The 144,179-nt window shown below is 41.1% G+C and overlaps 1 protein-coding gene across 3 annotated transcripts; it reads right to left on the bottom strand.

The window, feature by feature from the left end:
- Positions 1-1,079: 1,079 nt before the first annotated feature.
- On the bottom strand, positions 1,080-109,277 carry LOC126187400 (alpha-tubulin N-acetyltransferase 1-like). 3 transcript variants are annotated; one of them, XM_049928459.1, is made up of 9 exons: positions 109,124-109,277; positions 108,760-109,028; positions 108,282-108,431; positions 78,416-78,587; positions 70,849-70,996; positions 56,406-56,469; positions 48,680-48,770; positions 35,675-35,712; positions 1,080-4,316 (listed from the first exon to the last, which is right to left on the bottom strand). In XM_049928459.1, exons 2-9 carry the CDS (start codon positions 108,861-108,863, stop codon positions 4,190-4,192), a joined length of 894 nt encoding a protein of 297 aa, XP_049784416.1. In that variant the 5' UTR covers positions 108,864-109,028; positions 109,124-109,277; the 3' UTR covers positions 1,080-4,189. The 3 variants fall into 3 exon arrangements, with proteins under 3 accessions (XP_049784416.1, XP_049784415.1, XP_049784417.1); XM_049928458.1 differs by having other exon boundaries at positions 108,760-109,265; XM_049928460.1 differs by lacking the exon at positions 1,080-4,316 and adding an exon at positions 34,686-35,118 and having other exon boundaries at positions 108,760-109,262.
- Positions 109,278-144,179: the final 34,902 nt, after the last annotated feature.

A 144,179-nucleotide genomic window follows, 5' to 3' on the forward strand; every position in this document is an offset into this window, starting at 1 on the left:
CCAACTTAGTGGTGAAGGTAAGTGTGGAGGGGATAAAATTGTACACGGAGACTAAGATTTCAATACAGTAAGCAGATTCAGGAGGATGTAAGCAGTAGCTATTCGGAAATGAGGCTTGCACAGGATAGAGTACCATGGACAGCTACATCAAATCAGTCTTTTGGCTGAAGACAGTGACTACAAACATAATGGAACACAATTAATTGATTACAGTCTTATTTATGTGGCTGTCAGCTGCTCATCACCCCAGCTACACAGTGAGTGGTCACCTTTACTCCTGACATTATTTCAATTTCCATATTGAGTATTTATGTAACATCAGTGAACAATACTAGCATGAATTCTTTGCAGAAGAATGGAAAAACTGGAGGACCTCAGGGTAGATCATATTGAGTATTAACATCAACGAACAATACTGGCATGAATTCTTCGCAGAAGAATGGAAAACTGGTGGACTTCAGGGTAGATCAGACAAGTTTAAAACAGACAGTAACAAAACATCAAACATGTTGGGGGTAGGTCATGGACTTTTTTCTTACTCTCACTGTTTACAACAAAGTAGATGCCTTACAGAATACTGTACCCTCCCTTTCACACTAAAATAGTAATTAGAGACTTTATTGTAATCTCCCCCCCCCCCCCCAAGCACACAAACAAATTATACGAATAAAATTTAATTTTTTGCAGTCTACTTACATTTTGTGATCCTTGGGCTTCTAGCAAAGTATCTGTCATAAAATCCTAAACATTGTATACAGGTTTCTTCCACTGCAAATCAGTTACATTATATGTAAATGTGAAACCAAAAATTTTATTCAAATAGTACATTAATAAAGGTATATTCACAAATCTATGGGTCTTTATGGTAGGTAAAACAACACTGTAATTTAAAAGGTTAAGTTTCTGGGAAAAAACAACAAAATTGATAAACAGATGTGATATGACATTTTCTTTGTCTTTCAGACAGCAAAATGAGTCACATTTGTTTCTCTTTTTAAGTCTGCATGGCTTTAGAAGTAATTTTCAGACTGATACAATATCACTAGCCTTCAGTCATAACTTCGTGGTCATTTTGCCCAATATAACTTTTTTTTTTTGTATTTTTTTTCCGGCTCCCCCTCCCCTCATCCTTATGGCTCATTTTCCAATTTCTTCTCTTTTATTTACATTATATCATTTACTCCTACATAGTTCTATTTATTTTTGAAAGTGCTCCTATTAGAGAGTTAAAATTAAGCATGTCATGTAATTTAGGTCTGTCTGTTATACAAACAACTGAAGAGTGGAAATGGAAAACATTCAAGTACCAGATCTGACATTTGCATCCAAAAAAATCTAGATGGTATTTGATACCACAGGGTTCAGCTGCTCACTGCATCATCAAACACAAAGAAAAGAAACAAGATAAACCAGAAGATAAATACTTTACTAGGAATGTTCTAAGTGCCATACCATGGAACTGACTGACTTTTTTGTTCAAAGCTAATGTTAAGAACAAAAAATGTAATATAAATGTGAACAGCCATCTGAGAAGATGAAACTGTCAGTTTGAAACTGGTAATTGCACTATTTGGGTAAATAAATGTCATTATTAACAGTGGCTGGTTGTTTTCTTCCTTGCAAGAGTCAACTTGTATTTTGTACACAGCCTTGGTCTCTGTCTTTAACAAAATAGCAGGAGTGCATTCATACTGAGCCATTATATTGTATTTGTAATAATACAAGTACAGAATCCGGTTTCTAATTAGCAGAACTGTAGTCAACAAAAACTATTTCTTACATTATTTAAATTTTGGAACTCCAGACAGAAGCACAGCTTGATGTAAAGACCACGTACCAACTACTAAGCATGTCTGAAAGACTTTCTCCATGGTTTGGCACCTGGATCAATTATAAGAACATTCAATAGAGTACCAAGAACACAACTGCACTGAAAACTCATTTTTCTGAAGAAAGAAAGAGGGGAAAAAAAGAAAAAAAAAAAGAAAAAAAAAAAGCATTTCAACTTTTCAATTAACAATTTTACTGCCCAAACCTATTTTGGAACATTTGTGCTATTATCAATCGTTACTTTTATTCAAGCACATATGTGCTAAAACATTTTTAGCAATAAAATATACCAGTCATCTGGATCAAAATTCCCGTAATTTACAAATATTGTCACTGCTAAAGAGTTTTAGAACCATAATGATGATTACTAAGGATTTCATTTTACTTATCTCTCCACAATAACGATTTTAAAATATTTTACTAAAAAAAACACAGATGAAACACAAATGTGAATTTGACTTACACAAACAATATGAGAGAGCTGCAAATCAGTGACACAGCACAGTATAAAAATGGAAGTATAAAAACAATATCAAGCAATATTTCATCATAACAATAAAAAACAATATAGTCCGCATCTGACTTCTCAAGTTTTTCGGTGCGACTGATTAACAGTGTGCTTCCAAGAGTTCAGCTGAGTTGCTTACACTTGATGCACAATATTTTGATGACAGGGCTGGACACTGAAATATTGTGCATAAATGTAAACAACTCTGCAGAACACTACAAGTCACATAATTACTGTCTAAGTCAACCCTAATTTTAATTCAGATGTTTTTTTTTCCTTATTCCAACTGTAGTCATGGCTATTATGAAATTTCATCAAAATATAACACAATGATTATCAACATAACATGAAAAAAAACAAAAAAACTCCCTTTTATGAATATATCTGTCTACTCAAAACTACTGTTTTAGGTAACTGTACTGCATTGTCTGCTTAGTCCATATTTTCTAGGAAAGACAGTCTGTGAAGAAACATATTTCTGAAAATTAAGAACAAAAGTATAAATATTTTTACAGTACACTTTTCTCTTTACATTAAACGTACAATTTTCAGTCTCACAGTAATATTTTCATTTAACATGAATCGAAATTGTAAAACTAATAAATACTACAGTAACTGTCAGCAAACTAATGTAAATATACTTGCCAAATTAAAACTGTTAATTTCAACAACTGCATATATCTTGACTGATGTGCCAGCTTAATTGAAGTTAACTGCTTTATATTTCTATGGTTAACAACAATTAATATACACTTAAATGAATCTGGAACAATTCCAAATACAACCTTTTCATGAAAATAAAAAATGGTTTTCTAGCATAACAGAAATAAAAATAAAAATTACAGAATAAGGCACTTTTCATCTCATTCCATTTAACCACTCTGTATGATGACAGAATTTAAATTTTACTGAACTGTGTGTTATATGTAGGTAAAGTAAATTGCTCCATAGATCTGGTATTGTTAATTTTATTTGACATTAGCTGTGCAGTTCAAGTATTGTTAACCTGATGCTTAAAGTTTACTAATGCTTAATTATACTATTCCTCTTTTCTCAAGTCAACTAACAATGACCAAATAAATAGCACTTTCCAAACAGGAATGTTAAATGACAAGAAAGATACTACTAATGATTAGCATTTTACTTTTTACTACTTGACAAATCAAGTAGAACAGTGCAAAGATGTTCAAGCACCCAACTACTATATAAGCAACAAATACAATAATTATAAATTTTCATTTAACATTGTTCTGAATGAGATTCAGATTTTACTGAAAACAATTATAAAATATATTCATTTAACAAAACTGCTTCAAATCCATAGTGCAATGAACATGTTTACTTTCATTTGAGACGCTTACATTCCCATTCTATACTTTATACATGGTTTTATTTACAATATTATTAAAGCCATCTCTAATACTGCAAAACAAAGCATTATTATGAATGTGCCCACTAAGAGGATGTTCCTGTTTAGCTGCCCACAGTCACAGGTAGATTAATTTTCACAAGCAATGGGCATTTAGTGTGCCATAATATTGGTATGCTTACAGAATGAATTTTGTAATACAATTAATATGGTCTCTGTAGAAATGAATGTTCTGTATATATTAATGAAAACTAAATAAGTACCAATAATGTTTTTATGTGTGTGTTTTAAAAATAGTGTGAACGCTTTTTCCATCTCAAAAGTTTAAAAAATAATTTTTTGTTTGTTTTGTTTTGATTTGCTGCCTCTGCATATAATGAACATTGCAGAATACACTACTGTCACTGTACTCTAAAGCTGACAGAGAGAAACAACAGAAAGGAATTAATGTGCTGTTTGGTGCAGTAAATATATGGTGTAGTCTACCACAGCTGCGAATGATGCTGCTCATTGTGTGGTGGAGCCATCTGGAGATCAGGTGCAGATCCTGAGAGACAAGCCATCTCACCACAATGAAGATTAGCTGGATCAATTCCATCACTTGCCACTCTGCAATGAAATATGTTCACATGCAAGCAATGAAGATCATACAGTGGCTCACCTTTGATGCAATCAAAACATTATGTCTCCCTATAATTGTGATAACAGTGATTTATAGACTACTTTTTAACAGGAATTACTTCTGATAGTTAGCCCACAAAGGCCAAAATCTTAGATGAAATATGAAAGTTATTAGAAGAAAATTCTTTGAGAAAGATATTGCATTTGGAAGTACTTAAGATTTCTGTGTTTTAAATCTACACACTGATGTTTACAGAACTGTCTACAAGTAAGAGTGTTTCAATGGAAAAACAGTACACGTGGACAAACTGACAAGTTTTGTAAAAAAGGGGTAGGTTCCATTTCTTCCAACAAAAACACACAAATTCTTTTCAGTTCTCTAGCCCAAACATTTCAGCACATTTGTAGCTCAATAATGGGTTCTTATTTTTTACACTATATGTCTGGAACTATAAAGTGTTTCAACCATAACAGTGAAGACTGAAATTTTGGCCTTATAATTTTTTGTAGCTTTTGTAATTTTTGCTTTTTTCAGTTATTAATGTGTTTGGTTTTTTCAACATTTGTTCATTCATTTTTGCACAAATAGCATAAAATTTATGAAAATCACTTCATTATTTCCTGTTGCTTTGTAGAACATAACTTTTTTTTTAGGTTTAGGTCCCTTTTCCACAGCCACAGTTATAAAAGTAATATAGATTATGCACAATCTTTTGTGACCGTAATAAAAGTCTTACTTTGACCACAGACGTTTGGTTTTACTTCAAAGCACCTTCAGTGATCAGATGTTGCCCCCTCCCCAATATTCTTCTACACATAGGTATTTGGTTTTTAGTGCGCTGCAGTTCACTGACATGGAATAAATTTTTGTTTTCACGCTGTGTAGGTCGACTTGTACTTTGTTTTGATGTTATGAAGTGTGATGATATCAGGTTGACAGTATAGGACTACTGTTCCTCTAGTGTAGGAGTGCTAGTGAGTCACCCTGAGGTGATAAAATAGAGAGATGTACACAGTGGAGCCCACTCTGAAGCAGCTTCCGGTCACCATTGGTAAGCTACTGTTTACACTAAGGTTGGCATGAAAGTCAGCAGCCATCTTAGTAGCAAGAGGTTCTGATATCATTACTTTGTAGGTAGATGTGTTCAGTAAAGATGTGAACAGAACCCAATGCATTTCTCGATAATGCACGATAGGATAGCAACTGCAGTTTCAGTGTGCTATTTTCCAACAATGCTGCAACTGAAACGTGCTTTAGTTTGCATGGTCACGGTGACAGGCAGTTTCACAGGTAAGGCCCGATTTATCTGTGAAGTTACTGGAAGAAGTAGCCAAACAGCAAGTTCCTTCTGGCTTAATCACACTCTGTCTTCTCTCTTAATTTCATTATGCACTGTAACAGTTTCCTTCAAGGCTTCACAAGACTGGACCTCCTCACGCATTTATTATATCACAGGTGCTACAAAGCAAAAGTGTGGTGTCCAAGTTAGACTTTTATTAAAATCATTAAATATGGTCTATTACCTGCCTTATTTTTGTGGAACTTTTTCTGATACTACTTTACAATGGAAGCATTTAATTTTGTCTATTTTGAGAGCTACTACTCATTCCAATGTTTAATCCTCATCTACCTAAAAACATAAGTAATGTCCCAGTTGTCCTGGACTAATTTCACATTAACAACAGTATTTTAGAATTTGATGTTCTTCGAGGTTTAAGAATATGTCTGCACATGTTCTTTCACATATGAAACAATGTGTGAAGGACATGTGAAAAATATTACAGGGCTCTTTAAGTTGTAATATTTGTTGCTAATGTGAGCATCCTACTTATAGTCCTTTTAATCTAAAAGCTTATGCAATTCTAAATGAGTAAGTAACCAAATGGTCACCAGTAAATGCTATTAATAAGTCACTAGCTGAAACTCCATGTCTAGAGTTTCTTACTGTTGAAGTGGTTCAGACATAAGCTATAAAGCCTCACCCATAGCTTTATCACACTGTTTTGTGTTGTATAGGAGAAGTCCTCACCTGACACTTTTTACAGAAAGTTTACCACAGTCTCTATGATTTTACTTTTTGGAAATAGGTTTTTTTCATGCTCAACGAGACCATTCAGTCGAACCTCTTTTCTGTTTTTCCCTTCCAACATCATCTGGCAACTGGGCACGGTACCACAAGAAGCTATTCACTTGTAGAGAACTGCCATTCTTTCCAACAGGTCGTGCAGAAACAAGACAAATTCACATTATGCAAGATGATAACTGTAGGAAGGGTTCTCAAAAACTTTGAAGCCTGCTGCAGTTGTTTAGTACAAACTATTTGGCAATGCATTAGATTTTATTAATCACTAAAGAACAAAGTGACATGTCTCAATCTTGAATAGACAATTGTAAGGGTGTCTGCATCTTGAACTACACATTTTTCCACATACCAGTTTAAGGTGAGCGCTTTTTAAGAACTGAGAACCAGATGTTTTGATATTTCTTTTATGATTTGTTGTGATTTTCATCCCATGATAGGCACACAATAAGCTTCAGCCATACTGTTCTTGTTTAACAATTGGGGCGATACGAATGTCAGAGTGAAAATTGTAATCTGTTATACACTATCCATTTAGTGGATTGATCTTTTTTTAAAAAATCATCTTTAGCATTATGTGACATGGTGCATTATCTGCATATCATTAAGTGAAGAGTAGACAGACATATGATTCTTCTGTCTCATGGTATGATACACATACTATTCTTTCTGTATTAGGTTCTATATTACAGCAACACTTCTTCATGGAATGATCAACTTACCTTCCATGAAATTCTTTGCTGCATCTGAATACGGTAAACTGTAGTGAACAGCGTTTGAGACGCTTCCTTAAATCAGTAATCTACTGTCAGACTTCAAGAAAAACCAAATATCAGATGGCACAACAGGCAACTTTACATTTACATCTACATCAATACTCTGCAAGCCATCTGACAATGTGGTGGAAAGTTTTTTTAGGTACCACTAACTGATTCCCCATTGCCTGTTCCATCTGCAAATGGCGCTTGGGAAGAATGAATGTCAGTAAGCCTCTCTATTAGCTCTAATTTCTTGAATTTTCTCATTGTGGTCATTTCACAAGACATATATGGGAGGCAGCAGATTGTTGTCCGATTTTTCCCAGAAAGTACTCTCTCAAGATTTCAACAGTAAACCATCCTAGCAAAAACTCAAAATGATTTAGAAAAAAAAGCACAAAGAAAAAAAGCATGGCCACAACAAGTTTTAAACACTACTTTTCCTAAGTAGAAGTCTAATTCCTTATCCAGTACTCACAAGTTGTCCTGTGTCTGATGGCTACTATGAAGAAGTTGGGGTAGTGCTGACAGATGGTGTGGCTTAGTATTTTTCATTCTGAGTTATTACTGAATGTGAAGTGCACTTACTTTTATTTCCGGTTAGTAAAAGCATAGGATATAACACATGAGAACTGTCTGCAGAGCAAGCGGATAGGGCTGTGTTTACCTGAGAGCCTTGGAAGAGAGATGGATATTGTTACAAGGATTGCACATCAACATACATCAAACATTTAAGAGTACAAAAGCTGTATGAAACAACTTTAGAAATTATATTACTGTTGGCTGATGGGTATAATATGGATGGTGATATTTACAGAACCACAAGGTAACTGGAAATTTATATCCAACGTTGTGACTTGCTCAGCATGTGTCTTGGCCACAAGATCACAACATACAGCTGTCCACAACATATCCCTAACCAAACGTAGAGTTCAAAATTTATTATAGAAAGGGATGTTTTTTGCACAGCACCAGATCATCAGAAGAGTGTACCAAGAATGTGTGCATCAATATGTGATAGATTTGTTTATCTACCTGACCATCAAAGGAAAAGTTATGCCTAAGGAAGGTGGTTGGTTGGTTGGTTGGTTTAGAGGCGGGAGAAGGGACCAAACTACGAGGTCTCGGTCCCTTGTTCCTAATAATACAATGCCACAAGTGTGATAATAAAACGGACGAAACATATAACACAAAACAGAAAGAAAGGAAAAGCCAAAAGAACAAAGGGAAGGCAACTAACACTAAAAGGAACAAAAGGGGACAAGAAAACAACATAGAGATGCTAGAAACAGAAGAGAGTACAACATGAAAGCAGATTACAGAGGCTGGCCAACCACTAGAATAAAAAGGGAAAGCTAGCCAATCTGCAATACATTAAAACTTACACCCTAAAAGCACTAGGGTTGAGGACACAGAGGAGCAAAGGACATGCGCTAAAACCTACATAGAAGTATAAAATCCACTCTCACGGATAAAACGTAAAACTAAAGCTGCTGCAGAAGCATTGCTGCCCAATACCGAAGGCAGGGTGCTGGGTAAGTTAAAAGTATGCCACAGAGTGGCTACAAGTTGGCAGTCCAGCAAGAGGTGGACAACTGTCACTTGGGAGCCACAGCGACACTGAGGTCGGTCCTCGCGACGGAGTAGGTAACCATGCGTTAGTCATGTAGGGCCAATGCGGAGCCGGCAGAGGACAACTGATTCCCAGCGAGAGGCCTGCTTGGAAAACTTCCACACATTCATCATCTCCTTAATGACACGCAGTTTGTTGTACATGCTGTTATGCCATTCCGTCTCCCAAGCCGGAGAACCCTGTGGTGTAAGACAGAACACAAGTCAGCGTCGGAGATGCCTATCTCCAGAAGTGATTTCCGCATCGCCTGTTCGGCCAGCCTGTCGGCAAGTTTGTTGCCGGGGATTCCGACGTGTCCTGGGGTCTACACAAACACCACAGAACGGCGGGACTGTTCCAGGGCATAGATGGACTCCTGAATGGACACTAACAGAGGCTGCCGAGGGTAGCACTGGTCAATAGCTTGTAGGCTACTCAATGAGTCAGTACACAGGATAAATGACTCGCCAGGGCATGAGCGGATGTACTCAAGCACACAAGATATGGCCGCCAGCTCTGCAGTGGAAACACTGCAGCCAACTGGCAGGGAGTGCTGCTCAATATGTCCTCCATGAACTTATGCAAAGCCTATGTGACCATCAGCCATTGAGCCATTGGTTTAAACCACTTCAGAGCCCCGGAACACGTCAAGAATCGAGAGGAAGTGACAGTGGAGAGCGGCGAGGTTAACGGAGTCATTAGGGCCACGCAAAAGGTCCAGACAAAGCTGTGGCCGAGGCGTACACCATGGAGGCGTATGTGAACGAACTGCAAGTAGAGCTCCTGTCGCTAATTGAACCCCACAAATGCTGAAGGCACTGCCAAACCATAAACCACACTTCCATAGTCAATTCGGGATTGGACAAGGGCTCTGTAGAGCTGTAGCAGTGTAGAGCAATCTGCGCCCCAATTGGTGTTGCTCAGGCAATGGAGGGCATTGAGGTACTGCCAGCACTTCTGCTTAAGCTGATGAAAATGAGGGAGCCAAGTGAATCAAGCATCGAAAACCAGTCCTAGGAATTAATATGTCTCCACTACAATGTGTGGATCGTCATTAAGGTAAAGTGCGGGTTCAGGATGAACAGTATGATGTCAACAGAAGTGCATGACACACGACTTTGCGGCTGAAAACTGGAAGCTGTGGGCTACAGCCCATGGCTCCCTGGAGGCGCCACTCAGCAACAAGTCCTGGAGCAGCAGTACGAAATGCAGAAGTCATCTCCATACAGAGAAGGTGAGATGGAGGGCCCAACAGCTGCTGCTAGACCGTTAATGGCCACTAAAAATAGAGAGACACTCGATACAGAGCCCTGCGGGACTCCATTCTCCTGGATATGGATGGAACTATGGGAGTCACCAACTTGGACACGGAAAGTACGGAGTGACAGGAAGTTTTGGATAAAAATCGGCAGTGGTCCCCGGAAACCCCACTCATACAATGTGGCAAGGATATGATGTCGCCAAGTTGTGTCATATGCTTTACGTAAGTAAAAAAAGATGGCAATCAGGTGTTGCCGTCCGGAAAAGGCTGTTCCGATGGCAGACTCGATGGACACAAGATCACCAGTGGTAGAGCGACCCTGGCAGAAGCCGCCCTGACATGGAGCCAGCAAGTCACGTGACTCCAGGACGCAACCCAACTGCCGAGATACCATACATTCCAGCAGCTTACAAAGGACGTTGGTGAGGCTTATGGACCGATAGCTATCCACATTAAGCGGGTTTTTACTGGGTTTGAGCACTGGAATGATGGTGCTCTCCGCCACTGCGAAGGAAAGACGCCATCGCAACAGATCCGGTTGAAGATGACAAGAAGATGTCGCTTGTAGTCAGATGAGATATGTTTAATTATCTGGCTATGGATGCGATCAGGCCCAGGAGCTCTGTCAGGGCAGTGTGCAAGGGCACTGAGGAGCTCCCACTCTGTAAATGGGGCGTTATAGGATTCACTGCAGTGTGTAGTGAATGAGAGGACGTTCCCTTCCAGCCGCCGTTTAGAGTGTGCGAAAGGCTGGGGGTAATTCTCTGATGCAGAGGCTCGAGCAAAGTGCTCGGCAATCGCGTTTGTGTCGGTACGTAACTCGCCGCTTGTGGTAACACCGGGGGCAGCTGTTGGGGTCTGGTACCCGAAGAGACGTTTGATCTTTGCCCAGATGTGGGGCACCCAATGGTGGAGACGTATCTCTCCCAACACTCCTTCTTCCATTGTTTGATAAAATAGTGAACAAGGGCACGGAGCTGTTTCAAGGCTATGAGGTGCTCCAGGGAGCCGCTGTAGAGCTCGCCCGCCGAAGCTCCTTAATTGCTTCAGCAACTTCTGGTGACCACCAAGGGACTGCCTTATGGCTCGGGCACCCTAAAGAGCGAGCGATCTCGTTTTCTGCTACAGAAACAATTGTGCTAGTCACCTGCTCAATCATCACATCGACATTACCATGTGGGGGAGATTCAGCGGTGACAGCAGAGATGAAAGTTCCCCAGTCCACCTTGTTTAAAGCCCATTTGGGCAGGCGTCCATGCGCCTAACACTGGGCCAGTGACAGGAAGATGGGGAAGTGGTCACTACCACACAGGTTGTCATGTGCTCTCAAGTGGATAGATGGGAGAAGTCCTAGGCTGCAAATTGAGAAATCAATGGCTGAGTAACTACTATTAGCCACACTGAAATGTGTGGCAGCCCCAGTATTTAAGAGGCAGAGGTCCAATTGCGACAGTAAAGTTTCGACATCTCTGCCTCGGCAAGTTAGCATGGTACCACCCCATAAGGGGTTATGGGCATTAAAATCTCACAGAAGTAGGAAAGGTTTAGGGATTCATCAATCAGTGCAGCTAATACATTCAGGGGTACTGCACCATCTGGAGGAAGATACACATTGCAGACAGTTATTTACTGCATCGTCCTTATTCTGACAGCCACAGCTTCAAGAGGGGTTTGAAGGGGCACATGTTCACTACAGACCGAGTTTAGGACATAAGCACAAACTCCACCTGACACTCGATTATAGTTGCTACGGGTCCTGTAACATCCCTTGTAGCTGCGGAAGGCAGGGGTCTGCATTGCTGGGAACCAGGTTTCCTGGAGGGCAATGCAGATAGCAGGTGTAAAAAACCACCATAATTCCACTGGAGGATCATATTGTGAGACTGGAAAGGTATCAAATATTCAATGAGGCAGTTTACACCTGAGTCACCTGCTGCCACCAATTCATTGCCTGAGCAGTCTATATCCATTGTGTCTGAGGGTCTGGCGAGATCTAGGTCCTCAGCAGACAGCAAAATCTCCACCCCATCCTTGGCCACAGAGCTTGTAGGTAGTGGTGGTGTGGGTGCCACCACAATTTCCTTGGTCTTACGGGTTTTCTTTATGGATTTCTCTTGCTGCTCCTTGGGTTTCTCTGGCTGGGAGGACTTCACTGCTTCAGTCTCCGGGACTGAGGATGAGTGTGAAGCCCTACAACCAGCTGCTTTTGGGCTCTTCAGCCACTGGCGGGTGCCGCCTTTCCCACTAGAAGAAACCTGGGAAGGGAGTGACCCAAGGGTCCCCTTCCTAGTGAGGGAAGCCAAAGAAGACTTACGCTTCTCTGGCTTAAAAGTGGGGATGGACATCCCCGATGGTTGGGGGGGGTTGTTGCTCCCAAAGTAGGTGGTGCAGGAGCAACAGGGAGGGAAATGCCCCCCACCATTAAGGGGATAGGTGTAGTCTTCCGGCTCTGAGAGGTGACCTGGTTTGGCGGAGCTGATGGTGCCAGACCTGTTGTAGTGGCAGCATAAGACGATGTCATATGCACAGGATGCAAGTGTTCAAATTTTCTCTTAGCCTCAGTGTAGGTCAGTCTGTCCAGGGTCTTGTACTCCATGATTTTCCTTTCTTTCTGGAGAATCCTGCAGTCAGGCGAGAAAGGCGAATGGTGGTCTCCGCAGTTGACACAGATGGGAGGTGCGGCACAAGGAGTATTGGGATGTGATGGACGTCTGCAATCTCAGTATGTGACACTGGAAGTACAGTGGAAAGACATATGGCCGAACTTGAAGCACTTAAAGCACCACATCGGGGGAGGGATATACGGCTTTACATCACACTGGTAGACCGTCATCTTGACCTTCTTGGGCAATGTATCACCCTCCAAGATGAAGGCACCGGTGGCAACCCGATTATCCTTCGGATCCCGGTAGACACGCCGGATGAAATGTACACCTCGCCGCTCTAAATTGGCGTGCAGCTCATTGACGGACTGCAAAAGAAGGTCTCTGTGAAATATGATTCCCTGGACCATATTTAAGCTCTTATGAGGCGTGATGGTTACAGAAACAGCCCCCAGCTTTTCACAAGTGAGTAACTACCGTGACTGGGCAGAGGATGCTGCTTTTGATCAAGACTGACCCAGATCTCATTTTGGGCAAGCTCTCCACCTCCCCAAACTTGTCCTATAAATGCTCAACAAAAAACTGAGGCTTCATCGCCATGAAACATTTGCCATCAGCTCTCGAACACACAAGGTATCGGGGCAAATAAGATCAGCTGCCATCCTTAGCCCAATGTTCCTCCCATGGTGTGGCCAGGGAGGGGAACGATTTGGCGTTGTACATCTGTGCGTTGAATTGAGCTCTTGATTGCTTAGAGACTGCTGGAGTTTCGCCACCAGCAAGAGATGATGGACTATGCTTCATCACGTGTCATCCGCCCTGATGCCACCCTCTCCTACTAGGGGCCCTCCCCACGGGCGCCACCCAGCCGCAGCAAAGGCCACCTGGCGGGATAGCCATTGCCGGGAGAACAAATGCCCCAGGGGGATGGGCATCTACCCCTTGGCATATGTGGGGAGTTAACAGCGCAGGCATCAGCAGAGTGATCCCTATGTGGTCAGGGGGCTACGACCAACAGGGTACGTGGCAGCCCCACCACAACGGACTGGCTACCGTGCTGGATATCAGGTGCAAAGAAGTCCATGTGGTCATCATCGACGCAGAAATCGACACTGCATAGTGCATGGTGGAAAACACACCCACGAAGGTGTCCCCGCCCAAGAGATGGAGAATGGGCAGGACTGCAATGCGACGACGAGAAAGTGGGCTAAAGATCGCAATGCACGATGGACACAATGCAGGTGCCCTTCCCCAATTGGCTCGCTCTTCGGGAAAATTTTGAAGAATGGAGGTCAAACCCTACAGGGGGCCATCACATAAAGGCCGAAACGTGTGAAACTCCTTTTAGTCGCCTTGTACGACAGGCAGGAATACCTTGGGTGTATTCTAACCCCCAGACCCACAGGGAGGAAGGAAGGTGGTACTATCTGGCAAGGCATCTAAACACTGGGAACAGTAGTAAGCAAAGTCATCAGCAAGATCATCAGTGTGAGGGTTGTATGTGCATAAACAGATATCATCCATAAACACAACAAACCTTGTGGTAATATGATAAAGCTTAGGGGAAGCAATTAAATACTAACTGGAGTTTTTAATATAGAGTGACTAGATGTGGCCAATTAATGAAAGATGGAAATAGGAATTAGTAAGAATGAAGGTGTCAGATGAAGGATTTGTCATGAGCCTCAGGATTTAACTAGGCATTTGAGACCACGCTGGAGCTCTAGGATGGAACCACTGTTATGAGGTGGCTGATGCAAGTGACTCACAGTCAGCAGACACCTTCTGGCAGGTAGTCACTGTGGCCCTTCAGCATATTGAATGACCCTTTACCTACAGAAAAGGTGAGATAGATGGCAGTGATGGGATCAGTCTTCACTATATGTTAGTATCATCAAGACATGAGGGGAACAACAACAAAGTAACAGTTGAGGTAGAATATTCCTTGATCATTACTGGAATTTTAAATGAGAGTAAAGAACGATCACAATTTACATTCACACAGGCATTGGTTGAAGGGAAGTGGTCTTTAATTATGGTAAGGTGCTTTCATAAAGCTTTATCAATTTTTAATCTGTCATAATATTGCCTTCAGAAATGAAATCTTCATGAACTGCTTCAGTATTTGAAGAGAAACCAACTGGCATGGTATTTTTACTCAGATGATGAATGCTGATGTCAATCTACCCAGATGACGACATTGACGACATTCTGCATCATTCCTCAATTCTCAAGCTCGGAAGTAATCCTTTGCAATAAATCACAATTTTTACCAACTGAATCCTTTAATATTAACTTGTTCCTCTTCCTTGTCTTCAATTAATAATTTGCAGTCAAGGAACAAGTTGTCCTCTGTGGAAAGCCTTTCCTATTAGGAGTGACACAGTTATTGCTTTACCAATAAATTTAGTAGCTATTCATCTGTCATAGAAAACAGTCTCGATACGTTACCCAATACTGTAACATGTCTGAGTGAACGGAGCCCTAGAACATAGCTGAAATTTATGGAGACTGAATAATCTTCAATTATCAGAGTATCAGGAAATCAAGTTTTGACAAACACAATCATTACTATAAGCCACCCCATATGATAGTACATCTCTACTGCAATTTCACCTGCTGCATATTAACAATTTATCACTGCTTCTTTCTTCTGGATTTTAAGATTTGCCATGCTACCAACGCACTCTTTACAATATGGATATAATTCAAAACACAAAACTCAATAACGACATAAGCATTTAAGCATAGTCAAGAGGCTAAAACTGAAATCGCATTTGGTGCATTCATTCAAATAGGTGACCTGTGATCCATGAGCTTCAGTACTTAAAAATCACACCATATATGTCAAAACAAACTATGCCGTGCTCACTAAAAATGTAAGGCATGGCAGATATATCTAATTCTTATTGATATCATCATCATCATCATCATCTAAGACTGATTATGCCTTTCAGCGTTCAGTCTGGAGCATAGCCCCCCTTATACAGTTCCTCCATGATCCCCTATTCAGTGCTAACATTGGTGCCTCTTCTGATGTTAAACCTATTACTTCAAAATCATTCTTAACCAAATCCAGGTACTTCTCCTCGGTCTACCCTGACTCCTCCTACCCTCTACTGCTGAATCCATGAGTCTCTTGGGTAACCTTGCTTCTCCCATGCGTGTAACATGACCCCACCATCTAAGCCTGTTCGCCCTTTGATTTCCTCATTGTGGACACCCTCCTGCCATTGTTCCCATCTACTAGTACCTGCAATCATCCTAGCTACTTTCATATCCATAACCTCAACCTTGTTGATAAGGTAACCGAATCCACCCAGCTTTCGCTCCCATACAACAAAGTTGGTCGAAAGATTGAACGGTGCACAGATAACTTAGTCTTGGTACTGACTTCCTTCTTGCAGAAGAGAGTAGATCGTAGCTGAGCGTTCACTGCATTAGCTTTGCTACACCTCGCTTCCAGTTCTTTCACTATGTTGCCATCCTGTGAGAATATGCATTCTAAGTACTTGAAACCGTCCACCTGTTCTAACTTTGTTCCTCCTATTTGGCACTCAATCCGTTTATATTTCTTTCCCACTGACATTACTTTCATTTTGGAGATGCTAATCTTCATACCATAGTCCTTACATTTTTGATCTAGCTCTGAAATATTAATTTGCAAACTTTCAATCGAAACTGCCATCACAACTAAGTCATCCGCAAATGCAAGACTGCTTATTTTGTGTTCACATATCTTAATCTCACCCAGCCAGTCTATACAACTCTAACTGCTGCCTGACTATCCATGTAAAGACATTTAATTGCTTGCAAAAGTTTGCCTCCTATTCCATAATATTGTAGAACAGACAATAACTTCTCCTAGGAACCTGGTCATATGCCTTTTCTAGATCTATAAAGCATAGATACAATTCCCTGTTCCACTCGTAACACTTCTCCATTATTTGCCGTAAGCTAAAGATCTGGTCCTGACAACCTCTAAGAGGCCTAAACCCACACTGATTTTCATCCAATTGGTCCTCAACTAATACTCGCACTTTCCTTTCAACAATACCTGAGAAGATTTTACCCACAACGCTGATTAAAGAGATACCTCTGTAATTGTTACAATCTTTTCTGTTTCCATGTTTAAAGATTGGTGTGATTACTGCTTTTGTCCAGTCTGATGGAACCTGTCCCGACTCCCAGGCCATTTCAAATATCCTGTGTAGCCATTTAAGACCTGACATTCCACTGTATTTGATGAGTTCCAACTTAATTTCATCCACCCCAGCCGCTTTATTGCACTGCAATCTATTGACCATTTTTTCCACTTCCTCAAATGTGATCCTATTTCCATCATCATTCCTATCCCATTCTACCTCGAAATCTGAAACATTACTGATCGCATTTTCACCTACATTGAGCAACTCTTCAAAATATTCCCTTCATCTGCCCAAGGCATCCACAGGATTCACCAGCAGTTTTCCTGACCTGTCCAAAATACTTGTCATTTCCTTCTTACCTCCCTTTCGAAGACTGCTAATTACACTCCAGAATGGTTTTCCAGCAGCTTAACCCATAGTCTCCAACCTGTTTCCAAAGTCTTCCCATGATTTCTTCTTGGATGCTGCAATTATCTGTTTGGCTTTGTTTCTTTCTTCAACATAACTTTCTCTGTCTACCTGGGTTCTGGTATGTAGCCATTTTTGATACGCCTTCTTTTTCCTTTTACAGGCTGCCTTGACTGTATCATTCCACCAAGCTGTTTGCTTCATCCTACTTTTACACACTGCTGTTCCAAGACATTCTTTAGCCACTTCTAGTACTGTGTCCCTGTATCTTGTCCATCTTATTGATAGTAAGAACTATATCCAAAAACAATTATTTGTTGAGACATGGGTCATTATGTAGCTATCTATCTGATGACACAACAGGAGGTGTGCATTCACAGAAATTTCTTCCTCAAATTAAGGCATATGTTTGATACTAGTACACTTCTTTCAGCCAGTGCTGCCCTCTTTGCCTGTGCTAGTCTGCTTTTCATGTCCTCTTTGCTTTGCCCACCATGAGTTACTTTGCTGGCAGACTTCCTTCACTTCATTTATTTTGTGGTCACTAGTTCTTGTGTGAAGTTTATTGCTGATCTCATTTTTGCTAAACCTCATTACTTTTGTCTTTCTTTGGTTTACTCTCAATCCGTATTGTGTCACTGACTGTCCTGTTCTACTTCACTTTCACTAAGGATACCAATGTCATCAGTAAATATCACTGATATCCTTTCAGCTTTAATTTTAACTCCGTTCTTTGAACCTTTCCTTTGTATCTATCATTGCTTCTCTGATGTACAGATTGAACGGTGAATGTGAAAGATTGTATCACTACCCCACACCCTTGTAATCCAAGAACTTCATTCTTCATCTTCCATTCTTACTGCTGGCACTTACTTCCTGTACGTATTATCCACCTTTCCCTACAGCCTACTCCTATTTTGTTCAGAATTTTTAACATCTTGCACCATTTTACATGGTTGAATGCTTTTTCTATGTCAACAGCTCCAATGAACATGTCTTGATTTTTCTTTAGTCCTCTGACACTGTGTAATGATCATAGAGAATGCCAGACCATAACTACTTTCTCCCCTTACAGCCTTACATTTTATCAGCAACATTCACCATGCATGCTCTATGAAAGAATACATCAATGCCTATCTATCTATTCTATCGCTTGCACCTTGTCCCATGGTTACGCAGGATCGGCCATGGTTAATCGGATTTGGCATGTTAACGGTAAGGGGTGGCCGGATGCCCTTCCTGCAGCCACCCTGTAAACCCCCCCCCCCCCTCCCAGGATGCAATTAATGTACCCCAACTGTCTGTGTCTAGTGGAATCCATAAAATAGTGTGAACGTGTTCAGATGTCTGCGAGCTGTGGAACTGAGGTGGAACATGTGAACTAGCCCAGTATTCAACTAGCGGGATGTGGAAAACCGCCTAAAAATCACATCCAGGCTGGCCGGCACACCGGCGCACGACGTCAATCCGACGGGCGGATTTGATCCAGGGCCGGTGCGCCTACCCGAGACCAGGAAGCAGCGCGTTAGCGCTCTCAGTTACCCTGGTGGGTCAGAATACATCAATGCCTAACCATCCTTTAAACCACAAAAAGTGGCTCATCTGAAAAGGTTACTCACCAGCACCAGCAGTTCAGTCTTGGCACTGACATGTAATGCAATGACGGGCTGTTCCACTTTAGCACGTTGCTTAGACATCATCCTCAATTGCATGTAACATCTCTCTCTAAATCACAAACTTTATTATTTCAGAAACATTGTATCTCTTGAATGTAAACTCATTGTCATTCATTAAGGCAGCTATTATAAATCACTTATTTTACACTTTATAGCATCGCTTTACATGAATAAGGACAACTATTATTTTCCTTATCTACATATTCTTCTTCTATACCTAGTTCGACAGTGCATATGTCTCATGGTATGTACTGTAGTCTTGCATTTATGACATTCATGGTAATGTGCCTCAGAGTAATTATCCAATGTGTACCCTCATATATCCAGCTTATAGAACACTAGCAAATGTTCTACACTTGTTGGCCACAGCCTCCAATTTCAGGTGTACAATAATTCATAGACAGGCATTTTGTGGCTAAAATGAGGCATATCCACAGAGCCAGCCTAATTTTTTATTATCAAACTGATTAAGAAGTAGACAGATTGCAAGATCACCCAGTAATTGGCAGAATGACACATATGTGACATATGAGGCAGTCTTAAATCCCTTCACCCTCACACAAAATACTGGAAGAGCTAAAGATGATAGTGGAGTCTAGTAGTCTCTTGACAGAACAAAAAATGGCTGTGGTTGAAATGTGAATTATGCGCTATGTTATGGTTATGATACTAGACTGTTGCATGGGGGGTCGCGAGTTCAAAACCCACCTTAAATGTAAGATTTACCTGACACATTCCACATCATTACGAAGTGTCGTATTCATGATCTATGGAACAAATACTAATCTAATCTAATCTAATCTGCAGGAACCACTCACATTACAGGGTGTACAGATCTGCTCATAAAAGTACAGAGCACTTGTAATTGTGACTGTAGTAGAATGACTAACACCTCTCTGACACTTAGCATAAGAGCATAACCTCTAAAAACAAACAAGAAAACTGTGCTGCATCATTCATAGCATTGCCAACCTAGTAAAGGCACTTTATTTTGTAATGTCGACTCAAGGGCAGTAAGAAGTCAGTAGCTGAGGCATAACGCATTCATAGCTCATTGGTACAGCCAGCGGTGTAGCAGAAAACTGCCAGGCAACAAGGTTTGTCCATATCTGGCTTAGTGTGATAAGTAACAAACCACTTTGGGAAGCACATTGTACTGCTCAATACCATGACTATCATTTCATTTAGGGCAAGTAATCATCCAGATTTCAATTAACAGACTAATTAAAATGTCATAACAATGTCTGAACCAGTAATCTCTAACTTGTACATGATATAAAATGTAAATAACTATGAAACATCGATACATTCAATTTGAAGAATTTGATTCATTGGTAGGAATGTTGGAAATTATCATATTCTGTTATAACAAACTTGCAATGAAATAATGTAATACACTGTTCTTTTCATTTTTATTCAAAAACATCTGAAACAGAGTCTGGAACAAATCAAATCATAAACTGTTGTTATCCATCTGTATAAAAAGTGTATGCAACTGAAGTCACTAATTTTCAAAGTAATTAAGTCAATTTGAGGTATTATGCCAACCAAAACATGTCAACAAATCATCGAAAGATACTTTGTGTAAAAGAGAGTGCTGCTGTTAATACTATTAGAAATCTCTATCCAAATGTATATAGAAACATGGCAGGAGAGTCATGCTTAATTTCACCTAATGGAATTACAGAAAAAAATAAGTTTATCATTCATTTTACATAACTGATGTAAATTCCTTTAGTAATATTGTAATTTGGTTAAATCTGATATCTAAAACTGATTAGAGTATTTGGAACTATAATGTATGCAAGTCAGTACAACTGGATGTCATTATTTTTAACTGTAATATTGAAAATCTATAATAGCAATAACGAAAAAATTGTTAAAGCCAGCTAACTGGTGTTCTTTGTTGATCAGAGTTTCTGTGACAAATCACGTCACTCTGTGCTGTAAATACAGCAACAAAAAAGTGAAAAGGCGTACCTTTTTTGTAATTCACACAGCGCACTGAATGGAACTAAAATGAGAATCCAGTTCTCAGTAAGAATGCCAGGATAACAAGCAGATCCCAAGATAAGTATTCTGAGTTACACGCTACACCACCCATACAGACTGTTCATATTTTGAATTTTAAATGTCTTCAGTTTATGTAAACTTATTTTTATTTCAAGATGATGATGTTATGTCGCAGAAGTGATTTGGAATATTTAAGTGTTACCCTAAATGAAAAAGAGATATCAAAAGTAAAAATTTTTTGTACTACTACATTAATTTTTTAGTCTGTTCAAATTACAAAATTGATGGACTGAACCATTCACAGTTCTTTATAAGATATGTATGGATCTTAAAAGAGCACAGCAAGCTGTTTACCACTTAATATCAAGTCCAAAGGCCTTCAATTTCACTCGCTGACTGTAATATGCGAAAAGGGAGTCTATCAGGTGTGTATAATATATGTCTCATTTTCTGCCACCACCTACCAGGCAGCTAGAGTGACATTCCAAAGGTCATCACAGTGTATCGGTGTAGAGTGAGACCAGTTTTCTTACATGGTTCCTTTTGTCTCTGCATATCTATTTTCAATAAGGTTCAGGCCAATCGAGTAGAGAAATTTCATTCCGGTCTGCAAACCAGTCCTGCACCATCACTGACATGTGCATAGGAGACTGGTTCAACTGGAAAGAGATTATTCTCTCATAATATAATTGTTGCACTGAAGGGAGCATAATATTATTCATAACATGGGTATACTGAGCAGCATCACGTCGATCACATACCCTATGAATCATTTGAGGTCCACAGGACCACACCCACCCCCAACTGTGACAGATATATGCCCACTGTGAGATGACTTATGGATGCATTTGGAAACAAAATAGGAACACTGGGGCCTATGTACTCATACCAGACCATCATTTGCTGGTGAGAATACAGATTTGTCAGATAATATCATGTTCCATCAGTCACAGTTGACATTATTTTCAGCATATCGTAATCTGTAGTTGTTGATCACCATAGATCCACTTCTTGATGGTCACTTTTGTGTAGTCCAGCCTCTCAAAGACAGCACCAAGCCATATCAACCGATCTGGGAAATGCAGTGGTACATTTGAACCACACCATTTAAAAAAAGGATTTTGCTGTGACATGTTGACAAGATTATCATCCTGAACAGGTGTTGTTACAAGTCAAAGTTCAGTTCCCACATGCCTACTTGATTCTTCTGTATTTCAATAACATTTTATCTATCATCATGCAGTGCTCTCCGGAACCGTGTAATACTGATGAAACTGTGTGAATAATTCTCATGCATTATGACAAACAGAGATAGTAAATTTTCAGTTTTTGGCTCTAGGGAGGTCATTCTCCACCAGAAGTGACTCCCATTGTTTTATACCCAAAATTCCATTGCATTTTCTGTGGGAAATTAGCTGTGCATCATTGAAATGTGTTTCGAATAATACAATTGAGGATTTCACAGACAACACAAAGAAGAATGTCTCTCTTATGGTGCATGTGAGGATTCGTACACAAGACACTCTACATATAAAGCTTTCAAATTGTTTTATTCAACTACAGTAACCACTAAAGAACTTATTTCATCATGATCATTTCCTAGGGACTTTGTCCCACTTCAATGCGGAGTCGGCCTTGTTACTAAGGATTTGGCAATGTTAGTGTCGGAGGGTGGCCAGATACCCTTCCTGTCGCCACCCCATACCCGCCAGGATGGAATTAGTGTACCCCAACTGTCTGCGTCTAGTGTAAGTCATGAAACAGTGCGAACGTTTTCAAATGTCTGCGAGTTGTGTAGATGAGGCGGGACATGGAGACCAGCCCAGTATTCACCTAGTGGGATGTGGAAAACTGCCTAAAAACCACATCCAGGCTGGCCAGCACACCGGGCCTCGTCGTTAATCCACCGGGCAGATTCGATCCGAGGCCGGTGCACCTACCTGAGTCTAGATAGCAGCGCATTAGCACCCTCAGCTAACCTGGCGGGTCTACTAAAGAACTTATATCTATTCAGTTATCTATTATCTATTGATAATACTAGAATATTCTATTTGCAAAAAGATGATGTGCCATTTGTAAAAGATCTTGAAAACTGACAAGATCAATTTCCTGTAATCTTTGAAGTAATATTTCCTCATCTGTATATTCTCCACCTAAATGAAAAGATATGTCCTGTTGCATTTCATTCGTGTCAGTACTGTACCAAACTTTAACCTTGGCTGAGATTTCCGACAACCAATTTTTGTGCTGTCAAGTGTACACTGCACACAACTTCATGTGTGCTCTTAACTCAGCTAATGCAGAGGTGACTCTGCAAAGTTGTTGCCGGAGCATTTTACTTTACACATGAAGCACTCCTTGACTATGTGCCTTCAGTTCAGTTAATATATTGTTTTTTATAGTTATTTTTTACTTTTTTCCTCCCGACACTGCAAAATATTTCAATCGTGATACATGACACTAGTAAATTAGCAGCTACTGCCATGATCCATTGTGGCTTTTGTAGTAGAATAATCTTATGGATATAGAATCAAATATGGTTTCTGATCTATCCAAGTCCATCATATTACAGTGCAGCTAACTGTACAGTCCACTACCTTGTTTTTACTATTAAATTAATCATCTTTCACTCTAATCACTGCACTTTATAAAGAATTCTGCAGTGCAACATACACTCCTGGAAATGGAAAAAAGAACGCATTGACACCGATGTGTCAGACCCACCATACTTGCTCTGGACACTGCGAGAGGGCTGTACAAGCAATAATCACACGCACGGCACAGCGGACACACCAGGAACCGCGATGTTGGACGTCTAATGGCGCTAGCTGCGCAGCATTTGTGCACCGCTGCCGTCAGTGTCAGCCAGTTTGCCGTGGCATACGGAGCTCCATCGCAGTCTTTAACACTGGTAGCATGCCGCGACAGCGTGGACGTGAACCGTATGTGCAGTTGACGGACTTTGAGCGAGGGCGTATAGTGGGCATGCGGGAGGCCGGGTGGACGTACCGCTGAATTGCTCAACACGTGGGGCGTGAGGTCTCCACAGTACATCGATGTTGTCGCCAGTGGTCGGCGGAAGGTGCACGTGCCCGTCGACCTGGGACTGGACCGCAGCGACGCACGGATGCACGCCAAGACCGTAGGATCCTACGCAGTGCCGTAGGGGACCGCACCGCCACTTCCCAGCAAATTAGGGACACTGTTGCTCCTGGGGTATCGGCGAGGACCATTCGCAACCATCTCCATGAAGCTGGGCTATGGTCCCGCACACCGTTAGGCCGTCTTCCGCTCACGCCCCAACATCGTGCAGCCCGCCTCTAGTGGTGTCGCGACAGGCGTGAATGGAGGGACGAATGGAGACGTGTCGTCTTCAGCAATGAGAGTCGCTTCTGCCTTGGTGCCAATGATGGTCGTATGCGTGTTTGGCGCCGTGCAGGTGAGCGCCACAATCAAGACTGCATACGACCGAGGCACACAGGGCCAACACCCGGCATCATGGTGTGGGGAGCGATCTCCTACACTGGCCGTACACCACTGGTGATCGTCGAGGGGACACTGAATAGTGCACGGTACATCCAAACCGTCATCGAACCCATCGTTCTACCATTCCTAGACCGGCAAGGGAACTTGCTGTTCCAACAGGACAATGCACGTCCGCATGTATCCCGTGCCACCCAATGTGCTCTAGAAGGTGTAAGTCAACTACCCTGGCCAGCAAGATCTCCGGATCTGTCCCCCATTGAGCATGTTTGGGACTGGATGAAGCGTCGTTTCACGCGGTCTGCACGTCCAGCACGAATGCTGGTCCAACTGAGGCGCCAGGTGGAAATGGCATGGCAAGCCGTTCCACAGGACTACATCCAGCATCTCTATGATCGTCTCCATGGGAGAATAGCAGCCTGCATTGCTGCGAAAGGTGGATATACACTGTACTAGTGCCGACATTGTGCATGCTCTGTTGCCTGTGTCTATGTGCCTGTGGTTCTGTCAGTGTGATCATGTGATGTATCTGACCCCAGGAATGTGTCAATAAAGTTTCCCCTTCCTGGGACAATGAATTCACGGTGTTCTTATTTCAATTTCCAGGAGTGTATTTCATGCATTCATCTGCCAATAATGCCACAACTGCTACCATCACCCAAATATCACCACCAATCACACCCTGTCCCCTCCACACCCTTCCTCCCTTACCCATTTCCTCTCCTTTCCATTTCCACTAAAAGAAGAGCACGGATCAAGATTTTTTGATAACTGAGTTATTAGCCACAGAGCACAAGTTCAGACTGGTCAAGGATGAGATCAGAAAATCAGCCACAACTAGGTGCAAAAGAACCATGATATCAGTCGCCTTATATGATTAAAAGTGAACTTCTTTTTATATTTTGTGCTTTTCCTCATTACAGAGGCTTTTTATATTTTGTGCTTTTCCTGATTACAGAGGCTTATCTCCAACATAATAATTTACTCGGAAATTAAAATACAATGAATACATGTTCTTAAGCTATATTTTCAAAATATTACTTCAGGTGTCAGATGGTTTCCATTCATTTTAATTCTTCCCCCTTCCTCATATATCCTTTGGCTTATTTATTTTCAGCTTACACTCACTTGCTTCCTCGTTGCCTCCTACTTCAATATTTGTTGCAGACCCAATGTCCTCCACTGATTTGGTTTATTATTATTATTATATTATTATTATTAGGATAGATTGCTACCCAGCATGTAGAGGAGATGTCTAGTCAGAGAAGCACAATGACAAGACTGCTATACATTTCGTCTTTCAGCCAAAAGACCTCCTTCCACAGTAGAAAACATACGCATATTCACACAAGCACAAAGCGAGAGCCCCCTCCCCTCCACCACCTCCACCCTGCCCTGCCCTCCTATCACTGGCCACTTGTGAGAGTTGTGCTTGTGTAAATGTGTGTACGACTTCTACTCTGGAAGAAGACCTTTTGGCTGAAAGCTTAAAAGTATAGCAGTTGGCAGTCTTTTTGTGAATCTTGAAGTTTTCCCGGCATACTGAATATTCTATGAGATTCCGGGATTGCAGCCGGATCATGTTGACTTCTTGCCACAATATGTTGGTTCCACCATTTTCAGGTGTCCACCATTTGAAATCTCTAGTTCACCATGTCCCTCTAAAGCAAAAATTGGCAAGGAGATGCAAGCATATTAGTGGCCATCAGTGGAGCATTCTCTATCAAAGTCCACGCCCTCTGCAAATACTGTTCCATCTGTGGCATGCAGGCACATGCGTAAAGGTGAAACTACATGCCCACCCTATCAGAATGCATGCACCTGGAACTAAAAGCAAATGTCAGATGTCATCAGACGTGTCATTGTGAGTGAAATGTTTTCTCTCAGAAGAAATTACAGAGATCAACAGGTCCCGCGCCTTGTCCAGTTGGAAGTCACCATCAGACTTTATTAAGATCTTGTGCTAGGATATTTCCACAGATTCTTTAATTACTGAATCCCTAAAGGATCTTGTCGGGGTCAAGATTTCTGTGGCAGAATAATCAATAGAGTGTCCTGTGGAAATACAATACTCAGCTACAGCCAACTTACTGGACTGCAAAGGGAGAGTGTGGTGCTCTTGTTCAATGCACCTTGCATGTACTGTCTGACCTATGTATGCCACACTGGCAAGGAAATTGGTTAATTCCAGCTTTCCACAGCCCCAGATCATCCTTTACTGAACCGCGAAGAGCACTGATCTTCACTGGTTGCCAGAAGATTACTTTAACTTTTATGTTTCCTTGGAATCCTGGGTACTTTAGACGAAAGGTTGGCGAAATGTGGAAGGAATGTTCTGGACTCGAATAGCTCCTTATCTTCTTGACATTGTGAGTGGTCACGTTTCTTCCTCCTTAGTGCTGTATTAATCTGATACGGAGAGTAGCCATTGTAGTCTTCCAAAGGCTCATAAAAAGGAGATTCCATTACGGCCAATCCTCAGTAACATCAATGCCCCCACATATGATTTGGCTATACATCTTGCCTCTCTAATGAGACATTCTGTGGGGAAGTGTGCGCACCATGTCTGCAACTCTGCTGACTTTATCAGTAAACTGAAGTCACTTCAACTCAATGAAATTGACTTATTGGTGAGCTTCAAGGTCATCTCACTTTTCACTAAGGTTCCTCTTAATCCCTTTGTCACTCATCAGAGTGACAGAGTTCATGGCCAATATAACAGCACTTTTTCATAATGTCCTTTCCTCAATCTATTTTTTATTTAAAAATGAAGATTTGAACAAAAAGACAGTGTTGCCATAGATAGTCCTCTCTCCCCTGTGCCATCAAATTTTTTTATGGAAGGCTTCAAGGAAAGGGCACTTGACTCAGGAGAACATAAGCCGAGAGTCTTCTGGTGATATGTAAGTGACACATTTGTAGTGTGGCCTCACTGCGAAGAATAACTGCCATGTTTCTTGCAACATCTGTATTCAATCCACGAGGACATCCAATTTACGATGGAAATAGAGAAGGATGGTTGCTTACCTCTTTTGGACGTCTGTTGATAGGAACCGGATGTGTTGTTAGGGCATTCTGTCTACCATAATCCCACAATACGGTGCTCTGTCTGCAAGTGTCGAGTTGTCATCACCTTTCACAAACTACCGGCATCCTTAGAACATTGGTGTACCAGTCAGATGTTGTTTCTGATGGAGACAGCCTTACAAAGAGCTAGAACATCTACTGGTAGTGTTCAAAGATAATGGTTACTCTCAACATCAGATTAATACAGTGCTAAGGAGGAAGAAACATGACCACCCACAACATCAAGAAGATAAGGAGCTGGCAGGATCTTAAGGAAACACCAAGTTAGAGTAATCTTCCAGCCACTGGTGAAGATTAGTGCTCTTCACGGTTCAGTAAAGGATTATCTGGGACTGCAGAAGGCCGGAATTAACAAAATTTCTTGCCAGTGTGGCAAAGCTTACAGAGATCAGATGATACACACGGTGCACGAAAGCTGCATTGAACACCAGCACCACATCCGCCTTTTGCAGCCCGGTAAGTCAGCCATAGCTGATCATTGTATTACCACAGGACACTCTTTGGATTATTCCCTCACAAAAATCTTGGCCCCCAACAAGATCCTTTTGGGGTCCAATAATTAAACAATCTGTGGAAATACGTGTAGTATGAGATACTAGTAATCGTGATGGCTTTCAACTGGACAAGGCCGGGGACACATTTATCTCTGCAATTTCTTCTGAGAGACACCTGACATTTGCTTTTAGCACCATGTGCGCACATTACTACAGAGGACAGACATGTAGTTTCATCTTTATGCACACATCTATGTGCCACAGGTGAAACAGTATTTGCAAAGGGTGTGCACTTTGATAGATGATGCTCCTGTGATCCAGCCAATGCTCATTAGTCTCCGTGGCAATTTTTGCTACAAAGCCAACACTGTGAACTAGCAGTCTCCAGTGCTAGACACCTGAAGATCGCTGAATGGTTGTCAGCAGAAATATTGTGGCAAGAAATTAACATGATCCGGTTGAAATCCCAAAACCTCATTGTAGTCTGTTTGTTGTGCCTCTGTATGACTCAACATCTCCTCTACATGGTGGGTAGCAATATGTCCTGTTCACATTATTATTGTTGTTGTTGTTGTTGTTGTTTATTATCATCAACATGAGCATGGCTGGAGACAAAGTATAGTGGAGGGTATTGGTCATAAGTTTTCTGGAGGAAGGAGACTGGCATTTTTCTTAAGCAATCTCTGCAAACTGCAGAAAATCTAAATCAAGATGAATGCAACAGTACTTTAACCAGTACTTTCCTGAATATGACTTCTTGTTTATGACTGCACCATCTCAGTTGATTCACACACTAACAGACTTACACTTGTCCCATCAACATTTGCTTTATTTGCATCACATCTCATCCTAAATGCCTACTTCAATTATCATATCAAATTGTGTGAGCCATACTCTCCTTTAAAATTTAGGCACATATTTGTTTCTTTTCTGTTTCCCTCTCAGCCTGGAGTACACGATCTGTGATCTGGCTAATGTTACCACTGTTTCCAGCAAATATTAATTACTTACATAGCTTCTTTCATCATCATCATCATCATCATCATCATCATCTATTATTATTATTATTATTATTGACTTTTTTTTCTCAGACATAAGTCTGGTTAAAAATGGAACGTGACGCGGACCTCGGTCAAGCGTGACTTCCTTGTAACTGTATGGTATATGTTATATTGCATTTAGGAACTTTCGGGTAATTGAACATGTATCAATAATTACAGATTTTTGTAGTTGTATATATATGTTTGGATGTAGCTGTATTGCATTGATGTACTGGTGAATATTGTGAGGTATGACTCCTGTAGTTGATAGTATAATTGGGATAATGTCGACTTTATCCTGATGCCACATGTCCTTGACTTCCTCAGCCAGTTGGATGTATTTTTCAATTTTTTCTCCTGTTTTCTTCTGTATATTTGTTGTGTTGGGTATGGATATTTCAATTAGTTGTGTTAATTTCTTCTTTTTATTGGTGAGTATGATGTCAGGTTTGTTATGTGGTGTTGTTTTATCTGTTATGGTTCTGTTCCAGTATAATTTGTATTCATCATTCTCCAGTACATTTTGTGGTGTGTACTTGTATGTGGGAACGTGTTGTTTTATTAGTTTATGTTTTATGGCAAGTTGTTGATGTATTATTTTTGCTACATTGTCATGTCTTCTGGGGTATTCTGTATTTGCTAGTATTGTACATCCGCTTGTGATGTGATCTACTGTTTCTATTTGTTGTTTGCAAAGTCTGCATTTATCTGTTGTGGTATTGGGATCTTTAATAATATGCTTGCTGTAATATCTGGTGTTTATTGTTTGATCCTGTATTGCGATCATGAATCCTTCCGTCTCACTGTATATATTGCCGTTTCTTAGCCATGTGTTGGATGCGTCTTGATCTATGTGTGGCTGTGTTAGATGATACGGGTGCTTGCCGTGTAGTGTTTTCTTTTTCCAATTTACTTTCTTTGTATCTGTTGATGTTATGTGATCTAAAGGGTTGTAGAAGTGGTTATGAAATTGCAATGGTGTAGCTGATGTATTTATATGAGTGATTGCTTTGTGTATTTTGCTAGTTTCTGCTCGTTCTAGAAAGAATTTTCTTAAATTGTCTACCTGTCCATAATGTAGGTTTTTTATATCTATAAATCCCCTTCCACCTTCCTTTCTGCTTAATGTGAATCTTTCTGTTGCTGAATGTATGTGATGTATTCTATATTTGTGGCATTGTGATCGTGTAAGTGTATTGAGTGCTTCTAGGTCTGTGTCACTCCATTTCACTACTCCAAATGAGTAGGTCAATACTGGTATAGCATAAGTATTTATAGCTTTTGTCTTGTTTCTTGCTGTCAATTCTGTTTTCAGTATTTTTGTTAGTCTTTGTCTATATTTTTCTTTTAGTTCTTCTTTAATATTTGCATTATCTATTCCTATTTTTTGTCTGTATCCTAGGTATTTATAGGCATCTGTTTTTTCCATCGCTTCTATGCAGTCGCTGTGGTTATCCAATATGTAATCTTCTTGTTTAGTGTGTTTTCCCTTGACTATGCTATTTTTCTTACATTTGTCTGTTCCAAAAGCCATATTTATATCATTGCTGAATACTTCTGTTATCTTTAGTAATTGGTTGAGTTGTTGATTTGTTGCTGCCAGTAGTTTTAGATCATCCATGTATAGCAAATGTGTGATTTTGTGTGGGTATGTTCCAGTAATATTGTATCCATAATTTGTATTATTTAGCATGTTGGATAGTGGGTTCAGAGCAAGACAGAACCAGAAAGGACTTAATGAGTCTCCTTGGTATATTCCACGCTTAATCTGTATTGGCTGTGATGTGATGTTATCTGAATTTGTTTGGATATTAAGTGTGGTTTTCCAGTTTTTCATTACTGTGTTTAGAAACTGTATCAATTTAGGATCTACTTTGTATATTTCCAAAATCTGCAGTAACCATGAGTGGGGTACACTATCAAAGGCTTTTTGGTAATCAATGTATGCGTAGTGTAGGGACCTTTGTTTAGTTTTAGCTTGATATGTCACCTCTGTATCTATTATCAGTTGCTCTTTACATCCTCGTGCTCCTTTGCAGCAGCCTTTTTGTTCTTCATTTATAATTTTGTTCTGTGTTGTATGTGTCATTAATTTCTGTGTGATGACTGAAGTTAATATTTTGTATATTGTTGGTAGGCATGTTATGGGGCGATATTTAGCTGGGTTTGCTGTGTCTGCTTGATCTTTAGGTTTCAGATAGGTTATTCCATGTGCAAGTGTATCAGGGAATGTGTATGGGTCTGCAATGTAACTGTTAAATAATTTAGTTAGATGTGAATGTGTTGAGGTGAACTTCTTTAGCCAGTAATTTGCTATTTTATCATTTCCAGGGGCTTTCCAATTGTGTGTAGAATTAATTGCTCGGGTGACTTCATGTTGCAAAATCATCACTTCAGGCATTTGTGGTATCATCTTGTATGTGTCTGTTTCTGCTTGTATCCACCGTGCATGCCTGTTATGTTGTACCGGGTTTGACCATATGCTGCTCCAGAAGTGTTCCATGTCTGTTATGTTTGGTGGATTGTCTATTTTAATGTGTGCGTTATCCATTGTTTGGTAAAATCTCTTTTGGTTTGTGTTGAATGTTTGGTTTTGTTTCCTTCTATTTTCACTTTTTTTGTATCTTCTAAGTCGTTTGGCCAATGCTTGCAATTTCTGCTTTTTTTCATCTAATTGCTCTATTGCTTCTTGTTGTGAGATTTTACCTAACCTTTTTCGTTTTTTGTCTGATATTTCATTTCTTATAAATTGTGTTAGCTGTCCGATGTCTTTTCTCAGTTTTTCTATTCTGATCTGTAACCTGTGTTGCCATGCTGGTTTTGTGCGTTTCTTCTGTGTGTTGGTTTGTTCTGATCTCTGCCTAGTGTGTATATTTAGTGTAGTGAGTGCTCCTATATAAACCAGTAGTTGTAACTCTTCCATAGTTGTGTTTTCATTTATTTTGTTGTGTATGATTGTGTTGATAGTTTTTATTGTTGTTTCGACTTGTGGGTTATTTGGCGGTCTATGCAAGAATGGTCTAATGTCTGTATTTGTGTCTTTGTATTCTATATATGTCAGCTGAAATTTCTCTTCTATATCTAACACATGTGTCTCTTCGTGTTCTATTTGTGCTTGTTCTGGTGGCTGTCTTAAGATTTCGTTTTCCTCTGACTGTTTAATTGATGCGTGTTGGTCTTTGTTTGTTTGCTCTGGGATGTTTGAGTCCATTACTGTGTTTTCTTCCTCTTCTGATTGCACATTATTTTGTTCCAGTATTTGTTGTACTTGTTGTTTGATGTTTTCTAATTCTGACTGGGGTATCCTGTTATTTTTGATTATTACACGGATCTGATCAGCTAGTCGTTGTTCTGTTAAAAATTTTAATTCCGGGTATCTGGTAATAAATGTTGTGTATACTTGTGATCTGTATCCAGTTGTGTTGGTTCCTAGGTTTGTTGCTTGGTAATAACAGAACATGAGGTGTCGATTAACTTCATCTGACCATCTCATCCTCTGTCTTTGTTTTCCTTCTAGGGTGGTTGCAGGAAGTATATCCTGCAAAACACCTCTATTCGGATTTAAATCCTTTTCCAGTTGGCTAGCAGTGTCGTTACCATTGTGGGCGGGCATAGGGTTCAAGCGTCGTCCCCGACCATGACGGCACTTGTCCGAGGCTTCTTTAGTTCTGTCCTGAACCAAGTAATCACACTAAAAGGGGGGTTAGCCCTATTAGTGGTTTGTTCTTTTCGTCGCCTTTTACGACTGGCAGAACATACCGGAGGCCTATTCTTTTCCCGGGCCTCCACGGGGTTTATTATTATTATTATTATTATTATTATTTAAAATATATTTTTTGAACCCAACTGATCACAACTGCTAAAGGAGCCTCTTTGCGAAGTTGATGACACCAGCAATGAACACTGTGTTTGTTTTATTGTTATGGTCTATTTATTTTTAAAAAATGCATAACAGTACACTAAAAATGATACAATAAGCAAGCAAACATGCATCAATTCATCCTTCGCACCATGCATTTAAAATGCATTAATACAATCAAAACCTACTATACTGTCTTTTTCTGATTGTCATGCATTTACGCCCAGTTTTTATATAAACAAAAAAAGCTGATCAAGAATTAATATTGTTTTATTTTCATTGATATTTACTACTGAGCCCTAGTATTTACCTCATCACTTTTAAAGTAGTCTCATTTCACCTCAATGCACTTTTTTTTTGGCATTTCTGCTAGTTCTTGAGTATATGATTGAAGCCAGTCTTGGTAGAACCTCTGAGAAATGTCTAATCTTTAGCATTGTTCCCTACTTCTTAAATCAAATTCCCAAGAGGAGTATTATTGGTGATGAGAATAGAAAGGAAAGAGCTGGGAGCAGAGTGGCACTGTATGGTAGATGATAGATGAATGTGGCCAAACATCCAAATATAACACCCCCCTCTCGCCAAACTGATTTGTGAAGAAATACCGTGCACTATGATAGCTAAATTACACGAACCCAGAGAAAATAGAGCTGGTTTATCTGTAGTGTTATTCCTAAATGACGTGAACAAATATCTGTTAGCACTCCTGTACGGAGAGGGAACAGCATGTTGGTAAATCATTCCCTTATTCTTTCAAGATATCAATATGCAGCCATCAATCATTATCATTCAGCATTGGGAAATGTTGTGCTCAATGAGAAACTGATGAAGATGAGCATGCATAACTAGGAAGACAAAGTGTTTCTCTAATATGTAAGTGAATGAGTATAAAGCTAACCATTTATCATCATTGAAAAACATAGCTTTTGTACTGATGTTGATTTTTGTGACAGTGCAGATAAAAATACTGATGATTTGTGCTTTATAGAAAACAATTTTACTATCCAATAATGCTCTTATCACAGCAACTGAATTTTCCGTAATCAAAATGGAAGCAGCGTATATAATAAACAGCACATTAACCAAAATGTATGACACAAGTGGGCACCAGCTAATACAAGACCCAGTTCTTCGTCGATAAGGAATGTAACTATCGAGGAAGTTCAGGAGACGTGTCAACCTCAGTCTTGATCAACCTTTATAAATTCAATAACTTCTACACCATGCTGCATATGAATTCCTCTAATGTTTAGAAACTGTTCCATGTCCCAGCTATTAAAGCACTCTATTAGTTCTATATTTTCATGCCATTTAATTTTTTTTATTTGAGAAGATAATTTAATTTCACATGATACCTACAACAAAAACTGTCTTTCTAATAAAGTATAACTAGTTTTGACAATGAAAATTTATAGTGCAGTCAGAAACAGTACTTTAGTCTAGCTTTTACCTCAGAATGGCAATGAACATGCTTTAAATTGTCTTTTGTTTTTTCTTCACCATCGAAAAAAAATTGTTATTGCCAGCCACAATATTTTATAATTTAAGTATATCTTACACAATGCATTCTGAGCAATAATGTCGGCAAAGTATTCTCGGGGAGGGGGGCGAGTGATGGGACTGTAACTGATAGTAATAGGTGAGAACATTTAAAACATTTAAAGTTATCAAAATGATGAAGTACCACACATATAAGAAGCATCGTGTTTACAGGTTTTAAGTATACAATCTCGGGAGGGGTGGTGGTGAAGAGGACGACACATTTGGTAAACAGTTTTTTTTTCTTTTTTTTTTTTAATGTATGGGAGATAGCTTCACTAAATAAAAAACATGATCTGTAAAAACAGTTTGATTTTTTTTAGAAACCATTGTTTTACAACTTAAAACTTTCAACAGTTATTTCACAGTAGATAAAATAATAAATAAAAAGTTTTACACACAAAGAAATAAAAGACTGTTCTACTATATCAAGTTACTATAATTCCAACAACACATTAACAAAATGCGAGGACTGTGACAGTGTGCATATCAAATCTTAAGCTTTTGAAATAGACTGAACCTCGGTTTTGAGGATAATGAGAGAGAAAAATAAAAAGAAATATAAAAGAAGTGGCAAAAGGGCACATATGTCAACTATATCTCCATTTCAAGCGAGATTCAGAACATATAATATTATGCATGTCTCAGATCTTCCCTGTTCACCCTCACTGTGGAAAATTTGGAGAGCCTAAAAAGCATTCTTCTGTTTGTACATGGGAAAATCTTACCTAAAAAGAGAAAACAGGAAAAAAAAATTATTTCAGTGATCTAAAACTGGAAAGTGTTTACTAGTAAGCTGAAACTGGAAGACTTCTTCATTATGCACATTATCAAATCACATCCTACTCAAGCATTCTTTCTGTACTTCTCTTTTCCTCAGCACTAGAGTCAGTTACTCAGATGTTCTTTAATCGATTCAGCTATCATTGCAAATGTCTACCTGCTCCTTTTCTTCCTTATACTCCCTCACCCCCATTTTTCCCAAAAAAAGGGTCTAATATCAAAAGCTTCAGGTTTAATATTCTTGTTTTCATATTGTTACTTCCCTATCACAGTCCATGTATCAGCTTAGTGTTGGCCTCTTCACTATCTCAGTTTAATTTTCAGACACCAATCTTTATAGTTACTAACAAAAATTTATTGCAGAAAATGGATAGAAGGTACCTACAACTTGCTGAAATTGCTAATAAATTAATTTACTAACTATGTATCTTCCAATTGAATAAATCTGAAAGAACTTAAAAAATTCATATAGGTTAGAATAATGTATACTGAAGTACTTACCTCTTAAGTTCACCGCATGGAAAAACATTTTGGATGATCTGTCAAAAGCAACAAAACAAAACAATCAATAGGGTAATAATATTAGCAGACGCATTCTAGTGTACTACAGTGAAATAAAAACCACACTTTTTACAACATTACTGTTTTATTATTATTCACATGTCTTGCTTATTGCTAAACTATTTTAATATACTAATGTTAGATTATTCCCCACATGCCCTTTTCTTTGTATCATACAGGCTTTTAATCTGTCATACTTTGGAGTTGCAGAACAGACTTATTCACTGGGATTTGGAGTGGCACCATTCATATTCTGCTGACATAACAAGTGGACCTTACAGACTAGCCCTCATTGATTTTCTTCACACTTTCAAGATGTAAAGGTCAGTGCTTGGACATAAATTTTGTATAGCAGTATGACACACTAGCCAAAGAACAGTCTGACGAGGAAGGGGGAAGGGATTTGAAGACTTACAAGCGTTCTTAAAGTCCAAAAAACATTCTGGTATCGACATGAACATCTGTGGTTCCAGGTGTAGCACTCTTGTAATCTTCAAACCACTGGGTCAATTTTTGCTATTTCCAACTTTTTCTTTCTTTTTTTTCACTTTTACTAAAATTCTACATTTTTTTATTACAATGAAATGTTAATTAACAAATAATGAATCACAATTTGTTAATTTGTTAATTTGTTTACAATTGTAAATTTTAATTACTGATCACTTGAAAATATGACTACTCATGAATTAAAATTGGTAAAAAATGTGAACAGTCTTATTGTTAAATTAAATATTATATACTATGACTGCTATTATGTTTACATTTATTCATAATCACTGGAATTAAAAGTATTTTTCATAATCACTGGAATTAAAAGTATTTTAATTTCTATTTTATGTTTTGCATTATTGAATCAAATTTTAATTTAATATAGACACTTGTTTCATGTGATTATTGAATTTGTTTACTTTCCTTTACTTTAAAATAATGAATTTGTGATTTGTACTAGAAAAGTAGGAGTCAACAACTATTAATTTTCATTTCAATTCGACAGTAAATAACAAATTCAAACAAAAGTACAAAAATGCAACCAGCAAGAAATGAACCAGCAACTTTGTGATGATAAAACTAAAATACTATGCACACAACTACAGTCAGCTCTGATAAAAAGTTCAAATTTCTTTATATTTGGTGATACCTGGATCCCCAAATCTTCAAAGTCAATTTTTTCTGGTGTTTTTGAAAAGTGCCTCACACTGTTTTAGGAAAATGATGTCTCGTCACTGATCTTCAAATCCTACAGATATGAAAAAAATCAAAGGGGGCCAACCAATAAGGTTGCCCTTTAAGACAAGGTGTCAGGTCACAAATGCCCACTGCTGTCTGTGTAACTGTTTGAAGTGATTGTTCTGAGGACACAATTTTTCCCAAGTAGTGGTAAACATATAATAGACACACCTGTTTTGTAAACCTGCCCAACAAGGATGAAAATGTTTAACATGGAGCATGCAGATACAGAATCTCCAAATGAAAACAAACAAAGATAGAAGGTGGGAGCCAACTAATAAACGTGAACATGTGGTTGTACCTTCCATTCCTATGCCAAAAGATACACACACAGCATTTTCTTTCAGTCTCCTCCTTTTTACATTACAGTGAGAGTGTAAAATTCACTAGATGTTCTGTCTGTGTGAGGTTCATATGAATTTTGTCCCTGATTTCAATTTTGTTGACAAAAGTAATCAGTATAATACTTCAACATGTATAGTGAATATCAACATTTTAAATAAATTTGGGCCACTGTAAATGCCATCTTTTTTCCAGAGACAGGGAGCAAAAGCAACAAATACATCACAAAGACGACAACATTAGACACAAACTGAAGACCCCCCCACCCACTCGCGCGCGCACGCACATACACACAGACGTAGGTAATGGAAAATCACAGCTGTATTAATTTCACATTTCAAGATTTTTTGCTATTCTTCTTTACCTCTATAAGAATTAATACTGATACTGAAATCTCTTTGAATTAAGTGTTGTATGCTACGAGTCTATTCTCAATTTGTAAAGTTTATAACCTCATAATCTTCACACGCACTCAGGTTTCATACTGATTGTAATAGGGGGGCGACAGAAGGCAACTCTGGGTGGTGTGGGGAGAATATTGTCAAGGGATGATCTCATTTCAGGGCTTGACTTGAGAAAGTCATATCCCTGGCAGAGTAATTTGTTGATGTATTCGAGGCCAGGATAATACTGGGTGACAAGGGGGATGCTTCTGTGTGGTCTGGGGGTAGGAACATTGTTATTGGACAGGGAGGAATGTATTGCTCGGGAGATCTGTTTGTGAACAAGGTCTGCAGGATAGTTGCGGGAGAGGAAAGTACTGGTCAGGTTATTGGTGTAATTGTTGAGTGATTCGTCACTGGAGCAGATACGTTTGCCACGAATACCTAGGCTGTAGGGAAGGGAGTGTTTGATGTGGAATGGATGGCAGCTATCAAAGTGAAGGTACTGTTGTTTGTTTGTGGGTTTGATGTGGACAGAGGTGTGGATGTGCGCTTCAACAAGATGAAGGTCAACATCCAGGAAGGTGGCTTGGGTTTTGGAGAAGGACCAGGTGAAATTCAGATTCAAAAAGGAGTTGGGGTTATGTAGGAAATTAAGGAGTGTTTCTTCACCATGAGTCCAGACCACAAAAATGTCATCTATAAACCTATACCAGGCCATGGGAAGCAGCTGTTGGATCTTCAGGAAAGCCTCCTCCATGTGGCCCATGAAGAGGTTGGCATAGGACGGAGCCATCCTGGTTCCCATGGCTGTTCCCCTGATTTGTTTGTAGGTCTGGCCTTCAAAAGTGAAGTAATTATGGGTGAAGAAGAAGTTGGTAAGTGTGATAAGGAATGAGGTTTTTGGAAGATCTTTGGGTGGGCGTTGGGAGAAGTAGTGTTCAAGGGCAGAGAGACCATGGGTATGTGAGATGATTGTGTAAAGTGATGTAGCATCTATGGTGACAAAGGTTTCAGGTGGGAGGGGAGTGGGAATGGATTTGAGGCATTCTAGGAAGTGGTTTGTGTCTTTGATGTACGATGGGAGTCTGCAGGTGATAGGTTGGAGGTGTTGGTCTACCAGAACTGAGATACGTTCTGTTGGGGCCTTGAAGCCTGCCACAATTGGCCGGCCAGGATGGTTCTCTTTGTGGATTTTGGGCAATAGGTAGAAGGTAAGGGTACGGGGCTCAGGTGGAGTGAGTAGGTCTATGGAAGCCGTTGTGAGGCCTTGTGAGGGACCTTGGATTTTTAGGATTTTCTGCAGCTCAGTCTGGATGGAGGGAATGGGATCCTGGGTAACAGCTTTGTAGGTTGAGGTGTCTGAGAGTTGACGCAGTCCTTCTGCCACATACTCCACACGGTCAAGTACCACAGTTGTGGAGCCTTTATCCGCCGGGAGGATGACAATAGAGCGGTCTGTTTTCAGCTCCTTAATGGCACAGGATTCAGCTGGGGTGATGTTGGGGGTGGTTGGGATGTTCTTCAAGAAGGACTGGGAGGCAACACTGGATGTGAGGAATTCCTGAAATGTCTGCAAGGGATGGTTTTGGGGGAGGGGAGGAGGATCCCTTTGGGAAGGCGGTCGGAACTGTTCTAGACAGGGTTCAACACTGGGTTTAGTATTTTGGGGCTGCGTTTGGGTGGTGAAGTGATATTTCCAGTTGAGGTTCCGGGTGAATGAGAGGAGATCTTTAACCTGAGCAGTGTGGTTGAATTTAGGCGTGGGGCTAAAGGTTAAGTCTTTTGATAGAACAGATGTCTCTGGAGGAGAGAGGGGTCTGGATGAGAGGTTTAGAACTGAATTGGGACTGGTGATATGTGTCATTTGACTGTGGTTATACTTGAGATTATTATCATGTTTCACTTTGTAAGAGGAGTTATACAGCTCCAGGTATTGCCCTATCTTCAGTCAACTCTTTTCTGTTCCATGCAGCAATGGTAGAAACGGTTTATCGTCACTTGTTCCAGTGGCTACTCCAAACTACAAGGAATGACCACACATTCCTACAAGTTCATAATAAAAGGGAATGAAGCACAAACAAGTCCAGAACGTAGCGAAGACAGCAAAACAATAAAACTGTTCCAAATCAGTAACCACTCGAGACCGGAAAAAAACTAAGTCAAATTGGTTGTGCAGTGGCGTGATACGAACTGCTACAAAGAATGCCGTGACCCCAGGCCACAGGCTCAGCAGCAAATAGTCGCCACTGGGTGGTGCCCCATGACGTGCATATCTCAGTGGTGGCTCTGCTCACAATGGCGGCCCGCAGCTGCCACTCACAGGCTTAGTACCTCTGACATGTCCACATCTGTACTAGGAAGGGAATCTGCATCACTGTCTGATACACAGCTCATCCTCCCTTAATCAGCATGTAGCGCTGGAAATGGCCCGACCTATGCCAATTGCAACAAGGACGGGGAGAGGACAAAACCAGAACCTCCAGCAATGGCTCAAGTGAAACTTTCTCTATGGCCAGACAATAAGAGGGTTCCATCTGCATTTACGGGTTAAAAGTACATTTTTTCTTGGGTGAAAATACACTTTTTCTGTGTAAAGTGATAGTATACTTTCCCTCAGAACCGTAAAACTTATAAATTCCTTGAGTAGTTAAGATTTTCCACATGGGCGTATAACTTCCCAACACTTTAGAAAACAAACCCAGGAAGAGAAAGGAAAGGTGTTTTGAAAAAATCTTTGATGTGTAGCAACATGTACACTGCATATTTTCGTATTACGAAAGTATATATTCAAATTCAACCGAACACAGAACATTAGTTTCCAAAGCACTGAAATCGAGATTGCGATACACTTTTGTAAGCCAATCGTAGCTCCTGTCAGTGGACTTGCTAGCAGATCACAGCAGATATTCAGAGTTTAAGACACCTGATGTAGCCTGCCAATAGGAACATCACTCTTAGGTAGTGCGAATACACAAATACGAAAAGTTAAAGATTTAAATTAATATACTAGTGTAGCTACAAGAAAAGCTAAGCTTTCACGTATAATACTGGTCTTTTCTTGTGTGTGTTGCATTTTAAGACACACCACACAAATGTGTCAGTAAAATTTTAAGTAATGCCTAAGCATCTGCACTTCTTGCCACAAAGTGTTAAGCTCTAAACGAGAATCAAACGCTCTGTGATTTAAGAAATCACATCCATACACATAACATAATTCATTGTGAGTAAAATGAAATTTACTTTGAAAGTAATGCTTTTGAAAGCACCATTCACAATATTTACCTGTCACCTGCTAGAATTTGTTTCAGCAGTTAAGAGAGCGCCAGAAAATGGCGTTACTGTGCATGAGCAGCTACGATGACATAGGAAGCCCATATGTATATAGCATTAAGAGATTTTACATTCCGTCATAAATGAAACAGGACATCAGAGGATACTCCAAGAGCATCAGAATTTTGTTAACCATACTAAAACACATCATTCAGCTTAAAGTGCACATTCCTAGTCCGGATTCACAAAGAAGTAGGCCACAACCTGATATAAAGCTTTTCAGTGTGGTTTTCGGGATACAAATTTTCTTGGAGTACCAATACTGTATTGTCTTATGTTTAGTTCTTTACTATAGCATAATGCCAAACACGCCAGAAGATAAAAACATACACCTGAAATTCAGCAAACTGTCAATAGTGTTTCAAACAAATTGACTGCCTTTGCGAAAAGATTAATAAAAGCCAAATTTCTTTAGCAAACTGACAAAAATAACTTAATTGTTCTGCAAGGCAATTAATGCCCGACTGCCAAAAATGTGAAACTAATAACATATTTTACCCTTACATAATTATGTGAATGTATTTTAATTCCCTTGATATCAACTAGCCACAGAAATTCATTTTGTTTTCATTTGACTTAAGAGATGTAAGCAAAGAGGAAACAGCAAAATAACTAACTGCAAACATGGGTCAAGTGGAAACTACCCCTCTCCCCACTACAACTCAGACTGCTCTGCACATGATCGAATCTGGCACCTTCAGCGCGTTAGACAAATTTTTCCGAGTTGGATTTGGCTGCTTGTTGCTACTGTTGATCCAGGTAACAGCTGCACTTCAATTACCCAGAAGCGGGAGAAAAGGTACTATTCACACATGACTCAACTGCGCATGTGCACGAGTCCACTGGCAACTGCTCAAACAAACTTAATGTAAACCATTGGGACATCACACTCATTAAAAGCAGTTTTGTTGTTGTAAATGGCGAGTGGCATGGTTTTATGCCCTTGTTTATGTTTTATTGTTGCAGTAGTTTTCTGCAGTAGCAGGCAAAAGTGAAATTCTCTGTTAGAATATCAGTTCGTACCAGTCAAAATTACAATAATTTAACTGAAAACTAAAACAATGAAAACTTCCCAGAATTCTAATAATTTCCAGGTTTCTGCTGGATGAAAAAAAACTCCCGAGTTTTTCCTGGATTTCCCAGTTGTCCTGGGGCATGTACAACCTGATGATGTTGACATCCACACTATATGTGGCAAATCTGAAAGAACATTAACGAACGACAACCACATTGCTCCCTGGAAAGGGCCAGCAAAATCTATGTGTATTCTTTGGCAAAATCTACGTGTATTCTTTACCATGGATAGTCAGGCTGGAGCCACGAGCTGAAACACTGTGCTGGGTCTGACTGGTTACAGGCACAGCTGTAGCAGTTGCGGATGATATATCAGGGTGTATACGCAGACAAGAAAAAAAAATAATTCCTGGATTTTTCCCGGGTCTCCCGGTTAAAAACGCACTTTTTCCCCCACATGAAAATACACTTCTTCCAAGGTGAAAATACTCTTTTCCTGTGATAAGCACCAGTGTATTTTCCTGCGTAGCTGTAAAAATATCAGTCCTTTGAATGATAAAGGTTTTATACACCAGCACAGAACTTCGACACTTTAGAAAACGAAACTTCACAAGAGCAAAAAAAAACGCGCTTTGGAAAGATCTTTGATGTGCAGTAACATGTACACTGCATATTTTCATATTACAAAAGAATAAATTCAAATTCCATCAAACACGGCACATTAGTTTCTGAAGCACTGAATTAGAGATTACAGTGTGCGCTTGTTTTGTCAGCCAAACATAGCACATGTCACATGCTCTCGGTGGCCACTGACAGCAGATATTCAAAGCGTAAGACACATGATGTAGTCAGCCGATAAGTAGTGTGAATACACAAATAGGAAAAGTTAATGGTTTAAATTAACATATGTAGTGTAGCTACAAGAAAAGCTGAGATTTCATATATAATGTTGGCCTTTTTTGCATGTGTTCCACTTTAAGATAAATTACACATATGTGCCAGTACAATTTTAAACAATGGCATTAATGTCTAGTCTTCTGGGCTCAAAATTATTCTAAGTGACTAGTCCTCAAAGAGTTAAGTTTTAAATGAAAGTCAAGCACCCTGTGATTTAAGAAATTCATTACACCTACTCTCACTAACATAATTCACTTTGAGTAAAAGGAAATTTCCTTTGAAAGTAATGCTTTTCAAAGAACCATCCACAATATTTTCCTGCAACCTCCTAGACATGGGTTCATTTCAGCAGTTGCCAGAGAGGGCCAGAAAACAAGCATGACTGGGCGTCGGAAGCTACAATGACATAGGAAGCCCCTATGTTCATACACATATAGCATTAAGAGATGTTACATGATGTCATAAAAGAAATAAGACATCAGAGGATACTCCAAGAGCATAGGAATTTTGTAAACCATACTTAAACGCATAATTCGACTTAAAGGACACATTCATATGTGCATATCCACAACGAAGTAGTCCACGTTTTGGGATGCAAATTTTCTTGGAGCATCAGTACTGTAATGCCTCATGTTTGGTTCTTTATTATGGCATAATGCCATACATGCCAGAAGATGAAAATGTGCACTTGAAATCCAGTGAACAGTTGAAACTAGTCAATAGTGTGGAACGAAACACTTTGTTTCTTATAAATTGACTGCATCTGCAGAAAAGATTAATAAAAGCTACATATATTTATCAAACCACCAACAATAATTTCATTGTTGTGCAAGGCTATTACTGCTAGACTGCCAGAAACAGTGAAATAAAATAAAATCAGAAAACTGAAACTAATAACATATTTTAACATTCCATAATTATGTGAATGTATTTTAATTCATTTGTTAGCTCCCAGCCACAGAAATCCATTTTATTTTCATTTGAGAAGTGAACTGTAAACGAAGAGGAAACAGCAAACTCACTAAATGAAAACACAGGTCACTATCCTTCTTCCCACTACAAACCAGACTGCTCTGCGTATGCGCAAATCTGGTAGCTTGGGCGCACCAGAAAACATTTTCTGGGTAGCATGACTGCTTCTTGCTACTGCTGCAGTCACATTTCAAGTATCCAGGAGCGGGAGGTGGTACTCCTCATACGCAACTCAACTGCGCATGCACATGATCCCATTGACAACTGCTCAAAACGAACTTCATGTAAACAGTTGCGACGCCACGCTCATCAGAAGCAGTTTGCTGTTACGAAGTATTCCGTAGCCCTTGTCCTAAAGCCTCTGACACATCTTGCTTTTGGAAGGCGCTTGTGTGTGCACTGTGTTTTGTTGTTGTAAATGGCGCATTTCCTTTGGAACGTAAGTTTTATTCTCTTGTTGACATTTTATTGCTGCAGTATTATTCTGCAGTAGCGGGATACAGTAAAATTCTTTGTTAGACTATCAGTCAAAATTACAAAAATTTAACTCAAGACTGAAACAATGAAAAATTCCCGGAATTCTACGAACATCCTGGTTTTTTTCCGGTTTTCTGCCGAATAAAAAAATCCCCGGGTTTTTACCAGATTTCCCAGTTGTCCCTGAGCGTATACACCCTGTACATTCAGTTTTGGGATCTATGCTCTGCCAGTACACAACACCATGCTACTGCTTGCATTTGGCACATTCCCCAATGTGCAGTGTGGAAGAACTTCAATATGTGGGGGAAGAGAGTGGGAGGGACAATCATCCAACATTCTGTATCGTCTGAGGCTAACAAAATGACCCCTTCAGTAACACCGAGTCTGGGCCTGGGGAAAAAATAAGTGAGCCACTCTGGGTCCGCATCTTTATGCAAATGTTCAGGTCAGCCCCACTGCACTGCAGATAATGCCCTCCGAAGGAGCAGGTCCCATCTTGTCTGCTGCTACACCACCCACCATATTGGAAAACTCATGAAGGGTGTGCAGCTGGTTCATGTCCAAGGCAAAAACAGTGTTTCAAATCTGTAGAAATCGGCATGGTAGTTCTGTAGTGCATATAATAACTAAGAAACAATGCCCACTACTGCAGCTATTGCAACATGTTGTCCGGAAGTTTTGCATGGGGGTCCAACAAAGATAGCATGGGCCTGTGGCCCATCATCAGCTGAAACTTGGTACCACAGAGGTAGACATGGAACTTCCAGACAGCAAAAATGATGGCCCATGCCTCTTTTTCAATCTGTAAATAATCTTGCTGTGCTTAGTTCAACATCTCGTCTTAGACACAAATGCAATAGGCTGTCCCATGCCATCGGCAAATTTATGCAATAGGAAGACACCAACACCACAATCGGATGCATCTGTGGCTAATGTTAACCATTCGCCCAGCTGGAACATTTCCAAACAAGAAGCCAGCCTCAAGAGCAAAGCTGTACAAATTCCCATTCACAAGCCTCTGACCACGCAAATAGAGCACCCATTTTATGTAACTGGTTAAGTGGGTGGGAAATACAAGCAGCATTTGGAATGAACTTGGCATAATAATTGATTCCACCCAGAAAAAATTGCAATTTTTTATGATTCTGAGGCACCAGTAAATTAATAATAGTAATTACATGATCTTGTGTGGGTGTAAACTCATGTTTACTCGAACTTTGACCAAAATACTTGACCCTGGGCTGAAAAACAACTACACTTGATAAGATGACAACATAGACCTTTGGCTTACAGCTGATCAAACAACAGTTGTACGTAATGCGAGTGTTGTTCCCGCATGGCCTCCATACCTAACAAATCATCCAAATACATGACACAATTAAGGATGCCTTGAATGAACTGTCTCGATACCTCTGAAAAATTGTGGGAGCATTTGCAGCCCCAAACGGCAAACTTATTATATCTGTACATGCTGAATGGCATATTAATCAACAGAAACTGTTTTGTGATCTTATTAACAGGTAAATGAAAATATGCATCAGCGAGATCAACTTTTGAAAAACACTGACTTCCAGCCAATTTAGCTAACAATTCCTCTTGCCTAGGAATTGGGTACAAATCGACATGCTCAGGCATTAATGAGAGATTTAAAAGCACCACTGATCCAATGTAACCCATTACGCTTTTGTACAACACCATAGGTTTTAACCACTAATTACACAAGACTGGGGAGATTACACAAGTATTCTGCAATCTGTCTAGTTCTGCCTTAACTTGATTGCGCATGGTAAAGAGTATCTGATGGGCTCTACAGAACTTGGGCACTGCCAAATGCTTCAAAGAGATGTGCGCCTGAAAATTCATAGCACAACTTAAAGAAGGTTCAAACACCTGTTTGGAAGTTTTGCACAACACATTCAGTTCCATGAATGGAATCACCCTAGAAATTAGATTCCCCTGATACTGAATATGGAACCAGAAAAGTGCAAAAGCATCAAGACTAAAAATGTTAGTAATCGTCTAAGAATTAGCTACAAGCAAGGTTAGTTTCCAAGCTATCTTTTTGTACTTAGCTTGCACCATGATTTGATCCCACAGTGCCATCAAGTGGCCATTGCACATCACCACTTTGTGCCACAGTGGACGCAGTGCAGGGAGCCAATGTGCCAGTAAGTATCCCCATTAATTAAGAACATGGCAGCATCGGTGTTCAACTGGAATTCTGCCGTCACCTCCTTGATGTTCAATAGCAGCATGATACACTGCACCCTGTCTGATGATGTTCCTGGCAGTGGCAGGATGGTGTGCAGCAAGCTAGTGATGGAAGTTGACACCCACCAGCCAAAGCAGTCACTCGTGAGGTGTCCTGGCTTGCAGCAAGCAGAACGGGTAATGTAATGGTGCAGGCAGTGATGATGAAGGCCACACTCTGGACACGATTTGATGGCATGACTTGCATTGGGGTCCTCATATAATGAAGGGGAGGGAAATTCTTCAGGAGCCACTGCTCGCTTTGGGACACCTCAACAGTGAAGCAAGTGCTTTCATCTTTGAGCACCTGCCAATTCATAGTGTAAAGAAGCATTAACTACTGAATCCTATGGCAGACTACCAGACGCACAAGAGCTTAGTAAATCAGATGATAACCTTGATTGAGAGTCATCAGTTGATCAAAGAGTATGATAATGACTAATACTTCTAACAACATCAAAACCAGAAGAATCATCAAAGAGAGCTTGTGCTGAGGCAATCACTTTATATGCCTTAGCAATTTTTAACACATCTTGCAATGAAGGATTTGATGTTTCTAAAGCCTTTGCACACCTCATGATCCAAAGCCAGGTAGACTGTAACCTCCTGAATTAAAGGATCTGGTTATGACACACCTTACTTTCGACAGGTAAAAATCACACTTGTGATAAAAGCCTTGTAAATCAGCAGCCTATACTGCGTAGGACTGTTTACTTTGCTTAATATGCAGATTGAACTTGAGCCTAGATGCAACGATGTGCATTTGGTGACTGTAGTATTCAGTCAGCAAAGCATAGGGGTCCAAGAGTGGAAGTAATTTTTGCACCACTTCGTACAACTTACTACTAGATGACAGTAACAGCACACAATGGCACTCAGGAACATCAGTTTGACATGCCTTGCAGTGCAGTTTGAAATGCCGTAAATAGACCTTCCAACTCTTTCTTCCCTCACTGAAGGAAGTGAGTGGCAGAGGGAGATGTGTGGAAACAGTGGCTACCACCTGTTGGAGAAACTGTAACATCAACATGTGCTGTTCCTGCTGCTGCTGCAACAACTTGACAAACTCAGGATCCATGGTTCTACTTTAAATGGCATGGTAAGAAAGTGCTCATCGCCAGTTTTCTATCCTGTGTTGTGAGGGTAGAAACTGTTTATTGTCACTTGCTTTGGAGAATATACTGAATAACAGAGAATGAGTAAGTGTTCCTGCAAGTCCACAGCTGACATGAACTGAATGAAGAACTAACAAGTCTGGGACATGGTGAAGTCGGCTTAGCAGTGTAACAGTTTCAAGTCAGTAACAACAAACTAAGTCAACTTGGCTGTGCAGTAGTATGATATGAATGGCTTCAAAGTACAGCAAGGAATGAACCACACAGCGAGCCTGGGCCACAGGCTCAGCAGCAAACAAGCGCCACTGTGTGGTGCCACGTGACATGTGTATCTCGGTGGTGGTTCCATATCAGATGGCGGCCCACAGTTGCTGCTCACAGCTTTAGTACCTTTGAATGTCCACATCCATGCTAGGCAGGGATTCTGAATCACTATCAGGTACAAAATGTTCCATATACCACATTTCAGCAAAAAGAAATTTATATCACTGCTGCACTGGCTGGCACATTTGCCCAACAACACCCACTGAACATATCTGGGATATGGTTGGTTGGCAATTTGTCCATCAAAGTCCTCCAGTGACCACTGATGGTCATTTGTTGACTCTCATACAAACTATGTAAAGAGAGATTCCCCAGGAACATTTCTAGATACAATCTGATTCCATGTCACAGTGTACAGATACTTTCACTGCAATGAAAGGAGGCTTCATATTATACTAAATTATAAAATTCAAATATTATGTATAGTTCCGTAATATGAATAATTTCAGTACTGTTACATAATTTAATGGCAGAGTAAGCTTGATTCAGTCACTTGTATATTTCTTAGTATTCCAATTTTTACAAATGTGTGTGTATATTTTGAATAAAATTCTGCTGGGTGTTATATTAAAGCTTACTGTTAGACTAATATTAAAGCAGGTTTGTACCTTTCCAACAGTAGACTCTGGTTTGTGAGCAGCATATCTACCAAAATGAGGCGATGAGTTAGCACTTCCTGCTGCCTCTATTACCCGAGAGCTGCAACATTTTAATTGAGATTAACTGGACACAGAAATTTGGAAGTGTCATCCGTATTAGTCATAAGAAACTCTTGTATAATAATCCAGATACTTCTACAAAACACAAGAGCATAACAACCTTGATACATAACAAAACTGTGTCTAAAATAATCGTAGCACAAGTTTATTAAAAGGCACGCAACTATTTTAAATAATTATGATTGGACTAAACTATTTATTATTAGTCTAAAAATGAAGAGAGACAAATATCATACTACATTTTAACATTTTAATGATTCAATATTCTGTTTACCTTGATACCCCGAGAAAAACCTGCTAAATTAAAATACAATTTGGACAGTTATGAGGACAGAACATTACTTATGTTTAATATATTTTCTGAACAGAGAAAGACTGAGTGGAGACATCTGCTGAAATAGCTAACTTTTGTTTTTCATCTCACCTTTTAACTATTGAACAATGGAAAATCTGAGATGGAATGACAACAATGAATTAGGATAGGTTGCTGATCACCACATACAGGAGTCACTGAGCAGCAGACATGCACCATAAAGAATAAACCGAACAGCACCTTAAGGTGTTACATAAATAATGTCACTTCTATATTTAAAGTACATTTCAAAGTAGACTAAGCTATCAATGTCCTTTGTCAGACATAGAATCGCCCCCCACCCCCCACCCAAATCTTTGTGTGTGTGTGTGTGTGTGTGTGTGTGTGTGTGTGTGTGTGTGTGTGTGTGTGTGTGTGTTTTAAAAAATAAGTGTGTATTTCTCATTCAAGACTTTGCATTATCTCATTTCTGCCACTGAGGATTGTTCAATCAATAGCTCTGATTGAATCTGATTACAATCAGTATAAAACTGACATTGATACGAAATGTTTCAAATACCATACTTCGAGACAAACTGTGAAACTGTGGGGGGAAGATATTTTTCTACTTTTTTATGGGAGTAGTGGAGAATGCAACCATTCATAAATACTGCCAAGTGCAGCAAGTGTTTATCATTAGGTATAAACACAGGAACAGAACTTTCTGGTGGAAATTGAAGGAGTAAAGGTAACGACTCACCGGAATGTAGCGATGTACCATCCATTGAAATCTAACATTTATTCAGTAGTATGTTCGAGCACCGAGTAGTAAATGCCGCAGTGGCCACTCCTGGGTGGACACTGGTTGGTTGTCATGCATACACAAAAAACGCTGTGCAGAAATTGCAGAAGAATTGATATACGACATGACTGCTTTAACAGGTGGGCCTGCATCCGACAGGATAAGCCTACAACAGGACTAACTGTAACAGGATTTGCTCGATGGGTGTATAGGACAGGCCTTGCACCTGGGTCTTTCACAGGGGAATGATCCATATGACAAGAGCTTGGGAGAGAATGTGGCATAAAGACTTGTGGGGTAAGATGTTCCTCATTTCTGGGCACTTTGATAAATACAGGAAATCATGGAGAAAGATATGGCTGAATTGTCCTAGTTTGGGCTGATGCTGGGTGATGAGGGGGAGTGTTGCTTTGCCACTGGTACTTGGGGTTGGTTGGAAGTTTTGAGATGTATCAGAATATTATGCGCAAAATCTGTCTATGGAGGATGTGCCTATCTGTGAAGGCCCTAGCAAGATCTTCAGTACAGCAGGAAAGGGATTTCTCATCACTGCAGATGCACCTTCCACTGGTGGCCAGGCTATATGGGAATTAGTGTTTTGCATGGAGGGATGACAATTGATTGGAAGTGTTAGTCAAATGCCCTGCTACAATAGGGCATTGAGGATTGTTGGTTTTCAGGATTTTGGAAAGCATGTAGAATATGGGGTGCAAAGAGATGAGGAGATGGATTTGGGTGAGATATATTGTGATGGGGCTAATGATTTGGATATTACATTTGACTTCTGAGCAGAGATCATTATGGCAGGGCTTGTAAATAGAGCAGTCAGACAGGTGACAGATGCCTTCCGTCGGGCAGTAAGTGTGCTTCATCACAATAGTGGCAGGACCTTTTTGTAAGAAGGAAGATTAAATCTGGGTCTATCTTGAGTTTGTAGACAGCTCTTCTTTCCTCCACTGAGAAGTCTGTAAGGAGTCTGGGAAGGGACCTAAAGAGTTGGTCACAGAGAAATTGTAAATAAAGGATTCCTGGATGCTAACCAGGGATAGGTTAGGCAGGAGCTGGACAGGGTCATGTTTGGTTAGTGGTATGAACTGGGAGACGCAAGGTTCAATGTTGGAATTTGGTTGGAGGAATTGGTGGCTAAAAAGTGCTCCCACTGTAGGAACTGAGAGAAGGAGAGTAGCTCTTTGATAAGTCCAAAATGATGGAACTCAGTCTTGGTCTGAGGTTACACTTTTACATAGGACTGAAACACCATCTCTCCCATCCAATTCACCTCGTCCTCCTCAGCCCAACCTGCCACCTTACTGGCCGTTGACCTCTTACCATTCAAAGATCTATCCATATCAAGCTCACTAACTGTCATTCCCACCAAAAAAAATCATCACCTACATATAGCCTGGTCACTGATGGATGGCTCATTTATAGTGACAACAAAACCTCTTGCCAAGTATGCTGACAGTCTTACTAAGGCCTTCATAGACAGGCACGCCCATCACACCTTCTCTGCAGACAGATTTTCCTCGCCACAGACACACACATGCCTAATCTTCAAACATCCCCAAGAACTATCAGCAAAGAAGTAACCCCTCAACACCCAATATCATCCTACACTGGAACAACTGAACCAAATCCTTTGCCAGGGCTTCAATTAATTATCATTGTGTCCAGAAATGAGGAACAGTGAAAGCACACTGTTTTCTATTTCCGCAAGGCATTTCATATGGGCACGTCCAACAATAAGACACCTACTCAAATGAATGGCCACTTCCAAACTGTGGACTAGACCAGAGTTGACCATCCAGTGGCAGAATATGCTGCTCAGCATGTGCTCTATTTCAGTGTCTGTTTCACAATCCCTATCATCTGGATAATTATTCCCCCTTCTCCAAAAACTGCTTTTCTGAACTGTGTAAATGGGAGTTGTCCTTCCAATAAAATCCCCAGTCCCACAGTCCTCCTGGCCTCAATCTCAGCTAGCCCCCTGACCAATCCCTAACTCCACCCCTGGTCGAGGGCACTAACTTCACTCACCCTGCACCCTCTCCCCTGAAGTCTCCCCTCTTCAATTGTGTCCCCCCCTCCCAATCCACCCTCCTTGTCATTGTAGAGTGAACTGAACACAACTAACCCTGCCTGCTGCTCAATGGTGTCATTGCCCATGCCACAATCCTATCCTGTGTATCTGAAGTCCCTTCACCTCAGCCACCAGCCACCCTTCCTCAAACCACCTCCTCGTCCCAGCCTCCTTTCTCCTTTGTGTGTCTGTGGCACAAATTTCCATACACAGTGGCAACATGTAGTCAAAAGTTAATGTACAACAATATAAAACTGGAAAATGCATGTTCAGAAGCTGCAAAGAAACACTCGAAAGGGGAAAGACTCAAACTTTGGAACTTCTTTGCCTGGAAAGGGAGAGGAAAAATGGGACTTATTATTTTTTTAAAATTATTTATTTACACATCAAGTCCTGTAGGACCAAACCGAGGAGCAAATCTTCAAAGTCGTGGAACATGTCAGTACATTAAATTTCAACATAAAAGTAGTAACAGATAAAAATAAAATGTCAAGCCATAAGTTTAAGTAAATGCAATCAACAATATAACATTAGAATCAGCCTAATTTTTCAAAACTCCTCTACAGTATAGGAGGAATGACCCAGGAGGAAACTCTTCAGTTTCGATTTGAAAATGTGTGGACTATTGCTAAGATTTTTGAATTCTTGTGGTAGGTTACTGAAAATGGATCCAGCAGTACACTGCACACCTTTCTGCACAAGCATTAAGGAAGTCTGATCCAAATGCAGGTTGGATTTCTGCCGAGTATTAACTGAGTGAAAGCTGCTTACTCTTGGGAATAAACTGATATTGTTAACAAGAAACAACACTAAAGAATATATATATTGAGAAGCCAACATCAAAATACCCAGAATAGTGAACAGTGGTCGACAAGCGGTTTGCGAACTTACGCCACTTATTGCCCAAACCACCTGTTTCTGAGCCAAAAATATCCTTTTAGAATGAGAGGAATTACCCCAAAATATAATACCATATGACATAAGCGAATGAAAATAAGCAAAGTAGACCAATTTTCATGTCGAATGATCACTTTCTTCAGATACTGTTCCAATAGTAAAAATGACAGCATTAAGTCTTTGAACAAGATCCTGCAAGTGGGCTTTCCATGACAGTTTACTATCTATCTGAACACCCTGACATCTGAACTGTTCAGTTTCACTAATCATATGCCCATTCTGTTGAAATTAAACCATCAGGTTTTGTTGAATTGTGTGTTAGAAACTGTAAAAACTGAGTCTTACTGTGACTTAGCATTAGTTTATTTTCTACAAGCCATGAACTTATGTCATGAACTGCACTATTTGAAACTGAGCACTACTGCACACAACATCCTTTACTACCAAGCTAGCGTCATCAGCAAACAGAAATATTTTAGAATTACCCTAATACTAGAGGGCATATCATTTATACAAACAAGGAACAGGAGTGGCCCCAACACTGATCCCTAGGGCACCCCCCACTTGACTAAACACCACTCAGACCCACATCACAGCCATTCTCAACACTGTGAATAATACCTTTTGCTGTCTGTTGCTACAGTAAGAGGTGAACCAATTGTAAGCTGCTCCCCGTATTCCACAACGGTCCAGCTCCTGGAGCAATATTTCGAGATCAACACAATCAAACGCCTTAGTTAAATAAAAAAATATGTCTAGCATTCGAAACCTTTTGTTTAACCCATCCAGTAACTCACAGAGAAAAGAGAACACAGCATTTTCAGTTTTTAAATGACTTCTAAAGCTGAACTGTACATTTGATAGCAAATTATGTGATACAAAATGGTCAATTATCCCTATACAGACATCCCTTTCAACAACTTTGTAAACACTGACACCATAAAAATATGTCTAAAATGGTCGATATTATCCCTTTCTCCCTTTTTATAAAGCAGTTTTGCTACTCAGTATGTTAATCGTTCATGAAACTGAACATTCCTAAAGGAAAAATTACAAATATAACTAAGTACAGGGCTAATATGTGCAGCACAGTACTTTAATATTTTGCTAGGCACTCCATCATATCCATGAGATTCCTTAGTCTTGAGTGATTTAATTACTGACTCAATCTCCCCTTTGTCTGTATTACAGAAGAGTATTTCAGACATCATTCTTGGAAAGGTATTTGCCAAGAGAGTTATATGATTCCCTGCAGAAACTAAATTTTTGTTTAATTCACCAGCAATACTCAGAAAATTATTATTAAATACTATCCATATATCTTATTTATCAGTAACAGAAGTATTTTTACTACAAACTGACTTTATATCGTCGGCCATGTGCTGGCTGCTGACCAGCCACTTCCTTCACAACTAACCACATGGTTTTAATTTTATCCTATGAATTAGCTACTCTATTTGCATACTACATACTCTGTTTTCCTCATAACATTTTTAAGTACCTTATCATACTGTACGTAATGGGCTACTGTAGCTCGATTGTGACTACTTCTAATGTTCTGATATAATTCCTGCTTTGTTCTACATGATAACCTTATCCCACTTGTCAGCTACACAGGCTGCCTTTTACTGCTAGTACCTCGTTCAGAACATTCTAATGGAAAGCAACTCTCACAGAGCATGAGAAATGTGTTCAGGAACACATTACATTTGTCATTATATTATCAGCACTATAAACATCCTGCCACTCCTGTTCTTGACGAGGTTTAAGAAACTCTCTACTGCCGTTCCTACATAATTTGTAAATATATGTGACATTTATTTTAGTACAAAAGCCTTTTAGTCTTAAAATTTGTGCATCATGGTCTGAAATGCCATTCACCCTTTTATGAACAGAATGCCTGTCTAGTAATGAAGAATGAATAAAAATATTGTCTATGGCTGTGCTACTGTTCCCCTGCACCCTAGTTGGAAAAAAACACAGTCTGTATCAGATCATATGAATTTAGGAGATCTGACAACATCCTTTTTCCTGCACAATCACACACAAAATTAATACTGAAGTCACCACATATAACTAATTTCTGGTACTTCCTATGAAGTGAATCAAGAACCCCTTTAACTTGAGTGGAAATGCTCTCGCATCAGAGTTATGGGACATATATACAACAAAAATTAGAAGTTTAGTTTCACTAATGATAATGTTGTTCATGAAAATGCACTAAGGGAGACAATACAGGAAAAAAATATGAAAATTAACACTGAAATTCCTGTAACAAATGAGGCTTGAGAAGTTCGAAGTGGTGTACAAGGTAGATAACAAGTCAGAGTTAGAAAGGACACACACAGCCTAATGCAAATATGGAGCCAGAGATCAAAGAGAAAAGCACATAAAAATACTGGAACAGAAGAAAAAAATACTGAAACAATACATACTGAAGTAGGGCTTGCAGATACTTGAGTGAAGAAATGGAATTCCAACTTTCAGTTTAAAGTCTACCAGTCAATTCATTTAACAGCAGAAGGGGTAAGGATGAAATAAAAATGAATAGGAAATGTATGCATGTCTACAAAGGCAGAAAAATTACTCCAAACACAGAATTGGGGGGTGCACAGTGTAAAGGAAAGCAGGTGCAGCATCTTTCCCTACCTATGGCACACATTTTCACATTTCCAATCTATCCTCCTTTCTTTTCCTCCAATGGATACGTACCCCATTGGTCGATCTCACACAGGCAGGTGCTGATCAAGCAGCCCGTGTCAGCACAGAAAGTGTGCAGTAATGTCACCAGAACGTAATTTAGAACAGGATGTTCCATCTTATGTGCCTGCCAGAGGGGGCAGGGGGCAGCAGCCAGGTGAACACAGGAGGTACAAGTAGGCAAACGGCTGATGTACAGCCAGTCTCCCATTGATTCCCTGTTTTTTTTGTTTTTTTTTTAACTTTACTTGCAAAATTCTCCCTTCTTTTTATCTCTGTCTTTAATTCAATATTTTTCTTTTGTCCCTTCCATTATCTCCCCACTGAAACTGGCATAGTGCTTAGCAATGTACTTACTCAATCTGATGCTTTTCCTTTCATATTTGCCTCCCTCTCCTTGAATCAGGCAAATGCGAATCTTTCTCAACCACGAGAACATGTGAACTGAGGGTGGGAGGATAGGGCTCTGACTTTCCTCCAACAAACATACCTTTTTTCCATTGAGAAAGGAACATATAGTTCTAAAAACTAGAAGGATTATTATTTTCTACTTTTAGTGTTTCAAAAATGGTTCAAATGGCTCTGAGCACTATGGGACTCAACTGCTGTGGGCATAAGTCCCATAGAACTTAGAACTACTTAAACCTAACTAACCTAAGGACATCACACACATCCATGCCCGAGGCAGGATTCGAACCTGTGACCGTAGCGGTCGTGCGGTTCCAGACTGTAGCGCCTTTAACCGCTCGGCCACTCCGGCCGGCTTTAGTGTTTCAATCAGTAACATTATGAACGTGCCTTCTGTAAAGTACTGGCCTATCTCTCCATAATTTTACATACTTACGCATTCATGCCTGCTACAGACTTATTGTCTTGAAGATGTCCTTTTCCTGACATGTGAATAACATCTGTCAACAAAAAGTTATCACCCAATTAATATAGTATAAATGTAAGATGAGAACAGATTTATTTACTACAAACAACAATTGCACAAAAAGAACAGATGTCATAAAATTTTTGCAGTATTATTTCGATACACACAGAAACGCGTATAAAAAATTACAAGGAATGTGTGCCTGGCCTTAAAACAATTTTTCCGTACTTTACGCAAACCACTGTTGAGAATGTGAACATTGCAATGGTGCAGGCTAACATCGAAGAATGGTCAAAACATAGTGTAACATGGGTTATCTAAAACAGATAATGGCAGACTGAATATGGCACAGAAATTAAGCTCCAGGGCCAAAGAAATGCAAAACAAGACATTGTTGGCCATTGTGTGCATAAATGCAGCAACAGAAAAATTTAAAAAAATTGCTGATTACAGCAATGTACACAGAGCAAACATATATGTAAAATAAATACTGGTAACCAGAAATAAAACTTAATTTTAACTTATTAAAATATACAATGTTTAAAATTTGTATCAAACAATACCATAACCACTTAAAAATAATTCTAGGTTTTTACAACTACAATATATGTAAACTTCTTGATAGAATAAAACTGCATGCTGGGTCAGGACTCAAACCTGAGGCTTTTGTCTTTCCCAGGTTCCAGTATTAATCTGCCAGGAAGTTTCAAATCAGCGCACACTCCAACACAGATGTAAAATTTATTTTGGAATGTAAGCAGGTTATCTTTGCTATTTTTCAGTTTGTTAGTAAAACACATGCTACAGTCCTCTAGTGTATTTACTTACCATTTTACATGTCTATTGCTATTCAGCTTGTTGGGAAGCTATCATGAAATTCCTGACATCAATGGTTAGGGAATTCTCCATACTCTGTTCATGTGCATGCTAACTTGTAGCTCTCCTCATATCACACTGTGTAATTTGATAATCCCTCACACTTAACCATAGCAAGACCCATATGTTAGGTTGGTTCATAAGTTCGCAGCATTTTTCCATAAGTTTAATAAACACAACAGAAACATAACAGAGACTTTAGTCATCACTAATCTACTCTATTTCACTATTTATAACAGCCTGCCAATGCTGGGGTAACTTTTCTATTCCACAACTGTAGAAATCACCGAGTTGAGGTGAAGAAGTCATTCAGCCACGTTCAGAGCACGTTTTCAGCCAGACAGGAAGTTCCTTGAAAGCTGTTCGATATAGACAATGTAGGAAAAGATAGATTGCTACTTCCCATAAAGACGACGTGTCAAGTTGCAGACAGGCATGATTAAAAGACACTCACATATAGCTCACACGTAGCCACAGCCCTTGTCAGTAAAGAAAGATGTGCATGTGCACAAGCAAGCACACCTGACACACACACACAACCACCAACTCTAGCATCTTGCCAGTCCAGCCAGTTCTTGGGTACACTGACATGGATCATTATAGATTAATGCATTTAAACAATCTTCATGAAACCTTGAAGGTCTTCCTGAATGTGGAGAGTCAGTAATGTCAAAACAATCCTCCTTAAAACGAGAAATTCATTTTCTTGTTGTGCTGTCCAATGGCATTATACCCATAGATGGTGCAAGTGTTTTTGGTTACCTCCACTACTGTCACTGTTCTACTGAACTCTAACAGAAGAATATGTTGGTAATGCTCTGATTTCTACACTTGTCACTCCATTTTCTAGCATCCACAGCTCCACTCACTATCTCCAAATGACAACATGGAAACTTAAACAGCAACAGTGAATTATAAATAAAAACTGACAATCCATAAATAAACCCATCGCAATCAGCCAAGATATGTTGTACTATTCAAATTCTCTCTAAATTCACAAGATACAGTCCAGTCATTCAAGTAGTACGAGTAAAATTTTAGTGTTGTAGGGTATTTTGTAGTGCAAATACATTCTGAAAACAGTTTTGTAGTATTTACAGGAGTTGCTTAAGCTTTCTAGGTGTTCCACTCCAAAAACTCAAAATCTAATTAGATTGACTATCCGTCATATTCTGTACTCTGAAATTCATGAAGATATGTGGACTCGGAATTCTGTAGAAAGAAAACTCCACTCACAAGGAACTTTATGAATAAAGGCAGTCAAATGAAAATGAGACAGACTATTTAATGAGCATGTGGTGGATGTTGGTAACACAGGTACAATGTTAACTGCTGTGCCATGTGTGTATTAGACATGCTCATCATGATTTCAACTTCACTGTGGGGCTGGGAAAGAGGAACATCAAGGAAGAGAGCCATTTTTAACTGTAGATGGAGTGTAAGGAAGTGAAATTTATACCCGAATGCCTGCTTTGTAGAGTGAACACAGTACGCCATGAGCATGTATGTTTGCATGGGATGAATTGTTTTGACAAGGTCGGGTGTCACTGGAACACAGCAGTCGGCCAGGAGAGGCTCACTGTGTCATTAACCCTTCTCTTTAAAGTCAAGATGGTGTACTCAGTAATGAAACAAAGCAGTAGGCTCTGCCAGAAATATTGACTCTTAGACAATGTGTCTAATAGTGTATTTTAATACCACAGTAAGCAATCTTAGGCAGTTTATAACACTTAAAACACTTGATAATGGCACTTTGTAGCTGAAATCATGAGTGTGTAAGTGTAAATGTAACTGTAACATTGTAAACAAACAACAGTCTAATGACAGTACTGACTTTAAAGAAATATATTATGACTGTGGCTCCGCATTATCAAAAAATTATTAGCCCTTCTCTCACTGCTCTGGTGGATGCTGCCATCAGAAATGATCGATGATGGACAGTAGAAGACTTGTGGCTCATGTAGAGCATCAGTCAGTACTGCTCATAACATCATGACAGAGTATCTGAAGTTCTGTAAAATCTGATCATAGTGGGTTTCCCACAGCTTGAAGGAGGACCAGAAGTTGAACAGGATGTTGACATCATGGCAGCTCCTGGAACAGTATCATAATGAAGAATATTGTTTCCTGTCCCATATTACCATGGAAAATGAAACATGGTGTCATCATTTCGAGCTGGTGAGTGTCAGAGCCAAGAATGGAAGAAGATGGGTACACCCCTACTGAAAAAATCCAAAGCTGTGCACCCCAGATCAGGGAAACACAAAGTTTTTCTTCAACTGCAAGGCCCTGTTGTTTTTGGCTTTCTAGAACACAGTGCCACAATTAACACACAATGGTACATGGAAACTTTGCAAAAACTGAAGTGCATCACGTCCAAGAAACTAAGAATGTTGATTGAAGTTATGATTCTGTTGCAGGATAATGCATGCCAACACACAGCCAAGATTGTTTCAACTCCGCTACAGAAATTTCATTGGGAGGTCCCTTACTCTTCCTCCACACAATCCTGATCCCTCTCCATATGATTTTCACTTATTTACAGCCCTGAAGAAAGACATTCATGGCTGTCAATTTGCTTTGGAAGAAGGTACAATCGTGGTTCCACAGGCAGCTGCAAACATTTTTCCATGAAGGCATGGATACCTTGGCTGTCAGTGGGATACATGTATTAACAGTTATCACGATTACTTTTGAAATAACAAACAGTTTTCTTCATTTTCCCCTCCGCCTCTTTCTCATTTGGCTCCCACTTATATGTCTGTAAGAACACACACAATGTGATATTACAAGTGGCTGATGGTGAGACGAAAGGCAGAGATGAGTATACCTGATGGTGTGGCTGGCTGGCCAAAGTGGAGCCTGCTAGCCAGTCGTGTGGGAAAGCACAGGTGTGCTTGGAAGCTGTGACTGACCACAGCCGTAACAAGCCTTACAGATATTTTCAAAAAAACAGATACACCGAACATATTGAGGTGATGAGAGAAGCTCACTGAAACTTTAATTCTGATCCTCAAGCTTATACTTTCAAAGTTATAAATGTCTGAATTATAACAGTTTATAAAAATTAATAACAAATGAACCAATCATACAACATGCACTTATGATGTGCCATATGAAGGCTGCTGATGTCAGTAATTACCACAACACATTAAATTTACAACCAGACACCTACAGAGAATCCCAGGAAGAATGATCAATCTTCAGGGACATGAGTGAGATGCTCACTTGAAGCAAAAAACTTCATATGGAAAAAATGCTCTATACCGAATGGTTTCTGGGATAGATTATATTTAATGTACATTTATTTTTGGGTTAGCACTGCACATGTATGAGTCTCACCAGCACAACTTCTTTGATATTTTATTCTAACCCAATCTACCTGATTGCTTTCAACCACTTTGCTAGGGATGTCTTTCTACAGTTAAATTAACCTGCTGAATGCGCGTTTGTCCATAGTGTGTTGAGAATGAAGAATCTATTTATTTATTATTCCTTGTGATCTGTTGGTACACAGTGTGTTGCAGATGTCGGAAAATATCGGTTAACATTGTTTTCATATATTATCATATAGTATCCTAATGTATTATATTGCAAATATTGGTTAAGTTTACTTCACTCCAAATGCTCAATGTTTTCAATTTAACACAAATAGCACGATTACTGTAATAAATATTCATTTATAGAGTAAAAACAGTGACACAACATGTATGACTTTACGGCTTTGCTAAATTTTATGTTTTCTTCGATGGACTTAATACTAGTGGAAGGATTGCTGAACAGTTGGAGGCCCATATGGAAAGCTCCCCCCCCCCCCACCCCCCCTTTTTTTTTTACACACACACAGTTGAGTGTTTGTACGTAAAACATGCAGATTTGAGTTTTTCCTGGTGTTGTGTTTATGTATTTCATTATTTTGTACAACTCTGGAGTCAGTAGCCACTACATCTACATACATGCTCCGCAATCCACCATATGGTGCGTGGCTGAGGGTACCTCGTACCACAACTAGCATCTTCTCTCCCTGTTCCACACCCAAACAGAACGAGGGAAAAATGACTGCCTATAAGCCTCTGTACAAGCCCTAATCTCTCTTCTCTTATCTTTGTGGTCTTTCCGCGAAATGCAAGTTGGCAACAGTAAAACTGTACTGCAGTCAGCCTCAAATGCTGGTTCTCTAAATTTCCTCAGTAGCGATTCACAAAAAGAACGCCTCCTTTCCTCCAGAGACTTCCACCCGAGTTCCTGAAGCATTTCCGTAACACTCACTTGATGATCAAACCTACCAGTAACAAATCTAGCAGCCCGCCTCTGAATTGCTTCTATGTCCTCCCTCAATTCGACCTGATAGGTCGTATTAGTGTTTTATAAGTGGTCTCCTTTACAAATGAACCACATCTTCCCACAATTCTACCAATGAACCGACGACAACTATTCACCTTCCCCACAACTGCCATTACATGCTTGTCCCACTTCATATCGCTCTGCAATATCACCTTCCCCACAACTGCCATTACATGCTTGTCCCACTTCATATCGCTCTGCAATGTTATGCCCAAATATTTAATCGATGTGACTGTGGCAAGCGGTACACTACTAATGGAGTATTCAAATATTACAGGATTCTTTTTCCTATTCATCTGCATTAATTTACATTTATCTATATTTAGAGTTAGCTGCCTCTTTACACCAATCACAAATCCTGTCCAAGCCATCTTGTATCCTCCTACAGTCACTCAACAACGACACCTTCCCGTACACCACAGCATCATCAGCAAACAGCCACACATTGCTATCCACCCTATCCAAAAGATCATTTATGTAGATACAAAACAACAGCGGACCTTCCACACTTCCCTGGGGCACTCCAGATGATACCCTCACCTCTGATGAACACTCACCATCAAGGACAACGTACTGGATTCTATTACTTAAGAAGTCTTCAAGCCACTCACATACTTGGGAACCAATCCCATATGCTCGTACCTTAGTTAGGAGTCTGCAGTGGGGCACCGAGTCAAACGCTTTCCAGAAGTCAAGGAATATGGCATCCATCTGATACCCTTCATCCATGATTCACAAGATATCACGTGAAAAAGGGCGAGTTGCATTTCGCAGGAGTGATGCTTTCTAAAGCTCTGTGCTGATGCATGGACAGCAACTTCTCTGTCTCAAGGAAATTCATTATATTCGAACTGAGAATATGTTCGAGAATCCTGCAACATACCGATGTTAAGTATATTGGTCTGTAATTTTGAGGATCCGTCCTTCTACCCTTCTTATATACAGGCGTCACCTGTGCTTTTTTCCAGTCGCTCGGGACTTTACGTTAGGCAAGGGATTCGCGATAAATGCAAGCTAAGTAAGGAGCCAATGCAGTAGAGTACTCTCTGTAAAACCGAACTGGAATCCCATCAGGACCTGGCGATTTATTTATTTTCAACCCATTCAGCTGCTTCACAACCCCAGGGATGTCTATCACTATGTCCTCCACATGGGAATCTGTACGAGACTCAAACGGTGGTATGTTTGTACGATCCTCCTGCGTGAAAGATTTCTCAAATGCTAAATTTAAAATTTCAGCTTTCGTTTTACTGTCTTCTGTTGCCAGGCCAGACTGATAAGTGAGTGACTGGATGGAAGCCTTCGACCTGCTTACCGATTTTACGACAGACCAGAATTTCCTTGGGTTTAAAGCAAGATCTTTTGCTAAGGTATGACAGTGGTAGTGGTTGAAAGCTTCGCGCATCGCTCTTTTTACAGCAGCATGAATCTCTACTAACTTTTGCCTGTCCTCATTCTCCCAATCTTTCTTGTATCGCAAGTGCAACTGCCTTTGCTTCCTGAGCATTCTCCGAATTGTGCTGTTAAACCACGGTGGGTCTTTTCCGTCCGTAACCCACTTTTTCGGCACATATTTGTCCAATGCGTAATTTACAATGTGTTTAAAATTTGCCCATAATTCTTCCACGTCCACCGTACTGGAAGTAAATGAAGTGGATTCATTTACTAAGTGGGATGCTAACAACTGCTTATCTGCTCTTTCTAGTAAGAATACTCTCCTAGCCTTCTTGACCGACTTTTTAACTTTCGTAACCATAGTCGTAATGACAACATCATGATCACTAATCCCTTCTCAACACTGACACCGTCGATGAGGTCTCGTCTGTTCGTGGCTACCAGATCTAAAATATTTCCATTACGCGTTGGCTGTCGATTTAGCTGCTCAAGACAGTTTTTGGATAATATGTTCAAAAGTAATTCACACAACGGCTTGTCTGTACCACCTGTAATGAATCCATAGACATCCCAGTCTATACTAGGTAGGTTGAAGTCGCTTCCGACTACTATAGCATGATCCGGGTACTTCTGCGATACAGAATGTAGACTCCCTTTGAATGATGCTAGAACTGTCACGGTGGAACCTGATGGCTGGTAATAACACCCAACAATAACTTCATTTCTCCAAGCCCTGTTAAACGTGTCCAGATAACTTCACAATCACACTCTGCTTCGACCTCAGTATACACAATATTTTTATTAACTGCAATGAAGACACCACCTTCTACGGTGTTTAATCTGTTTTTCTGATACACGTTCCAACCCTCACTAAACATTTCAGGTTTCTGAAAAATTTTTGAGTCTCGAGAATGTATAGGCAAGGCAGTGTAAGGATTTCCAAATTTCTGATTATGGGTTTGCAGGAGTCTCTGGGTTTGCTCCCAGTAATAATCCTCATTGCTCTCTTCTGGATTTTGAATGTGCTCAGGGCATTTGGAGAATTTCCCCAGAATATCACACCATATTTTAGGTGGGCTTGTATGTAAGCGTAGTACGCACTGGTTAATGTTTTCAGGCTAGCACATGATTTCAGTACACTCAATGCGTAACAGCCAGTACTAATTCTTGCATTTACCTTTCTTGTATGTGTATTCCATTTCAGGTTATCTTGAACCCACAGACCCAGGGACTTGAAAACAGTGTCAGTATCTATTGGCTGGTTATTTACAGTGACAAGTGGCTCAGAGGAATTTGCATTTTGTGTTGTGTGAAAGATCATGGAAGCTCTCTTTTTGGTGTTGAAGGTTAATCTGTTGATTTTAGCCCAGTTGATGAGTTGTTCAGTGATCAAGTTCACAGCTTTCTGCACAGCCTCTGTATTCTCCCCTTTTAGGAGTACAGTTGTGTCATCAGCAAATATTATTGTTTTGTGTGCATCTACATTCAGGCTCAAGTCATTAATATACAGGAGGAAAAGCAGAGGTCCCAACACTGAGCCCTGTGGTACACCTTGCTCTACAGTTTTGCAATTCCTCTGATACCATAGTATTCTATTTTTTCCAGCAATATTTTGTGGTCAGCAGTGTCGAAAGCCTTTGACAGATCCAGAAATATGCCTGTTATGGGTTGTTTTTATCTAACAGATCTAATAGCGTATTTAAGCAATCATATACTGCAGTTTCAGTAGATTTGTTGCTTCTGAACCCATGTAGAGCTAAACTTAGTAAATCTTTTTTTCCTTTTTTTTCAATGAAGTCCATCAGTTTTTTGTACATTATTTTTTCAAATACTTTAGAAAAGCCGGATGAGATTGAGACAGGCCTGCAGTTATTCATATCTTTATTATCACCTTTTTTGAAGACAGGAATTACTTTAGAAAGTTTCAGAGCTTCAGGGAAAGCACCTGCCTGGAAAGAACAGTCACAGAGGTGAGTTAATGGTTCAGCAATTGTGTGTACACAATTTTTGATTACAGCTGCTGGGATACCATCAATTCCAGCTGAATATGAATTTTTTAACACTCTGAGGGCTTTTTCAGTGACTTTGGTAATGAAAATTGACTCTGCACACGTGTGATATTTTTGGTTTGCTGGTTGGTAGTTTGTGTTAGGACTTTTTTTGACCAATTTTTCAGCTGTGCCCGTAAAGAAATTGTTGAAAGAGTTCACCACAACTTTGCGATTAGATATAAATTCATTATTGAGTTTGATTTCTATGTTCATGTGTGTAGCTTTCATTTCCCCTCTTTACCTTTTTATGATATTCCACATTTCTTTTACTTTATTGCTGGATTTGTCAATGTACTCATCATTTTGCATCCTTTTTGCTTGTCTTGTCACTCTTCTTAGGATACATGTGTAGTTTTTATAGTATTCGGTTAGTTGGTAGAGTCAATACTTCGTTTACATATCATATGGAGCATTCTTTTATGTTTGCATGAGATTTTTATAGCTGGTGTAATCTAAGTCTTGTTTCTATTACTATCATTTATTCTTATGGTTTTTGTAGAAAAGCCTCTTCAAAGTGGTGGATCATTTTGTCAAGAAATATGTTGAATTTCATGTTGACATCACTGGCTGCGTACATCACTGTCCACTTTTCTTTACAAAGGAAGGCATTTAGCTTGTTCAAGTTATCTCGAGTGAAAAACCTTCATAAAGTTTTAGGTAGGACTGGGTTTGAGGTATCTTTGCTAACATCAACCTTTAGAATGACAGCTTGGTGGTCGCTGAATCCTGCGTTGTATACTTCTAGAGTTGGGTTAAGTTTATTTGTGATTCTTCAAGTTCTCCGGGCGTATTTGTTGCTCGAACAGTCCATGGGTATACTAACGGTTCATAGTGTCCAATGGGCACAAATTTCGGCGATCAGACATGTCGCCATTGTCAGGTGCGTTGACAAATTGAGCTCCTGAGGGCAGGCGGCTGATTTAAATCCCCCCCCCGGGCCGCTCTCTTCACCGTCCGCGCCCGCGCACAGGTGGTCGCGAAGATGAGGGCGTCGGAATGTGTCGTAGCGTCATTGTGCTTGCTACGTCCGCCCTGGATGCCAGGTCGTACTTCTTGCTGAGAGTCTTCCTAATTACATTCAATGCCGGGTCCCAAGCCTCGCTGAGATTGTACCCGCAATCTCGGTTGATAAGATCTTCACTGGTGCGATTTTCGATAGCCTCCCTTATAAAGCTGTCCCAATATTTAGAGGTCTGAGCCAGGATCTTGGTACGCTCATAATCCATCTCATGTTTCTCGGCCAAACAGTGCTCTGTTACCGCCAACTTATTTGGATATTTCAGTCGAGTGTGCCTCTGATGTTCTTGGCGACGATCTTCGATGGTGTGTACTGTTTGTCCGATATAAGTCTTCCCAGATTCACAGGGAAGTTGGTGTATGCCAGCCTTCCTCAAACCGAGGTCATCTTTCACACTTCCCAGTAATGCCCGTGTTTTATTGGGCAGGCAAAAGACGGTTTTAACTCAGAGGATACTCCAAGAGCATCGGAATTTCGTAAACCACACTAAAATGCATAACTCAGCTTGAAGTGCACATTGGTTTTTTCCAGATTCACAATGAAGTAGGTCCCATCTGATATTAAGCTTTTCAGTGTGGTTTTTGGGAGGTAAATTTTCTTCGAGTACCAATACTGTACTATGTCGTATTTGGTTCTTTATTATGGCATAATGCCATACAAGGCAGAGGATGAAAATGTGCACCTGAAATTCAGCGAACAGTTGGAACTAGCCAATATTGTGGAATGAAACACTTCGTTTCAAATAAATTGAGTGCCTCAGCGGAAAGATTAATAAAGCCAAATTTCTTTAGCAAACTGACAAAAATAGCTTCATTGTTCTGCAAGGCAATTAATGCTTGACTGCTAATTACTTGGAAATAAAATAAAATCATAAAACTGAAACTAATAAAAGTTTTTGCTCTCCCTAATTATGTGAATGTATTTTCATTCACTTGACAGCTCCTGGCCACAGAAATCCGTTTTGTTTTCATTCGACATGGGAGCTCGTACACGAAGAGGAAACTTAACGCAAACATGGATCACATAGATACTAACCCCCTCGTTCGCATGCACGAATCTGGCAGCTAGGGCGCGCGAGGAAATTTTTTCTCGTTAGCATCTGGCTGCTTGTTGCTACTGCCAATCCAGCTAACAGAAACACTCCAAGTAGTTGGAAGCAGGAGAAGATACTGCTCATACACAAGTCAACTGCGCATGCACATGAGCCCACTGGCAACTTGTCAAATGAACCTAATGTAAACAGTTGTGATGTCACACTCATAGAAAGCATTTTATTGTTACTAAGAATTAGTCTTCACTCTAAGGCCTTTGACATATTTTTGCTGTTTGCAGACGCTTGTGTATGCATGGTGTTTTGTTGTTGTAAATGGCACATTTCCTTTGCCACTCAAGTTTTTTTTTTTCTCCCATTTATATTTTATTGCTGCAGTGTCATGCTCCAGTAGCAGGAAATACTAACATTCTTTGCTAGAGAATCACTTCTTACCAGTCAAAATTACAAAAATTTAACTGAAAGCTAAAGCAATGAAAAATTCCCGGAATTACGAAAAATTCCCAGGTTTTTCCCAGTTTTCCCCTGGATGAAAAAATTCCTGGGTTTTTCCCACTGTTGAGTGTTATTCTGGTGACATAATCAAGACTCTTCCTGGCAACACTTCACACTATGCCATTCAACTGATGCAAGTGAAAACTTATGACACTTGATAGGGCAATCTGCACTTACCCTATGCTTGTGTCATTAGCCGCATCTACAAAATTGTGTTTCAGCAGTAGACTGTGAAGGGTTTTTACACTGGTTTTCAGTTTATGTTATTTGTTCTGTAAAGTTGAAGTCTAATGAAGAGGCATTCGATATTCTTCCAATGTCACCACAATTGTTAAACTATTAGGTACTCTAACTACAGCAACATAGTATACAAATTCTAGTAATAAATTAGTATTAATTAATCCATTGCACTTTGGCAGGCATAACAATGTTCACAATAATGGATGAGAAACTCTTTCATTATGGCCACTTGATCAAATGAAATGCCAGGAAGATAAATTTGAAAGTAAACCAAAAGTGTTTCTTCTTGGTAAATGTTTCCATGTGTCCGAGACATTTATGCTTTAAAATAATGTACAGAAAAAGTGTTGTTTACTTACTTCTGTTGGTGAACAAAATGCCTTTACTCTTAATATAAAACATATCCATAAATTTTAAAACATGAGCCATATTAAACTGTCTGCGAAAGAGATATTCATTCCATGGAATGAATCAACTAAACCAGACTGTATCAGTGTCCAAATATGATTATACTTAACGGCCTGAGTGCTGAGAGTTATTTCCTGAACAGGATGCAAGAAGTGTTACAGAACAAGGCAAGCTCAGTCACAAGATGTTTAACACTCAAAAAACATACAATTAAAGGTACTGAAATTGGATATCCCAATTTCAAAGAACTAACAAAACCAGAACATCTCAACCAGTGGGGATATATGCCCCAAATTGTGAAACATGCTTGGCAAGGGACAGGTTATGTTTATTATGTGCTTCAAGAGCTCTGTTCAGATTTCTTTGTAAGAAATAACTGTGCAGCTGTGTGGGCCTTTGGTGACAGCTGACAGGCTGCAATTCATCTTCCCATGAATCCCTGGGATGCTCTATAAGATTAAGTCATTCATCAGAGCTGAAAAATTGTCCATATTTTTGCAGTACTTCATCTTTGGCCCTCTGGAAGTTGTCAGTATACTTCCTATCAACACCACATATGCAAAGCACCATATGCCCTTCCAACATGACAACTGCCTTTACCACCACCACCACCACCACCACCACCACCACCACCAACAACAACAACAACAACGGTTTTGTTTTTCCAGGATTTTACTATAATTGTCATGGGTACCTTTTCACACCCAAATGAATCATTCTGAAGACAAACATGATACACAATTTGAGAGCACATTCCTTCATTCATTCATGGTCCAATTTAGAGGTTTCTGGTTCTACAATAAAAAGGTTTAACTTTGTAGGTATTCACAGCCAGTTTGACTTTGTAGGTATTCACAGCCAGTGTCATTTTGGATTAAATAATTTTGGGTATTGAACCACATTACTGTAACTGCAAAAACAACTAAACTGCCAACATTTTCACCGATCTGCTGCAGTTTTCAGACCCATTCACTGTTGTATACTGTCATTTTTTGTTATCTGCTATCTACCAGCATCACATATCTGAGATGTCATTGACAAATTGATGAGGGAGTTATGGAGGGATGTTTGTACGGTATGCTGCTGTCTTACTCTAGTGGCTGATCGGAAAGCAACTCTAAAAGGTAGTGTATTGACTGTTTGCTGCGTGTGCCACTCTGGTAAGTGACCGCTGGGCAAACTCTGTGATTGGAAGGCAATAGCAAATCAGCAGCTTGTATCCAGGAGATGATGCTTTCCTGCAGCAAGGTGTTAAGGACACATGGCAGTTCTCTCGCAGCCACCATCTGCACAGCCAAACCCAGATCATGTGGCACAGCTGGTTAGTGAACACACATGGTCCGCCATCATAGGTAACTCCTTGTTCGTGTTGTTACGGCTATTGCCTTTCAACCACAAGAGTTTGCCCACCAATCACTTAACAGAAAGGCACAGGCAACAGATAGCCGACATGCTCTCTTCTACCAATCATCTTCTAGAGTTGCGTTCCAATCAGCCACTAGGGTAACACAGGCATAGCGTACTGTACGGCCACCACTCTGTGACAACATCTTCAAATTGTCCAATGACATCTCAGATATACGATGTCAGTTCCATCAGATAACCAGAAATTACAGTACAAAACGGAAGACATTCACCAGTACAAAACAGCGAGCCGCACTGTAGAGGACCACAGCAAGTCAGTCAAAACATCGGCGATTTACCTGTTTTAGTAATTACAATGACGTGGTACAATACCCAAAACTATTTTATCCAAAATGAAAAGGTTAATCTCTGCATGGCTTTGAGAAACAAACACTGCCATAAATCTCATACTACATCCAACTGCTTTCGACTTCTGACAGAGTCTGTTAGGAAACTATAATTCCTGAGAAAGTTACAAGCTGTACAAGCAAATGCCATGCACCTACTGTTGGATTTTGTTGTGCATTTAAGGCTAACTACCAATCTAGTTGTTGGCGTTACTTTTGGTCCAGCTCTTACCAATCTATGACTATAGTCTTCTGTGCCTGAAAACAATTGTCAAAGCTTTGAAATGAAATTCTGTGGCACAATCAATGCTGTGGAGACTGCTGTCTATGTCTAAACTGTCTCAGACTCCCAAAGATTCTGCTCTACAAAGCAATCTCCAAATGGTGTCTTTCTGACATCAAGCAGTAAACTTTGCATAAGACTACAAACTGCTTACAACAAAACTGATAACTATAAAAAATTATGAACTGTTTGCACTATTTTTTGTTATCTTGGAAAAACATGGATAACATACCTTATCAAAGCAAAAAGTATTTATTCTTAGCAGCCTCTAATCTCCAAGCATTTTCTGAGGCTATCTGACATTTAACACTATCTTTAAGGTGAAAACGGGAGGGGGGGGGGGGGTTGTCTCTTCTGGATCAACAGTGACACTTTAATTGTATTGAGAGTTAGTAGGGCTACAGCACGTAATCCAATCATCAATATTACTGCTAGACAATAATAGGATATTTTGCATTAAACTGAACAATAAATGCATAAGAGAAAGCACTAATCCTTCACCTGGATTGTTTTCAAAGAATCCATCATACACAACAAAATTATTATTTTGTGGTAGAATATTCCTCAGACCATAATGTTTTAGAAGGAAATTCATGAACTTCTCTGATGGTCTGTCAATTGCCAAATGAATGGGCAAGACACTCTCCTCCTGCAACAAGGTTTTCAATATCATACAATGAAGCAGCAATTGGAATGATTTAAAAACACACAGAAAATTTAAATTTATTTCCACTGAACTGTTCCTAAAATTAAAAAAGGCTATGTTGTAAAGCAAAAGTCATACTACGGTGGTTGTTTAATGATGAGTGTGTAGAGGTGTGTGCACATTTATTATGACCTGGCCCAGCTACATTGGTGTGCAGCTAAGAAGACAGTTGTTTGATGCACTCAACTCAGAAAGAAAAGGAGAGTAGTTTGCAAAATCAAAAGTGTGCTCTCGTTTCTGTTCCACAACACATACTCTGAGTATTCTTCCCTCTAAGAACTGGTGACACTGTGGTATGCATCAAATGGAGACATGTTTCACACTTTCAGTATTTGAAAAAAGTTATATACATGGAATATTACTGCTGCTGATTATTAATATAATATGTATTGTTTTTGTTTTAGGTGAGCCACAACAAACACTGCAACAAGACAATAGCTGTCACCATATGTGCACTAACATGAAAATCATTTCTAACTGTTCAATGTGCAGCACAACTCTTACATTACAAGGCAGATGCCACAGAATTACACTGTTGCACTGGTGCATTAACTGGGACAGTGTCTATAGCACAAAACATCACACCACCACCTGCCTTCTTACTTTCAAATTATTCTAGTACCTATTATGTTAAAGGGCTACCATCCTTTCAAGCAGTTTGCAGAGCAAATTGGTGAGTAATTGGTTCATAGCTGTCTATAGACATGGGTTTCTTGCCTGGTTTAAGGATCAGAACGATGATACTATCTTGTCACTGTGAAGGAAACACTCCTTCTAGCCAAATATGGTTGAAGACCCTGAGTAGATGGAGTCTCTGTGTAACATTCAAATGTTGGCTCACCTGATTGTGAATTTAATTGGGGCCTGGCGCCAAACTGTGTGATGAGTATTAAAGGACAGAGAGATGTCTCCAACTTATCTTTTGTTTGTTCAAATGGTAGCCAAGTAAGAAGAGGACACCGATGCAGTCTCAAAGTGCAGTGCATGATATTCTGCAGAAATCACTGCATTGGAACAAATACCGCCATGAAGGAAAAGACCCAGAACAGTTATTGGTCTTTGGTGGCCCAGAAGACAATGAAGCTTGGCCCACACCTGGGATGAAAAGGTATACATTCCCTAACAGAAAACATAACACTTCCAGTATTCCCTTTTACTACATTTAATTAAATAGTGAACCTTTGTGAGAAGCCATTTAAAAGTGACGAGGGCAGTCTGTGAACGATGCCACTCAAAACATTGCAGGGCCCTTCGAGGATCCTGAAAAGCTGTTGCTATGTCTTTGGTCAACTAGCGGGTGGCAGAGAGGGATTGTAGAAAGGGGTATAGCAGTTCCAACTGTGAAGTTATAGCTCTAGGAGAATACATACATATTTTTTTCTTCTTTTTTTATTCATGATTTTTCACAATAAATGCTGATACATTGAAATATTACAAAAACATTCATGGTTCAATGTTCTGTAGATATCATTGTTGTAAGAGAGCCTGTTTTCGACTATCAAGACAAAACAATCGAGTGGTAGGGTGGTGACTTGGAGAATGCTGATTGCTGATGTGCAGCATCGCTGCTGTGTTAGTTTTCATGTGTGCAGACATGGATAATACATTTATATCAATAAGTGTATTGTACTGTGTCAACTGCAGAAAGACAATGATTAATGCTGAGTAAACTGTGAACTATGCACTCTTCTTTATGTGTGGGTAAACCAGGACAGTTTTCACATGTGTAATAGACATAAATAATTGATTCACTAGTGAAACAATGTGTATGCACAATATCAGCCTTGAGTGTTTTGAGAACTGTGATTTGATGTGATTAAGCCTTGGACTGTGTCATATCAGTCACTGAATTGAAACAGTTTCACAGGGGGGGCAACGAGAAAAAAAGTGTACTGGATGAATATTCTAGATAAATACGTCAGTTCTACATTTCAAATTTTCACACTTTTGAGCTGCAATCCCATGGCATCAAGCTCATGACGGCAGCCGCAACAGTACAGGAGCCTTATTAGATGTTCATGGTTAATGTTGTTACCAGGCCCATTAGGGTATATATGGGGCATGAACAGCATCAGATGTTTAGTGATCATTGTGAAGGACACACATATTTACTCATTTGAGACAGCATTATCAGCACCCGACAGAGTTTGAAAGGGGCCTGATTGTGGGTCTCCATTTGTAGATCTGGTTGAATTGTGCAGTATCCACATTTATGGGGCATTCGGATGTGATCTGGAGACATTATTTTCAATGTAGAAACATGAAATACCAGCATCACATGTCAACTTCACCACACTGTCTCAGAATCCTGCAATGAGGTGAGGGACAGCCAATGGAGTATGTTTGAAAAAGATTTAACTGCGAACAGGTTCTCAGTTTCAAAAGTAATGTAAGAGAATGGTAACTATTTTCTCTTTAAAATAAAATGTTCGTGCAGTCGTAATATTGTAATTTTTCAATCTACAATACAATGTCATTGTAATGGTACCAACATGTAGATTATGTTTTTGCTCCCCATCCTTTCCTACAACTTTTCTGCTACTGACAAAAATAATAGTGACATGTGCTCTCAGTCATTCAGTACCTTTAAATACACTGCCTGACAAAAAAGGGAATCACCTAAACAGGAGGAGAAATCAAAATGAAACTTCATGGATTGAGAAGATCTGTGATGTTATTGCAATGATTACAAAATTGAGTCACATTTACAAGTAACTTGGCTGTATGAACCGAAAAAATATCAGCATCACAATACATCCACTATGGTCTGGACACACACATTGATTTATTGAGAAGGGGTCATAAAACCATTGTATACTCTGCTGAGGCAAGCTAGCTCACAACTGTTGTAATCGGTACTCAATATCATACACAATGGCACTGCAACATAGTTGATATCCAAGCTGGTCCCACAAATTTTCTATTGGGGACAGATCTCATGATCTTGTTAGCCATAGGAGTAAGCCTAATTCAACATCATGTAGACAGTTCATAAAGATGTGCCATGTAGAGAAGAAGCATTGTCCTGTTGAAAAATTGAGCCACAATATTGAATTATGAGAGGTAACATGCGAGGACACAGGATTTTTGTGACATACTGTTGTGCTGTCAGAGTTCCCTCAATCATGGCTCCCCACACCATGACACTGGGAGTAACACCACTGTGCCTCTCCTAAACATTCGAAGAATGAGATGGAGAACTCTCCAGGTTGCCATCATACTCGTCAACAATGGTCACCTGGAGCGGTATGGAACCACAATTCCACACTGAACATAATTGATGACATTTATCAGCTGTCTGTGCTTCCCAGTCATGACACCACTCCAAATGCAGCCTTTTGTGTTCCTGTGTTAAAGGTATCCTACACGTAGGATAGAAATTCACTAGTCCAGCTGCTGCTAGTATTCGACCAATGGTGTCAGAATGTTGCACGAGTCCATTACTTCTCCTCAGATGGCAAATGCTCACCTGAAGGTGGTTGTGATGTGCTTGTACAATGCACTAATTCTCCCTTGTGGCGGTCAGTGGTGGTCGAGCGGAACCTTGACAATGAGTACTCCGTCCCTCAGGTACCCATGTAATCTAACATCAAGCCACTGTCACATCCAAATGGCCCCACAAATCTGGATATTACAAGACTCGACTAGCCAGGCAAATAGAAAGCCAGAAGGAGGTCCATCCAAACACTGTCATGTGCTGATAATGCTGTCTCACACAAGTACATTGCATCTCCAAGTCCTTCACAGTGATCACTCAACATCTGGCACTGTTCACGCTGTTTACATACCTTAAAAGGCCTCATAACAGCACCAAACATATACAACTTTCATCACTTTAGTGTCCAATCTACCTATCACAGAGAACTGCAATTCGAATTAATTATGTACCTGCCAATGGTGCATACATGTACTAAGTTACATTGATGTCCGACCATGTCTTCTGGGAGCTTCACTCTTTTTGTCATGCAGTGCATATTTTGCATACTCATTTCTCATGCAGTAAACAAATATTTTCCAGAAATTAACAGTTTTCCAACCCACCATTATACACCAGGCACACAAAACTATCTTCACAATACTTCGTTCTGACTGGCCAATAACTGCTGCCTGTGTGGTATTAGAATTTTACAGCTTTGTATTATTACACAAGTTGGAACCATCAGTGTATTTCAAGTAACTGAGAGCATTTCTGAAAGCATGCATACTTATTATTCAACATCTTTTGCACTATGTATTTGTAGCAATTATATTTTACGCTAGGAAATAAAGTTTAATTTTCTTGATTCTGGATTTTTTATGTCTGATTAATTATATGAGTCTGTTTTATAGCTTTCGAGTTACAAAGTAAATTTAATTTGATTCTTTTTACTCATAATCCCACACGTAGAATTCATCACCGTTAACTAAAGGACTATAGTTTATTCATTCCAACACAACAAGATTAGGTCACCAATTTATTACACACTCATTTGTTGTTGTTGTTGTGGTCTTCAGTCCTGACACTGGTTTGATGCAGCTCTCCATGGTACTCCACCCTGTGCAAGCTTCTTCATCTCCCGGTACCTATTGCAACCTACATCCTTCTGAATCTGCTTAGTGTATTCATCTCTTGGTCTCCCTCTATGATTTTTACCTCCACGCTGCCCTCCAATAATAAATTGGTGATCCCTTAATGCCTCAGAATATGTCCTACCAACCGATCCCTTCTTCTAGTCAAGTTGTGCCACGAATTTCTATTCTCCCCAATTCTATTCAATACCTCCTCATTAGTTACGTGGTCTACCCATCTGATCTTCAGCATTCTTCTGTAGCACCACATTTCGAAAGCTACTATTTTCTTCTTGTCCAAACTATTTATTGTCCATGTTTCACTTCCACACATGGCTACACTCCTACAGATACTTTCAGAAATGACTTCCTGACACTTAAATCTACACTCGATGTTAACAAATTTCTCTTTTTCAGAAACACTTTCCTTGCCATTGCCAGGCTACATTTTATATCCTCTCTACTTTGACCATCATCAGTTATTTTGCTCCCCAAATAGCAAAACTCTTCTTCTACTTTAAGTGTCTTGTTTCCTAACCTGATTCCCTCAGCATCACCCGACTTAATTCGACTACAATCCATTATCCTCGTTTTGCTTTTGTTGATGTTCATCTCACATCCTCCTTTCAAAACACTGTCCATTCTGTTCAACTGCTCTTCCAGGTCCTTTGCAGTATCTGACACAATTACAATGTCATCGGCGAACCTCAAAGTTTTTATGCCTTCTCCATGGATTTTAATACCTACTCCAAATTTTTATTTTGTTTCCTTTACTGCTTGCTCAGTATACAGACTGAATAACATTGGGATAAGCTACAACCCTGTCTCACTCCCTTCCCATGCACTGCTTCCCTTTCATACCCCTCGACTCTTATGACTGCCATTTGGTTTCTGCACAATTTGTAAATAGCCTTTCGGTCCCTGTATTTTACCCCTGCCACCTTCAGAATTTGAAAGAGAGTATTTCAGTCAACATTGTTAAAAGCTTTCTCTAAGTCTACAAATGCTAGAAATGTAGGTTTGCCTTTCCTTAATCTATCTTCTAAGATAAGTCGTAGGTTCAGTATTGCCTCACATGTTCCAACATTTCTACAGAATCCCAACTGATCTTCCCCGATGTTGGCTTCTACCAGTATTTCCATTCGTCTGTAAGGAAATCGGGTTAGTGTTTTGCAGCTGTGACTTGTTAAACTAATAGTTTAGTAATTTTCACATCTGTCAACACCTGCTTTCTTTAGGATTGGAATTGTTATATTCTTCTTGAAGTCTGAGGGTATTTCACCTGTCTCGTACATCTTGCTCACCAGATGGTAGAGTTTTGTCAGGACTGGCTCTCCCAAGGCCGTCAGTAGTTCTAATGGAATGTTGTCTACTCACGGGGCCTTGTTTCGGCTTAGGTCTTCCAGTGCTCTTTCAAACTCTTCACACAATATCATATCTCCCATTTCATCTTCATCTACATCCTCTTCCATTTCCATAATGTTGTCCTCAAGTACATCACCCTTGTATAGACCCTCTATATACTCCTTCCACCTTTCTGCTTCCACTTCGTTGCTTAGAACTGGGTTTACCTTATTTAAATTTCGGTCAACCATTCCCATTGTGTTATACGGCAGGATGGATGTTCGCATCAGACACATCCAACAACCTCATCAATGCAATCTGACAAGAGGGTATGAATGTGACAGTAGAGGTATACAACTGCCAATTGGCACATCTAAGAGCCGAACATGGTAATTCGCTCTTTGGGCAGTGACAAGGGAGTTACATGATCACCAAAAAGTGGTCATGTCACAAAGATCGTCATGTAGCAACCACTGTAGCAGAGGCACGAGACTAGGGGACGAGATCTTATGATCAACAGCCAAAAAGGCACCATGGGTGGCATTAAAGTGAATAGGAGTACCGTCACTGAGGAGACACAGATCAAAATCAAAATGAAGCTGATCAATTAGAATGCTCCAACCAGATGACATAGTATTTACCCACACTGGGTGCTGTGAATTGAAATCCAAGCAGGAAAAAAGTGGGAGAGAGTTGCTGGATTAAGGTATTCATCTCAAGGTATGGAAGTGCCTTGCCTGTGTGTAAATAAATGTTCCAAACGATGGTCACTGGGGTCATTCACACATGGAATAAGTAACAAACAAGGGTCCTCTCAGAAGATCAGTAAGTAGCAACAGAGCAAATATGAGTAAATCGAACATTTTAATTTGCAGTATCTGTCACTGGCATGTAATGATTAACTGAATCTGAGCCTGTCCTTGCACCACTGGGTAATCGTCATTGGCACAACTGTGTTAAGACTTACAGAAATTTTGCAACAAACAAAAAGTATCTTTTTTTATTAAATTTATAAATTAGAAATCAAAATAATATCAGTCAATAAGAACACTTAACCAGAAGGATGTCTGCACAATATCCTTTCAAGATACTATCCATACCAGAAATTTTCTGTACTATTGTATTATTTAGATTTCTTCCAGTGTTGACTTACAATACACGCAATCAAATCTATTTCCTTTACATATTTTGTAAGAGAACAGAGGCTTATGACATCCTGCATACACTAACACAATTGTGACGGCACACAAGCTGATAATTTTACACAGCTTTCTAAGTGTCTTCCTTGGCTGTAATAGCAACTCCTATTTATTCACTCAGTGCAATTTTTTCCATTTATTTTTCACACCTTTTCATGCTATGTTTTACTACATTAATAGTTCAGCTTCAATATACTATCCACTGTAAAATGCAGTATGATGTAAAATACTTACCAAAAGTCAAAAATAGTCTTAATGTGGTGACACCTACCTGCAGCATATACTCATACAATATTTTTCCCATTCCCATACGTTGCTTTGACTCATGGATGTAAAAGTCTAATATACAAAGAGGCTCCACTTCTTTATGAGCTCCAGATGCATCAAACACAAACAGTTTCTTCCGTCCCACTTTAAGCAGGCCAATAACTGTACCTTTCCCACTGAAACATTGTGTGTAAAAATAACATTCATTAAAATATATTTTTGAAGAAAAAACAAAATAAATCTTATCAATGAAATATTAAGTATACAATACAGAATAAGGCAGTCTGTTTATTAGCAACTGGCATAGAAGCAACTATAACATGAACGTAAATGCAGAAGCGGAACTGTTCAGGTTTTATAAGTGGTAGTGCCTTCACTGATATAAAAAGAGGAAGCACAAAATGTGAAACTGTGATTAATTACAATGTATGTACTATGTTGCTGTTGTGGTCTTCAGTCCAGAGACTGGTTTGATGCAGCTCTCCATGCTACTGTATCCTGTGCGAGCTTCTTCATCTCCAAGTAACTACCGCAGCCTACATCCTTCTGAATCTGTTTAGTGTATTAATGCCTTGATCTCCCTCTACGATTTTTACCCTCCGCACTTTCCTCCAATACTAAATTGATGATCCCTTGATGCCTCAGAACATGTCCTACCAACCGATCCCTTCTTCTAGTCAAGTTGTGCCACAAATTCCTCTTCTCCCCAATTCTATTCAGTACCTCCTCATTAGTTACGTGATCTACCCATCTAAATTCAGCATTCTCCTGTAGCACCACATTTCAAAACCTTCTATTCTTTTCTCATCTCAACTAATTACCGTCCATGTTTCACTTTCAAACATGGCTACACTTCATACAAATACTGTCAGAAACAACTTCCTGACATTTAAATCTATATTTGATGTTAACAAATTTCTCTTCTCCAGAAAAGTTTTCCTTGCCTTTGCCAGCCTACATTTTTTATCTTCTCTACTTCAACCATCATCAGTTCTTTTGCTCCCGAAATAGCAAAACTCTTCTACTACTGTAAGTGTCTCATTCCTAATCTAATTCCCACAGCATCACCTGATTTAATTTGACTATGTTCCATTACCCTCGTTTTGCTTCTACTAATGTTCATCTTATATCCTCCTTTCAAGACACTGTCCATTCTGTTCAACTGCTCTTCCAGATGTTTTGCTGTCTTTGGCCAAATAACAATGTCGTCGGCAAAACCTCTAAGTTTTTATTTCTTCTCATTGGATTTTAGTTCCTACTTTGAATTTTTCTTTTGTTTCCTTTAGTGCTTGCTCAATATAAAGATTGAGTAACATCGGAGATAAGCTACAACCCTGTCTCACTCACTTCCTCACCGCTGCTTCCCTTTCATGGCCCTTGACTCATAACTGCCATCTGGTTTCTTGCACAAAATATAAATAGCATTATGTTCCCTGTATTTGATGTCTGCCATCTTTGGAATTTGAAAGAGTATTCCAGCCAACAATGTCAAAAGCTTTCTTATTCCAGCCAACATTGTCAAAAGCTTTCTCTAACTCCACAAATGCTACAAATGTAGGTTTGCCTTTCCTTAATCTACATTCTAAGATAAGTTGTAGAGTCAGTAATGTCTCAGGTGTTCCAACATTTCTACAGAATCCCAACTGATCTTCCCTGAGATCAGCTTCTACAGTTTTTCGATTTGTCTGCAAAGAATCCATGTTAGTATTTTGCAGCCGTGACTGATTAAACTGATAGTTTGGTAATTTTCCACCTGTCAACACTTGCTTTTTTTGGGATTGGAATTATTATATTCTTCTTGAAGTCTGAGGGTATTTCGCCTGTCTCATACATCTTGCTCACCGGATGGTAAAGTTTTGTCAGGGCTGGTTCTCCCAATGCCATAAGTAGTTCTAATGGCATGTTGTCTACTCCCAGGGCCTTGTTTCGACTTAGGTCTTTCACTGCTCTGTCAAGTTCTTCACACAGTAGTATATCTCCCATTTCATTTTCTCTTGCGTCCTCTTCCATTTCCATAATATTGCCCTGAAGTACAATGGTCTTGTATAGACCCTCTATATACTCCTTCCACCTTTCTGCCTCCCCTTCTTCGCTTAGAACTGGGTTTCCATCTGCGCTCTTAATATTCATACAAGTTGTTCCCTTTTCTCCAAAGGTCTCTCTAATTTTCCTGCAGGCAGTTTCTATCTTACTCCTAGTGATATATGCCTCTACATCCTTACATTTGTCCTCTAGCCATCCCTGCTTAGCCATTTTGCACTTGCTGTCGATCTCATTTTTGAGACGTTTGTATTCCTTTTTGCCTGCTTCATTTACTGCATTTTTTTTATATTTTCTTCTTTCATCAATTAAATTCAAAATCTCTTCTGTTACCCAAGGATTTCTACTAGCCCTTGTCCTTTTACATACTTGATCCACTGCTGCCTTCACCATTTCATCTCTCAAAGCTACCAACTCTTCTTCTACTGCATTTCTTTCCCCCATTCTTGTAAATCATTCCCTAGTGCTCTCTGAAACACTTCACAACCTCTGGTTCTTTCTGTTTATCCAAATGCCATCTCCTTAAACTCCCAACTTCATGCAGTTTCTTCAGTTTTAATCTACAGTTCATAACCAGCATATTGTAGTCAAAGTCCACATCTGCCCCTGGAAATGTCTTACAATTTAAAACCTGGTTCCTAAATCTCTGTCTTACCATTACATAAACTATCTGAAGCCTTCCATTGTCTCCAGGCCTCTTCCACGTACACAACCTTCTTTCATGATTCTTAAACCAAGTTTTAGCCTTGATTAAGTTATGCTCTGTGCAAAATTCTACCAGGCAGCTTCCTCTTTCATTCCTTACCCCCATTCCATATTCACCTACTACTTTTCCTTTTCCTACTATCGAATTCCAGTCCTCCACAACAATTAAATTTTCATCTCGCTTCACCATCTGAATAATTTCTGTTATCTCATCATACATTTCTTCTATCTCTTCATCATCTGCAGAGCTAGTTGGCATATAAACTTGTACTACTGATATTAACAGACTCTTCCGTCGGTTCTTGGTAGAACAACATTATAATAATAAATGAAAAGCACCAGTTTGCTTTTGTTCTACGACGTATTTTTGCGGCAGAACAAGAAGTTATCTATGATTAGAAAGGTGAGTGAACCTCTAACCTCAAACTGTAAACAAATTTTTTTGCAACATGTAATTAACTTATCGAACTTGGTTCTGTCCCCGAAGGAACAAAAGTGCTTGAAAAAGGTTTTAAATATGCTCCTTCCCACCCTCCATCAGAAAAACAACTGGATGTTATGAAAGCTGATATTGAATATGCCTTAACGAAAGACACCACTGCAAAATATATAGTTGCCAATGCACTAAAGAACAAAACCAAATTTGTGTGCAACATCCCACACTCTATTGACTTTCACACCCTCAAGTTCTTAAAACAGAAATTACAACACCAAGGTATCGTTGCCACAAAATCTGATAAAGGCAACAGTATTGTGCTTTTGAACAAATGTGATTATGTGGATAAAGTTAGTGATTTTCTGAATACCACAGGCTTCCAAGTCCTTCCTAAAGACCCTACCAAATTGTTCAAAGAGGATGTTAAATATGCACTCATTTCATGCAAAAGCATATTCTCTGAATTTGAAGTAAAACTGTTAACTAATATGAACCCAGTGCCTCCTAGAAAGTACGGGCTTCCTAAACTGCATAAACAAGATGTTCCTATTTGTCCAGTTATATCATCATTCACTGCTCCATCTTACAAACTAGCCAGTAAACTTGATGTCCTAATTAAGAGCAGGACTAAATTCAAACCAAAGCATGGTATTTCAAACTCTGTGGACCTAGTAAACAAGTTAAAAGGTATATCTGTCTCACACAGTGATAAATTAGTATCCTTTGATGTCAGCAGTTTGTTTTCTAACATACCAGTAGTAGAATGTCTTGACATTCTGACAGAGCTGTTGCACAAGTCTAATATCAATCCTGTGGAATTGAATGACTTGAGACTGGCCACACAGACCTGCATTGCACAGAACTATTTTCAGTTCCAAGGCACTCTTTATAAATAATTAGATGGCTTAGCTATGGGTTCCCCTCTTAGTCCACTGTTGGCTGAAATATTTATGGACCATTTTTAACAAAATTTTCTAAAAACAGAACCTTTGAGTGCAAACATCAAATACTGGTTTAGATATGTAGATGATGTCCTGTGTATGTGGACTGGAACTACAGGACAACTCAACACATTCTTGAAAAACCTAAACAGTCAACATAAAAATATCCAGTTCACTATGGAAATTGGCAACAAATCCATAAACTTCTTAGATCTCACCACTGACATCAGTACACACACACATTGTTTCAAAATTTACAGAAAAACAACAACTACAGACACAGTAATACCTTCTTGCTCACAACACCCCATAACTCACAAACATACAGCTTTCCACTCAATGGTACACCGTCTCATATCCATCCCCATGTCCAGAGATGGTTTTAAAGCAGAGTTAGATACAATAAAATTTATTGCCTCATCCAATGGCTACAATCCAGTTCGTATTGACCACATCTTGCACAGGAAACAAAAACGGAAAATTATACCCCTCCTCTATGCCCCACCTGCTTCCCCATCCACTGTCTGCAAGAAATGGTGTACTCTACCATTTCTAGGTCAGGTATCATAGACTGTGGCCAAAGCACTGAAATCCTGCAAGTATAGGGTTTCCTACTATGTCAGGAACACTACAGCCCAGTGTGTTTTTAATAGCAAAGACAAGATCCAGTTATTAGCCAACAGTGGGGTATACAAAATCACCTGTTCTGATTGTGACAAATTTTACATTGGTCAGTCAGGCAGAGACATATCAACTAGGCTGGCTGAACATGAATGCAGCTGGAGGTTGCAGAATTCAGACTCTGCATTTTAATGAACATCTTGCTCACAGTCCAGATCTCATCCTAAATGACCAGACACAACTCAACACTTCCCCTCCCCTAAACTTCATAAACGAGGATAATGGAATGTAGTCAAATTAAGTCGGGTGATGCTGAGGGAATTAGATTAGGAAATGAGACATTTAAAGTAGTAAAGGAGTTTTGCTATTTAGGGAGTAAAATAACCGATGATGGTCGAAGTAGAGAGGATATAAAATGTAGACTGGCAATGGCAAGGAAAGCGTTTCTCAAGAAGAGGAATTTGTTAACATCGAGTATAGATTTAAGTGTCAGGAAGTCGTTTCTGAAAGTATTTGTATGGAGTGTAGCCATGTATGGAAGTGAAACATGGACGATAACTAGTTTGGACAAGAAGAGAATAGAAGCTTTCGAAATGTGGTGCTACAGAAGAATGCTGAAGATAAGGTGGGTAGATCACGTAACTAATGAGGAGGTATTGAATAGGATTGGGGAGAAGAGAAGTTTGTGGCACAACTTGACTAGAAGAAGGGATCGGTTGGTAGGACATGTTTTGAGGCATCAAGGGATCACAAATTTAGCATTGGAGGGCAGTGTGGAGGGTAAAAATCGTAGAGGGAGACCAAGAGATGAATACACTAAGCAGATTCAGAAGGACGTAGGTTGCAGTCGATACTGGGAGATGAAGAAGCTTGCACAGGATAGAGTAGCATGGAGAGCTGCATCAAACCAGTCTCAGGACTGAAGACCACAACAACAACAACAAACTTCATATAATCATCTTTGTTGTTCATTACTTCCCACACTCTCTCTTCCTACATATTCCCATTTTCCTGTAGTCATTATGTTGTTTTATTTGTTGCAGTTGTCTTTGTATTCCACATATGCTGTAGTTTCAATAGTTAAGGGTTTGCTTTTAACTTGTACTTGTATTACATGTTTAAATTCCCTTGTAGTTTTCTCATCAAATACTGTTCATATTTCACTTTGCTCATTTATTTAATGTAAACTGGTATACAGCCACTGCTTTGATTATAATATTAATGTTAAAATGCAGTACCACCACACTCTCAAACTGTAGGTTCCCTCAAACACCTCAATTTTCCTGCATTTACTAATTTCTGTTTATCTTATTGATATTGCTTAAGTTCCTCGTGTATTCTGTATTTACATTGACAACTGTCTCTTCTTTTTTAATTGATTGTGTATCACTCTCCATGTTTCACACCTCTTGATGCAGCCTTGTCTAGTACTAATTTTATCTTATTTTATTAGTTTTGTTTATTAATAGAAACTGTTATGTAGACATGCTATTCCTATTTTGTGCTAAAGGTTTTCCTGTCAACTCCATTGTTATTTATGTACTGTTCAGTTTTCACTATTTCATTGCAAAGATGTTACTCACTGTATGTTTCTACTTCACTCTAGATGTGTTACTTCTCTTCCAATGTTGTCTGCTAACATTTAACTTCTTTGGTGATAATACTCAGTAAATGTCTGAAGATGGCCCTGTAAGCCGAAAACTGGTTAGCAATAAAAGTAATATTGTAGAACAAAAGCAAACTGGTGCTTTTCATTTATTATTGTACCACTGATGTACAAACGGGCCTCATGTCTATCTTTGCAACAATAATGTGTTCACTATGCTGTTCGTAGTAGCTTACCTGCACTCCTATTTTTTTTATTCATTATTAAACCTACCTGTATTACTGCTACTTGATTTTGTATTTATAACCCTGTAGTCATCTGACCAGAAGTCTTGTTCCTCCTGCTACCAAACTTCACTAATTCCCACAATATATCGCTTTAACCTATCCATTTCCCTTTTTAAATTTTTTAGCCTACCTGTCCAATTAAGGGATCTGACATTCTATGCTCCAGTCCACAGAACATCAGTTTTCTTTCTCCTGGTAACAACTTCCTCCAGAGTAGTCCCCACCCGGAGATCCGAATGGGGGACTATTTAACCTCCGTAATATTCTACCCAAAAATTATGGCTGTATTTTGCCCTTGCTTTCAGCTATGCTATATACAAGGAAAAACCACTGACATCATCACATTAAGAGTGCTACACAAGACACTGCACTCATGGTTTTTTCATTTGTGATTCTGTTGACCCATTACAGTTAGTTCTGATTCAGTAGTTGGTAAAAAACACAAGGTGCGGTCAAAAAATGCAGTGAATTACTTTTTTTTAGTAATAACTGCTGACACTACAACCATTTGATGTAATCTGTCCAACATCCTGATCCGTTGGGACTGGCAGCATCAAGATGGAACACATTCTGACTTGTCAGAGTTCAGAGATGCAAGAGTGAAGTTGTGCCTGTCATGCATCAAGAACTTTGAATATCATATGAACATTTAAGTTTTGTTCCAAGTTTGGAAAAGAAAGAAAAAAATGCTAAATAAACTTGTGAAATGTTGAACGTGGTGTATGGCAATAATGCTATAACTCTGAAGGCTGTTTACAAGTAGTACAAGATATTTGAAAACAAAAATGAGTCACTAGAAGACTAACAATGTTGTGAATGTCATTAACCACAAAAACAGCAAAAACAAAAGGAAACTTACAAAACGTGGCAAAAATTGTTCATTCAAACAAGCGAATAACAATTCAAGAACTTACTGAAGAACTGAACATCTCGTATGAATCTGTGCGAAGAATTTTAAACAAATATTTGCAGATGAGATGAGTGAGTGCAAAGGTTTGTTTCCAGACTTTCCAGTAATGAACACAAGTTAAATGGTGTGTCAGTTTACATGGAGTTGACGCATTATCTTCATCCAGATCCTGATTTCATGTCTAAAACTGTAAGTGTAGATGAAACCTGGGTCAATAGGTATGACCCTGATCATTCCAACAGGAACAATTGTAAAAGCCAAAATGGAACAATTGCTTCTTTCTTCATAATGACACCAGGCTGTGCCTCACCTTCCATTTGATTCCTGAGTTTTTGGTTGCAACAAGTGCTCCTGACTGTCCACATCCACTTTACTCACCTGATTTAGTACCAAGCAACTTCTGGCTCTTCCCAAAAATTAAAACCATGTTTACAGGAAAACTTTAAAAACCATTCCCAACACGGTGGGTACCACGGCAGAGTAGATTAATGCCCTTCCAAAAGAAGCTTTCCAGTCATGGATTCAACGTTGGGATATATGCATTGCTTGCCAAGGGCAGTACTTTCAAGGAGATTAAATCAAATTCCAAGTAATCTAATTACATTGTTTCTAATAAAAATATTCACTGCCTTTTTTTAATCACACCTCATATGCACTGAGGGTTGGGAACAAATAGTCAACTATTAATCGTTTTACTGCTGTGGGCATCTACACACGTCCTGCTATGTTGTTTGCTAGGTGCTGTGGTCTGTGTAAGTGTGCCACTTTGGTTTTCCTACACTGCTATGAATGTCTGTACAGCATAATCTGTATCACTTCAGACATGTTTGTTATCTTCATAGTCTCTGATGTTATTGAATTTAGCACATGTTAAAATTCAGGAGTACATGTGAAACACATTTTTTTGTTTTCTCCAAAAAAATTCCTGTCCCAAGATACAGGCCTCCAAAGATGACACTGCGAACACCATGTTGAAGATGAAAATTTCGGAATTTTTTTTTAAATGCTGTCACTCTGTAACAGTTCTAGATATTTTGTTACAGTTTTTTTTTATTTGAAAGATAATTGCTTTATGATTACAATGGTATCCTCCACTTGGACATACCTTTCAAAATTCTTTCACTGTCACCTATTGAATCTTTTTTTATAATTTACAGAATTTTTTTTTAAATGCCAATACAGGAAAGTTAGAATTTTTCTTTTGATTAGTACCATGTAGTACCATATTCTCTGTAAAGGAGAGCTTCCACTTTGGACAGGTTTCATTTTTTAAAAATCTTTTTTTTTTTAATTTTTAAGGGTAATGTATGTTTCCACTGAAGTTGTTTCTTACTAATTTCTTTGTTCCAATGTTTTTTTCTATTGTCTTTGCTGCAGTTATTTCTTTTCACTTTCATTGTTGTGGATATTTCTTACTCTTTGTTGTGTTTTCTTGTCAGTTTCTTTGTCGTGCTTCGTCATTGCAGGTTACTATATTTTAGATGTTCAGTGCTAATACGTTTACTGAAGAGGCTTCTAAGAAATCTGAGACCATCCAGTGCGTTCTGTGTTTTCGTGAGTAATTTGCCTGTTGACAGAGCCGCAGTGTGTTTTGTGAAAGGGACTGTTTGAAATGTCTTTTGACTGGGGCCACAGGAGAGTGAAGTGTGCTCACTATTTCCATTTAAAAAAAAAAAAGAGAGAGAGAGAGAGAGAGAGAGAGAGAGAGAGAGAGAACACCTTTGTTCAGGTTGGGAATAAGTGTTCTCCTTTGAAGACTCGGTATCAAAGTGAAGATGTTTCCGGTGACGACTTTTTATGTTCTAAATGTTTTGACATGACAACAACTATGATAGTATCTGAACAAAGGTGAAGCCTCCCATGATGCAGATGATACAGATTTTGCATCAATAGAGGGAGAATTAAATACCCTGAATCAGTCAACTATAGAGGTAGATGTCAGTCCTGTTAAGAAACCGTGGTCAGTGGAACTGAGTCATAAGCTCTATGCATCAAGAAAGTGCCGAGAAATTATTAAAGCTATGCATGAATACACTACAGCAAAACTGACCATTCTCTTCAAAATACACATTCCATCTTCAGAAAAAAATGAGCCACAGCACTCTTTGCACCTCTTGTCAGGAATTTTTCACAAATGTCAATTCAGCTGTTGAATATTGTGCATCCTACAGTGGAAAGGTGCAAGTTTTAACTATTATCCCAGAGACATTTTCAAAGAAAACAAATTTAAAAGGAGTCTTTGGAAGACCAGATGCTTTAATGGTCATCCTGCAGAAGCAGCTGAAGTTCAAATAGCGCAGTCATTTCATCTGGAAGATAAATGAGACTGTTCTCGCCAGACTGCCAACAAAAAAAGACACTATAACTGTAACAGTTGAAGGTCAAAAAGTTGTGAAAGTGAAGAGGTACATGACTCGCAGTATTACAGAAACTTTTGCAATTTATAAGAGTAACTATACAATTTCACATATTGGAAGATCAAAATTTTATGCACTACAACCTAAGTGGGTAGTTCCATACCCACCTCAAGATGTCTGTCTATGTGTGTACTGTGCAAATTTTGAACTTTGTGTGGTAACTTGTAAGAACTTACTGGAGCACGTGACGTGACATATGACAAGTTGTTTGGGCATGTCATTAGTAGTCTGTGGTGTAAAGCGAGAGACTTGTTTATTTCAAGAATGCAGTGACTGCCCTGGAAAGGGAGGACTGACTGTATAGACACTTGGCCCGCAATACGTAGCAGATGACTCTGCAGAAATTACATATGTGAGATGGGAAGAAAATAAAAAAGACCACTGCCTGTGGCAGTTTCATTGATGAACTTGGTAAAAGGTCAGTGAAAGCAGTAACACACCAGCATCTGAATAAATTGCAATAACACATTGCAGAAGTGAAAGGGTGTGTACAGGCTGAAAAACTATGTTTGGTGCTTCACTGTGATTTTGCTGAGAACTGGACTGTAATTCCCCCACAGGAAGTACAAAGGTATCACTGGAGTAATGACCAGGTTTCAATTTTTACAGGAGTGACATATTTTCTAAACAAGACCGCAAGTGTTGCAGTTACAAGTGATGACGCAGGACATGACTCGGCACATGCTTTGCTAACAATGCACAAAATTCTACAACTGCAAACAGAGGCAGAGAACATCTTTATTATTTCTGATGGTGCTCCTGGTCATTTTAAAAATTGTTACCAGCTGTTCAAACTGAGTAAGTCACTTGTGCCAACTGACTGGGTATACAGTGCTACTGGTCACGGAAAGGGGCCTTGTGATGGTGTAGGAGGCCTGCTGAAGTACCATGCTACAAAACAATCTTTCCAGGCCAAATGCAGCTGTGATTCAGAATGCAGATGATTTTACGGGAGTCATGAAATCTTACACATCCACAGCCCTCATTCTTTTGTCCAAATAGAAAATCGAAGAATTCCATGAGCAGAAAAAAGAAGAATGGTCCAAACTAACTACTCCTGTGAAAGGAATTCACAAGACACATTTTCGGATTCAAAGTGATGGGCGAACTCCTACAGCACGCTCTTTAAAGAGCGAGAAAAAAGAAATTTCATTTATTCGGCCAACAGCTAAAAAACAGCAGGATAATATTCAGATCACAACATGAGGAGGGGGATGTTTGTGGCGTGTGTGTATGACTGTGTCTTGTGGATTGCAGAGTTTATAGATATCTGTTATTAGTTAAACAAAATAGTAATGAACTTTAGCTACCACATGGACCAGCTGCTAGACATAGTTTTCCAGAAGGACAGCAACAACCCCGCCAGTGCTCACTTCCTGTTCACAATGTTTTGAAGATTGTGAGTGCTCCAGCTCCTATTGGTTCAACAGGAAGGCATCACTCTATATCAAAGGAAGATACTGAAGTGGTGGAACACGTTTTTAGTTCATTGACTGGATAACTGCAGTACAAAACAGAGTGCGCAGAAGTTGTATAAATTGCAACCTTTAAGTCTTTGGACCTGTCACATACTTTTTGGAACCATTTAAAACACTTGAAAAATGAGTCTCTTCCTCATCTTTCAAAACTAAAATTATGTTAAACATAACTTGGTTTTGATTTTTATGAGCCTGTTATATGATAATGTGGTAATAAAACAGGATTCATGTATGGCAAAAATTTAAATTTTTTACAAAACATGTTCAACCAAAAAGTGGAAGCTCTCCTATTCAGTGAATGTAGAACTATTGGTACTAATCAACAGAAAAAAATTGAAATTTTATGGATTGGCATTTTTCAAAAAAAAATTTGTTTTTCCATAAATTATAAAGAGTTCAGAACGCTATATTAAGAGAACTTTGACAGATAAGTCCAAATGGAGGATTTTTTGTAATCATATAGCAATTAAATAAAAAAACCAACAAAATATCTAGAAATGTTCCAGAGATACAGCATTTTAACATTTTTTCCCAAATTTGCATCTTTAAAATGGTATATGCAGTGTCATCTTTGGAGGGCTGTATCTTGGAGCAGAAATTAATTTGGAAAAAAAAAAAAAATGTTCCTTAGTTAGTCCTTCAGTTTGACGTATGCTAAATTCAATAACATTCAAGACTATCAAGGTAAGACTTTTTCCTGGCCTGGATGAAATGACACGGACTGTGCCGTACGTGTCCTGGTCTACTAATCTCTCACTGCTATGGACGGGTTACTCCCATATATCAGTGAATTAAAAAAGTTTCAAGTGTTTACCACACAACATACATGTTTCATAGCATACTATCATTTGCAAAAAATCTAGTTTTGGTATTTTGAATTGTTTATGAGACATGACAATTGTTATGTCAACATCATATGTGGTGTGCAAGGACAAGAATGGGTGTGTCATGCATGACCATCCTTCTGAAATAAAACACAATAACTAGATAATGAAAGTATCATTCCGTTGTCAGTTTTAAATAAAACTTCAATATCTTATCCATGTTTCATGCAGTGCAATTTATCAGCTGAAATCAATCATATGCTAAGTTTACACAATGTGTTTTTCCCTCTGCAAAATCTTTAAAAGTTCACACAATGTTTTACTTAATTTGATGCAACGCTCTAACTATGGCATATAACAGAAAGAAATTCAATCCTTTATCAAGCAAAGATATCTGACTAAGATATGCAAAAATCAAATTTTTTCACCTAATATCTTTTTTAAAAATCTGATGATAAATATTTCATATCAGCCAAAACGTCATCCCTCAGCACAGGCACAGGCATATGGGGTGCAGTACAGTCATAATGAAAGACACCTCAACACGGAATGCTGAGAGCACATCTGTAGCAGCAGAAGGGCAAGATTGATACACCTGCAAGAATACGTTCAAGTGATACCAGTGTATTGCAGGTTGAAGTAAATATTGCAGTTTTTTTTCCAATCTTGCATTGACTCTCCTCAAATAGTTCTGCACTTCTGTGACACCCACGTGTTTCCACTCTTCAGGTAATTCCCCAGGTTCCGGTTGGTTTGGGGGATGAAAGGGACCAGACTGCTACGGTCATCGGTCCCTTTTTCCAAAGACAAAGAACATCCACAGAGAATAAAAACGAGGAACAGAATAGACACAGACGATACAGAACAAAAGAAACGGAGACAAGGACAAGACAAAACGAACTAAAACCACACAGAGTGTGACAGTGGTTGGCCGACCATAGAAATAAAAAAAGGAAAAGCCAACCACTTAGAAACACATTAAAAGATCAGTGTAAAATCATAGGCCAAAGGCCAGAATCAAAAGAAAAAATAAAATAAAACAGAAACACTCAGAGGAAAGAATAAAAACTCCCTGCCCGAATAAAACGTAAAACTAAGGCAGCCATAACAGGGTCATCGGATAAAACGGCAGGGAGCGTATCAGGCAGCGCAAATGTCTGCCTGACCACAGCTAAAAGGGGGCAGGCCAACAGAATGTGGGCCACCGTCAAAGCCGCCCCGCAGCGACATACAGGAGGGTCCTCCTGGCGCAGTAAATAACTGTGTGTTAGCCGGGAGTGGCCAATGCGGAGCCGACAAAGGACGACTGAGTCCCTGCGGTTGGCTCGCATGGAGGACCGCCACACAGTCGTCGTCTCCTTAATGGCACGGAGTTTATTGGGTGTAATCCGATCGCGCCATTCAGCGTCCCAAAGCGCAAAAACTTTTCGGCGGAGGACTGCCCGCAAATCAGCCTCTGGGAGGCCAACATCCAGAGATGGTTTATTCGTGGCCTCTTTCGCCAGGCGGTCAACATGTTCATTGCCCGGGATACCGACATGACCGGGGGTCCACACAAAGACCACAGAGCGGCCGCAACGCGCAAGAGTATGCAGGGACTCATGGATAGCCATCACCAGACGAGAACGAGGAAAACACTGGTCGAGAGCTCGTAAACCGCTCAGGGAATCGCTACAGATAACGAAGGACTCACCTGAGCAGGAGCGGATATACTCTAGGGCTCTAAAGATGGCGACTAGCTCAGCAGTGTAAACGCTGCAGCCAGCCGCCAAGGACCGTTGTTCGGAATGGTCCCCTAGAGTTAGCGCATACCCGACACGACCAGCAACCATCGAACCGTCGGTGTAAACAATTCCAGAGCCCTGATACGTGGCCAGGATGGAATAAAAGCGGCGGCGGAAGGCCTCTGGAGGGACCGAGTCCTTCGAGCCCTGTGCCAAGTCGAGCCGAAGGCAAGGGCGAGGAACACACCACGGGGGTGTACGCAGAGGTGCCCGGAAAGGAGGTGGAACAGGGAAAAACCCAAGCCCACAGAGAAGCTCCTTGACGCGTACGGCGATCGGACAACCCGACCGGGGCCGACGGTCTGGCAGATGGACGACTGACTGCGGGAACAGGACACGATAATTTGGATGCCCGGGCAAGCTTAGAACATGGGCAGCATAAGCGGCCAGCAAACGTTGGCGCCGGAACCGCAGTGGGGGTACACCTGCCTCCACTAGCACACTGTCCACAGGGCTGGTGCGGAAAGCACCAGTGGCAAGGCGTATCCCGCTGTGGAGAATTGGGTCCAGCACCCGTAACGCAGATGGGGATGCTGAGCCATAAGCCAGGCTCCCATAATCCAGACGGGACTGGATTAACGCCTGGTAGAGCCGCAACAGGGTAGAGCGGTCGGCGCCCCAGCGGGTGTGGCTCAAGCATCTCACAGCGTTGAGATGCCGCCAACACGTCTGTTTAAGCTGCCGGATATGAGGCAGCCAAGTCAACCGGGCATCGAAAACCACCCCCAAAAACCTGTGGGTCTCCACCACAGCAAGGAGTTCGTCAGCAAGATAAAGCCGCGGCTCAGGATGGACTGTTCGGCGCCGGCAGAAATGCATAACGCGGGTCTTGGCTGCCGAAAACTGAAACCCATGCGCTACAGCCCAAGACTGCGCCTTATGGATAGCTCCCTGTAGCTGACGTTCAACAGCTGCAATGCCAGTAGAGCTGTAATAAAGGCAGAAGTCGTCAGCATACAGGGAAGCAGAGACAGAAGTTCCCACGGCCGCAGCGAGCCCGTTAATGGCTATTAAAAACAGGCAGACACTTAAAACAGAACCCTGTGGCACACCGTTCTCCTGGACGTGGGTGGAACTATAGGAGGCTGCGACTTGCACGCGGAAGGTACGATACGACAGGAAATTGCGGATAAAGATCGGCAGAGGGCCCCGAAGACCCCATCCATGAAGCGTAGAAAGGATGTGATGACGCCATGTCGTATCGTACGCCTTCCGCATGTCGAAAAAGACAGCGACCAGGTGCTGACGGCGGGCAAAGGCAGTACGGATGGCCGACTCCAGGCTCACCAGATTGTCGGCGGCGGAGCGGCCTTTCCGGAACCCACCCTGAGACGGAGCCAGAAGGCCCCGAGACTCCAGTACCCAATTTAAGCGCCGGCTCACCATCCGTTCGAGAAGCTTACAAAGAACGTTGGTGAGGCTAATGGGGCGGTAGCTGTCCACCTCCAGAGGGTTCTTTCCAGGTTTCAAAATGGGGATGACAATACTTTCCCGCCATTGCGATGGAAACTCACCCTCGACCCAGAGACGGTTGTAAAGGTCGAGGAGGCGTCGCTTGCAGTCCACTGAAAGGTGTTTCAGCATCTGACAGTGGATGCGATCTGGCCCGGGAGCGGTATCAGGGCAAGCGGCAAGGGCACTCTGAAATTCCCACTCACTGAATGGAGCGTTGTAGAGTTCAGAAGCGTTGGTGCGAAAAGAAAGGCTCCGACGTTCCATCCGCTCTTTAATGGAGCGGAAGGCCTGGGGGTAATTCGCAGAAGCGGAACTCATAGCAAAATGCTCTGCTAAGCGGTTTGCAATGACGTCGGAGTCAGTACAAACTGCTCCATTCAGTGAGAACGCAGGGACGCTGGCAGGGGTCCGATAGCCGAAGACCCGTCGAATCTTGGCCCAGACCTGCGATGGAGTGACATGGAGTCCAATGGTGGACACATACCGCTCCCAGCACTCCTTCTTGCCTTGGCGGATAAGGAGGCGGGCCCGCGCACGCAGCCGTTTGAAGGCGATAAGGTGGTCCATGGAGGGATGTCGCTTGTGACGCTGGAGTGCCCGCCGGCGATCCTTAATCGCTTCAGCGATCTCAGGCGACCACCAAGGCACAGCCCTCCGCCGAGGGGACCCAGAAGAACGGGGAATGGCAGACTCGGCGGCAGTGACGATGCCGGCGGTGACCGATGTAACCACCACATCAATGGCATCAGTTGAGAGAGGCTCAATAGCGGCAGTGGAGGAGAACAAGTCCCAGTCAGCCTTATTCATAGCCCATCTGCTAGGGCGCCCAGAAGAGTGACGCTGTGGTAGTGACAGAAAAATCGGAAAGTGGTCACTACCACACAGGTCGTCATGCACACGCCAGTGGACAGATGGTAAGAGGCTAGGGCTACAGATTGAAAGGTCAATGGCGGAGTAGGTGCCATGCGCCACACTGAAGTGTGTGGAGGCACCATCATTCAAAATCGAGAGATCGAGCTGCGACAATAAATGCTCAACGGTGGCGCCTCGACCTGTTGCCACTGACCCACCCCACAGAGGGTTATGGGCGTTAAAGTCGCCCAGTAATAAGAAAGGTGGTGGCAATTGGGCTATCAGCGCAGCCAGGACATGCTGCGCGACATCACCATCCGGTGGAAGGTAAAGACTGCAGACGGTAACAGCCTGTGGCGTCCACACCCGAACAGCGACAGCCTCTAAAGCTGTTTGGAGAGGGACAGACTCGCTGTGAAGTGAGTTAAGGACATAGATGCAGACGCCACCAGACACCCTTTCATAAGCTGCTCGGGTCTTATAATAACCCCGATAGCCACGGAGGGCGGGGGTGCGCATTGCTGGAAACCAAGTTTCCTGCAGAGCAATGCAGAGGAAAGGGTGAAGGCTGATAAGTTGGCGGAGCTCAGCTAGATGGTGGAAGAAACCGCTGCAGTTCCACTGGAGGATGGTTTTATCCATGGCTGAGAAAGGCGTGCCGGGACTGGGACGGCAGATTACGCCGCTGGGTCACCTGCTGCCTCCGATTGAGCACCCGTGCTAGTGCTATTGCTATTCACGGCGTCTGAGGGACCGGCGAGATCGAGGTCCTCAGCGGACGCCAGAATCTCCACCGCGTCCTCAGACGCAGAGCTAGAAGGTTGCGATGGGGTGGCTACCACCGCGCGTTCCTTGGGCTTAGAGCTGCTCTTCTTTGATTTCTCACGCTGCTCCTTGGGTTTAACTGGCTGGGAGGGCTTCACCGATTCAGTCTCCGGGACTGAGGAGGATCGGGAAGCCCTTCGACCTGCAGATTGTGGACACTTACGCCACTGTCTATCGTCAGCCTTCCCGCCGGTGGAAACCTGGGAAGGGAGGGACCCAAGGGACCCCTTGCGAGCGTGAGAAGCCGAAGAAGTTGGACACTTCTCCGGCGTAGAAGCGGGGACCGACGTCCCCGATGGGGGGGATGGTGTTGCTCCTGAGGTAGGTGGCACAGGAGCAATCGGGTGGGTAGAGCCCCCCACTGGCAAGGGGGCAGGAGGAGTTGTACCACTCGTCGATCCGGCCGAAAGGCGCGAAACTGATGGGGCTAGCACAGGTGTTGTAACAGCGGCGTAGGAAGTTGTCATTCTCACTGGATGTAATCGGTCGTATTTCCGTTTGGCCTCAGTATAAGTCAGTTGGTCCAGGGTCTTATATTCCATGATTTTGCGCTCTTTCTGGAATATTCTGCAGTCTGGCGAGCAAGGTGAATGGTGCTCCCCGCAGTTGACGCAGATGGGAGGCGGGGCACATGGAGTATCGGGATGAGATGGGCGTCCGCAATCTCGACATGTGAGGCTGGAAGTGCAGCGGGAAGACATATGGCCGAACTTCCAGCACTTGAAGCACCGCATCGGGGGAGGGATATAGGGCTTGACGTCACATCGGTAGACCATCACCTTGACCTTTTCCGGTAACGTATCACCCTCGAAGGCCAAGATGAAGGCACCGGTAGCAACCTGATTGTCCCTCGGACCCCGATGAACGCGCCGGACGAAATGAACACCTCTACGTTCTAAGTTGGCGCGCAGCTCGTCATCAGACTGCAAAAGGAGGTCCCTATGGAAAATAACACCCTGGACCATATTTAAACTCTTATGTGGAGTAATAGTAACGTTAACATCCCCCAACTTGTCACAAGCAAGTAACCTGCGTGACTGGGCGGAGGATGCCGTTTGTATCAGTACTGAGCCAGAGCGCATTTTAGACAAGCCCTCCACCTCCCCAAACTTGTCCTCTAAATGCTCGACGAAGAACTGAGGCTTTGTGGAGAGAAAAGACTCCCCATCAGCTCTCGTGCAAACTAAGAATCGGGGCGAATAACTGTTACCTCCATCCTGGGACTTACACTCTTCCCACGGCGTGGCCAGGGAGGGGAACGTTTTCGGATCGTACTTCTGAGCATTAAATTGAGCCCGAGAACGCTTAGAGACTGCTGGCGGCTGGCCGCCAGCGAGAGATGATGTACCACGCTTCATTGCGGGTCATCCGCCCTGATGCCACCTACTCCGACCAAGGGCCCTCCCCACGGGCGCCACCCAGCCACAGCAAAGGCCACCTGGCAGGATGGCCGTTGCCGGGAGTCCTGATACCCCAGGAGGATAGGCATCTACTCCTTGGCATACGTGGGGAGTTAACGGCGCAGGCATCAGTAGAGCGATCCCTGTGTTGTCAGGGGGCTACAACCAAGAGGGTACATGGCGGCCCCACCACAACGGACTGGCTACCGTGCTGGATCTTAGGTGCAAAACTGTCCAAGGTCGTCGCCGCAGTTAAAAGAAACACTGCAGAGGGCAGCGTGGTAATCGCACCCAGGGACGTATCCCCGCCCTAAAGATCGAAAACGAGCGGGACACCATGGCAACGATGTGAAAGCCGGCTAAAGGTCTAATTGCACGACGGATACAATGCACCACGTAAGGTGCCCTTCCCCAATTGGCTCGCTCTTCGGAATAATTTAGAAAGATGGAGGTCAAACCCGAGAGGGGACCATCACATAAGGCCAAAACATGTGAGACTCCTTTTAGTCGCCTCTTACGACAGGCAGGAATACCGCGGGCCTATTCTAACCCCCGAACCCGCAGGGGGTCCCCAGGTTCCATCTCCATTATACTGGACCGAGTAATAATGCCTTTACAGAAGTTAAGGGTGTCATGTATCTCCGCCACAACAGAGGTGGTCACTGAGGCCTTGCATTTCAGAAACTTAAAATACTTGGTGTGATGTGACAGTTTGAAAAAGAACTGTTCCATTAAGAAGTCATGGAATGCTCTTTAAAGACCCAGCAATACCCTGTAAGATGTGACTGTAGAAAGGGAGACCTTCTGAAAGGTTTCCACTGCTCTCTTGATTACAATGAAAGTATTATGGCAGACTAGTCCCTGTTACTACATTCTGAGACTTTGTATTGGGCGGACTGACCAACCGACCTGTCTTTGTCAGATGGATGTAGGTACTACCTGAGAGTACACCCACCCCATCATGAGCAATGTGAATTGAGGTCGCTCCACTGGGATCTCATGAGATGCTTAGGAAACTTATTTCAACCCAAGCAGAACCCATGTGTTTGAGCAAAAGCAAACCTTACACAACTGGCGGCAGTGTGTGTGTGTGTGTGTGTGTGTGTGTGGGGGGGGGGGGGGGGGGGGGGGGTGCCCATAAGGTTGCCTGCTAGAGACTATTTTCCTTAACAGTTATTCACCCCATCAGCATGGAGCTTACCTTGAGGTTAAGGGTTGAGAGGTGTGTACCTTCCTTGCAACCCAAGCATTGAAACCAAGGCCTCCATTATCTGAAACGCAACATTCCACTGCCATGCCTAATTACCGTCTCTGATATATTGTAGGAGTTTATGGTAGAAGAGGTCTGGTGGCACTGTCCACTCCCCTGCTCGGGAAACCTTGGTTCGTCATGCCCTTACCCAAACACTTCGGGGAAGAAACATCCCTCCTTTCCCTAGTTGTGGGATACTCTTCGTCAGGCCTCTCCACTGAGACCTGTCCGGTCTGGGTGACCCTGCCAGCAGCTGTGCTACTGCTGATGTAGCCCTCAGTGTCATTGAGGCACACAAACCTTCCCATATGGCACTGAAGAGGCTTACGAAAAGGCGGTGTCCCTGGGAAGAGTAATTCAGGAGACAAAGCAATCTGACTTGATTCCTTATGTCATCTAATGAGACAGCTAACAAAGTGCAAGATTCCTATGGAGCCTGAGGAAATAAATGAGGAGAGACAGACAGCAGCTGCTGTTTCACATAAAAACTGCATCTGGCACATTAACTGTAGTCCAAAGAGTAAATAAAGAGCCAGTAATTTGTTTCAGTCAGTCACAAATAGTGTCTGGAAAGGCCTCCTTTATGTAGTAGATGGGTAACAACCAAAGGAAAACAAATATCTAATATGATTAATGTTACCTAGAAAGAAACATCATGACCATTCAGGTGATATTTTAGCAGTGATCTGGAACAGCCAATAGGCACAAACAGTCTACAGAAATGAAGACCTGAAAAATCTTTGACTATTTGGAATTGAATATGACAGCTGAAGTATAAACATATTTTGTGCTATTTATAAATGAGGCTTGACCATCTTTCTTTCCTGTGTTAACTATTAAGGGATAATGACACTTTGAAAAGTTGAAATATTGGAATACTGGAAAAAGTGAAAAAAAAAAAAAAAAAAAACAAGAATGCATTTTCCAGTACATTAACTGTCAACTGCAATAATTACTTGCACATCCATGACATACAGCACCTTGTTTACATTGCTATCCCACTCACTATATTCCTCAGGGTGTGGTTTCAACAAGCACACAGCTTAACTCCACTACCTCTGCTCTTGAATGTAATAGAACTTACTGAAATAGAAAAGTCATGAAAGAAAGAATAGTACAGGACAAATAGTGAAAGATACCATTGTCTGGGACAAATAGTGGAAGAGAGCAGATTAAATTACAAGGAGAAACAAATGCCCACCTAAAAATGTCTTCAACAAAATGGTTCTGAAACTGATACACAAATTAGAAGACTAACAATAACAAATAATATCTTGGTGGGAAACCCTTTTCAGGAGTAAGTAGGGCATATGTGTGGCAATTACCATTGTAAATATTTAGGAGTAAAGGAGACCTCTCATCAAATAGCAGAGACACTGAGTTGTTGATTGGCAGACACGAGAGAGAAAGAAAACTTGCTAGCTTTCTGAATAAATTCTTTGTTGAGGGCAGGCGCGCGCGCCCCCCCACACGCACACGCACACGCACACGCACACCTCTGTGCCCCTACATTGTGCCGACTGGTCGCGTCCAGCCGACACACTGTAGACTGTAGGGACGTACGTACGTACCTACGTGTGTGTGTGTGTGTGTGTGTGTGTGTGTGTAAGGTGAGGGGGGGGGGGCATCACTACACATCATAGTCTAGGTCAACAAAGGATTTGAGGGAAGTAAGATTAGGGTTGAATTTCCCATCAATATCAAGGCTCATTAGAGATGGATCACAAGCTCATATTGTTTCAAGGATGAGGAAGAAAATCTGCCACACCCTCTCAAAGGAACCATTCCAGCATTTGCCTGGAATTATTTAGGGAAATTCCGGACACTGATTCAAACCCTATACCTCCAAATGTGTGTCCAGTGCACTGAACCCAGTGCTCTCTCCCTAGGCGACAAAGGTTTAATTCCAAAAGCCAGCAAGTTTACTTTCTTTTTCATATGTGCCTGTTGACAACTCAATGCTTCTGCTATTCAGTGTGTGGTCTGCTTACTCCTAAATACTTAAATTCTGTCAGAACTTTTCTTACTAGAATTACCATACTATCGTCCAAACAGAAAGGCATGACCAGTCACTTGCAATAAACCTCTTCTAGACACTTCTACTGACACATAGGAATGTCAGAACAGAAATAGTGTTTGTAGTAAGTTATTCAGAGGGAAATGCAGTCCTGAAGGAAATACTACACATGAATAAATGTACTTTGTGCGATAGTTTTCGAATGAAACTTATAGCCATATATTGGTAGAAATTTACTTGACACAATGTAGAACAAAATAGTTTGAGCCAGCAAAGTATGCAACTAGTTGAGGAAAGTACTGCCCTACACTGATTGCAGTTGATTGATAAAATTAAAGGGTCCAAAACTACAAGGTCATCAGTACCTCCATCCTAAATATCTCAAGCCAGGGAGAGTCCTGAGAGAGAAAGGATACACAAGACAAATTCTGAGCAAACCAATTATATGAAACTTCCTGGCAGATTAAAACCACATGCTGGACCGGGACTAAACTCAGGACCTTTGCCTTTCACGAACAATGCTTTAACAGTGCACAAACCACTGAAGAGTGAAAAATTCATTCTGTAAACATCCCCAAGGCTGTGGCTAAGCCATATCTCCACAATACCCTTTCTTCCAGGAGTGATAGTTCTGCTAGTTTCATAAGAAAACTTCTGTGACATTTGGAAGGTAGGAGATGAGGTACTGGTGGAAGTGAAAGTGTGAGGATGGGTCATGAGTCATGCTTGATTAGCTCAGTTGACAGAGCATTTGCCCACAAAAGGCAAAGAACCCAAGTTTAAGTATCGGTCTGATAAGCAGTTTTAATTCGCCAGAAAGTTTCATATTAGCACCCACACTGCTACAAAGTGAAAAATTCATTCTGGAACCAGGCTGTAACTGATAATCAATAAAACCAAGAGACAGAAGCAAGTAGGAATGAAAGAGGGGTATGAGAGTGAAGGTGGGAGAACTGCTCCGCCCATAAAGCAGCTGGAGGTCCCCACGAAATGTTATGCGATGGGAGACACCCCCTCTGTACATGATCAGTGTTTCTTCATCCTTCATTATTTAAAAAAAAATGTGGACAAGTTGATAAAATTTCAAGAAAGAGAGCAATGATAAGGCGGTAAACCAATAACAGACGTAAAAGCAACAGGGCACCCCTCCAACTCCTCAAGCAGCTGATGAGGTTAATGTTCCCTACCTCACAGAGAGGATTAGCAACCATCTTCACAGTTAAAACATAAAACTAGTTCAGCCATTTTGGCATCATCCACTAGCACCAGAGACAGTCCCTCATCAAGTTTAAGGTTTCCCGTAATGTGGCCAAAATGGGGCAGTCCAGTAGGATTTATTTATTTATTCTCCATAATTAGTCTATTATCTGAAAAGAAAAAATATGTCATACAAATCAGACTGGCACCACACTGACAGCACAGTGGATCCTCGTGCCGTAGGACGTGGCCAAGAGCCAGCCAAATGTGGCCAATGTGAAACTGACAGAATGGTAGATTTCCAGCAAGAAGCGCAAAATGAAGACTGCCACTTCGTTATGATCCGCTTCATTGCTGCCAGTCTGTCTGGAGAAACAAGGGCACGGTAATCCATTTCGCAAACCTCCAACAACTGATGGCATAGAGTCAACCACAAGTCCAGTTCTGGTACCCTCAATTTCCAAAGTCAGCTTCTAGGTAACCAATTTGGCCAATCAGTCAGCATGGTCATTCCTTGGGATCACAACGTGAACTGCAATCCAGACAAAGACAACCTACTGTTCAGCTGGATGGAGATCAGAAAGGAGGAGATCCTGGATAGTCAACCAATGGGTGTCAAGGGTAACAATGGTTGATAGCCTGAAGACTACTTGTGGAGTAAATTTCTTAAAATGTCTCACCGGTGCAAGAATGAATGTGACTGAGGGCTTGAGTGATGGCCAACAATTCTGCAATGAACACACTGCAGATGTATGGCAGGGAGCACAGTTCACTGCACCTTGCATGTGCGTAGGTTGATCGTACAGCTGTCGGTGTATACCATTTCCGAACCTGGAAATGTACCTAGGATGGCCAGAATAGGTGGTGCAAACTAGGGAGTTTGCACACTACTTCATTCCAATGGATAAGTTAAGACAGATCCAAGGCCCATGGGGGCATACATATTGCTCCCTGGCAAGGGGCAACAGTGGGGGACATTGGGGAGTTCAGAGCAGACACACTGTATGTTAAATGCGATTGTGACACCAGTCCCGGGCTGCTGTTGCGGGAGGTGGATCTCCATACCAAGAAAAAGGAAATAGTAGTTTTGGATGCTCACAGGAGCAGCAAATATGTATCACATAGTTAAGCAGGAGTTGTTGCCACCTGATCTGCAGTGGAGGGAACCCAACCTCCACAAGTAGGCTGTTCACAGAGCTAGTCTGAAAGGCAACTGTTCCAAGTTGGACTCCACAATGGTGTATTGCGTTCAGCGTCCGTTATGCTGAAGGCGATGCCGAGCCATATGCCAGACTCCCACAATCAAGACAGGACAAAATCAGAGCTTTGTAAAGTGAGAAAGCGAAGAGTCTTAAGGTGTGACCAGCACATTTGCTTGAGTTAGCTAAGATGGGGAAGTCACATTAACTGGGCATCAAAGACCAGTCCCGGAAAGTGATAAGACTCCACCACATTAAGCAATTTGTCATCAAGATAGAGTTCTGGTTATGGACGGACGATCTGGTGGCAAAAGAAGAGTATGACGCATGTCTTGGTGGATAAAAAACCAAAAGTCTTGGTTGAAATCCCAGGACTGCACCTTATGGCAACCTGCAGTCGGCAGCTAGATCGTTGATGGCTGCAGCTAGATCATTGATAGCCACTAGGAAAAAAAAGGGCACAGTCAATACAGAGCCCTGCAGAACCCCATTCTCTTGGATGTGGGAGCATACTGTGGAAAGCAGCTACTTGAACACAGAAAGTACAGTGCAAAATGAAGTTCCGGACAAGACCCGGGAGTGGGCTGTGGAGGCCCCAAAAATGTACAGTAATGTGGAAATGATGACACCATTTTGTGTCAAGTGTCTTTCGTAGATGAAGAAGACAGTGATAAGGTGATGCTAGGTGAAAGCTGACCAAATAGTCAGCAGTAGAACAGCCCTGGCAAAAACTGCACTGCTATGGAGCCAAAAGATCCTGAGACTAAAGGTAAAAACACGGCCACTGGCTCACCATACATTCAAGCAACTTGCAGAGAGAGTGAAGCTACTTGGGTAATAGCTGTCCATCTCAAGGGTATGTTTACCCAGTTTTAGTACCTGGACAATCATGCTTCCTAACCAATGAGAGGGAACTCATCCTCGCTCCAGATATGCTTGAAAATGGCAAGGATGTGACATTATCAATTCAACAATAGGTGTTTGAGCATTTGGTTGTGGATGCGGTGTAGCCCTGGACAGGGCAACGCGCTAGGGCACTGAGAAATTTCCACTCACTGAACAGGCATTACATGGCTCCAGTTGACATTTAGTGAAATGTAATTAAATTCACTCCACCTACTGTTTGAGGATGTGAAGTGTACATGAATAATTCTCAGACACAGAGGGTCAAGCATAATGCACAGAAAAATGTTTGGCGGCAACATCTGACTCTGTATAGACAACAGCATTCAGGGATATACAAAATACTCCTGTGGGGTACTGTTGTCCACATAGGTACCGAACCTTTGCCCAAACCCCTGAAGGGTGGGTACATGGTCCAACGGCAGTAACATTCCATTCCCAGCATTCTTGTTTGTGTCATTTTCTTACAAAGCAGACCCACGCACAGAGCTGTTTGAATGCTCTGAGGTGCTCCGTCAATGGATGTCAATTATGGCTTTTGATTGTCTGTGACCTCTAATGACCATGGAGATTTATGAAGTCTGCCAAGGTACTGCCTCCAACAGGGGGTCCTGAGGAATAGGGAACAGCTAAGGTTGCTACTGACAGAATGGCTGCATTCATGCTCTGCACACCTTCAACGATACTTCCACTCGGCGGCTTCTAGGGTGATGGCAGAGGCAGAGACAAAGGCATCCCAGTCAGCATTGTTGAGAGCCCATCTGGGTGGACACCCAGACGAGTGACACCGAGGAAGTGAAGAGACAATCGAAAAATTATCCATGTCACATGGGTCATCACAAACTCTCCAATGGAAAGAGGGGGGGAATGAAGACTATATCTGCAAATGGGAGATCAATGGCCTAATAAAATCCATATGCCATACTGAGATGTGTGGGGACACCAGTGTTCAAGAGATGAAGATCAATATCTATGAGTAAAGTTTCGTTAGCTTTACAGTTCCACATCATGAAGGGTTGTGGGCAGTGAAGCCACCCAAAATGAGGAAGGTTTGGGGGAGCTGAGAAACCAGTGCAGACAATTCTGGGACACTTCGCCACAGGGAGTGAGAAACACATAAAAGACAGTTAAATCCAGAGACGCTCTCACACGAACAGCCACAGGCTTGAAAGTCATATTGAGTCGCACATGTTCACTGTAGACAGAGTTCAAAACGTACATGCTAACTCCACGCAACGCTTCATCACAGCCATCTTAAAATAGTCCCAATAGCTGGGGACGGTAGGTGTTCACAATGCTAGGAAATAAGTTTCCTCAAGTACAATGCAGAAAGCAGGGGAAATGCATGGAAGACACTATGGATAAGCCAGTTACTGGAACCACTCCAGTTCCACTGAAGAATCATGCTATCAGTATTCTTTCGGGGGGGGGGGGGGGGGGAGGAGAGGGGTGGTGGTCAAGGGACCAAGAAGGCAACTCATCCCCCAGGGTCACCTGCTGTAAGAATACAGCATCAATACACAATAATTCTGAAGCTGGCCGTGTGGAGTTATCCAGTGCTGAAGGGACTACCAGGAACTCCGTCATGGGCAGGTAGTTGGATTGTAACCTCCTCCATCTTGGAGTTGTTCTTTTTTGTCCCTCTCTTCTTGGATGATTTCAATGTTTGCGAGAGATTGCCTGTCCTAGTTTCAGGGTCAGAGGAGGAATGTGAAGCACTACAAAGGGCAAGCTGTAGGTCCTTCAGCCACTGGCTGGTATCCAGTTGCAGATCAGAATCCTGACAGGAGAATGCCTAAAAGAACTACTTCAGGGTGAGAAACACTGGAGGAGGTTGTTGCTTCTCTGTCCGGGGGTCAAGGATTGACATCCCCAATGGGTGGGGAGTCAACACTCCATAGGTGAGTGGAGGGAACCAGTGGGAGAAGGGCTCCGACGACAATGGGAGCAGGTGTAGTCAAGTGCCCTGAAGACCTGATATAAAAGACATAAATGGTGAGGATACTGTCACTAGAGAGGATGATGTCGTCATAGCCACAGCAAATTTCAACATCGTTATAAACATAGGATGCAAATAATCAAATTTATTCCTGGCTTCCTGTACATGAGTTAGTCAAGAGTCTTGTGTTCTTGGATTTTCCTTCCTTTTTAGAAGAAGGTGCAATCTAGTGAATGGAGAGGGGGAGAGGGGGGGGGGTGGCAGGTGGGTGGGGAAATGTTGCTCCCTGGAGTTGACACAGACAGGCAGAGGGGCACAAGAAGCATTCATGTGCAACTGACATCCACAATCGCTACAGACGGGGGTTGGTATTACATTGTAAAGACATGTACCAGCACAGAGTTTCACATCGCACTAACACACCATCACCACCGCCTTTTCAGGCAACAAGTCTCTTCATAGGCTCCAGTATCAATCCTATTGTTCTCTGGTCCCCACCGGACATGATGGACGAAATGCACACCCCATCTTTCCAAACTGGCACTAACTTGTCAACAGTCTGTAAAAGGAGGTCATGGTAGAAGATGTTATCCTGCACCATACTGAGACGTTTGGTGGGGGGGTTGATAGTTACAGGAATGTCAGCAAGCTTGTTGCAGGCGAGCAGCACCCATGACTGAGCAGGGGATGGCATCAGTCCTAGAACAAGCTCAGTATTCTGGGGAATATATCACCCCTTGCACCCTCCCATGCCACAGCCAGGGAAGGAAATGTGAGATCATATCTCTCTCTCTCTCTCTCGCTCTCTCTCGCTCTCTCTCGCTCTCTCTCGCTCTCTCTCGCTCTCTCTCTCTGCACGCTAGTAATCCTTTCCTTCATAAATGATTCCTGATTCCTGGAGCCATGCAGCAATCAGCAAAAGGAAGCTTGAGCTGTTTCATTTGCAAGTCAATCCTCTTGGTGCCATCCACTCTGAGGGAGACACCCAGCCATAACAACAGTTACCTGGCTGGGTAACTGTTGCCCGTTGTCCCTGCGCCCTTGCCACAATGGGACCAAATTAAATAAAATGGATATGTTTACAAACCTCACATGAAGCAATTGGATATTTATGCCAGTAGCTTTAGGTCTACTCCTGGGTGAAAACAAAACTACAGAGGAGTCTTTAAAAGGCAGAATTCCTTTCCAATTTGTAAGCACAGAAATAAGAAGAACTGCAAATTTCACAAGGTGATTATCAAAAAATTAATAACTAAATAAGTAGAAAAAAATCATAATATTTGGGCATCGTACTATGGCATGGACACTGAGCAAAACAAGGATGGTTATGGGAAAAGGAGATGCTGTATTGGAAAGGACTGAAATAGGAAAAGGGAGGATGAGGGAGGGAAGTAGAAGTGGAGTGTATATATAACTGAAAAATAAATTGATCTGCTAGTACTGTGTATACGGATGGGGTACCACAGTCGGGATATGCATTTGGCACATGTTGACACTGAGGGAAACATAGTGAAAACCACAATACCTGGATGTATTATGTGAGAAGAATGCTTAAGTACAGACTGATCTTGCCAAATGCAAGATGAATACTATAATATGAGAGTTTGTGAGACTTAGTGGTGATATATATGCACCACTGCTAATAACCTGGGGAGTGTTACCATACATCAAAGTATTAGTGGTATGTTGTCTATGTATGTTAAGCCACTTGGCCTACTTTAAACTGGATTAACCCACATACCATCTGTAAGGTTCTAAGAGGTGAATAGTTTCCACCAGTGAAAAACTTAAGAGAACATTTAAAGACAATGGTATTTAATTTGTTTTGTCGGAATTTTGGAAGTTTGTGTTGACAAACATTTTGACAGATTTCAATATCTTAATATCACTTCCTACAGAATTACATGGAAACATCAACTACTAAATTAGGGAAGTTATGCCTAAAATACTGTTCAAGATTATTTTTTATTTGAAGGTTTCTGCAGAGTAATGAATGACTTAGCCCATGCATGCAGCGGGGCTTTGCTACAGCAAGTAGTTGCGGAACAAATCTTCAATGGCAAAGCATGTATATAAAGAGAAGGGGTAGAATGATACTTGGACACTAGAAATAAGAGAGATGGGTTAAAAAAAAATTTAAATTGGGAAAGCAAATGGGTTTTAATCTGAAGTCACACAATGAGTTCCAAAGTAAATTTAATGTATCCCATATTTTTGAGGTTTATTGTACTGTTAAATGTATACCACAACTCTAAGCACAAATGATTAAGAATTCTGAAATGGGGTTATATACAGTAAATGATTTATATTCCAGCTCATAATGAAATAAGTTTACAAGAAAGGCCAAGATTAGAAAACATAAAGAACCAAACATAAAATTGTAGGAGAAAACAAGCAAAGGTATCAGTGATGCATTGCAGATATTTAATAACATGTAGAAGCACACAGCTAAGGCAGCAGGTAGTACTGTTGAGTGACAAAATGGTATGAGATGTTGTAAACATAAATAAAATGCCCAATGGAAACCTCTTTGATTAGGTACGATAGGGCACCCTGATAAGGATTGACAGAAATAGCTAAGACTGATCTCAGTGATACGTGGTTGATATGACAGAAGAAAGGAAGGGACCATGTGCGTTCAGTGGTGTGCCCATTATTCAAAACAGTGGTTTGTCTAGCATAGATTTGTGCACAGTTTTGATGATTTGCAGTTAACAGATGAAAAATCGAGCTACTACAGCACTAAATTAGTGACATGTATCAAATAAGTAACAGAACTTACTTATTTCCTTCAGGATCAACAAAAATATAAACTGTGTAATCAACATTCCTCATTTTCTCTCCACTTGTTATAGCTCTCTGTAGACCTTGAGCTTTTGCTGATGCCTTGCCCATTTCATCGAGTATTTCCGACACTTTATCAACACAATTCCTATAACAAATTCACATATGTAGTAACGCACTCTTAAATTGCTTCGTATCATTCACAGTAACACAAAATGTATTTCATTGAGGCGCAACCTTACATACAATTCATTATACTAAAAGAAATCCAATTCGTTCAATTAAATTAAGCACACTACATGAAATCTCCAGGTACTGGACAACATAAATAGGGGAAAACATAACACAAACGAGAAAAAAAATGATTATAATTTACAAGCTATTCATTCTGGCAACGTAAATAACATGTGTAGCGCATGCCATAGTCGCATATATTAATACATTCAAAAATTTTTAACAAGATATTCAGTACTTACTGCGAACCGCGACGATCTCCGACAAATCCTTCGGGTAGCAGACTGCTCCTGATTTTCGTTATTTGATTTGGAAGTATCTCATTTACGCTGAAAGGGAACTCCATTCTTATTCGAAGACACTACCTGATTTGCATGCACCAAAGTTTCGTATCACAGCAACAACAACAACAAATGTCACAAGTCGTTTACTAGTCCAAGGAGTACCCACGAAATACAACTTGATAGTGCTGTATTTAAAGAAATCTCTGACAGCAATACCCACGTGATGTCTGTGGTGGAAAACGTTTATGTAGAACAGGAATGTGCGAATATGTGATCTTATTCAGCAGAAATTATGTCATGAAAACTAAAATAATCATGCTACCTCACAGCCGTACGACGATTGCAGTGGCATGCAACATTACAACGGCTTTCTCATGAACCTGATTCCGTCGAAACTGAAAGTATATTCCGGCGCCAACATTGCAGAAAAGGAAAGCAGCGATTACGTAAAGGCGTACCAATGCGGAAGAGCAGACATTTCGCAATAGATGCCACAAGATGTCCATATAGAGCCTTGCTATATTCCTTTTAAAATTCGTTGAATAGTGAAAAGCGAGGATACAAGATTGCCATTATCATTAAGACTCACGGCACAGAAACGAGCAATAAAGGTTGCACCGGCATGTGATGAACTTAAACAAACATAAAACATAGCAAGCGGAAAAGTGCTTGGGTGGATGAAATGCAATGTTTTTTTTTTATTATTATTATTATTTCTTGGCGGACACTCAGAAGAGGAAAAATATTTGACTACAATTCTTCCAGTAGAGATCAAATCAAAGAAGAAAACTAAACGCGATCAGTAAGCTACCGTATATATTATGGGTGAACCGTAACCGTTTTGAGAACGAAGCAGTATGATTGGATCTGCTCACATACGAATTCCTTTTTCACTCATAACAGGACTGTTTTGTTTTCGGGATACGGCAACATCGTTGTTATCGCGCATGACTGCACTTGTTTCATTCCACATACCTAAAAAGGTACAGTCTCTAAACAGTTACTGTGATGAATTGACCGATATGGTTTTCATTTGCGGCAAGCTGAAACAGACTTTTACTGGTGCTTTGTAGGTCTATTAAGTATTTTCCTGCAGTACCATACTTCATGAGCGCGCGAGGTGACTCAGTGGTTAGCACACTGGACCAGCGACCCTCGTCTTAACACTGTGCCATATCATTCGGACGTACAGCTGGAATTGAACCATCATTTTGATATGCAACACCACAGAACGTTTCTATTATAGGCTGTTGAGCCAAAACAGCACACAGCTACAAATTCTCAGCACACTAGCACTGGAAGAGGCAACTTTGGAAAATGGCGTTTTCAGTTGCAAAGCAAAACCTTTGTGCCGCCTTGGAGGACCTCCGTCACTGATTGGGTAGGAGCAGTTGTGATTCCTTCCCCCCTAAATGGATCAGAGCTGCACTACACAGCATAGGCCGCTACCTAGGCCTGATTATGTATAGAGTGCACACAGGAGATTTTTTTAGATTATTCAGCTCTCCATCCTGTCCAGATACCAGTAGGAGGTCCCAAAGTATTAGTTGTAAGATCTAAAGAAATGCCTCTAGAGGTGAGACCATTAATCGCCTGGTGATCAACTGTCAAAGCATTCACAAGAGAATCCCAGATTTTTAAGCACTCCCAAAAAGCACTGGAGCTCACATGACATTAGGTACAAAAAATGGTTCAAATGGCTCTGAGCACTATGGGAATTAACATCTGAGGTCATCAGTCCCCTAGAACTTAGAACTACTTAAACCTAACTAACCTAAGGACATCACACACATCCATGCCCGAGGCAGGATCCGAACCTGCGGCCGTAGTAGTCGCGCGGTTCCAGACTGAAGCGCCTAGAACCGCTCGGCCACCGCGGCCGGCGATATTAGGTACAGAAAGATGACTAAAACTTGAAAATGGCAACAGAAAGATTTTTGGTGTAAATCTAAGTGTACACCAAAAGGACAGGCAAATGCAAACAGGGGTGTAATGGTAGCTCACAGGCCTAAATTCCGGTGGGGGGGGGGGGGGGGGCGAGAAGCGTATTGGAAAATGCCCTTCCCTTTTAAGGTACACATTCCTAATTAGCAGTACAACCACTACTACCACTAATAATAATAATAATGATGATGATGAAACTCACTTTTATTAACTAATGAACTGGTAAATATGGAATTTGAGCACTTTACTTGTAAAGCAGGCTAACCCGATGATTCTTCTTCTTTCTGAATCTGTCAGTAATACTGTCATATGATGTGTCTCTGCTCTCCAGTATTCGCAATACTGGTTCTTCAACTGAGGTACAAGGAAGAGTTGACAGGTGATCCTGGGCCATACTGTTATGAATTATGTTTTTACTCATTTAAGACAAGGAGAACTACTTAACTGAAACACTTGTTGCAGAAATGGTAGCAACTAGACAACATAGTTTAAAAGCTCCTGGAAAAATTTGGCCCATTTCATTCTCAATCATTCGTTTCATAACATCTCCCAAACTGACAGAATGAAACGTTTCTTTATTCTCAAAAGAAATTCAGCCTCCAGTAGAACATATAACTGTGACCGATTGAAGAATGCATTATAAGGAATCCAAACCGCCTGCAGGCAAATAGTGAGCATAATTGGCAAACTGAGTTGCATCACCTAATTTAAGGAAGAGGAGTTTATCATAATGCGAAAATCTGTTTCTAACTGTGTTACAATATTATCCAATACCTTGAACTACACCTGTTTGTATTTTGACATCAGTGGATTGCCAGTGCATTCATCCCTCATTTCAATTCTATTGAAGGAAGATTCAGGCTGTATATTAGTTGAGCATCTTATTAAATTTAAAAAGTCAGTCGATTTATCTTCATTTATAAAGTTTTTTTTGTGTAAGCTATGTGTTCTGAGACAGCATTGTTGCAAAACTCTGCATCATTAGGTTTCTTTCCGAAGAATGTTGAAAAGCAATTTAGTCTTCAAATAAATACTTTGAAAAACATAGAGAAGAAAAACAAAGTCTAAGTCTAGGGCGCAATTTTGTAAACTACAGACTTTTCTCATAGGTATTGCGCTGGAGACTGGACCGTCAATTATTTCATTTAAAATCTCAATTAGCCCTGGATGGCTTTCATGATTGGCAGATATTATTCCAGTGTTACAGTTCCATCTCATTTCACAGTTGGAAATAATGTGTTTATCAACTGTACTGTCGAGAATTGTACATTTTGAAGACCAGTGGAAGAAAAGAGGAATAATATGAAGCATGGGAAAAAAAATCCTTTCTGGTACCGGTATTATATGAGAACAGTTGTGCTGCAAAACTAAATTTAAACGATTTGTGCCAAACAGTGAGTAAAAAGAGCATTGGGTGGGGGTCAATTTCCTGGACTTTGGTTTGTGGGCCATTTAATTCTCCATATTCACTGCACATGGGACAATTAATGTAAGAGAAACCTAGAGAGGTGGCACCACAGCTACTGGCCTTCTGTGCCACAGAAGGGCATGGCAACATGGGTTGGGTCAGCCTGTATACCCTCTTCTGTCCCTTGTAATGATGTCAGGTTTTCATGGCAGCTAAGTGTTTGCAGGTGGCCTGGAATGGCTCTGGCCTGATCACCATATACTTCATGCCTCTGGCTGCATTAGATTAGAGTGCTTGATTATAGCGCTTTGACTTGCTCTCTAGTGTTGGCCGTTATGTAATGGTAACAGATAGATCTCAACTTTTTGAGGATGTGAGGCAACTGTAGCAACAATTTTTATCAAAATACAAAGGGCAATTAAAACAAGTAGAAAGTTATACATGTTTAGTAAGCCATATAAAGAGACAGTCATGTCATATTAACATACTGGAAACAGCTGTAAGTAGGAGCATACTATGGAACTATTGATGAGTTTAAAATTACTATTGGCAATACAATGAATAGATATTTACTTTGTAGAACTGTTCATGGTGGGAGGGATCCTCAGTGATACATAGTCTCTGTAAAGAAACTTCAAAGAAATCTTGACTAATGCTCAATAAGTGAAACTTATACTTGTACTTTAGCACATCTTCCAGCACCTTTCATCCACAGACATACACTCTCCTGTTCACTTATTTTACGATGATTTCTTGTTCTGAACGAAAATGCCTGGTTAGATATGAAGTAGGAGACGCCCAAGTCTGTATTAAAAACTTCTCCAACATGAAAAGTGCGATACGCTATAACATCTCTTGCATTAAATGCTTCCAAACCATAAATAAAAAAACCATAAATAAAAAAAAAACTGATCGCGGAGGTACGCTCCTGTAACCGGAGGCCATAGAGTGAGAACAGTTTTTTGTCGCACAGAGCATGACATCACCACTGTGTGACGTCACCAATGCCCAAGGTCGGCCTTGCGTAAGCGCTGGCCGTGCGCCAAAGCTCAATCGCGTACGCGGGCGGTCTAGAGATCCTACCGCCCGCGTACGGGATTCGCCTCAGCCAGTTGCTTGCCAGCGCTCGGTGAAGGCAGACGGATATATAAGCAGTAACAGTCTAAGCCGGCGTCAGTCGGCGTGCAGCAGCATCGTACTATTATTTGAGATGCCTCGATATAGAAGAAGATATAGACGTTCGCGTCTAACTGTTTATAAGGCCTTAGAAGATCTTGAGGTCAAAGTTGCTAACAAAGGAGCACAAGTTATTTTGCAAGGTCCATCTGTGTTTTGTGGGTGTATTATTAATTTTACACTTACCCAATTAGATGCGCATCAAGCTGGCAATGGTTGGATTACAGTTGCTGTTGTTCGTTATAATGGCAATACAGTGAATAAAGTTACTGATGAACACGAAGCATAGCGCAGCATGTTTTGTATTATCAGGAAATGTGGGAGAGAATGTCACTGAAATGATACAGGATTTCAGCTGGACATCATTGATTTGATTTGATTTGATTTTAACAGGAGAGCTAAAACAGCTTAAGTCTAACACGCCGCTGCCTGCACCAAAACTAGGTTTATTGTGAGATATCACTCCCTGTATATCTAGTAAAGCCAACCAGTGCCATTGATTAGTGCAAGGAGTCCCTCTACCAGTTTTTTTGTTAGACACAATTTCTTCAGGTCTAGTTGTCCTGAAGATTCTGTATCTTTTACTCTCCAATGCCAAGCATTCAAAGATTAGGTGTGATGCAGTTTCTTCACCCTCATCACAGATCCTACATTTAGGGTCCTCTTCCATTATACCCATTGTATGTAGGTGTTTTTTGAAGTTCCCATTGCCAGTCATCAGTCCAGTCATGAGTTTGATCTCTTTCCTGTTCAATCCCAGGATTACAGAGCTTCTTATAAAACATGGCTTGGGCATCATTACCTTGCCATGTTTTTGTTTATGGACTTTGGTCCAATATCCTACATGCTGTTTCCTAAGCCAGTTCCATAGTTCTAATTTGATCATAGACTTGGTGATTGTCAAGACAGGTTCTGGTCCAATAAATGGAGTTGTTGCCCCATCCTAGCCAATCTATTGGCTTGTTCATTGCCACAGATCCCTGAGTGGCCAGGGACCCACTCTAGGTACACCCTATTGCTCCCCTTAGCTCCACCAGAGCCCTGTGGCAATCTGCAACAATCTTAGGTCTTGTTGCAGGAGCTGCCAATGATTTCAGGGCTGCCTGGCTGTCTGAATAGATGTAGATGCTATGATCATTGTAGCACCAACTCACATTCTCCTCCACACATGCCCTGATTGCAGTAATTTCGGCTTGGAATACAGAGGCCAGTTTCCCTAGAGAGATGATGCTCTCCAGTCTTGGCTGAACCCCGTACAACCCTGCCCCAATGCCTTGATCTGTTTTCGACCCATCGGTGAACCAAATGGTGTCCCCTGTACGGTGTCGAACTGTTTTCTCCCACTGCTCCCTATTTCCAATTATTATGTTGTAAGGCTTGTCGAAGCAGTTAGGAGTTATTATGTAGTCAGCGGGGATTTCCCCAGCCATACCTATATTTACCTCACTTACTATGTTGGTGTGTGATTCTGGATATCCAAATGAGACCCAGTTTTGGCCAGTTTTAAGTCTGTATGCCCCAGCTGCTGCCTCCATCTTAACCCAAAGGTGAAGTGGAGGCATGTCCAGCATGGCTTCCATTCCAGCGGTTGGTGTGCTGCTAATTCCGCCCGTTATGGCTAAGCAGGCCAATCTCTGCACCTTAGCAAGCTCTTTAGCAGCAACCCACTGTTCTACCTCCTTCCACCACACTACGGCCCCATAGGAAATCCTAGGTCTAACCACTGTGGTGTATATCCAGTGCATAACCCTGGGGCTTAGGCCTCAGTTTTTACCACAAGCCCTCCTAGAACTCACTAAAGTGCTTTTTGCCTTGGAGCAGATACTCTTAATATGAGGGGTCCAAGTAAGCTTCTCATCCAAGTTTACCCCTAGATATTTCACTGTCCCCTTCACAGGTAGAGTTTCATCGAAGAGCTTTAGATTCCAGCTTGCATGCTGAATATGTCTCTTTGTAAATGGCACCACAACAGTCTTCTTAGGATTAATGCTCAGATCCTGTTTAATGCACCAGTTTTGCACAATGTCCAACCCTCCTTGTGCCATGTTCCTGACTGTCAGTGAATTTTCCAAGTATTACTACGACAAGGTCATCTGCGTATCTTTGGCAGAAGCATTTTCTGGAATTTAGTTCCTCAATGAGTTCGTTCACCACTAGATTCCACAATAGAGGAGACAAAACTCCTCCTTGTGGGCAGCCTCTAGTGGTCTTAATTACTGTCTTTTCATTCATCATGGTAGCCTCTACCTTCCTTCCACTAAGCATGGCTCTGGTCCACCTACATATAGTTGTCCCCAGATGGACATCATTAAAAGAAAGGTGTTTTTCGTTTGCGACGGAATATTCTCACGAAATTCCAGTCACCAACTTTCTCCTCCGAACTCAAAAATATTTTGTTGACCCCGACCTACATACGTAGAAACAATCACCATGATAAAATAAGGGAAATCAGAGCTTGTATGGAAAGATATAAGTGTTTGTTCTTTCCACGTGCTATATAAGATTGGAATAATAGAAAATTGTGAAGGTGGTCCAATGAACCATCTGCCAGGCATTTAAATGTGATTTGCAAAGTATCCATGTAGATGTAGACAGAGAGATGCTGAATGAAATGCATTTGGCTGGCATGAGGGCAATGCAAGAAATATTCAATGAATACCATGGCAGAATCTTATCCGAAGATCTTAAATAACCCTAAGAAATTCTTGTTATACAAACCAACGCTCAACTTTACGTCCCACGAGGAACAACTGTGAATAATGTTGTGCAATGGCATTTGTCTTTAAAAAGGGCAACAGTCCTGCCGCAGTGGTTACACCGGTTCCCATGAGATCACCAAAGTTAAGGGCTGTCGGGCGTGGTCGGCACTTGGATGGGTGACCATCGAGGCCACCATGCGCTGTTGCCATTTTTCGGGGTGCACTCAGCCTTGTGATGCCAATTGAGGAGCTACTCGGCCGAATAGTAGCAGCTTCGGTCAAGAATACCATCATAACGATGGGGAGAGCGGTGTGCTGACCCCACACCCCTCCTATCCGCATCCTCCATGGAGGACGACACGGCGGTCGGATGGTCCCAGTAGGCCACTCATGGCCTGAAGATGGAGTGCTACATAAAGACTATCAGTGGCACTCATGTGTGACACATATACTGAAATTGAGGGTAGCAAAGCAAAAGCAGAAATGTTGAGCTCCATTGTCAAATGTTTGTTCACAAAGGACAGTCCAGGAGTATTGCCCAATTTAATTGTCTCACCACTGAAAAGATGAAAGGAAACAGATATTATTGTCAGTGGTGTTCAGAAACAGACGTAATCATTAAAACTAAACAAAGCTTCAGTGCTCAAAGGAATCCCTGTCAGATTCTATACACAAGTGGTGACTGACTTAGCTCCTCTTTTAAGTGTTATCTGTTACATATTAACAGATTCCTCAAATAAAAATTAACAAAGAAAACACAGGTCAAACACACCTCCAAGAAGGTTCCAGTCTGGTATGGTGTTGAAGTGGCATAAGTAAGATACGAAATGGTACGGTATGATGATAACTCTTTATTGCACGAATATTACATAGTAAGACAGAAACGACTGTTCTACACAAAAGCATAGAACACACTGTCTGAACACATAACTGAGTCAAAGATCTTCTGCTGTTACGTAAAGTCAATTTTACTTGCCATGTGGTCCCCCCCCCCCCCCCAATAGTGAGGAGCAGTGGGGCAAAGGTGATAAGTTGCTTGTGGCACAGATGGAGACTGTAATCCTGCAGATATGCAGGTGGGAGAAGTGCGTGACCATAACGGGACTGTGGTGGGGCATGCGGCAGCAGCAGCATTGTGATGATGTTATGTTGCAATATTTTCTATCGTTGATGCCATTGTTGATAGTGACATTCAAGGGGTGGTAATGGTGAGAAAACCGTCAAAGATAGCCACAAGGAGACAGCTGCCGTGTCAACGTCATTAAGCAGAACATAAGAGCAGCTGAAGTGGCGCCTAACAAACCTGTTCACAGTGTCACATTCAGAGTGTCTGCCTTTGATGACAAACAAGTTGCCTATCAGTTTGATGCTAAGGTTGTGTGGCTGGAAATCATTTGTGTCTAGCTTTGCCATGAAGTCAGTGTCGGCAACATTATGAATTTCGACACACAATTGTGACAAAGCAAGCTGGGATACTTTTACTTCCCCTCTTGTTTTGCTATCTGCCTCCTTAAAAATCATTTTTCTCATTTCTGACTAATTACCTTTAACATATGTAAGTATAATGTGCATTTTCATAAAAGAGAAAGGTTGGCCCTCAGTTTTAAGGAATGTAACACCAGATCTAATTTTGTGCTTAGTTTTATGCATGAAATTGATTTGAACTATTCCTAGCTAATGGCTCTATTCAAAAACACGTTAGCAAAGCTAGCCCTTAATTAATTACAGAGTAATTACCCAAAAGTACTGTTTGCATAACTACATCTGTTAATTTCATCATTTAAACAAATAATACAGCTTAACTCCTGTAGTAGAAGAAACTATTAAAATGACAAAATTTTTTTATATGTGCAGTTACTTGAATGAGTTAAGTTTCAGTGCTAATTTCAGTAAATTAAACATTGAACAATGTGTAGTTTCAGCACCTATTATTGTGATGATTTACAAGTACCCGGTTTAAGGGCTCAAGAGAGTCAGTCCACAGTCAAGTTTCTAAGAAGGAACCTGTATTGGTTAGATCAACAACAATGCATCAACTTAACTGTGAAATAAACGTAACTGAAATAGGTCATGTGTTGAAACAATGACAGGGTCTGTTCATTATGTACCATATTATACTACAAGAACTTTGAAATGTGTGGTTAGGTTTTTACTGCTCATAAATGTTCAACAGTAAACTATTGTAGCAGTATGTTGATGTTTGCCTGCAAACTATTAATGAGGCTTATCGAAAGTTAAACAATAGTGCACTGGCCATATAATTGTCTATTGTTGGGGGGTTGTGAACAGAGAAAGTAAAGAACTGTGAAATGCAAATGTGCACATGTCAGCTACATCATTTAAAATAGACAATGTTGAACTTCCAACCCTCCCCCCACCCACCACCAAAAATAAAGCACGCGAATGTCACACAATGTCTACCTATTGGTTGCATTGCATTATCATTGCATAATATCCAGTTTGGTACATATTTGCCATGATTCATGGTCATTGCAGGTTACCTATGTGGTCTGATATGGTGTAGGAGTGGTATAACTAAGATACAGTACAATAGTAACTCTTTATTACACATTAAGATAATCACAACAGTTCTACTCCAAATCATCGTGTGCATTGTCTAAGTACACAGCTGAGTGAAAGATCACCCACTGTAAAGTAAAGCCGCATGTTAGTGCAGTTATGTGGCATGGGGTTCCCACAGGGCTAATAAAAGTGATCCATAAAACTACTATCCTTTGTCGCCGACATCCATCTGTTGCAGAATCTTACAGTGTATTCCAAGCTCAAATGAGATAGCTTAAACAAGGTAACTTCCACCTTCTCAACCAGCATAGATTAGGAAAATATTGGTTATACAAAGCTCAACTTGTGCTTTTCTTACACAACATTCTGAAAGTAATTGATCAATGCAATCAGGTGGATACTGTATTTCTTGTTTCTGGAAACCATGTGACTCAGTACCAAATCAATGCTTATAAAAAATGTACGAACATGAGGGGTATCAAATAAAACTTGTGATGGAATTGATATTTTGTTGGTAGGGTGGACACAGCATGTTATCTTGTATGGAAAGTCATTGAAAGATACAGAAATAACTTCAGACATGTCCAAGGGGAGCTTATTGGGACCTGCTGTATATTATTGATGTGTTGGGTAATATTCATAGAAGCCTTGGACTGTTGCAGACAAGGCCTCTATCTGTAATGAAGTACACCTGAAGAAAGGTGCACAAATATGCAGCCAGATCTTGATTAGATTAGTATCATAATTGGAAAATGCAATTAGTCTATATAAGACATTATGTACAAAACCCTTAAGTGACCTATCCTAGTACAGTAGTTTAAGTGTATGGGATTCATACCAAATAGGACTAACAGGTGATATTGAATTTATACAAAGAAGGCAGCATGAATAGTAGCAGATTTGTTTGATTATCCATTTTGCCATATTTAAGGAGTGATGCTGTTCTGCAGCTGTATACTCAATTAATGAAAGCCTGCTGGCATATTCTTTATTTAAACTACTGTTTTTGGCCTTCACATCCTAGCAGAGCAACACATAAGTACTGATAAACCTGGCAGATGCAAAGAGAGGTCCCAATAATCCCACAAAAGCCTGCTTTCAGAGTTTCAAGAATCAATATTAAGTGAGGAATCTAATAATATATTAGAGCTTGCTACTAACACACCCATAAATGCTGCAAGATTAAACTAATTACAACACACACAGAAGCACTTAAGCAGTCATTCTTCCCACCGTCGTTGAGCGCCCTTAAACCCAACTAAAAAAAAAAATAAAAAAAAAAAAAAATTCCCACCGTCCAAATGTGAATGGAATTAAGAGAAACCATAATACATGACGCAATGCAAACACTACATAGTAGTTTGCAAAGTATGGATGTGGATGGAGATAACATTCTGGATGCTCTCTACCAAGAAATCCTCAATACGATCACAAATATTGTTTGATAGCAATATGCTGGTACTTTTGTTAATTGGTGTGGTTCTGATTCACTTTTAAGAAGTGAAGAACTGCTACATCATCTAATAGCATTGATCCATGGCTTTCAAGATGTTTGTGGAGCCACATGTGTAATTCAAGATAGCATATGTGGAATGAAATAACAGCTGCTGCATGTACAATCAGACGTATGATGAAATAACAGCTGCTGCATGTACAATCGGACGTATGCTATAGACTTACCAATTGGTGCAACAAGTGTGGTTGTTGCAGTAGTGGACATTTTGAACTTTTTTTTTTAAATGCTAAATGTGTCATGGCCAGGGCAAATAAAATATTTGTGACACAACTGTAGTTTCCATAGAGGATGAGGTAAAATTACTCTAGTATTGTTTCCTCTTAAAAAGAAGTTGCATCAGCAGTATGCTGGGGTAAGACTTTCAGTTTTGGCAATAATTGGTAATATTACTTTTAGTCTTGATAGAATGCTTTGTAGGAATCAAATATGGATAGGCCGACAACCTACACTATAGGCAAGGTGGTTACTCAATGTCTACTGCCCTCGGACTCTACGTTACCATGTTATAAATAGCGTATGTGAATACTTTCTTGTCTCATTCAAAAAACTGGTTGTTTAAAAGTTCAGTTTATACCTCAGAATTATGGGATGGAATAGTTTATATGAGCTCTTATTATACTACTTTTTGTACAGATTGCCTGAGGATGCTCCGGCAAATGGTGCGAAACAGGTCGCAGATTTAATAAAAATCGTTGATACAGCCAATGCGGAATTTTCTTTGGAAAAATGTCGAAGTTTGGCTGTGGTTGCCTGCCCTACAAAACAACATGTAAATGTGTTTATATGTCAAATGTAGAGTGACATATTTCTAAATGATAATATTTGCATGAAGTTCCAGCTGGCATGTTCTCAGCATATCAGATGGTCATGCTGAGCCCAGATTATATGATTGAGAAGCACCTAAGCTTGACTGAGGCTGCTGTAAACACACAGTGATAGCAAATGTTGCAACCACTAATAAAAAAAGAATATAAATGCATTAGATTTACTTGTGCAGGCACTGCACATACAATGTGCAGGTATTAGATACAAAAATACAACTGCCAAGGAGATTACAAAATTATTTTGATTTCTAAAAAGTAGTAATTCTGCTGGATATAATATCTTTTTAAGCAGATTATTAAAATATTGTGCTGATTGGATAGGATTATCCTTGAGCTATCTTTGTAAGTAATCAATGACTTTGAGAATATTTCTTGAAAGGTGTTAATATGCTGTACAAACTACCATCCCTCAAATTGGAGATTTAGTTCCAGTGTTTTTGAAAGTTAATGAGAAAGTGACTTTTGATAGAATAATGACACATATATCTGAGCAGAATTTGTTAATTGTTAACCGTTTGGCTTTCACAAAGGATTTTCCACAGTCCGAGTAATACATGATCTCACAAAAGGACTCCCAGCAGAACAAAAAATGAAAAATTATTCTGTTGGTGTATTTTTTGATCTTGTTAAAGGCTTTGATTGTGAGTGTGGTGACTGTCAACCACAAAAACAGCACCTTAGAGTTCTGACTTGCAGATTATTAGCTCTACGTTGTTTGCCAATTTCACATTGCTTGGTTTTTTTTTTATGTTTGTTTATTGGTTCTACAGAATATCTCATGTTGGTAGTTTCTATTCCTTCATCAAACAACAAGTGAATGGGATCTACCACATTGATGACCCTGGACTCATTTTCATTTCTTCGTGATTCTTCCAGTGACTGTTTACTGTGTGGTGTGTACATGTTACAAACTATGATCCAAACACCATATGACACACCAAACCACATGTTCTCCCATCATGTGTTTTTTTTCCTTGCCTTCAGATTATGAGCACTAACCTGTCTGAGTTCACAATGGTGTGAACCAAGTGCATTGTCTTAAGTGCTTCCACAAGGTCATGTTAATCTTAACATTCCACAAGTTCCACAGACTGAGGAACACAAGTGTATTAGATCTGATATTACCATCCAATGCAGCACCAAGGTGCTACATACATTGCCCTTGACACTCAGCGGCCACCAGACTATGAACTACTGCTCTCAGCAAACCCCTCAAGATACCATTTGTTCTCTGATTCTGTATATTTCGCATATTCTGCTATTACCTTTCACAGCCATGGCTGTATCACCCATGCTGGCCAACCATGCTTCCATGCCTTCCGCATTGTGAAATCTCACTGCCCAGCCCATGGGGCCCACAGGTGACACATCCGTCGCTCAGTAAAGATTTTGCCACTATCAGCACCTTGTCACTTTCAAAACCTCTGGTTCCCAACTCAGCAATATGCTGTATGTCTTGACTGACAGGCTTCCTAAACGGTCCCTGCCCCTTGCTGAAACAAAACCCTCATAGTGATGAAACAAAACCCCTAGACCTCATTCTCCTTAGTTGATGACCTCTTCAACTCCACGGCATCACAGATAATGACTCACATTTTATCTGCCTCATCAGCCATCTGCATGACCACATGGACCTTACCACTGATCTAGTTCTCTGCCCACCTACTCACCACAAGTACTCTGTTGTGTAAGCTATGATAATTGAGCATATGTTGTGCCCCCCATCCAAAGCTATTCACCACATTGTACATGATGAAAGCCTGGGTTCATGATCTCAATTCCAAATCTGGCACTGTCAACAGGCACTAGTTGATGTGTAATTAATGCCTGACATTGCATTATGGACTTTGTGACTTGCTAAGTGTCCATATGAACTGCAGTACAACTACTTTCATATTCTTGAGATTTCTTGGAGACTAAGCTCTGCCTCATGAATCAGGTCTACAGCACTCTACAGCATAGACATCTTCTCACCAATCCTGGTGGTCACCCGGAGTACAGGATTGGTATTACCAATGACTGCCACCCCCTCCTACTCACTCAACTACTGGAGGCCACGCAAGAGCATGTACAGTACTTCAGGAAGACACCTGGCAGCAACCTCCATGCACTAACTGTACCAAGCCCACAACCATTTCCAATCACCACAGGAGGCACATCTGAACACACAACTGACTACACTCAGAACCCAACAGAGGACACACAAGTGGCACAGGGTATCCTCCACCCTGCGTACCCCCTCTGCTGGTTCCATACTACATTCAGCAGTGCAGCGTGGAGCTGTCAACTTCCCTGTGCATTTCCAAACTCTGCTCATGGATCAGTTTAGGCACCCCAGTCTGTGCAGCTCTCGAATCGAGCTTTACAAAACAACAGTTAGCAAATGCCTCTTCCACTTCAGGTGGTCATCTCCATGTAGTGGACCACACATTTGACTTAAGATATCTGATTGATACAGGCAACAGAGGCTAGCACCATACCTATTGCATTAGCACCCACTCACACATTTCTGATTAAACTAGGTTTTTGTCCTGCTAGCAACTCAAGTATCAATGTCCTTTGTGCAACAGATCTTCAGATGCACCACACGCTTGGTATAGACTTTTAACATTAATGTTCACCACCAAATATCCAATCAGCCTCCTTGCTCCGCCACACCTATGACTCCCTAATCCTGGGTTCATCTAGCTCGTCTCCTTCATTAACGACAAAGGACCCCCTCCTTAACTCTCTGTCTAAGTGCTCCACTTTAGTGGCTCAACTCACCACATCATTGTTCGATCTTACACTTGAGCACTGTGCTTCCAATTCTCTATGAGCTCACAGTGTTGTACTTCACCAAGTGATTGATGCAGCACCCACGCAACTGGTATGAACTTATCAGATGCTATCTCAGCACACTGATGCGCACTCATCACCCTCTGATGACACTCCAGCAGCTATGTCCATGCTCTCTTGGTGCTGTCTTGTCCATAGGACTCTACTCTCAGTGACACTTTGTTCCCCAGTGCTTCCTCCTGGTGCACCCACCCCTCATGAATTGACAGTGAAGCTTCTCTTGAGGGTTTGAACAATGTGCTCTTAGCTGTGATTACTAATGGTACTTCTAACAAAATTAATACCATGGAGGGACCACCTGTATGACCCAAGGCTCACTACCTCCTTCCCAAAAAATAGCACCACACTAAAACAGCTGCCAGTGAACTATTTGATGTGGGCACTATACATGCATCAGATAGCAAGTGGTCTTTCCCCATGTACCTTGTTCAGAAGAAAGATGGTTCATTTTGTCTTTGTGGGTTCTATAGTGCTCTGAACTCTAGCACTACTATAGACATCTGATCCTACATATTCAGGACATTGACCAACTGCTCAATAGTGCACGAGTTGTCAGTGTACTTGACTGTTGCAAAGCTTACCATCAAATTCCCATGTTCAACGATTTTATCCCCAAGACTGCTCTAATGACCCCTTTTTGACTTTTTGAGTACTGTTTCATATCATATGGCGTCAAAATTCATGCCCAAACCTGGCAGTGTATGGCTATCTGATGACATACAAACAGCATCTGGCTGAAGTCCTCGCTACACTCCATATCAACATTGTCAAAATCAACACTATAAATCACAAATAACTCATGACGGTGTAACTCTCCTAGGCTACACTGTGTTGGCTAAGGGCGTCCAACTGACAGTTGACCACATCATGTTTATTAATAACCTTTCACTACACATGGGTGACCGTGAATTGTGAAAATTTCTGGGCATTATATACTTCTACCATATGCTGCCTCCATCCAGACAATGGTTAGTGATGCTCTGATCAGAAAAAACTCCTCTGGCACGAAGAAAGTTCCATAGACAGATGACATGATCACAGGGTTCGAGGCTCTCCAGTCTGGCACCACCCACGCCATCACAGTGGCACGCCCGGTACATGATGCCCACATCTCCATCACCATTGACGTAAGTGATACAGCAATAGATGTGGTTTTGCAACAGCACATCAGCAGTACCACTGAGCCTCTCAGATTTTTCTCCAAAAAAATTTTCCTCTGCCCACCTCAAGTCATCAGTGTTCGGTTATGGTCCATGAGGCAGTCAGAAGAGACTTCCATCATGATACTGAAGGTAATGAGTTCACTATGTTTGCTGACCACTGCCTGTTTGCAAATGCCTTACACAGTCCTGACATACACATTTCTTCCTGATGCCTGTGGCACATGGACCTAATCAGCCAGTATTCTACAGATGTACACTAGAAATGCAGTTCTGCCAACATTGTTGTTGACTACCTGTCCTGGGTGCACACTATCATGTCCCACATTGACATGGACAAATTGCCCCATCTGCAAACTGTCAACACTGCAGTTGAAGACATGCTACAGCACACAAAATGAGCACTGACTCTTGATCCACTCCTAGTACCGAGTTCATCCATGCCACTGTGTGTGACATCTTGACAGGTACTCCCAATCAGTTGTGTCTCTCCCTCTCCAACAAGCAGTGTTTGCATCCCTGCATGATCTCACTCACCCAGGCATCAAGGTCACTATGAAACTGGTTACCAAATGATTCATCTTCCTGGGAATTAAGAATGATTGTCATGACTGTATGCATTCCTGTATCTCTTGCCAGAAGAGTAAATCCAGATGACACACATAGTCCCCTCTAGGGCAATTTAGCATCTCCAAAGGGCACCTACATCACATACATATTGACATTATCAGCCCACTCCTGCCCTCTGAGGGCTTTTGATATATACTCCCAATCATTGACTGAGTCATGAGGTAGGTCGAAGCTATCCCTCTATGCAATATTATAGCTGATTCAGTTGCCCGTTCCTTCATCAAATTCTGGATTTCTCACTTTTGTTGCCCCTCATCCATAACCACCAGTCAGGGCCGCCAATTTGAATCCTCTCTATTCAAAAAAGTATGCAAGCTGTGCAGTGTTGGCAAGTTCCACACTACTGCTCACCATCCACAGAGCAAAGGCTTCATGTAGTGTTGGCACCACACCCTTAAGGTGGCATGTATGTGTCATGATGGTTCCTGGTCAGAGGCAGTACCCTGGATCCTGCTGGGAATATGCGCCACACACTGTGAGGGCCTGCAAGCATCACATACCGACATCATCTATGGTGAACTGCTCATACTTCCTGCCAAGTTCATAGAATACTCCCACTTCCTGAATGAGGACAAGCTCCTGGCTCTAGTTGATCGAGTACCTAAATGTATTTCACACATCCATGGTCCTCCACTGAAATCACATTTAGCACCATGAGTCTTCTGTTATGTCAGATGGCCACTTGTTACGACTTCTGCAGTACTTGTTACGGCTGTTTGCTACTTGTTACGACCTCTGCAGTACTTGTTAGCAGCAGACCCAATGAGTGCATCAAAAACTGAGACGACGTGGAGTTTTACAATTATTTATTGAGCTTTCTTTACAATTTCTCCCTCGTTGTCGCTGCCCAGCCCTGATGATCCTTCCGCCTGGCTGCTGCTGTGTAGATTCTCAGACAATGCACGCAACTACCGGGTTCATCCATGCCATTGTGTGTGGCACCTTGACAGGTACTCTCCAATCACTTGTGTCTCCTTCTCTCCAACAAGCAGTGTTTACATCCTTGCATGATCTAACTCACCCAGGCATCAAGACCACTATGAAACTGGTTACCAAATGATTCATCTGGCTGGGAATTAAGAATGTTTGTCATGACTGTATGCATTCCTGTATCCCTTGCCAGAAGAGTATAAAGCCAGATGACACACATAGTCCCCTCTAGGGAAATTTAGTATCTCCAAAGGACATCTACATCACATACATATTGACACTGTCAGCCCACTCCTGCCCTCTGAGGGCGTTTGATATATACTCCCAATCACTGACTGAGTCATGAGGTAGGCCAAAGCTGTCCCTCTAATCAAAATTATGGCTGATTCAGTCGTCTATGCCTTCATCAACTTCTGGATTTCTCACTTTTGTTGCCCCTTATCCATAACCACCAGTCAGGGCTGCCAGTTTGAATTCTCTATTCAAAAAAGTATGCAAACTGTGCAGTGTTAACAAGTTCCACACTACTGCCCACCATCTGCAGAGCAAAGGCTTCATGTAGTGCTAGCACCACACCCTTAAAGTGGCATTAATGTGTCATAATGGTTCCTGGTCAGAAGCAGTACTATGGATCCTGCTGGGAATATGCACCATACACAATGAGGGGCTACAAGCATCACATGCCGCCAGCGTCTATGGTGAACTGCTCATACTTCCTGCCAAGTTCATCGAATACTCCCACTTCACAAATGAGGATGAGCTCCTGGCTCTAGTTGATCGAGTACCCAAACGTATTTCACACGTCCATGCTCCTCCGCTGAAATCACATTTAATACCATGAGTTACTGTTAGCATAAAAGATGCCAACTGACCACCAAAAGGTTATCTTTTGTCACTGCACACAGGATTGAATACTCTTTTAATTACTCGTACATGAAAGGATGTGAGGTGGACCAAATTTTAAGGACAGAGTTTCTGGAGAAATTTAAAGACTGTAAGTATTTGTGTGACATGTCATGCGAGGAATATAGCAATATAGATGCAAGAAACGTTTTTTAACAAATCCATAATGATTTTGTGTGGCACGTAGAGAGAACAAAAGTCCATCAACCTTCTGTAGTTCTGCTTTTATGTTTTATTGCTGATACTTATAGTAAATGTAATCTAAAAACCAAAATATCGACATTCATACAATACACTTGCATCATTGTTATAAGTGTTAAAGAAGTCCAGTCCATATATGAGGCCGCTGATATGAAGATCAAAGTGTAGGATTATTTTACAGTTCAAACAGTTACTAAATGCTTCATTTCTTATGTATCGGTTGTTTTATTTATTATATGATGCACACCATCACCACTATGTATAGTCTTTCTTCTTTGAATATGAAATGAATTTCTTAAACCTGCAAGTCATCTTTTATGCCACCAGTACATAGGCGTACATAAATAAAACATGAACATCTTTTGTTTTATCTATTTTGCTTTACCATGCTGTATCTCCTCCTTCAACTATAAATCCCATGCAGGTTTCATGTAATATTTTAGTTAATAATTGTGAGCCCCCCCATGAACCATGGACCTTGCCGTTGGTGGGGAGGCTTGCGTGCCTCAGCGATACAGATAGCCGTACCGTAGGTACAACCACAACGGAGAGGTATCTGTTGAGAGGCCAGACAAATGTGTGGTTCCTGAAGAGGGGCAGCAGCCTTTTCAGTAGTTGCAAGGGCAACAGTCTGGATGATTGACTGATCTGGCCTTGTAACAATAACCAAAACGGCCTTGCTGTGCTGGTACTGCGAACGGCTGAAAGCAAGGGGAAACTACGGCCGTAATTTTTCCTGAGGGCATGCAGCTTTACTGTATGATTAAATGATGATGGCATCCTCTTGGGTAAAATATTCCGGAGGTAAAATAGTCCCCCATTCGGATCTCCGGGCAGGGACTACTCAAGATGATGTCGTTATCAGGAGAAAGAAAACTGGCGTTCTACGGATCGGAGCGTGGAATGTCAGATCCCTTAATCGGGCAGGTAGGTTAGAAAATTTAAAAAGGGAAATGGATAGATTAAAGTTAGATATAGTGGGAATTAGTGAAGTTCGGTGGCAGGAGGAACAAGACTTCTGGTCAGGTGACTACAGGGTTATAAACACAAAGTCAAATAGGGGTAATGCAGGAGTAGGTTTAATAATGAATAAAAATAGGAGTACGGGTAAGCTACTACAAACAGCATAGTGAACGCATTATTGTGTCCAAGATAGACACGAAGCCCATGCCTACTACAGTAGTACAAGTTTATATGCCAACTAGCTCTGCAGATGACGAAGAAATTGAAGAAATGTATGATGAAATAAAAGAAATTATTCAGATAGTGAAGGGAGACGAAAATTTAATAGTCATGGGTGACTGGAATTCGGTAGTAGGAAAAGGGAAAGAAGGAAATGTAGTAGGTGAATATGGATTGGGGCTAAAAAATGAAAGAGGAAGCCACCTGGTAGAATTTTGCACAGAGCATAACTTAATCATAGCTAACACTTGGTTCAAGAATCATAAAAGAAGGCTGTATACATGGAAGAAGCCTGGAGATACTGACAGGTTTCAGATAGATTATATAATGGTAAGACAGAGATTTAGGAACCAGGTTTTAAATTGTAAGACATTTCCAGGGGCAGATGTGGACTCTGACCACAACCTATTGGTTATGAACTGTAGATTAAAACTGAAGAAACTGCAAAAAGGTGGGAATTTAAGGAGATGGGACCTGGATAAACTGAAAGAACCGGAGGTTGTACAGAGTTTCAGGGAGAGCATAAGGGAACAATTGACAGGAATGGGGGAAAGAAATACAGTAGAAGAGGAATGGGTAGCTTTGAGGAATGAAGTAGTGAACGCAGCAGAGGATCAAGTAGGTAAAAAGATGAGGGCTAGTAAAAATCCTTGGGTAACAGAAGAAATATTGAATTTAATTGATGAAAGGAGAAAATATGAAAATGCAGTAAATGAAGCAGGCAAAAAGGAATACAAACGTCTCAAAAATGAGATCGACAGGAAGTGCAAAATGGCTAAGCAGGGATGGCTAGAGGACAAATGTAAGGATGTAGAGGCTTATCTCACTAGGGGTAAGATAGATACTGCCTACAGGAAAATTAGAGAGACCTTGGGAGATAAGAGAACCACTTGCATGAACATCAAGAGCTCAGATGGAAACCCAGTTCTAAGCAAAGAAGGGAAAGCAGAAAGGTGGAAGGAGTATATAGAGGGTCTATACAAGGGCGATGTACTTGAGGACAATATTATGGAAAGGGAAGAGGATGTAGATGAAGATGAAATGGGAGATATGATACTGCGTGAAGAGTTTGACAGAGCACTGAAAGACCTGAGTCGAAACAAGGCCCCTGGAGTAGACGACATTCCATTGGAACTAATGACGGCCTTGGGAGAGCCAGTCCTGACAAAACTCTGCCATCTGGTGAGCAAGATGTATGAAACAGGTGAAATACCCTCAGGCTTCAAGAAGAATATAATAATTCCAATCCCAAAGAAAGCAGGTGTTGACAGATGTGAAAATTACCGAACTATCAGTTTAATAAGCCACAGCTGCAAAATACTAACACGAATTCTTTACAGACGAATGGAAAAACTAATAGAAGCCAACCTCGGGGAAGATCAGTTTGGATTCCGTAGAAATACTGGAACACGTGAGGCAATACTGACCATACGACTTATCTTAGCAGAAAGATTAAGGAAAGGCAAACCTACGTTTCTAGCATTTGTAGACTTGGAGAAAGCTTTTGACAATGTTGTCTGGAATACTCTCTTTCAAATTCTAAAGATGGCAGGGGTAAAATACAGGGAGCGAAAGGCTATTTACAATTTGTACAGAAACCAGATGGCAGTTATAAGAGTTTTGGGGCATGAAAGGGAAGCAGCGGTGGGGAAGGGAGTAAGACAGGGTTGTAGCCTCTCCCTGATATTATTCAATCTGTATATTGAGCAAGCAGTAAAGGAAACAAAAGAAAAATTCGGAGTAGGTATTAAAATCCATGGAGAAGAAATAAAAACTTTGAGGTTTGCCGATGACATTGTAATTCTGTCAGAGACAGCAAAGGACTTGGAAGAGCAGTTGAACGGAATGGATGGTATCTTGAAGGGAGGATATAAGATGAACATCAACCAAAGCAAAATGAGGATAATGGAATGTAGTCGAATTAAGTCGGGTGATGCTGAGGGAATTAGATTAGGAAATGAGACACTTAAAGTAGTAAAGGAGTTTTGCTATTTGGGGAGCAAAATAACTGAAGATGGTCGAAGTAGAGAGGATATAAAATGTAGACTGGCAATGGCAAGGAAAGCGTTTCTGAAGAAGAGAAATTTGTTTACATCTAGTATAGATTTAAGTGTCAGGAAGTCATTTCTGAAAGTATTTGTATGGAGTGTAGCCATGTATGGAAGTGAAACATGGACAGTAAATAGTTTGGACAAGAAGAGAATAGAAGCTTTCGAAATGTGGTGCTACAGAAGAATGGGTAGATCACATAACTAATGAGGAAGTATTGAATATGATTGGGGAGAAGAGAAGTTTGTGGCACAACTTGACCAGAAGAAGGGATCGGTTGGTAGGACATGTTCTGAGGCATCAAGGGATCACCAATTTAGTATTGGAGGGCAGCGTGGAGGGTAAAAATCGTAGGGGGAGACCAAGAGATGAATACACTAAGCAGATTCAGAAGGATGTAGGCTGCAGTAGGTACTGGGAGATGAAGAAGCTTGCACAGGATAGAGTAGCATGGAGAGCTGCATCAAACCAGTCTCAGGACTGAAGACCACAACAACAACAACAACAATTGTGAGAATACGATAGCACTGAATTTGAGGTCCTCTTAACTTCTGTCAGTGGCTTAAAGTCATAATGTAGGTAACAGTCTCTTCTCGCAGCTTAGAGTCTCTCACACGACTGCATTCCTTTCAGTTAAAAATGGTTTGATGATGTTCAGCAGTCCTAAAATGCATGATTCAACCATTCTAAAATAATTACGTAAATCATCAGCTCCCAACTGCTTAAATAAAAGAATGTGGGTGAATTTATTTCCTTGTATTAGCCACTTCTTTGCCCACATCTTTCTCTTCACTTTGTTTGGCCTTGTTACTTCTAAGCCAAGGCAAAGCCATGTTTTTGTTTCTATGTAAAGCTAAGGGGGGATATTGTAAACAAATTGTAGAAACCAACTAATATATTAAACTGATCCAAGTAACACAAATATGGTTTTATTCATAAATCACTGAACAACATCGGAAATAAGCCTCTTGTGACTCCACATGTAACAAGACAAATGAATCATACAGAAGGTGCAACACAAGCGATACATAGAACAACTGAAATTACTGGTACGAACAAAAAGAACATAGTGCGAGCGAGCAGGGGTGGGGCAGGCTGCAGTGACAGGGGCCACACCTGTGAACCAGTAGCTTATGATGGTGAACGGGGCCTAACTGATCAAAGTGGGATGTAACCACGTAACCACCTGCGCATATATAGACATGAGTCGCCAGTACTCCATGTGGTGGAGACCATGCTGTATGCACACTTCCTACAGGCAGACTCTTGTGGCCATCCAATGCTGATACAGTTGGCAGTCGATTAAGTACATATGCACAGTGACACTACTCTCAGTACACTCGCACCCAAACACTCTAGTATTGGTATACAGTACACCTCTCCCTCATGCGAAGCGACACTGAGGAGACACACAGACATCGAAGGAGATGCTGGTGTCTTGACGTGAGACACATCCATCCGATCTGGAGCAGTGGCAGCCGGGGCTGGTGGTGGGGTGGGACGATGTGCCAGGCAGGCATTAGAGCATAGGACCAGAAGACATGGAAACGTGGGCACAACTGAGTGCAGTGGACCCATGCAGCGCCCAAAGAAAAGACAGCACCATGGAGGAAAGTGCCATTGCCATTTGTGCATCATCATAAGCAAGCAGATCCCAGTGTGAAGGAGACGGGGCTGGACCCACTGGCGATGAAGGCTAAGACGATAATGGCGAGGGGGCTTCCTGAGGCTGACCAACCAGAACAGCAGGGTGCAGAAAAGGAGCCAAGGCCAGAGAAGGATCAGTGCCTGGCGATGGGAAGCTGAAATCCCAGGGTGCCACACATGGAGAAGGCAGCCAATGGGATGGAGGCATCTTCACAGCAGCAAAGGTGGGCTCAAGGCAGAAGGCAGTGGGGAGGGCTGTGGCAACAGGAGCCACACCTGTGAACCGATAGCTACTGGTGGTGAGTGGGGCATAACTGATTGAAGTGGCACACCAACAGCCACATGGATATCACAAAGGTAATGTCCCCAGCAGCAGACAATAGTAGTTGATATCCACTTGGGCCAGAGGCCAAATCAATGCGCCCGCCCCAGGGATCCCAGCACAATGCAGCCAGATGAATTCAACCATGGAAAGCAGAGCACAGATCACAGAAGTTGGAGGAGTGTGTGTGGCTCCCAGCCGTGAAGCAACTCAGCTGGGTTCTGCTACCCCATAGCCGTGAAGCGATAAGTACTCAGAAAATGGAGAAGAGCAACATCCAGTGAAGAACCCACAACAAACTTTATCATTAAACCTCGACATTTGATTGAGGATGGAATGGCAGAGCCATAACATGATGAATGCCACGATGGGAACAAAAAATTGAAAGGTGTGAGAAACGAAATGGCTCCATTATCAGAAACTATGGTACACGGCAACCATTCAGTAGAAAAAAAACCTGCAAAGCATTTGGATTGTGACCTCAGTCCATGTCAATGCACACCTAAGAATATAAGAAAACGGAAAATGCATCCACAACCAAGAGTCAGTAGGAATTCAAGAAGGTACCTGCAAAGTTTACATGTATGCATTCCCATGGTTGACATGGAACAGGCCAGGGGGACAGAGATGCCTTGGGAACTACCTGTTGTTGGGCACACTGCTCATAACCTGGTCAAAATGGACAAAATTACCTTCAATCCCTGGCCAAATAAACATGTCTCCCAGGTAACTGTTTGGTACACGAAACTCCCCAGTGGTGGAGAAGGCATAGAACCTTTCGCCATAATGTGGCCAGAATAACTACACTGGGAGGGATATCTCCCATGAGCAACAGCAAGACACCATCAAAACCAAAGAGGCAATACTGTAATGAAAAATAGCTGTGCAGGGAGTTCAAAGCCTGACCAGGCTGTAATTTAGCTAGCCCTGTTGATCAAACCCAACCCACTGGTGGAGAACTGGGTCCGTGCCAGTGGCAGTTGCTGTGCACGAGCTCACAACTGGGAAACCCTCAACTGCTGCCTGCATTTCAGTATCAAGATGGAAGCAAAGCAATTTTTCATTATCAAAGTCGGGATCAGAAGCCACAGGAAGGCGGGACAAGGTGTCCGTATTGCCATGTTTAGATGTAGGTCATGAATGGATTTCGTAATCAAGGAAATCAAGTGTCTGTGGTTGGTAATAAGAGGAAACTTGGAGTCATGCAAAAAGACATGAAATTTCTGGAGAGTATAGACTATGGCAAGAGCACCTTTTAACTGTGGGTAACGCTGCTGGGCCAGAGTGAGAGATTTCATTGCAAAACCAACAGGTCCGTTCAGAGCTGTCAGCATATCGATGCACTAGGACCCCGATGAGGCTGTACTGTGAGACGTCATTTGCCTAAACTATGTGCTGGTCCAGAGAGAATGTAGCTAAGCAAGGGGCTGAAAGTAGCTTGGATTTCAACATTTGAAAAGCACATTTGCAATCAGGGTTCCAGCAAAAAACTATATTCTTGCATAACAAGACAAGCAACATGTGGGCCAATGTGGCCACCCTTGGCGGAAATTTGTGGTAGAAGGCTATCTTCCCTAGGAAGGCTTGAAGCTCCTTTGTGGACAAGGGGCGAGGCATACATGTAACAGCAGAGATATGGGCTGGCAGAGAGTGAACACCGTCCTGCTAGACATCAAACCCCAAATAAACGATAGAGGTTTGAAAAAAAAACTAAGATTTCATGAGGTAAGCCTGTTGACTGTAAGCTTGTGGACTGTAAGACATAAAACAAAGTGTGCAATTTTTTCAAGTGATCGGCCGTGGAGGAACTCGTGACAACAATATCATCCAGATAATTAATGCAACCCAGGATGAGCATAGTCAATTGCTCTAAAAATCGTTGGAAAATAACAGGGGCGGTAGCCACACTCAAAGGAAGGCGCAAATATTGACAGAGACCAAAAGGAGTATTCAAAACCACAACTCAAAGAGACTCTTTGTCCGCAGGAACCTGCAGATACGCTTCAGACTAATCAATTTTAGAAACGTACTGGCCACCCGAGATTTTCACCAACAGCTACTCTTGGCGTGAGAGAGGATGCACATCCACGATTGACTGCACGTTGACAGTAGTACAGAAGTCGCGACAGAGGCAAAGTTTCCCTGACGCCTTCTGAATTACTAGCAGAAAGCCATAATAGGTTGTAGCACCCATAGAGATTGAAGTCTGTCTAATTCTGCTTTCACTTGATGTTTTGGGGGGAAAGGAATTGGACGTGCACGACAGAAACAAGGCTGAACTGTAGATTTAAAAGAAATATGAGCAGAAAAATTCGAACTACACCTTGTAGCTTCCGAAAACGCGCCCAAAAACTCCTCACACGGTGTTTCCAGTTGAGAATACAGTACCTCGTCAGATACAAGGCGAACTGTGTCGGTGATAGAAAATCTAAATGCCTGAAATGCGCCCATCCTTAACAAGTTCTCAACACCTGCATCAGCAACCACCAAAAATGTAGTGGAACAAACCACTGACTTGTAAGAGGCAGATGCCTTAAATCGTCCCAACAGCACTGTGGATATTGTTATAACTGACTAGCTTCCGTGTGCTGGTATCGGAGGCTGCGAGCCTAAACTCACATAAGTTTGAGAATTCAATAACCTCACTGCAGCGCCTGTGTCAACTTGTAGCCAGTGCATTTGGCGAGAAACACTTAACTCGGTAAACAACTTTGGAGAAGTCACAAGCATTCGAGTCAGACAGTTTGTGTTCATACCCATATCCTGACCAACCTTCGGCGAACGACACAATGGCGAATATGTGAGACGATATGGCCTTTCTTCTGAAGAGCATTAAAAGTAGTCCAGCACTGAGGGCATGCCAAACGTTTGTGCTGGAAAAAACAGAAACTATAAGATATAAACAAAGAACACTGATGCTGGCACAGTGGTGTTCGCGGCTGTTTGGGTTGGCCTTGGTCTGCTGGGCACTGGACTCGGATGGTTACTGCCACAACTGCCGCCATCTCGTGCAAGATACCTGTCTGCTAGTGGAAAATCTCGTGGCACTGCTGCCACATTGCCCCACGCTTCGGTCACCCAGCACCCGAGAAACTTCAAAAGATTGTGCTATTTGCAAAACTCCTGCTGAGTGGGGGTTTTCACAGAGTGAAGCCTTCTGGCGCACTTCTTTGTCTGGAGCTAAACAGATAACTGGATCGTGCACCATAGAATCTGCATAAGAACCATTATGGGCATCAATTGACTATGGTCATTAAGTTCGGCTGCAGAGGCCCTGTATTACTGGTTTGGTTTTTTGCGACGTTGGTAGAATTCAACTAGTGCCACTACGACATTTGTTCGTTTGTGACAGTAGCTGGAAATAAACTGCATATGTGATCAAAAGTAAGAGCTGCTGGTTTTTGTAAAGGGCAAGGTGACAGTAATATTGACACACCTTAGGTGGAATGCATGAGAGGAATAAGCTTTGCTCATATTCGAGTCTGTCATCCCAAAAGCCAAAGAATGCTATCTGAGTCTTTTTTCGTAAGCTTCCCAACTCTCGGATGAATCATTATACAGAGGAAAAGTGGAGGGACAGACCAGTGGAACCGTACCCTGTTTGTTAAATGAAGCTGACAAAATGGTCACTGCCGAAGTAAGCTGTTCAGTCAGGGTCGGTAGCACGAGGTCCATAATGACAAAACCTGGTGAAACCGCACTTAAAGACTGCACACTCGGAAACCGTTCCGCAACCGTCGTCAATCGTGTAGTAACTGAGTAATTAACGAAATCGATCCAAGTAACACAAAAATGTCTTTTTTCATAGACCACGGAACAATAGCAGAAATAAGCCTCTCATGGCATCACATGTAACAAGGCAAAAGAATCACACAGAAAGTGCAACATTAGAAATACACAGAACAACTGATGTGAGTGGTACAAACCAAAAGAATAGTGACAGTGAGTCAGCACTGCTCCATGTGGATATAGGTGCGAGTCGCCAATAGACGGTGCGGTGGCGACCGTGCAATTTGCAAGCTTCCTACAGACGGTCTCTAGTGACCGGCCTGCGCTCATGTCTTATTTTGTTTAAATAAGTGATTACTCACAGTTATCTGAGCTTTCGGCTGGTATCTGCGTTTCCTCTCGTCTGGTCACATGCTGGACGTCGCACTTTAACAACACTTACGAAACATCACACATTTTCACACTACGAACTTTTTTCTTCATAATTTTCGTGATCTTTCCGTTAACTGCTGTGGAGCGCTACTGTTCTTCTGTCAGTAGTTGTAGATATTTTACCGAAAACTGTGATTTAAAGTCGTAAGTACTCTGTGTTACATTAATAAAATAAAAGATAGAACCCACGTGCAGCGACACTACGCTCGACGCATTCACACTCAAATGCACTGGCAGCAGGACACATCATAAATCACATCAGGATGCGTTGGAACTGCTGAGTGCAGTCGGTCGGAAGGTGTGTAGGCTGCCATAGAAATGGTCGGACGGTCAGTCAAGAGATAAGCTGCTGCATACGTAAGGCATTTAGGTGCTGTGTGTAATACTGGCTTTAAGCCTTTGTAGCGTAGCTAAGAGTGGTGTCACTTGAGTGGAGCCATGGGAATATGAGTGTTTCAACACGCAGCTTTGGTGACAATACTCGATAGATGGTCAGACTGCGCTACTTTTGTTGCTTGTGAACATCCGAATTTATATACGTGAGACGATAATGAACATAGTATAAAACCTAACTTATGCAGGTCAGGTGTAGACGTGCCACCTAGCAGCAGAAGGTTTATCCAAATGTCACGTACAGGTGAGATAAGTGGAATGCCGGATCCGAGAATTGCAGGTGACAGCCTGAAAGTCGTGTTCCAGTAAACGCACTGGTGGGGGCCTCGTGTATTTCAGAATCTGTTCCATACATCCCTGGCACATCGCTAATATCTGCTCGTGTTTGACCAGCTAGTTGTAGAGTCACAAGTTTGTTCGCGTGATCTTCGTCCGCAGCAGGCACGGAAATATTCGTTTTGTAAATAAAAACCATCTTTCTCTTGCTGGCATGTATTTTATTTGTTCCAGATACGTTTCACATTTTTACTTTAAGGCGCAGTGGAATCTAGAATGATACAGCTTTGTTTTGATATACGGTATTTGTAGACTATAAAAAAGCTCATATCTTTTTTATGTAAATAAGTAATTGCTCACAGTTATCTGAACTTTCGGCTGGTATCTGCGTTTCCTTTCATCTGGTCACATGCTGGACGTCGCACTTCAGCATTACTTAGGAAACATACACACACTTTCATATTACAAACTTTTTTTCCTCATAATTTTCAAGTTCTTTCCGTTAATTTGAGCGGAGCGCTACTATTCCTCTGTCAGTAGTTGTAGATACTTTACCGAAAACTGTGATTTAAATTCGTAATTACTGTGTGTTAAAATATATTAATAAAATGAAAGCTAAATTTGTTGTTGCTGTGAACGACCTTACAACGAAAAAAGTTGTACATACGTAAGTAATGTTATTACTAATAATAGAAATGATCATAGTTTTGATGTAAAATTACTAGGTGATGGTGACTCGCCTGTCTTGAGAAGCCCTGTACATCTTTTCATTGATGCACTCACTCAGCCAGTGTTGGTAAATATTATAAGTTTCAACCTCTACCTTATGGCTTCTTGCCTTTCCTTGTGTGGTTTATTATATCTCCATTCCTTTCAACAGTTATTCTCGTGTTAGCCGTAATGGAGACGAACTGGACATCAGTACTGTTAAGTCTTCTTGGCCTTGAACTGACTTGAGTAGTAGGGTAATGGCAGAACTGGAAAATTCTGTATGTGCGATTTGCACACATTCAGGGACAAACCTATTGTTATGCTAATTGGTCCATGACTCCTTGAGGGTTGATTTGTCGCATTCTAGGGATAATCTGTCCTTCTGAGAAACCCACTACCACATTCCCTCCCCCTGCATCCCCCACCTGTTTCCCATCCCCCTATCCAATATAAGCACACTTTTGCTGTCAAACTAATTGACTAATTAATTAAATTGACAAATTATTTACCCCCTCCCCATCCTGGGAAATCTCCCAGCCCACCTCCCCTTCCCCACCCACCCACCTCTTTCCCTTCAAGAAATTGGTGTGAAAAAGACAGTTTGTGCTGGAGAGAAAGAATCTTGTGATATTAAATTGAAATCAGTGTCAATTACGTAGCAGAGGATATTTATAAAATTCAGTTTTCAGGGGTTGGATCTCTGTCTAATATTCTGCAAAAAGCTCATCATTCTCTGCTGTTTCTGAGGATTCAGTGCTTGTAAAATACATCGAAAAGAAGTAATTAAATAGTCCATTTTTACCAATTGCAGAAAGAATACCATTAAAAAAATCGATATCAGCATAACTCACTGCATGAAATTTTACTTTCAAAAATCTTCTGATAGTGTCTTCACATCGACCATAGGGCACAAGGCACATGCCAGCCACTTCATGTATTCCCATGCATGCAGGTTGGCACAGAGGCCTGCACACAGAGAAAGCTCGTATGGTGCTCAAACCGGAAGTCACTCTAATTCCTTAACAAAGCAACCCGAGACACAGGTGTACCGGCAGGTAAGAGGTGGTAGGAACCACCAGCTTTCCACTGCCACAAACATCAGACGTGATGTCGTGCTCTGATTACAGTGCTACAGATTGGCGGTGGAAAAAACGTATCACAAAAATCATTGCTAATAAATACCTAAATATTTCACAAAGAGCATGAGAAAATCCTATAAATAGACTCTATAAAACAGGCACCCACAAACAGCTCCAAGCAAATGTACAGTGCTAGGAAAATAACTCCTTTACTGCACTTCAGTGGGACCATCATGACAACACATCTGCTTCCTACAGAGTCCATAAGCCTTGTGCCCAGGCCTGCTGACAACTAGTGGTCTATCCCAGTGCCCCCAAGCTACACCACTGGGAACTACTGATTGGTGATCACATCACAAAGAATGATGTGGTCCATCCCCAAATGTGTAGAGAGATGAAAGCAGATCAAGTAATTAATTTTAAGAACACTCGTAATATAATGGGGGTTTCGTATGCATAGACGTTTGAGAGCACAAGCACAGTCCTGCACAAACACTACTGCTTCCACCCTCATGCTCATTCTGCTATCATCCACCATTGTTTGAGGTTGGTTGTCTTGTTCTCCCTCATGTTTGGCTCTGAGCACTATGGGACTTAACATCTGAGGTCATCAGTCCCCAAGAACGTAGAACTACTTAAACCTAACTAACCTAAGGACATCACACACATCCATGCCCGAGGCAGGATTCGAACCTGCGACCGTAGCGGTCGCGCGGTTCCAGACTGAAGTCCTTGGAACTGCTCAGCCACACTGGCCAGCCTCCCACATGTTTGCACGAATCATTAGTTTCCTTGCAAGACGAAGCATTTTTCAAGCAGCAGCTAGTAGGCTGCTGTCGGATCCAGGCCTGGACCCAGTCATACACTTCGTTGTCCATTGCGAATTGATGTCCATGAATAGCTGGTTTTTAGCTACAGCAAGCTTTCACTTTAGCAAGACTAAAGCATTCACCATTTCCGGTGTCATGACATGATGAACCTGTCCAGGGTGAGCATTGTCTTCCATTGACTCGCGCCCCTCAAGGAATCGTTTGCGCCATTCCACAACACTTGCACAACTCAGACTGTACTCACTGTACACAGCCTTCATCCGTTGATACATTTCATGGCCTCCAACTCCCTCTGACACCAAAAATCGAATCATTCCTCGTTGTTCCTGCATATTTGGTAGTGGACTATAACTTGTGTGACCACCTTTTCTTCAGCATGAAACCACACTGGCGCCATGCAACATCAAATGGTGCAGACATGTCAGTCTCTCTAACAATAGATGCCGCCACCATACCCACAGTTACGTGGTACCATCTTAAATGTAAGGAACAGGCAGATGCACTGACCAGGTTTCATTTGAATGAACCTCATACAATGACTTTTCAGCTTGTGCATCTATAGCAAAACAAATTGAACTGTTGGAGACTTGTCGCTTTCCAGCAGTCGTATTGTATCTTTGAATGGCTCTAAAAATGTCACGAGTTCTTTCCCAGTGTTGTTGTCGTAACCAGTAAGTTTTTCAGAGACGCCTCTCTCTGGTAGTGGTTCAATGATTTTGTCGTACTGCCTTACTACATACTGTAGCATTCTAAACAAACTGTTACACTTACTCTCTGTTTCTTGTTTCAAGCTTGTCTACACCGAATTCATGTCACCAGTTTTCTCCATGAAACGGACACATCTTTAGCACCATAAGTCATGGGAAACCAGTCCAAGACCATTTATCAAATTTCGTCAACCAATATATCTTTCAGGACTGTGTTCAAAATATGTTTAATGCATGCATAATGCTGAAAGGATTGCAGTGCCTTTCATATGTTGGAGCCGTGGTTAGTGGCAAACGAAATCTTATTAAAACTCTGAGTATGTACACCTAACAATTTGAATATTGTTTCCTCGATTAAGTTATTAATGAATCCGCCTATTTTCTTTTCTTCTCGGAAAAGTGCATTGTCACTAATACCATATTTCGCAGCGTTTAATCTTGTTGCAGAACGTGCGCAAAAGTACATAGATAACACGTTTTCCGATATGTATTGATCCATATATCCGCTGTACATCCTCAGGCATTCATGCGTATGGCCTGGCTAATGCTGGGCACCATACTCGCTGATATTCCATTGGATTTTTCATCTCAAGTTCACGTTCTGTGATCCTTTACTGACATCTAACAGACTTACGCAGAACTACATGCACCGAGCAATTCAAGCTAGTGTAAATGGCAGATCCAGACCTCTACTCCCCATGCAATTATCACACCTTCGGTCACTTAAAAAGGGCCTTGAAGGGTTGACAATTCCTGTGAGACGAGGCTGTGCAGCAGGCAGTTACTGTCTTCTTCACGCAGCAGGGCATGATGATTTCAATGGGTATCTTCAACCTGGTATGTCAGTGGGATGACTGCCTCAATGCTCACAGCGATTTTTCCTCATTGGCATACCAACTTTGGACTGCACCGCCTTTGAATGGAAACTTTTTAACAGCCCCTTGTGAAGGTGCAGTTGAATGCCGAACAGGTGCCTACTACATGACTGTGGGTGAACATCACATATTACTGTTACTGTTCGCTTTTGTTCAATAAACACTTTTTTTTCTAATTGATGTGTTAACCCAAAACATTATTCCATGAGGCGTTACTGGGTGGAAAGATGCAAACTATGTTACAGGGCTGATTCGTTAGCTTCCAAGGCTAGCAATTACACAAAGTTCAAAAGTAGCTAAATTTAAGTGTTTGAGCAACTCAGTAGTATGCTTCATCCTGTTCACATTTTCACAACCGTTTACACCCAAAAACATTGAGCATTCTATCCTGTTTACTGACTACTGTTCATGTGCTACATCAGTTCTTTCTATGGCTGCATTTCTTGTAGAAAACTGCTTGAAGTGTGTTTCCTCTAAATTTAGAAGAGTCCATTTTGAGAGAAAAAATAATTCTTTTAAGAACGCCATAACAATTTCTTTTGCTGCTTTTCTTCTGAGTAGATTCATTATAACACTAGTACTGTCTACAAAAGTATTAATTCTGCTTGATGAATGAAAAATCATCCACGTGATTTAACATTAGGTAAAAAAGGTAAAGCTCTGTGTTTGAGTCCTGATGTGCCAATTGGGGCCGTCTGACCACCGTGTCACTCTCAGCCAACAGCATCATCAGATGCGGTATGGAAGGGCTTGAGGTCAGCACACACCTCTTCTCATCGATGACAGGTTTCTGACATTGGAAATGCTACAAACCAATCGAATAGCACCTTAGGTGGCCTTGCAAGGCTAAGTGCAAATCATCCAAATCCTCCCACTGTAATGACACATTCCTATGCAGAGACATACAATATCTTAAAAGCTGCGCCAAAGATAAATTGAGAGGCATGTATATTATAATCTTTGTAAAGTTCACATTGGATTCTCTTTTGTTTGATACTCCAAGGAGCTAAGGGACACTTTCGATTGTTGCCTCGTGGAGGATGGACGTGAATTTTGGACTGTGAGAAAGGCAGCCATGTAGTTAGTAATTATGGTTTGTGCGACGAGCAGAGCAAGTCTTATTGTCTTGTGAATAAAAATAGTGAGAAGTATCGAAGTGTTACGAAAATTATTTAAAGCAACGTAGCATTGTATTCCCTGGTTTCCACCGTCTTCGTGAAGTGAACCGATGCCGACTTAGGAAGATACACACGGTCAACAAAGAGAAGAACTTCGATGGCGACTGATAAATTAATATTGTGGCAGAAGGACTAATTCTACGTCTAAGGTGAGAACTCTGATTAAATCAACAATGACGTAGAATTCAAAATGTAATTAATCGGAATGGTAAATTATATTACAGGCATATTTCACGCAGCACTGTATTTGTCCGCATTCAAGCCGGTCAATGCAATCCGTAGAAAAGCCTTTCAAAAATTCTAAAGTTAAAAAACACAATAAATCAAATGTTTTTTATTTATTTCGCCACACTGGCGACCGCTGACAGGGACAGTGCTGGTGGAACAAAGAGTAAGTACTTGATTGTTGTGCTACAAATGTACTTGTACTAATTACTGTTTCTCTGTTACATGACGCACATGGAAAATGATGAATAAGGTGAAACAATGTTAACTGTATAAACAGATGGCACAATAACCAGAAGGAACAAGGACAAGGATTTACAAAACTAACGTAATCGTGAGTGACGCAGCTCAGCCGGAATTAAGGTAGGAAAGCGCAAACGCATGCAGTGGCTGCACCTTGGCTTAGCTCCACTTAAAGCAGAACCTTTTCCTTTCCATATTAAAATCCTGGTAGTGTTTGTGGCAACACACAATTACACTTTGATAATTACTTTTTTATGTTCAACAATCGCAGAATTAGAAGACGTAGTGCGCCATGTTGTAAATTTCCGACGCGCAACAAATAACAATCGCGAGTAATTTCTATTAATTCAACTGCGAGAGAATTTAAAGATTTAGATTAACAGTAAAGTACAGATAAAAATAATATCTCCACAATGGAATCGGAGAACTTTAATTTGACAAATGTTCATGGACACGTCACCGATTCTGACAATAGTGACGTAAATGATGACGCAATTAGTTTTTCAGCACAACATAATGTAGAAGTAAATACGATTCAATTGCACTCCACAGGGATTAACAATAATGAACCACTTGCAAATGAAACCTTGTGCACAGTCGATGAAGCATCGATTACCAGATCAGATGAAAATATTTCGCGTGAAATCAGTGAACCTAGCCCGGTTTCGATTCAATCAGATCGTGGTAGAGAAACAATGGCTACAAATAATGGCATAAATACAAACACACAAGCTTCGTCAGTTACGCT

The sequence above is a fragment of the Schistocerca cancellata genome, chromosome 5, assembly GCF_023864275.1.
Source record: "Schistocerca cancellata isolate TAMUIC-IGC-003103 chromosome 5, iqSchCanc2.1, whole genome shotgun sequence".
Taxonomy (NCBI): Eukaryota; Metazoa; Arthropoda; class Insecta; order Orthoptera; family Acrididae; genus Schistocerca; species Schistocerca cancellata.

Excerpts from the sequence above, each read along its gene's own strand:
- LOC126187400 (XM_049928459.1), bottom strand. The coding sequence starts at position 108,863 with ATGGAGTTCCCTTTCAGCGTAAATGAGATACTTCCAAATCAAATAACG. Across the intron at positions 56,470-70,848 it reads ATTCTTTGAAAACAATCCAG|ATGTTATTCACATGTCAGGA; the intron begins GTGAAGGATTAG and ends TTTTGTTGACAG. Across the intron at positions 4,317-35,674 it reads CCATGCGGTGAACTTAAGAG|AGTGGCAAGTGATGGAATTG; the intron begins GTAAGTACTTCA and ends ATTTCATTGCAG.